Raw genomic sequence first — 144179 nt, forward strand, 5'->3', positions numbered from 1 at the left:
TCCGGGACATCGACATGGAGTTCGATGATGCCCTTGCCCGGGACACCACAGAGTGAGCGGCAGGACTTGCCCGCCACCATTGTATATAGTTAGATAGTTTTAGGTTTCCTTTCCTTTTCTTCTTTATTTTGGTTGCGCTTGGACAATGCACCCAGTTTTTGTATATAGTTTTTTATTAGGTAGTATTTTTGGTAGGTTTCATTTCATCAGTTGGGCTCATGGACCCTGGATTGTTCATTTGTACATAGTTCACCATTGGATTATTCACATTTTTTTTTATTTTCACCATGGAGCAATGGATTTCACTTTCTTTTTTCCCTTGGATTTGCTTTGTTGCACTGTGACTTTGGACGCCATTTCTTTTGGATTTGTTGTTTTTCATTATTTTACGGACATGCAGCATTTCTTTAATTATTCCCATTGTTGTGTTTTTTTAAAAATTACATTCATGTTGTGTTTAATACATTTTTTTCTTCATACTTCGATGTGTGGAATTATCTCATTGGTTTCATGCATGTCATGATATGGGTTTTCACATTTACTTGCACCCATTGTGCATGTGTGACGGACATGTGTTCATTTACATACTTGCCTTTGGGGTTGTATCATGTAATTGCCTTTTCTATGTGGGTGGATGCAATACTTGGTTGGGTCTTTGGGCTGGGAAGGCTGGCCATAAGGGCCATGATTGAGGATCGTCATGACGTGGGGGCAGGGGGACATGAGTGAGACATGAGTGGGGGCCTGCTGGCAGGTGCCCGGCACTGCTGGGGGTGTGGGTGCAGGGGGACATGAGTGGGGGCCTGCTGGAAGGTGCCCCGCACTGCTGGGGGTGGTGGTTCAGGGGGACATGAGTGGGACATGGAGTGGGGGTCTGCTGGCAGGTGCCCCACACTGCTGGGGAGTGGGGGTGCAGGGGGACATGAGTGGGGGCCTGCTGGCAGGTGCCCTGCACTGCTGGGGGTGGTGCTGGGGGACATGAGTTGGTGATCAGTAGTGCAAGATGACATGTGGCTTGGCTGGGGGGCATGCCCATGGTGGATGGGATACCTGCGGGACATGACCAGGGGTGCAGGGAAGTCCCCTGTGGTGTGGGCTGCCTGCAGGGGCCGTGGATGGTGTAGAGGGAACACCTGGGAGGACCCACACTGCCAATTCACGTGTAGGACTCCCCGCGCACCCCCAAAATACACGTACCCCACTCACACAGGGCCAATCACGTGTGAAACTTCCCACGAACCCCAGTAATACATGTACCCCACTCGCACAGGGCCAATCACGTGTGAAACTTCCCGCGCACCCCCCGAAATACACGTACCCTGCTCAAATCGCATGTGAGACTTCCCGCAAACCCCAGTAATACACGTACCCCACTCGCACAGGGCCAATCATGTGTGAAACTTACCGCGAACCCCAGTAATACACGTACCCCACTTGCACAGGGCCAATCGCGTGTGAAACTTCCCGCGAACCCCAGTAATACACGTACCCCACTCGCACAGGGCCAATCGCATGTGAAACTTCCCGCAAACCCCAGTAATACACGTACCCCACTCGCACAGGGCCAATCGCGTGTGAAACTTCCTGCGAACCCCAGTAATACACGTACCCCACTCGCACAGCGCCAATCGCGTGTGAAACTTCCCGCGAACCCCAGTAATACACGTACCCCACTCGCACAGGCCCTTTCGCGTGTGAAACTTCCCGCACACCCCCGAAATACACGTACCCCACTCGCACAGGGCCAATCGCGTTTGCAACTTCCCACGAACCCCAGTAATACACGTACCCCACTCACACAGGGACAATCGTGTGTGAAACTTCCCGTGAACCCCAGTAATACACGTTCCCCGCTTGCCGTGCTGGGACAGGGTCAGCGCAGCCCTTTGTGCTGGATTGGGGATTTTGATGGCTTTTCCCTGCACGAGGGGCGTTCTTGGGGGCGTAACTGGCGCTGCTGCAGGGTCGCTGTGCCACTGTGCACCACGGCTGGTTTTGGTAGCAAAAATCCATGAATACACTGTGCGCCAAAATGGATTTTAGCGCACGCGGCTGGCGCAGAGATTCACACGCGCACAAGCCGCGTGCGCCACTTGTGGCTAAATTCTATGAATTACCCCCTTACTTTCTACCTGTTTAAAAAAAAAATTGTAAACCATTATTTTCCGGGAATATATACAGAGACCGCGCAATGCAGGTGTTACAAAGGAATTAAAACACAATCGGCGAAGTGGTGTGTAAGTGGAAGCAGTCACTGCAGTCTCCAGCTTTTTCGTTTGGAATCTGTGCAGCAACTTGGTTGGAGTCCTACCTCTCTGTTTACCACTACTGGCTGTGCAGGAGTTAAAAACTCCCAGGACCGCAAAGCGGAGCGAAGTGGTGTGTAAGTGGAAGCAGTCACTGCAGTCTCCAGCTTTTTCGTTTGGAATCTGTGCAGCAACTTGGTTGGAGTCCTACCTCTCTGTTTACCACTACTGGCTGTGCAGGAGTTAAAAACTCCCAGGACCGCGAAGCGGAGCGAAGTGGTGTGTAAGTGGAAGCAGTCACTGCAGTCTCCAGCTTTTTCGTTTGGAATCTGTGCAGCAACTTGGTTGGAGTCCTACCTCTCTGTTTACCACTACTGGCTGTGCAGGAGTTAAAAACTCCCAGGACCGCGAAGCGGAGCGAAGTGGTGTGTAAGTGGAAGCAGTCACTGCAGTCTCCAGCTTTTTCGTTTGGAATCTGTGCAGCAACTTGGTTGGAGTCCTACCTCTCTGTTTACCACTACTGGCTGTGCAGGAGTTAAAAACTCCCAGGACCGCGAAGCGGAGCGAAGTGGTGTGTAAGTGGAAGCAGTCACTGCAGTCTCCAGCTTTTTCGTTTGGAATCTGTGCAGCAACTTGGTTGGAGTCCTACCTCTCTGTTTACCACTACTGGCTGTGCAGGAGTTAAAAACTCCCAGGACCGCGAAGCGGAGCGAAGTGGTGTGTAAGTGGAAGCAGTCACTGCAGTCTCCAGCTTTTTCGTTTGGAATCTGTGCAGCAACTTGGTTGGAGTCCTACCTCTCTGTTTACCACTACTGGCTGTGCAGGAGTTAAAAACTCCCAGGACCGCGAAGCGGAGCGAAGTGGTGTGTAAGTGGAAGCAGTCACTGCAGTCTCCAGCTTTTTCGTTTGGAATCTGTGCAGCAACTTGGTTGGAGTCCTACCTCTCTGTTTACCACTACTGGCTGTGCAGGAGTTAAAAACTCCCAGGACCGCGAAGCGGAGCGAAGTGGTGTGTAAGTGGAAGCAGTCACTGCAGTCTCCAGCTTTTTCGTTTGGAATCTGTGCAGCAACTTGGTTGGAGTCCTACCTCTCTGTTTACCACTACTGGCTGTGCAGGAGTTAAAAACTCCCAGGACCGCGAAGCAGAGCGAAGTGGTGTGTAAGTGGAAGCAGTCACTGCAGTCTCCAGCTTTTTCGTTTGGAATCTGTGCAGCAACTTGGTTGGAGTCCTACCTCTCTGTTTACCACTACTGGCTGTGCAGGAGTTAAAAACTCCCAGGACCGCGAAGCGGAGCGAAGTGGTGTGTAAGTGGAAGCAGTCACTGCAGTCTCCAGCTTTTTCGTTTGGAATCTGTGCAGCAACTTGGTTGGAGTCCTACCTCTCTGTTTACCACTACTGGCTGTGCAGGAGTTAAAAACTCCCAGGACCGCGAAGCGGAGCGAAGTGGTGTGTAAGTGGAAGCAGTCACTGCAGTCTCCAGCTTTTTCGTTTGGAATCTGTGCAGCAACTTGGTTGGAGTCCTACCTCTCTGTTTACCACTACTGGCTGTGCAGGAGTTAAAAACTCCCAGGACCGCGAAGCGGAGCGAAGTGGTGTGTAAGTGGAAGCAGTCACTGCAGTCTGTTCTTTATCTGATAAAGCGGGGGTGGAGCAGAGCGGCGCCTCTAAACATTGCTGCCTTTGAAGTGTGCTTTGAAGTGTGCTTGACAGTTTTACTGTGCTCCGCGCTCGCGCGTGGGCTTTTTGCTAACACACGCAAAAGACACAGCTGCTCTGCGCACTACACTTCCCCCTGCTGGTGGACTGTTGGAAATCTCTGGTATCTTACTTTATTGCTGCTTACTATTTGTAAAACCGCTTCATGAAATTAAGGAGCACTCCATCTCAGGATGAGATGGGACCCCTAGAATGGGAGGATCCGGAATTGACGAAATCTGAATTGGAAAGTGGAGTTAAATGCCCCTTTGATGAAAACAGTATGGACAAAATGACGGAGGTTGGGGAATCGCAAACACAAATCCAAGCGCTTGTGCATGTAAATCCATGCCTCTCCCTTGCCTCCACGCCTGCCAGATGTGGGGAGTCCTTGGATTCTGAACCCTCCCTAACTGATAAATGGAAAAAAGGGCTTGAATACACGATAATAACGAACAAAATTCACAAAAAAATAAAAGATCATTTTGGGGCTACAAAAATAATGCCTGAGAAAGTTACTCATGATCTAAATGATATATCATCAAGCCCCTCAGAGGGCGAATGCCAGCAGAATGTTTATGACAATTGCCACTCTGCTCTGGACATGAATGCTCCAAGACTGAGCACTCTAAATCTCTCAAGCACTCAAGACATCCAAATACCTGAAAGTCCAGCGCAGGTTTTCCAACTGGCTGAAACACCTGCTGCACTTAGCCCAAATGCAACACAGGAAGAAACTGCAGCTGAGAAGACGGAGTCGAATATCAACACATTAACTGCTCTCAGCTACGTGTTGAATTCCTTGGTCTCTGTTTTTGAGCTCCTGAAATCTGAAGTTCAAATTCAATCTGGGTCGATGATGGAATTAACGAAAGAGGTAGCCACTTTGGATGGCTCCATAGCAGGTTGCTGTAATGCCGTTAATTCATGTGTTTTGCCGAAGTTACAACTGATGCAACTGGAATTCACCAAACAAGGTCTGGATATCTCTGCAATATACAGGTCCATTGCAGATATTCATAAATCCAAAGAGGCCGATAGGTCCTTAACACAGGAATTACTGAACCAACTCCAGATGTATAATCGAAACTCACAGGGACACGTGAGAACAGAGTCTATGGAGGCAGACCCCACAAATGATGGCGAGTCATCTCTCTCAGCGTCCACATTGGAAGAATTTATGAGACTGGCAAATATGAATGAGGATCTTTTCCAAGTAGTCTCGATGGAAAAACCCTTAAAAACAAACATCGCCAGTCAGCTGAACTCCCGAGAGGTTGTAACAGAAGAAGTTGCACCTGCGAGTCCACATCAAGATAAAAAGAAAATGAGGAAGAGGGCAGCAAGAAGGACCAAAAGAATTAAAGAAAAATCCGTTCAACGGAAAAGAGACAACTCACAGAAAAAGACAAAGAACCAGAGCAAGGCAAAACAAAATAAATCAGTTTCTAACCTATTTGTTAAGAGAATTGGAAATAATCATTTGGCACCTACAGAGGAAGAGAAGAAGACTGGTGATCCAACATTCTCCGTCTGTCCATTGAAGGGAGGGGATTCACAGAGTAAATATAACCACATAAATCCTCCTCAATCTGCTCATGATAATAAAGAAACATCGAGCACTATTAAAGTTATGGCTGGACGTAATGTGCTTACGAAGGGATCTCAAACAGAAAATCCGTTGGATAAACCAGTTATAGCTCATGTACCATCTAAACCAAAGAAGTCAATTCCTTTGGCCCCCATATTTTTGAAAGGCAAACAAAAGTTGAGAGTAAATGTGTCACTGAATGCGGGTGAAAATGTGGTGGTAAGAAATTCAAGCGTGAAGATTGCGCCAATCTTCTTGAAGAAAAATAATACCCGGCAGATTCCAACTGTACCGAGTGACTGTGAGCCAAATAATAGTACAGATGTGAGCTCGCGAGCCAGAGCCCAACCTTACTCACCATTGGACGCTTTGATAAAAGTAATCTCACATAGGGAGTCACAGAGCTTACAATGTCTGGAGGCAGAGCCGACAGTGAGAACGAGAAGTACAAACGACATCATGGAAGCAAGATGGAATAGTGGGGAAGATGCAAAGGCCCATAGATCTGAAATTAGGAAAGCAGTAGATGCTTACATGCAAGGTCTCTCCATTCCTCCACTCATAAACCCAACTTCATTAATTAACCTCCATAAATCACATAATGATGCTGATAAATCCGTGGAATTTGGGAACCAAGCACAGAAGGGAATTGAAATTGGAGGGACTGTCCCAATGATCCAAGGAGCAGCAATATCAGTGACCAGCGCCACAAACTTAAATGCAAATACTTTAAGGACTCCCATCCCCACGCCCGATTCTGACTTAACTTCCCTCCCACCATTGGGTTTACCTACAGACTTTTCAAAAGATGTCTTAACGCTGATTAAAAATGCACTAGGGGATTTGGCTGCGAACACAAAAGAGAAAACGATCAATGTGATACCTACAAAAACTGTCAAAACACAAGATATGTTGGGAATGGGAAAAGTCACTCCTCGAGTGGCACTGTGTTCTATGATTGTGAAATGTAGACCAGCACCATGCACGCAATATGACCTGAACAGAAGAGCGTTACTAGCAATCTTCTCAGACATACCGCTGCTCGAAGACATAAGCTCAGCGGATTTAACCTTGGTGGAATTTACCTCAAATCAGAACCTAAATGCAGTTCGAGTGTGGTTTCAATCCAGAGCAATTCGTAATCTGGTATGGCAGGCGAAGAACTCACTATTCGACCTAGGTTTTCAGCTGGATACAGAAATGGACGACACATTAGAACCTAATACGTCAAGTATTGTAGAACTTATGCCAAGGGTAAAAACTGGCGTTGCAAATGGCCAAGATTTAAATCAACTGTCAAATGACAGGAAGATGTGTGTATGCAATTGTAATAGTAACTCAAATTAGCTATTTAATCTGACAAAGTTATCCCCCCTTACTTTGGTGAGCTGCAACTCGCGGGGATTCAAACATTTGCTGAATAATAATGAGAGTGGCCTAAGCAAATTCGACATAATCTTGCTGCAAGAAACCTGGTTACTAAGTCCAATACTCTGGTCAGGATATCAAACACACTTGAACCCAGCTAGGAAGTCCATTATAGGCAGACCTACGGCTGGCCTGCTGGTGGCGGTAAAGGATGAACCGAGAACATCGTCACAGATGTGGGCCATGCCGAATTCTCATATGCTTCTTATAAGAGCGGTGATTAACGGTGACACCTACGCAATTCTGAACATATATTGGAATCCAGCAGCTATTACTACGGAGTGCTTCTTTAGGGACCTGAATTTGATATTTGACATTGTATCCGCGGATGATAAGATCCTGTACTTTATCTTAGCAGGGGATTTGAATATGAACTGCTTGGCAGCAGATGGGACACATAAGAGTGAGAAACTGTTACAATGGAACACAATGGTTACTCACAGAAACCTGCAAATGCTGAATGGTGCATTTAATACTGACATGCCCCCTGCACCAACTTGGAAGAGAGGAAACTCTACATCTACAATTGATTATATATATGTAAATTGTGCCCTATGGTCAGCAATGTGCTCTTTTAGTGTGTCCGCATCTGTGTTAAGTGACCATAATATGTTGTGTGCTAGTTGGCAGACCATGGCCAAAACTAAGGTTATTGAACCAGAGCAAATAGGTGGCGGTTGTATGGTGGTAAATGGTGGTAAGAATCGACTCTGATGGTCAGAGAACGCCTTATGGCACTTTAATCAAATTCTACACGATTCAACTAACTCTATTAATTGGCAATCCTCAGACATAGGATTGACATATAGCAACACAATGCAGCTATTCAGCCAACAGAAGGCGGGTTATTCCAAAAGGGAGAGCCATATTCATGTTTTCGACAGTTCTATACTCACTAGGAAAAGGGCTTATCGTGCCGAGGTAAGAAGTCTAGCAAGGCTTCCTCTCGACATTAAACTAGATCTAACTAAAAAAGCACGTTTGAGTTACAATAACTGGGTCAAAGGACATCGAGCAAATCTTTATCAAAAAGATGGAGCCATTATGTTGTCGACTCTGGCTGATAAAAACATCTCAAAAATGTGGGCAATATTAAATCAAACCATTAATACCCGACAGTTAGATCTCCAATCCACAGTGGTTGAGGCACATCAGTGGGTAGATCATTTCCAATCCCTATATGCCCTACCTATAAACACGATCTCGACACTAAATGAACAAGAAGCGATGGGGTTTTGGTTGAATATTGATCAGAAGGAAATTAAACATCTAATTATGACCTCTAGCAACTCGCGTGCAGTAGGCCCAGATGGGATTTCAAATACCCTAATGAAAAAACATCCTGAAGTTTGGAGCTCAATTCTCTACAAGATATTCGCCACAATAAATAAACATCAGAAATTACCTAAAACATGGACGGAAGCCGTTACAGTTCCGATCTACAAAAAAGGCGACCGCCAATTACCAACGAGCTATCGCCCAATCTCTTTATTGGACGCTCCGGCGAAAATATTCTGTAGAATAATACTAAAAGAGCTCAATGAGTGGGTAGATCAAAACAGTCTAAGAGACTTATTTCAGTCAGGCTTCGTCAAAGGCATGGGCACAACACCGAACATTTTAGCACTCTCAATGATTCAATCGGAGCAAGCAAATGGTGGACTCCCCTTATATCTGGGGTTCATTGACTTTAAATCTGCCTTCGATTATATTGACAGAAATATGTTAATAACCAAACTTAGACAGCATCGGTGTCCAACTTCTCTCACAAATCTAGTGGCATTACTACACACTTCTACATCTATGCGAGTTAAATTAAACATGGGTGGTAGACTATCACCTGCCATCCAGACTCACAGAGGAGTGAAGCAGGGTTGTGCTCTTGCCTCTTTTCTATTTAACTTCTACATTCTGGATATAGGCCCCGTACTAAGGGATTGTGTAACAGATGCACCTCGTATAGGCTCTCAAAGGGTTCCCTATCTACTATACGCAGATGATCTGGTGCTGTTATCCTGTACACCTATAGGCTTACAAAACATGCTAAATCAACTAGGCACATATGCCACATCAAACAATCTTGTGATCAACACAGTTAAATCCCAAATATTAGTGTGTAAGAACAACTTCACAAAGAAATATCACTTTGAGTGGTCCCTTCAAAACTGTGTATTAACCAGAGTCGCCAAATATAAATATCTTGGAGTTTATATTGAACATAAAAAAACCCTAAGTACCATGACAGCTGAAACTAGGGTGAAGTTAAACTCCTTGATTTCACAAGCAAAAATCATTCTTAGAAGATATGGGAAATTCACAGTGAAACATGTTGTGCACTTCTACAAGGCCAAAGTAATTCCAATTCTGCTATATGGTGTTGAGGCCCTGGCTCCACAAAATCGTAAATTTTGGGATAGCACAGAAGCTAGATTTTGGAAAAAAGTTCTAACACTTTCGCCAGGAACACCTTTGGCCATATTGCGATATGAATTGGGTCTGATCTCCCTATATACCCATGTAATATGGAAGCAATGTGCTTTTCTCCGAAAAATGTTGGGTAGTATGGGGAAATGTAGCCTTCTACATGTATTGGCCCAAAATCTATTAACCACCAAAATTGGTATGCCTTTGAAGTGGAAAAATCATACGCTAAATGCGATTGCTGATGCTTCAGTAACGATCGAGCTACTATTGACAAATCCTGATCGTGCAAAAAACAAAATTCACCAAGCAGACTGGATTTTCAACATGGCAATCTGCTCAAAACTTAAAGATTTTAACTCCGAAGCATTTGGTGTTAAAAGGCATGGGGTAACATCAGAGTATCTACTAAAACACCCATCACCTGCATGTCGTCAGAGATATCTAAGATTCAGACTAAATCAATATGAAACTAATGAGATTTTATATAGAAGGAGAGCAATATCAAAGGATCAGAATTTCTGTCGGCATTGTAATGATAAAGGACAATGTGAAACATTGCAACATCTTATAATTGAATGCCCTGCCCTACATAACATTAGAGCAAAATGCTTTGGAAATAAATTGTTGGTCCATAGTGGTACTAGTCACAGACAGCTATGGAATCTTTTATTCTCTAACCCAAGATTAACAATACAGCTTGCAATTGTGCAATTTCTTAATCAAATATTTCCTGATACGAAGTCTGCTTGTATCTATGTAAAGTGAATGGCAATCTGGTAGTCATAACATTATACATTTCGCTGTTTCATGCTGTCTTGTAAACACAATCGGCTTCTACGCTCAAGTGCAAGCCCCACATAAAAGGGGAATTGCTCTGGTGCTTTGCATTGTCTGGATCGATACCACCACTCTTGCAATACATAAGTAAAAAATAAAATGGCTGGCAGGATACTGCCTCATACATAGTACTGTTTTCCTTATCGTACTGGTCTTTGTGTTGGATCCTGTGAAAGTCCAGAACTGCTTTCTAGAGAGTGGTGACTTTCCTATTGGGTCCCACGATTTGAGTGCTCTGCATGAATGGTTTCAACAATGGCATTCCCTGTGTCTCACTGACTTCTATCCTGGCTACCAAAGGATCTGCTCCTGGCTGCGGATCCGTAACTTTGTTAATGCGCCATGCTACCAGTGGGTCAAAACAAATGATGCCATCCTCGAGTAAACCAGCAGATGGACAACAGAGTCTGAATTGAGTTATTCTTCCTTACTGACTTTTGGCATGGTGCTAATGAGTGGACCTGTATCTCTAGTAAAGTGAGGCTTCCACTGCTTTCCTGAGTGAAGGCCTGGCTGTCCTACAGGAACCTGGCGGGGATCCCACCCAGTCATTTACTACCTAGTGGGACTACAGCTCATGGCAGTGAGGTATGTTGGGACCAAGTTCATAACACCATGCTCGTTCACCTTCATTTATGTATATTATATAGTATTTATCACAAGCTTCCCTTACTCTCTGATATTTATATATCTACCATCAATCTCACTGAGTACTGATATTTGTTGCACTGTGTTTCTTGGCTTCAATTCTGATGCTGTAACTGCCTGTCCTTTCCCTGATCGCTCAGGCACTGGTAGAGCTTAAGTAAGTACTGGGTGGTATATGTATTTTTACTAGCCTATCAATATCATTTTTCTTTTTTTCCTGAAGACCCATGAAACAATGATCACCTTGTTTAGGCTATACTATATGCCAATGCTGTACCTACAGAGTCTAACAGACTTGTGTCTACCAATGTTCTATTCTCCATTTATTGGTTGACCTTGTGTGTTGTGTTGCTAATGGGACTCCCCCTCAATCGTTTAACTTAAAGGTTCTCTCTTACATAATCTGTAATACTGCATGCTAAAATGTAATGTCTGCAGCTACTCTTATGGGTATCCTTAAATGACATATATGTGCTGTGAACAAAGGACATTATGATTATTTTTTACGATGCATTTATCACTGCTGGTATTTGTTTCATGGACTACGGCCAAAATAAACAAACATACACACATGAGCAACACATTAAGGTGGCCTCTCTTGGTAGAGGGCGAGGACTACCCCTGGGCTTTACTTACCTATGATCCGACAACTAAGAATTTCTCACACACATAACTAAGTCCAACTGGGTATTCCGCAGGTCTCTCAAAATGGGTCTGAAGACGTAATCCAGAGTAAGAAAATAAGCACAAGAGCATTCGTGTTCTAAGAGCTGTGACAGATGGCCCTTTTCACTACGTGCAATTAGGCAATACTGACCTTTCATCCCTGTTGCTCGATGCATGATATGATATGGCATTTAGAACGCGCCTATACACAAGTGTTTCAAGGCGCGACGAGGCAAGGGAGGGGCAACAGAGGGAAGACAGACAACGATCCTACTAGGCCAGGTGTCATTCAGATCGCGCAAGTGCATGGGAATGGGGAAGGGGGAGGGACAGTGCAGAACATGGGATAATAGAATAAATAACAAAGTAAAAGTACGGCCAGCTGATGGCAAGTGCAGGGGTAAGTGCAGACATCAGGTATAAAGTGCTGCTAGTGGGACTGCAGGGATACAGAAAACAGTTCCCAAGTGTGGGGGTTGACAGGAGGGCAGTGCAGGTGTGCAACTGGCGGGGGAGAGGACCTGGGCCCGAGAACAGAGGGTGGCCAGGTAACCAGTGCAATTTGAGTTTCAGCCAGGAAGTCAGCGGGGGAGAGGAGGAGAAAAAGCAGAAGCAAAGAGAAAGGTTTTGAGTGCTTCTGGAACCAGAGATGATTCTCCTCGAGTTTCAGGGAGGGAGGGAGGCTGTTCCAGACGGAGGCCCCAGCTGAAGAAAGATCTACCTCCAACTCATTTCTTGGAGAAGCGACTGACCCTGAGGGAGTTGAAAGAGGATGAGCGAACAGCTCGGGAAGGAAGATATTTAGGAAGAGAGAGTTGAAGGTATTGAGGATATCAGACTAGAGGCTCCACATTTTTCTGGTGGTAGGTTTACTCAAGGTACCTTCAGCGACTCTTTTTGTTATTTGTTTCCACCTCTAAGGGCGTCCAGTGTCTTTGTTTATTGTTGTTTGGTCAGGTGTAGATGTTACTGTTCAATTTAAAAGTGTACTCTGTATAGGGATTCCGTGAGTTGACCTTAAAAAAATACAAATGTAATGCCACCTTTTAGACCTATTCACAAACTGAAGTTTTTAAGATTCCAATTGCTTCTCAAGCAGGTCTATAGAAAGTGCAACAAAAACAGCTACCTGCCTACACACGTAATAGGTGTGTCTAGTTGCAAAACGTGCTATCTTTCATATCAATCAATTTATGCAGACAGAGAAAATAGAGATGTACATATTTTAATTTATAAATACAAAACACTCAAAAAAAGTTTTTGTGTTAAAAAAGACAAAATGCATTGTTTACACATAACATCACATAAAAAACATTCAGTGAAAACCATTTCTTTAGACTAAACACAACCATCATGTTTTTACGATGTCGTGAGGTTAGTAAGGGTGCGAGGTGAACATATTGCTATTTCATATATCCTCAACTCGTAATGAACTTGTCCTTGACTCTGTCGACACAGAAACATGTGTTTCTGGGTCCTAGCAGCAGTAGTTAAAAAGAAACAATCTATAGCCAAATTAATATGCTATAAAACGTGTGTTAGACCCGTCTTCAGGACGTTGTATGATGACACCAGGAAATGGGTATCGAAAGGTGGCTCATTAGTTGATGGCCTTCACTTATGACAATCCAAAAACCAAAACGAAAAACCGTGTTAGTAACATAGTAAAAACTAAAAGAGGAGTGTTGTATCTCTATTGGTGTGCACATGCAACAATTTCCACTAACCTTTTTATTGCTTAACAGACGTGTGTGGCCTCGAGTGGAGCGAGATTGGGGGTGATTTTCAATTGCCCAGACTGTGGATCCTCACAGTCGTCAAAACTGAAAGAATGAATAAGCTGTGAGTGCTTATATTAACAATTGTTTCCTGACACAGTTTATTTTGTTGCGCAAAAGTTTTTTGCAGTCATTAGTCAATAAAATCATTGCAGAGGACAGCCCTCTGTCTATTTTAGAAAAACCAACAATGTAAACCTACAGTGTTGTTCATCATCACTTATCGTGAGAACCGTCAACCAAAACTCAGATATATTTTTTGCTTAGACCTTTGTTATTTCAGTTCAAGACCGAATGTGTTTTTTAAGGATTTTGAAATAAATCATTGCGCAACCTGGCCAATTGTAATTGAATAAATGAATGAATACCTGCAGGTGAGACAAGACTTGCTCTTGCGTTGTCTTAAGCGACAGCGGATGCGGCTTTTGCATGTATTGGCAAAATATTTGGCAGTTTGGCGATTGTCCAATCTGCAAATATACATTCTTGGATTTAACGACCTTAGACTAGCGATGCAATCCATTGGCGCCACACAAACACATACTATCTCTTGCGCAAACGTTCATGCGCTTACCTTTGCAATTTGTTGTATCCGTTGCTCTCTATTTTATACGCTGTGTACTCCTCGCGGCCATGTCAACCTGTGGCTGCCGGATATAACTTTAATTTAATGCCGGAGACTGAACCTTGTGCTGTAAAGCAGCATGGGTCATTGCGCCGCCATCTTGGAATAAAAAATGGCATCCGCAATTTAGGGGTCGAGTCTATGGTCCCGTATCTTCAGAAAAACAGAATTTTGGCATAATTCTTTACACTACCCATCATTTATAACATATATATTCCTTTAGTGTGCACCAAATATTTTGTTATGTTTTTATATTTTCGCATCAATGTTGATAAATGATTGGTGATTTTTGAATAAAGAAAAAGGAATTCAAATGTTCTCTGGTTCCACTAAAATGGGAGTGAAAGCGATCTTCTAAACATATTAAAATGTGGCATTTCCGAAATGGCATTAGCTGTATCTTTAAGTGTGTATCAGAGGAGGAAAAGTGTAAATATATGGGTTGAGATAGCCATTAGATTCAAAAGGTACGTCGAGTCCAAGTCTTATTGAACTAAACGTGCAAGCCAATGAAGCACATTTTACTGGGCCTGCATCATGTATTCATTCCAAAGGCATTTAGTGTGCAATTTTGACATCATTCTTTGTGGTACTGATGATGTAAATAGCTGGGATCTGGTGGCAGGGTCTCAACAACATTGAGAGATAAAAAGTCATTTGTGAAGAAACAGACTCCATTCGATCCCAACATTGAGACCGGCCTGGACAGTATTGAGATCGTAGATCCATTTCAAACCTGGTAACTCTGACGCTGGGGATTCCGATCTTCAACCTAAGCAAACACAATCTTACTCCGATTGAAATTAGCCTGTTAAGTAAAGGCTTATCGTTCATGCCTACTAATAGTGCCGACTTGTTTCAAACTGAAATCGAGATGCGTAACTTTTTTCGCATTGTAAGACTAAAATATTTTTTTTCGTGATAAAGACCCCACAATTCAAAAAACTTCAAGTGCCACAGGCCTTAAGCCACCATCCTCCTTTGTTCCGCTGTCATCGATGGTCTCACCTGAGATCATTAGTTTTGAGAACAAAGTGCTTTGAGAGATGAAAACACTTGTTAAAACAAAACAAAATCGATGTATTAACAATCTCTGTAAAGACGAAAAACTAGCTCTCACTGGTTTGGAAACCAACGATTTATTCGTCATCAAACCGGCGGACAAAGGCAGTGGAGTAGTAATATGGGACACTCAGCAATACAAAACTGAAGTCAATAAACAAGTGGAAAACAAAAGTTCTATAGACAGCTCCCGGGGAATCCAACTAACACCATACGGGATGAAATTAACAGTCTTTTTTTACATGCATTAAATGAAGGCTGGATAGATGAGGATGAAAAGGCCTTTCTTATCAAAAATCATCCCACTATTCCAGCCCTGTACTGTCCCCCCAAAATACATAAGGACGCCATTAATCCACCAGGGCGCCCTATTGTAGCTGCTATCGGTTCTCTACTTGAACCATTGTCTATCTATACAGACTTGTTCCTTAGACCTTTTAGACCTTTTGTGCTGAAAATGAGATCATATGTCCAGGATACTACCAATATGATCAAAATTGTTAACAACCTTGCAATTGATCTGAGTGATATTTTGGTCACATTAGATGTGGAATCGCTATACACCAGCATTCCCCAATTACAATGCATTGAAATTATACATTCCTATCTTGAAACAAGAAGCGACAAGACAGTCCCTTCGGAGTTTATATGTGAATGCATTAGATTAGCACTGGTTAATAACTTTTGCATGGTGGAAGATATATTTTACCCACAGCTACACGGGATTAGCATGGGTGCGACCTTTGCCCCCGATCTAGCGAATTTATTCATGGACAATTTAGAACTGAAATCTGTGTACCATGAAAATAATCCCTTCAAAATGCAAATTAAGCTTGGCATCATTATATAGATGATGTGTTCCTTTTGTGGCATGGCAGTGAAACAACTCTGGCAGATTTCCTTGTATGGCTTAATCTACAAGATCCATGTATCAAGTTCACTATGAATTTTGACCACAGAAAAATAGCCTTTTTAGATCTAGAGATCCACAAAACACCCTTGGGAAATGTAAGCACTACTCTATATAAGAAACCAACTGACAAGAATACATTACTATCGTTCAAAAGTTTCCATCCGCAATCACTGCGAGAAAATCTTCCTTTTGGCCAATTTTTGCATATCAGACAAAATTGCTCAACAAAAGATGATTTTGATAGCAATAGTAAAAATGTGTCATTAAGACTCAAAGAACAGGGATACCCACCACATATCATCCGACGATCGATGAAAAGGGCACGTAACACCAACAGAGACCAGTGTTTGGAAAAAATATGTAGAGTCCAAGAGGATAAAATCACATGTGTTTCTACCTATTCCCCAATTAGCAATGACGTCCGCGCTGCATATTGAAGAACTGGCCCTTAATTCAAACTGACGACTTCGTTTTGCAAAAACCAGGCTTTGCATTCAAACCTATGCCCAATTTACGTGATAAATTGGTGCAAAGTTTTGAAAACACCTTCTGGTTCGAAACAGACAACATTATGGCATCTTCTACCAGTTAGTGGACACTTTAAATGCGGGAACAGCTCAGTGTGTCGCTTGACTAAGAATTTAAAAACCGTCAATTTGAATGGCCGCATTTGGCACCTAAAAAGCTTTACAAATTGCAATACTTCATGGGCAATTTATGCCATCACATGCCCATGTGGGCTACTATATATTGGCAAGACAAAAAGACCCATTAAGCCGAGAATCTGCGAACATCGGTCGTGTGTCGAAAACTCAGTGCCTGTAAAACCTCTAGTAGCCCATTTTGTCAAAGCTAAACACACCGAAGAAGATATAGAGCGGTTTATAATTCAAACAGTGCCAGCCCACCCTCGGGGAGGTTACCGAGATCGTAAGTTAAGACAATAGGAACAAAAATGGATCTACAATCTCAATACTGCCCAGGCCGGTCTCAATGTTGGGATCGAATGGAGTCCGTTTCTCCACAAATGACTTTTTATCTCACAATGTTGTTGAGAACCTGCCACCAGATCCCAGCTATTTACTTCATCAGTACGACAAAGAATGATGTCAAAATTGCACACTAAATGCCATTGGAATGAATACATGATGCAGGCACAGTAAAATGTGCTTGATTGGCTTGCATGTTTAGTTCAATAAGACTTGGACTCGACGTACCTTTTGAATCTAATGGCTATCTCAACCCATATATTTACACTTTTCCTCCTCTGATACATACTTAAAGATAGAGCCAATGCCATTTCAGAAATGCCACATTTTAATACGTTTAGAAGATCGCGTTCACTCCCATTTTAGTGGAACAAGAGAACATTTGAATTCCCTTGTCTTTATTCAAAAATCAGCAATCATTTATCAACATTGATGCGAAAATATAAAAACATAAAACATATATTTGGTGCACACTAAAGGCATATATATGTTAAAAACTATGGGTAGTGTAAAGAATTATGCCAACTCAGTTTTTCTGAAGATACGGGACCATAGACTCGATCCCTAAATTGCGGACGCCATTTTTTATTCCAGGATGGAGGGCTAAATGACTCATGCTGCTTTATAGCACAAGGTCTAGTCTCCGGCATTAAATTAAAGTTATATCCGGCAGCCACAGGTTGACATGGCCGCGAGGAGTACATCACGCGTAAAATAGAGAGCAACGGATACAACAAATTGCAAAGGTAAGTGCATGAACGTTTGCGCAAGAGATAGTATGTGTTTTTGTGATGCCATTGGATTGCTTCGCTAGTCTAAGGTCGTTAAATCCAAGAATTTATATTTGCAGATTAGAAAACTGCCAAATCGCCTAATATTTTGCTAATACATGCAAAAGCTGCATCCGCTGTCGCGTAAGACAACGCGAGAGCAAGTCTTGTCTCACCTGCAGGTATTCATTCATTTATTCTATTACAATTGGCCAGGTTGCGAAATGATTAATTTCAAAATCCTTAAAAAACACATTCCGTCTTGACCTGAAATAACAAAGGTCTAAGCAAAAAATATATCTGGGGTTTTGGTTGACGGTTCCCACGATAAGTGATGATGAACAACACTGTAGGTTTACATTGTTGGTTTTTCTAAAATAGACAGAGGGCTGTCCTCTACAATGATGTTATTGACTAATAACTGCAAAAAACATTTGCGCAAGAAACTAAACCGTGTCAGGAAAGAATTGTTAATATAAGCAACCACGGCTTATTCATTCTTTCAGTTTTGACAACTGTGAGGATCCACAGTTTGGCCAATTGAAAATCGCCCCCAATCTCACTCCACTCGAGGCCACACACGTCTGATAAGCAATAAAAAGGTTAGTGGAAATTGTTGCATGTGCACACCAATAGAGATACAACACTCCTTTTTTAGTTTTTACTGTGTTACCAACATGGATTTTCGTTTTGGTTTTTAGATTGTCATAAGTGAAGGCCATCAACTAATGAGCCACCTTTCGATACCCATTTCCTGGTATCATACAACGTCCTGAAGACGGGTCCGACACACGTTTTATAGCATATTAATTTGGCTATAGATTGTTTCTTTTTAACTACTGCTGCTAGGACCCAGAAACACATTTTTCTGTGTCGACAGAGTCAAGGACAAGTTCATTACGAGTTGAGGATATATGAAATAGCAATAGGTTCACCTCACACCCTTACTAACCTCACAACATCGTAAAAACATGATGGTTGTGATTAGTCTAAAGAAATGGTTTTCACTAAATGTTTTTTATGTGATGTTATGTGTAAACAATGCATTTTGTCTTTTTTAACACAAAAACGTTTTTGAGTGTTTTGTATTTATAAATTAAAATATGTATATCTCTATTTTCTCTGCATAAATTGATTAATATGAAAGATAGCACTTTTTGCAACTAGACACACCTAATACGTGTGTAGACAGGTAGCTGTTTTGTGGCACTTTCTATATACATGTTTACAATTTGTCCTCTGCCACACAGCCGCCTAAAAAAAGAGGACCTCATAGCTCTAATTGCTTGGTTTACCCCTTCTCAAGCAGGTCACCACAAATTTTGATTGTGTTTCGTCTGAACAACAATGCAATTAAATAAATAATCTCATCATATAGTAGCTGTGTCTCATTCTTAAACTACATGCCTACCTATCCAATCCCCCTTACAACAATCTTATGGGATGTTCTCGCCAGAAGACAGAGAACCAAAGCATCTCATGATTAAGGAAGATTTAAGCATTTGCATAAAAGGTGGGTTTTTTGCATGCAAAAGGGCCCACGTACCAACTCTTCTTACCTTCGTGCCTACGTTCTGATCAAATGAGACGATATCTAGATGGGTCCATGTCTGTTTATTGGAAGTCTTCATCTTTTTTCTTGTCTTTTTATTTAACTTTAAAAAACTCATGAAAGGCGAGTGACACTGCCTGTGCTCTTTGTACCCCACATCCCTTTTCCTTCTGTGTTTTCTTTTCTGCTTTAACATGGTCCACGATGCAAAGGCATACATTCTAAGTGTCACAGATGGAAGCATATGCTAATTTTACATCTTGTGGCTCATAGATGTTTTCCAATTTACATCCAGGGTTTGCTCCGCATGCCTCCCCCATTCTTCTCCCACCTCTACCTTTGAAGCAAGGTTTGAAGCGATGTTTGCTACCACCATTCTTCAGACGTTGGGCCAAATTTGCTGTCTCTTCAGTACCTGGGGACAAAGTACATACATGGCCAGAGTGCTCCTATTTTCTGGTCCTCCGTGTTTGCATGTTCTGTATTATGACCATTCAAGAGTTCATGAACAAGAGGCATGGAAACCACAACAGAGTTAGTTAAGACCTCTTTCTATTAAGAGCCGGACCACCATGAGATCTGTACTTTACAGAAAGAGCCTCCTGGCAACCGGAGAGGGGCTCAGTGACCTAAGATCCAGTTGGCACTGATTTTCACTCTGAGTTACCACAATGTGAGCCCAGTACTGAGTCCTAAAGCTATCATAGCATCTTGCCCAGGTGTGGTCTATTGCTTCCGGGTACTGTTGGCCAGAGGTCCTTTAAGAGACTAAAATCAAAGGGAATCTCGCTAAAGGTACAATAGTACCTAAAATACTTACATTTACTGGAGAATCCTCTATGGTGTCATATAAGCTCAACCACCAGAGAAAGCCTGATGAGGCTGCTCCCAGAGGGCCCTTCTTATAGTGTTGCAAACAAGCTTACCTCAGGCACAAAACATGGCACTAATACTTTGGCTTATTCTGAGAAGTTAGGCTAAAGTTACTACAACCTTAGAGCAATTACAGGTCTTAAGGGACAGTGTCCTCTCTCCCACAGGTGGAATTCACGAGTCTCACCATGACACGGGGCGAGGCATGCAAAGAAAGGCGCAGACATGAGCACAAGTTTAAGACTTTGGACTAGGTGCAACTCATCTTTCACTGGCTGTAGAATTCTCAGGAACCACCAACTGGTCCCATTACATTCTCAAAGACAATTCAAGGGTATTTAAGAAATTTTAAAGAGGCCCGTGAAGGGCCGTCCCCCTCTCTCGTCTTGCGTAGGCTGTTCCCTTCCTATCCAGGCTTCCCTCAACTCGAGGAGAGTCTGTAGAGATCAGTAACCCCCTTTTTGTCTATGAATTCTGTCTGCCTGGTGATGATGGCCTAAGTGCAATCACTCTTTCTAACTACCCCTGTCTGGGAGCAATCTAGGTGGTCCCTAACCTGGATTAGCAAATACAATTCAATATAGGAATAGGTGCCTTTCAGACACTCAGAACCCACATGGTCCTTCCTTTCCACAACCTTGTATACCCTTCTCTGATATTCTAACCTCCTTTTCCCTTCCTTCTTCTCTCCTACCAGTCTGTCTCTCCCTCAATATCACTCTTGCAACTCTCCCTCCAGTGTTCTCTCTACTACTTCTCCATGCCTCTCTCCACTAATCCTTTCACCACACCACTACTATGCTCCCCATGTTAATTCCGGTCACCCACCTTCCACACACACACTTCAACTCAAGTACCACTTTCTCCCACCAACAATAGCGCTTCTTGCAAAGTCCTTCACCAATCTTCCTCCACGCTCCTCTTCAATGTCCTTCCTTCGCTTAGTATTTTGGTCCTACTACTCCCTTGACCTCATCTGAACAACTTACACCTTCCTGTTCCTCTTGTTATACACTCCTTCCTCCTCCAATGGTTCACACACTCCATTGGTTAAAACCTTTAGCTGGTCCCAGGACAAACCACTGTAGTGTCCCTTTCAAGCACTAGGGGTGGGATTAGAGGTAAGGAAAGACACATAACGGGTATTAAGCCCCATCCCTTTTTGTATGTGTGCCCACCAGTATTGAGGAACAAAGGTCCACTTTCAACATAGGCAGTGTCCCTGCTCATAATATTTTGAACATTGTGGTGACCACTTTGTTTTGCAAGGTGAACTGAATGTCTTTAGCGCTCAGAGCGGTCGGACCGCTGCCTTGTGGTGTGAACCGTTCTGCGGTCCTGTTGCAGGCAAGTGAAACATCGGTGGCATGTACAGTGGGGATCCTTTGACAATACTTTGCACGTTTGCGTCACAGAGAGCGGTGAAAATGCAACTGTGCTGCGGGGAACGCTCTGCTGGTTTGCCAATTTTTGCTATCTCCACGTTCGGTTGCTCCTCCTTCCTTCCGCCACCGTGCCTTCTGGAGAATGGAGTCCTAGTGCATAAGCATAAAAAGACTCTCCAGCATCGTGCAACACGAGTACGGGGCAAGACATGGTGGCACTCATTTAAGAAATGCATGCATTTGAAGAAGGAACAGGGACTGGGGCCCTCCCAACTGCACAACCTGCTTCTGGGGCAGGACTGGCTCGAGCGAAAACCCTGGTAGGCCTCCCACCAAGGCTGAGAGGATTTCCCATGTCCTCTTGACAGGGTCAGGTTCACATCTCCACTCTTTCTTCTATGTATGCTTCCTCTTCTAGGCCTCTGGCTACCTTGTGGTAACGTGAAAGATGCTCTGAGTTCCCAGAGGCAATGGTGAATGGGGGAAAATCTGTACCCAATAGAATCTCTTCAGGGAGTCCAGGCATGAATGTCATCGGCATAGTGATTTTCTGATCTAGCAGCTCAATGTTTATGGTGGCCAGATGATATAAATCTGCGTCTGCATGGAAGCAAATCGTCCCAGAATCTGGGGTGAGGCTCTTCTGGACTCATCAGATTAGCCCAGGTGGCTGTCCATTAACCCACAGACTCCAACAGGGTTGTCACAGGTATTCTTTGGATCTAGGTGGGATTTCTTGTCGGCTTCATCTGTAGTATGAACCATCAATTGGGTTGGTATTGTTTTTCCTTGTCTAGAAAAAGGTTAGCGAGACCCTGGATCCACAAGCTATTCTCCCCAGTATGGTGTGGTCTCTTCCAGAGTTATTGGTACTCCAGAGGTCTTTCTTGGGTCGATCGGACAGAATGTGGCTGCGTGCCCTTGTTTCTCACAGGCATAACATCTCGCCACCATCATCAAACCATGGGGCTGCCCAGGGTTTTCAGCAGTGTGCTAGTATGGGGGGCATTGTCTTTGTTTCAGATGTTACTTTCCTCATAGCTGGTCTTTCTTTTCTCCCGTCTCAACCCAAGTTTAATATCGCTAGATTTCTTGGGTACACTAACAGGATCTCTGAAACACATGGCCCATTGATATATGTTGGTTGTTTGAATTGCTTCTTCAAACGTGGGCTTGTGTAGCTGGCAGATGACATTTTTGTAAGTACGGAGGCGGGGAATTGATTAACTTCTACAGCACCAACATCTCTTTTACTTCATCAAAGCTCTTATTACTTAGCCAAAAGCGAAAATGACAGCCATGTTTGGCAGTGTTCCCGATTTCATCTGAGCATCTAAAATACCTTCCGTTACATCCTCGTAGGGGATCCCACCATCAGGGTTGAGGGCTTAAAATGCCTGCTGGGATTCTCCAGTTAACAGTGGGAGAGGGGGGTGTACCTGGCCCAGTGATCTTGATGCCAGCGTGCTGTTTCTGCCACACTTTCAAGCTCACAAAGGGCCTCATTTTAAGTTTGCCGGTCCGGTAGTCCGGTAATAAGGGTGCCGGTAAGCTACCGGCACTGTTACTACCTGACCGGCAAAGTACGAGTTCTGCTCGCGGGTGCTTTTTCACCTGCCAGGTCTTACCTGGCGGGTGTACCGGCACCCGCAAGCAGAGCATGTCAGATGCACCGGCACCATTCACGAATAGTGCTGGTGTATCCGGCTTCCCCATTCCCATTGAGCCCTACGGGGAAAAATATTTTCCTGCGCCCGCGAATGGGCAATTACCAGGTCCGCAAGGCCGCAATGACCCGGTAAATGCCAAAAAAAAAAAGAGGATACCGCCAGTATCGTATTGAGGCCCAAAGAAGGTGGCTGGATCATTCCCATTCCTTGTAGGATTGCCGGTTGGTCAAAAATGGCGGCCCGCTCACAACCTAGGCAGTCTTCCTGTTCATAATATTCTGAACATTGGGATGGCCACTTTCTTGTGCAACCTGGTTGCAGGTAAACAGAATGTCTGCGATGTATAAAGAGCTGGGACTGCCACCTCATGCCACAGTCAGTTTTGTGGTCTTGTATTGTTTATTCGTTTATAGAGAACACCGAGCCCTCAGGCATCTGGGTGCATTACAGGTTTCAAAAAGTTTCAGATGATATGGACAACAAAACATTTTACATACTTGCATTTACATACTTATATGACTTATTGCAATATACAGTTTATACATTAAGTACATTAATTACAGTTTCATGCTGTGGTGTTGTAGACCAGCTTGAGTTCATTGGCCATATGCAGTCACAGGTCATGGGAGTGCAGCCACCACTTAGTGTTAATCTTAAAGGAATGAAAGGAAGATATGGCTCTTAAGGAATCAGGGATAGAGTTCCATAGCTGGGCCGCCATGACTGGAAAGCTAGATCCTCCTGTTTGATTTAGTTTGAAGATGGGGATTATAAGGCTATTGGATTGCGCCTTTCTGATGGGTCGTTCTGAGGTGTGTTTGGTGAATCTGTCCACAAGGTATAGTAGGGCCTTGTTAGTGAGACATTTGTAAGTAAGGTTTAGAGGTTTAAGCTTAATTCTGTCATTTATGGCGAGCCCGTTGGTGGAGTGTCTCTCGTGGGAGATATGCTGAGATTTTGGGATGCCTAAGGCAAATCCCAAGGCGTTATTTAGGAGTGTATGGAGTTTATTACTGTTTGCTGGTGTCCAAATATAGGGCATTGCAATAATCCAACTTGGATAGGATTAGTGCACGTGCAATCATAATGCAACTTTCAGTGGACAGGAATGGTTTACATGTGTGGATCAATTTGCAAGTGTAATTGGTGGCAGAGGCTGTGGCGTTGACTTGTTCATTGAGGTTAAGCACAGAGTCCAGATAGACACCTAAGGTCTTTACTTCCTTCGAGAGTTTGATCTGAATTCCTTCAATGATGAAGGAGCTATATTGAGGAGAGAGTTTAGTCAGTCTCTTGATCGAACCAATGATTACGAGCTCAGTCTTTTCGTCATTGAGGTACAGTCCATGGGTGGCCATCCAGGTTTGTATGATTAAGTACATTTTATTGATCAAGGCTACATCTTTGTCATAGTCTCCTTCGAAAGGGATGAGGATCTGGGTGTTGTCAGCATAGTTGGTGTATGCGACACCCAGATTGTCAAGTACATCGAAAAGAGGCTTGGTAAATATATATTATACATGATTGGAGAGACACAGGATCCCTGGGGTACTCCACATGTAATTGATACTGGATCTGCTGCGGAGGAAGGTGAGAATACTCTCATGGATCTATTATCTAGAAAATTATTTAGCCATGTAGTAGCATCCTTGGAGAAGTGGCCGGCTGATTTTAGATGGTTGGACAAAACTTTATGGTCAACCAAGTCAAATGCGACGGATAAGTCCAGGAGGAGAAGGATGGAGGCGTCTCCTTTGTCTTTCCGGTCGTCCAATTGGTTCTTCAGGTCAAGAAGGGCGGTCTCAATCCCGTGTCTTGGTCTGAAGCCTGATTGGTGGGTGCCTAGTAAGTTGTTAATCTCCAGGTAAGATAGGATCTGGAGATAAGCAGCCTTATCAAGGATTTTAAGGAGGAATGGTACTGTTATGATTGGCCTATAGTTGGTGGGAATGCTAGGGACTATGTATTTTTTTTTTTTTAGGGGTAGTACCCAGGCATCTTTAAGGTTGGTAGGAACTGAGCATGATTTGAAGGAGGAGACCACACACGTCTGATAAGCAATAAAAAGGTTAGTGGAAATTGTTGCATGTGCACACCAATAGAGATACAACACTCCTTTTTTAGTTTTTACTGTGTTACCAACATGGATTTTCGTTTTGGTTTTTAGATTGTCATAAGTGAAGGCCATCAACTAATGAGCCACCTTTCGATACCCATTTCCTGGTATCATACAACGTCCTGAAGACGGGTCCAACACACGTCTTATAGCATATTAATTTGGCTATAGATTGTTTCTTTTTAACTACTGCTGCTAGGACCCAGAAACACATTTTTCTGTGTCGACAGAGTCAAGGACAAGTTCATTACGAGTTGAGGATATATGAAATAGCAATAGGTTCACCTCACACCCTTACTAACCTCACAACATCGTAAAAACATGATGGTTGTGATTAGTCTAAAGAAATGGTTTTCACTAAATGTTTTTTATGTGATGTTATGTGTAAACAATGCATTTTGTCTTTTTTAACAAAAACTTTTTTGAGTGTTTTGTATTTATAAATTAAAATATGTACATCTCTATTTTCTCTGCATAAATTGATTAATATGAAAGATAGCACTTTTTGCAACTAGACACACCTAATACGTGTGTAGACAGGTAGCTGTTTTGTGGCACTTTCTATATACATGTTTACAATTTGTCCTCTGCCACACAGCCGCCTAAAAAAAGAGGACCTCATAGCTCTAATTGCTTGGTTTACCCCTTCTCAAGCAGGTCACCACAAATTTTGATTGTGTTTCGTCTGAACAACAATGCAATTAAATAAATAATCTCATCATATAGTAGCTGTGTCTCATTCTTAAACTACATGCCTACCTATCCAATCCCCCTTACAACAATCTTATGGGATGTTCTCGCCAGAAGACAGAGAACCAAAGCATCTCATGATTAAGGAAGATTTAAGCATTTGCATAAAAGGTGGGTTTTTTGCATGCAAAAGGGCCCACGTACCAACTCTTCTTACCTTCGTGCCTACGTTCTGATCAAATGAGACGATATCTAGATGGGTCCATGTCTGTTTATTGGAAGTCTTCATCTTTTTTCTTGTCTTTTTATTTAACTTTAAAAAACTCATGAAAGGCGAGTGACACTGCCTGTGCTCTTTGTACCCCACATCCCTTTTCCTTCTGTGTTTTCTTTTCTGCTTTAACATGGTCCACGATGCAAAGGCATACATTCTAAGTGTCACAGATGGAAGCATATGCTAATTTTACATCTTGTGGCTCATAGATGTTTTCCAATTTACATCCAGGGTTTGCTCCGCATGCCTCCCCCATTCTTCTCCCACCTCTACCTTTGAAGCAAGGTTTGAAGCGATGTTTGCTAGCACCATTCTTCAGACGTTGGGCCAAATTTGCTGTCTCTTCAGTACCTGGGGACAAAGTACATACATGGCCAGAGTGCTCCTATTTTCTGGTCCTCCGTGTTTGCATGTTCTGTATTATGACCATTCAAGAGTTCATGAACAAGAGGCATGGAAACCACAACAGAGTTAGTTAAGACCTCTTTCTATTAAGAGCCGGACCACCATGAGATCTGTACTTTCCAGAAAGAGCCTCTTGGCAACCGGAGAGGGGCTCAGTGACCTAAGATCCAGTTGGCACTGATTTTCACTCTGAGTTACCACAATGTGAGCCCAGTACTGAGTCCTAAAGCTATCATAGCATCTTGCCCAGGTGTGGTCTATTGCTTCCGGGTACTGTTGGCCAGAGGTCCTTTAAGAGACTAAAATCAAAGGGAATCTCACTAAAGGTACAATAGTACCTAAAATACTTACATTTACTGGAGAATCCTCTATGGTGTCATATAAGCTCAACCACCTTAGAAAGCCTGATGAGGCTGCTCCCAGAGGGCCCTTCTTATAGTGTTGCAAACAAGCTTACCTCAGGCACAAAACATGGCACTAATACTTTGGCTTATTCTGAGAAGTTAGGCTAAAGTTACTACAACCTTAGAGCAATTACAGGTCTTAAGGGACAGTGTCCTCTCTCCCACAGGTGGAATTCACGAGTCTCACCATGACACGGGGCGAGGCATGCAAAGAAAGGCGCAGACATGAGCACAAGTTTAAGACTTTGGACTAGGTGCAACTCATCTTTCACTGGCTGCAGAATTCTCAGGAACCACCAACTGGTCCCATTATATTCTCAAAGACAATTCAAGGGTATTTAAGAAATTTTAAAGAGGCCCGTGAAGGGCCGTCCCCCTCTCTCGTCTTGCGTAGGCTGTTCCCTTCCTATCCAGGCTTCCCTCAACTCGAGGAGAGTCTGTAGAGATCAGTAACCCCCTTTTTGTCTATGAATTCTGTCTGCCTGGTGATGATGGCCTAAGTGCAATCACTCTTTCTAACTACCCCTGTCTGGGAGCAATCTAGGTGGTCCCTAACCTGGATTAGCAAATACAATTCAATATAGGAATAGGTGCCTTTCAGACACTCAGAACCCACATGGTCCTTCCTTTCCACAACCTTGTATACCCTTCTCTGATATTCTAACCTCCTTTTCCCTTCCTTCTTCTCTCCTACCAGTCTGTCTCTCCCTCAATATCACTCTTGCAACTCTCCCTCCAGTGTTCTCTCTACTACTTCTCCATGCCTCTCTCCACTAATCCTTTCACCACACCACTACTATGCTCCCCATGTTAATCCCGGTCACCCACCTTCCACACACACACTTCAACTCAAGTACCACTTTCTCCCACCAACAATAGCGCTTCTTGCAAAGTCCTTCACCAATCTTCCTCCACGCTCCTCTTCAATGTCCTTCCTTCGCTTAGTATTTTGGTCCTACTACTCCCTTGACCTCATCTGAACAACTTACACCTTCCTGTTCCTCTTGTTATACACTCCTTCCTCCTCCAATGGTTCACACACTCCATTGGTTAAAACCTTTAGCTGGTCCCAGGACAAACCACTGTAGTGTCCCTTTCAAGCACTAGGGGTGGGATTAGAGGTAAGGAAAGACACATAACGGGTATTGAGCCCCATCCCTTTTTGTATGTGTGCCCACCAGTATTGAGGAACAAAGGTCCACTTTCAACATAGGCAGTGTCCCTGCTCATAATATTTTGAACATTGTGGTGACCACTTTGTTTTGCAAGGTGAACTGAATGTCTTTAGCGCTCAGAGCGGTCGGACCGCTGCCTTGTGGTGTGAACCGTTCTGGGGTCCTGTTGCAGGCAAGTGAAACATCGGTGGCATGTACAGTGGGGATCCTTTGATAATACTTTGCACGTTTGCGTCACAGAGAGCGGTGAAAATGCAACTGTGCTGCGGGGAACGCTCTGCTGGTTTGCCAATTTTTGCTATCTCCACGTTCGGTTGCTCCTCCTTCCTTCCGCCACCGTGCCTTCTGGAGAATGGAGTCCTAGTGCATAAGCATAAAAAGACTCTCCAGCATCGTGCAACACGAGTGCGGGGCAAGACATGGTGGCACTCATTTAAGAAATGCATGCATTTGAAGAAGGAACAGGGACTGGGGCCCTCCCAACTGCACAACCTGCTTCTGGGGCAGGACTGGCTCGAGCGAAAACCCTGGTAGGCCTCCCACCAAGGCTGAGAGGATTTCCCATGTCCTCTTGACAGGGTCAGGTTCACATCTCCACTCTTTCTTCTATGTATGCTTCCTCTTCTAGGCCTCTGGCTACCTTGTGGTAACGTGAAAGATGCTCTGAGTTCCCAGAGGCAATGGTGAATGGGGGAAAATCTGTACCCAATAGAATCTCTTCAGGGAGTCCAGGCATGAATGTCATCGGCATAGTGATTTTCTGATCTAGCAGCTCAATGTTTATGGTGGCCAGATGATATAAATCTGCGTCTGCATGGAAGCAAATCGTCCCAGAATCTGGGGTGAGGCTCTTCTGGACTGATCAGATTAGCCCAGGTGGCTGTCCATTAACCCACAGACTCCAACAGGGTTGTCACAGGTATTCTTTGGATCTAGGTGGGATTTCTTGTCGGCTTCATCTGTAGTATGAACCATCAATTGGGTTGGTATTGTTTTTCCTTGTCTAGAAAAAGGTTAGCGAGACCCTGGATCCACAAGCTATTCTCCCCAGTATGGTGTGATCTCTTCCAGAGTTATTGGTACTCCAGAGGTCTTTCTTGGGTCGATCGGACAGAATGTGGCTGCGTGCCCTGGTTTCTCACAGGCATAACATCTCGCCACCATCATCAAACCATGGGGCTGCCCAGGGTTTTCAGCAGTGTGCTAGTATGGGGGGCATTGTCTTTGTTTCAGATGTTACTTTCCTCATAGCTAGTCTTTCTTTTCTCCCGTCTCAACCCAAGTTTAATATCGCTAGATTTCTTGGGTACACTAACAGGATCTCTGAAACACATGGCCCATTGATATATGTTGGTTGTTTGAATTGCTTCTTCAAACGTGGGCTTGTGTAGCTGGCAGATGACATTTTTGTAAGTACGGAGGCGGGGAATTGATTAACTGCTACAGCACCAACATCTCTTTTACTTCATCAAAGCTCTTATTACTTAGCCAAAAGCGAAAATGACAGCCATGTTTGGCAGTGTTCCCGATTTCATCTGAGCATCTAAAATACCTTCCGTTACATCCTCGTAGGGGATCCCACCATCAGGGTTGAGGGCTTAAAATGCCTGCTGGGATTCTCCAGTTAACAGTGGGAGAGGGGGGTGTACCTGGCCCAGTGATCTTGATGCCAGCGTGCTGTTTCTGCCACACTTTCAAGCTCACAAAGGGCCTCATTTTAAGTTTGCCGGTCCGGGAGTCCGGTAATAAGGGTGCCGGTAAGCTACCGGCACTGTTACTACCTGACCGGCAAAGTACGAGTTCTGCTCGCGGGTGCTTTTTCACCTGCCAGGTCTTACCTGGCGGGTGTACCGGCACCCGCAAGCAGAGCATGTCAGATGCACCGGCACCATTCACGAATAGTGCTGGTGTATCCGGCTTCCCCATTCCCATTGAGCCCTACGGGGAAAAATATTTTCCTGCGCCCGCGAATGGGCAATTACCAGGTCCGCAAGGCCGCAATGACCCGGTAAATGCCAAAAAAAAAAAAAAAGAGGATACCGCCAGTATCGTATTGAGGCCCAAAGAAGGTGGCTGGATCATTCCCATTCCTTGTAGGATTGCCGGTTGGTCAAAAATGGCGGCCCGCTCACAACCTAGGCAGTCTTCCTGTTCATAATATTCTGAACATTGGGATGGCCACTTTCTTGTGCAACCTGGTTGCAGGTAAACAGAATGTCTGCGATGTATAAAGAGCTGGGACTGCCACCTCATGCCACAGTCAGTTTTGTGGTCTTGTATTGTTTATTCGTTTATAGAGAACACCGAGCCCTCAGGCATCTGGGTGCATTACAGGTTTCAAAAAGTTTCAGATGATATGGACAACAAAACATTTTACATACTTGCATTTACATACTTATATGACTTATTGCAATATACAGTTTATACATTAAGTACATTAATTACAGTTTCATGCTGTGGTGTTGTAGACCAGCTTGAGTTCATTGGCCATATGCAGTCACAGGTCATGGGAGTGCAGCCACCACTTAGTGTTAATCTTAAAGGAATGAAAGGAAGATATGGCTCTTAAGGAATCAGGGATAGAGTTCCATAGCTGGGCCGCCATGACTGGAAAGCTAGATCCTCCTGTTTTATTTAGTTTGAAGATGGGGATTATAAGGCTATTGGATTGCGCCTTTCTGATGGGTCGTTCTGAGGTGTGTTTGGTGAATCTGTCCACAAGGTATAGTAGGGCCTTGTTAGTGAGACATTTGTAAGTAAGGTTTAGAGATTTAAGCTTAATTCTGTCATTTATGGCGAGCCCGTTGGTGGAGTGTCACTCGTGGGAGATATGCTGAGATTTTGGGATGCCTAAGGCAAATCCCAAGGCGTTATTTAGGAGTGTATGGAGTTTATTACTGTTTGCTGGTGTCCAAATATAGGGCATTGCAATAATCCAACTTGGATAGGATTAGTGCACGTGCAATCATAATGCAACTTTCAGTGGACAGGAATGGTTTACATGTGTGGATCAATTTGCAAGTGTAACTGGTGGCAGAGGCTGTGGCGTTGACTTGTTCATTGAGGTTAAGCACAGAGTCCAGATAGACACCTAAGGTCTTTACTTCCTTCGAGAGTTTGATCTGAATTCCTTCAATGATGAAGGAGCTATATTGAGGAGAGAGTTTATTCAGTCTCTTGATCGAACCAATGATTACGAGCTCAGTCTTTTCGTCATTGAGGTACAGTCCATGGGTGGCCATCCAGGTTTGTATGATTAAGTACATTTTATTGATCAAGGCTACATCTTTGTCATAGTCTCCTTCGAAAGGGATGAGGATCTGGGTGTTGTCAGCATAGTTGGTGTATGCGACACCCAGATTGTCAAGTACATCGAAAAGAGGCTTGGTAAATATATATTATACATGATTGGAGAGACACAGGATCCCTGGGGTACTCCACATGTAATTGATACTGGATCTGCTGCGGAGGAAGGTGAGAATACTCTCATGGATCTATTATCTAGAAAATTATTTAGCCATGTAGTAGCATCCTTGGAGAAGTGGCCGGCTGATTTTAGATGGTTGGACAAAACTTTATGGTCAACCAAGTCAAATGCGACGGATAAGTCCAGGAGGAGAAGGATGGAGGCGTCTCCTTTGTCTTTCCGGTTGTCCAATTGGTTCTTCAGGTCAAGAAGGGCGGTCTCTGTCCCGTGTCTTGGTCTGGAGCCTGATTGGTGGGTGCCTAGTAAGTTGTTAATCTCCAGGTAAGATAGGATCTGGAGATAAGCAGCCTTATCAAGGATTTTAAGGAGGAATGGTACTGTTATGATTGGCCTATAGTTGGTGGGAATGCTAGGGACTATGTATTTTTTTTTTTAGGGGTAGTACCCAGGCATCTTTAAGGTTGGTAGGAACTGAGCATGATTTGAAGGAGGAGTTGATGAATGTAGTGATGAAAGGATATAGGTTCTTGACAGCTTCTTTAATAATCGGTGCTGGGCAAGTGTTCCCAATGCACCAGGAGTGTTTGAGAGAGGTGATGATATTTTCAACCTCCGTTGTTGAGATGGAGTTGAATTTGAACATGGTTTGATTTGTTGTTGGCGATTTCTTGTAGTATGGCTTCTTGTGTTGCTAACACAATCTTGTGTAATGTAGTTTTCTTGGCTGCAATTTTCTCTTGAAGCATGGACATTTTGTTACAAAGGGCATCTTGGATGTCAGTACACCAAATTTCTTTTTTGATACAAGAATCATTGGGAGTGACAGGGGATTCTAATTCTCTTAGGATGGAGAAGATTTCCCTAGTACTTGAGCTAGCTTTTTTAAATTCTTACGTTGAATGTATCTTTTTTGGTTTGAATGATTTCCTTTTTATACCTGTCAGCAAGGGAGGTGAGGTAATTCTTATTCTGCTCAGACGGGTTATTTTTCCATCTGGTTTCAGCATATCTTTTCTCGTTACGCAAGGCTTTCAGGCTGGGAGTAAACCAACAGTTCAGGCGAGGTATAAGTTTCTCTTCGCTGAGTTTAAGTGTGCAATTGAGTCTATAGCTGAGTTGATGGTATTATTATACAGGTCAACCAAGTCTGTTGGGTCAGAGAGTAGGTTCACTGAATTAGTGATAGGTTGGATCAGAGGTAGGAGGTTGGTGACTTATGTTCTTTTTACTTCTTGTTAGGGCGGGTGGGGCTATCGCCTTAGCTGACGAATAAGATCAGGTAGTGATCTGTCCACACACAGGGTTCAGTAGTAGTTATGCAGGATATGCAGTTGATATCTGTGATCCAGTCCAGAGTACAACCTTTTATATGTGTCGGTCCATTGTTCCTGAGAGTGAGGCGTGCTTCTGTGAGAGTATTAGCTAGGATGGTAGCATTGGCATCATTGGGATCTTTCAGACCCAGGTTAAAGTCTCCAAGTATGATAGTCTGGGACCCTGGTTTAGTGTTGGTATTGAGGAGGGTCATTGTGTCTTCTTCAAAATGTCCCTAATGGGCCCAGAGGTCTGTAGACAAGGTGCATGGAGATGGTGCATGAGGCTGATAAACGTAGCTTGACAGAGCAGTTCAGCGGAGAGAAGTGGCATGAGTTCAGTCGCTCTCATGGCTAAACTAGATTTGCAGATGAATGCTATGCCTCCCCCTTTAGATGTTTCTCTATCTCGTCTGATGATGGTGACGTTTTCCGGGACAGCTAGGTCTTGTTGCATGTAATTGACTAGTTTGTGGTATGTAGATCGCGGGTGACTCTCCTCTCTGCTGTGCAGACCGTCCGGCAGCACCTTTGATGATACTCTGCAAGTATCTGTCATGAGGAGTGGTGAAAGTGCTACTTTGTCAAGGTGAACATTCCACTGGTTCAACATCTTTTGCTGTCTCTCTCCGTTGCTCATTCTTTCTTCCCCTGCCATTTCTTTTGGGGACTGGAGACATAGGGGATAAACAGAAAGAAACTGGCCAGCATTGTGCAGTGCAGGTAGAGTGCAAGTAAAGGTGGTACTCATTTTTCAACATGAAGGAACAGGGGCTGGGACCTTCCCAATTCCCACACCCCACCTTTGGGACAGGACTGGCTCTGGAGAAAACCATGGTAGGACTCCCACCCCACGTAGAGCTGTTGTCATCCCCTTGTGAGTGGGCCATCTCCCTGACCCTGTCACCCTCCTCCTCTGTCATAGCTCCACATGCATAGATCTAAATTGAAGTAGCTACAGATAAACAATTGGGACCTTTGTTCGGTTCTTTGGTAGATCTGACCTTGGGCCAATCAATTCCCCCCCAAATCGGGGGGGGGGATGTATATAATGTAAGAAAACATACTACAAAATAATGTTTGTTATTGAAACTTAAATTACATGTGGAAAACACATTATGTGATCACAAAAAAAGGAATAAACACTGCAACAACTCATTTCAATTGGATCACATACATATCTCGCTTGCAACAACTACATAAATAAAAAACTGCAAAACCCTTTAAGCCAAAAGTCTACAAATCTATATACTTGATGGGTAAGGAAAAACGCCACCTACCCATTTGTAGATATTACATTTACAAAAAGCAGATTATGCAGACCTATGTGTTTCGAATCCAAGTGCAGAAACCGTTAACAGAAAATTCTAGTTTAGGGTCATTATACTATGTGGTAATATTCATCCACAATGATACAAATTATTCTTTCATATTGCCTACAACAGGTAAAATTATCCTCAAGTATTTTGCATTAACATCTAGTAACAAGAGTCCAATTTTAGACTGTTTCCAGGGCATTATTCACCAGCTGAAGTGGGACAAACCCAAAAGCAATTCATCTTCATCTGTCCTCAGCCTACACACATTTGAGAAGATGCAAAGTGGTTATTCCTTGGGCACTGTTTTACAACCATACCGGGCTAAAATCCCTCTCGTTCACTTGTATGGTGCGACAGTCTGACGCCCAAACCATACTGACCGTCTAAGGAAAACCGAGGGGTAATGTCTTAAGATCCCCATGATTTATCTCCCAAATGGTTCCTACAGTTGCATAAGAGGGATGTTACTGCCCTAGATCAGGAACAGCTGGAGAGACATCTTTATCACATAGTGGTGAATGTTTACAACACAGTTCTTGGCAAAGTTTCTATCCTCCATATCTAACTACTTACCTGAGTAATCGGATAGTGCATGAATATCTTAAATGGAAATTCAATTTGGTCAACACCCTGCAAGTATTGGGTTCCAGGATGGGCCTGGACAGAAACGCCAGAGGATGTCGCCTAGGTGGGGGAAGGGGTTTTGGAAACCACTAAACATCTGATATTGTATTCTGGAAGCTTAGACATGATGCATAGGCATATGTGGAGGGTTATTGGACACTCACCCACCTCCTTTGATCCAGAGTGGATCTATGTGATCACTTTGGAAACAAATACAGAAGACCAAAATGCTGAATTGTTTGGTTTCTTTAAACCCATTTTGATATATGTGCAGGGGGAGAGGGAGAGGCAGCCGCCTCCCACATTTTTTTATCAACCCTGACCCACGCACACAAATATATGCAGCATTTAAAAATTCAGTATTTTGGTACATACATACATGATACAGACTGGTCATTTTACCAACACATAGATTTCAACATCTAAATCTATAACAGCAGGATGTATGCTTGGAATTAATTTCAGTACTAGTTCAAAGTTTGCAATATTAAGTCTAACAGGTTCCCCCTTCAAAAAATAAATACGAAGAATGGTTGGCTCCTCATCAAAGGTTTCCATCTATAGATTGTTAATGATGGATTAAGCAGGCATCTACAGTATTCAGATCAGGTACATGCTGAAATGCATTATGGTATAATAGTATCTTCTCAGTAAAGTGTCCAAAAGCAGTTTTCCACTTATACATCACTTCTAGCCCATAATTATACTTTATTTCCTTGCTCCCACATGCTGGAAACAGATGAAGATATATTTTTCTCTGCCCAACTTCACTATCTTACCTGTTGATAAATTGAATTAAGACAAGGGATTTGTTAATCTCCCTGATTATCAGCAAGAGGAACTGGGCCGAGGAAATCCCTGCACTCAAAAACATAGAAGTTCAACAATGTAACAAAGGGTAACTGCTTTATTTGAGAGCTCTCACATAGGGATTAAGCAATGGACAATACATTAGCCATGACTCTCTCGTTAATTACAGGCTCGTCCAGGCGTTGTAAGGCACAATGACATCACAAAATAAAGATACATCATGAAAAACCTAACATAGAGCGGAATTGGTTAGTAAGGTAAGCTACATATACATTACATAGGAGATTAGTACCTGGATTGGTTAAACAACATCTGGTGGCTCCTCCTGTGAACACTTACAAGTTACCATCTCCAAACATCTAGGCCTTGGTAAGGCTTCAAACCTGGTATTACTTTTGTATTGTCCTGTCTTCGGTTGGATGGGAACAACTGCCTTAGTCTGGCTTGAATGAATAGGCCTTGTTGCTCACGTTCAGATCACATGTGCAGGGACCACAAACTTGATTTTCTCATGCCTGCATTTATGAGGAGTTTCAGCTTTTACACACGCAGGTGCCCTATCTCGTCTGTCAACATGAAATCTTTCCTCTGCAGTGTCCTTGGCATGGTTATGTACGCCGCCTGCACTGGAAGCCTGGTTTGGGCATCTATGTGAAGTCAGCATGTCAGCCTTGCTCTACATTTTAGAATCTTTTTGCACCTTCCATTCCCTTCAATGTGCTTGTGACTTCCATCTTGGCTTACATGGCCACCAAGGCTAGTTGCGTTTAGCATCAGCAAGCAGTCCATATTTATTCTTGTGCAACTTGCGGTTACTGCATAGCATAAGTGTGTCTGTTCTCTAACTAAATGAGTCATAAGCATGTTCTTTGGGTCTACCAGCAATTTAATCTAATGTGTCTGCATAGCTTCGTGCAGGAATGCGTATGTGCTTCATGTCTAATGCACTAAAGCATCTACGTCACAGTTTCTACTGTGATGTCATCGGCTTCTGCATGGTCCTGATCAGTCGATCTGCTTCTTCGACTGCAGCACTATATCTTCAGTGACATCATTAGGAAAGGGCCTGAAGGGCTGTCTGAGTGAATAGCACTTTTCACACCTGTGGTGAAAGAGAAGGGACTGTGAACAATGTGCACCACTCATTTCTCTGCCCCTGAAACAAAAGTGGGGTTAGTGCGACAAGGGGTACGTCTAGGTCTCCCTCTTCAAATGCTCTGGAAAGAATTTGAAATTGGATTCTATCAATACTAAAGCAGTGTTGATGAAAAACACTCCAGGATAATTTTACTTCTATGCAATAGGAAAGAATTGTTTATGCCATTGAGGATGAATAGTCATACACAGTAGAATGGCACTGAAGAAGACAGTGCTGTAGAGGAGGTCCCAGACATGGCCTGCACCCCTTCCCCTCATTTCGAGGTACCAGGAGCGTACTCGCCAAGGTATGTGACGTATGAAGAGCAAATTAACCAACAAAGAGCTGCACTGGGACTCTGCCCAGTATACATCAGAAGATCCATACCTGTTGAAGCACCCATAAACAGACAACCCGGGGCAGCACGGTACCCTATCAGACAGCCGTACAAGCCGCTGATACCAAATGAAGAGTACCTACAGACCGTCCATGAAGAGACCCAAAGAGCCCTAATGGAAGGCCAGTGGAAATGACTCAAGGGCCTGAACAGACTCGTGAATGAACAAAAGCAGCTATCGAAGATAACACGCCAGTGCAAGTAACTACGAAAATAAATATAATGGACACAGAGAAGAGACAATGTTAAAACGTGAGGAAACGGTGCTACGAGACAAGATGGAAGCAACTGACCTGTTAACCGTGGGTAAATAGGCTTCAAACGCAAGATGCTAAGAAATCGATACTGCTTGCAATGCTTAGTAGAAGATAGAGCGGCAAGCGCCAACCATATATCAACCTCAATAAGGCACATTATACAAGTGTGACTGCATTTGGTAAAAGCAGAAATGTACCCAGGCTGCCAGAGGCCTGACGGGCCAAGTTTCGTAACCCAGCCAAATGCAAGAGAAGGAGCGGAATCGAAACTCGACAAAGAGCGACTCATGCCTAGGAAACCGAGGTTAACCAGAGAAAGGGAGGAGAGCGTCAGCTAACAAGACTCAAACTTTAGAGCATACCAGCCTGCCTCATGAAGGTCAAGATAAGGGGGGCCCATGCAGGTGGTGAGGCTGAAACAGAATTAAATGCACTAAAAGCTGGAAACTGAAGCAGATTCATGGTGAACTAACACATGACCAGCCAGGCGCGAAGAAGTACCACCGCCTGATGTCATCCAGGACCCGAGGATGCCATAACTTTTCCCGATAAGAGACTACAGTTTCGAGGCCATCCTTAGCCAACTAATTGACACATCGCCCTAAAACACTGATTGATGGAAGGGAGGCAGGGTGAAACTTGGGACACCAGGCACATGGGTGTCCATTCTGCATGCCGCTAATTAAAACAGGGATTTATGTCCAGGGGTGTAACCTGCCCAATCACAATAGACCAAGTTATCTGGAGTCCTATAGATAGTAGAACCAATCGTAGTTGTAGTGACGTCCATCACGCGTGATGTAGAGGGATGGGCGTAGACGCCCACCCAATAAGAGTTATCCAATCCGCATGCCCTATTATCATATACAGATATAGCACCTATACTTAAGTTACCTTTCCAAACCAATTATATTGCATGATGATTTTTTATAGAATTAGACGTCAGTGATGACGAGTTTTGCCTATAACGATGACTGTTCGACTGAACTTCGAGGAAGTCAGAGCAAGACAGGTGATCGCAATGCTGCTGATTTCCATTTGTTTCTCTGTTTGATGTACTTGTCATTAAACGGACTTCCCTTTGCCAATTTACTGAGTCCTCATTATTGAGTCGTGTTGGAGTAAGTGAATCCTGCACCCCCTGTCCTCACATGGTGCAGCTATCTTGTCTTACAAGTTCTAGAGGGTGAGCGCTGACCAATGGGCCCGTCAGTGAATTCCTCTCCTCCTGAACAGTGCTATATCCATAATTTCTGCAGATACAACCGAAACACATAGGTCTGCAAAATCGACTTTTTAGAAATGAGTAGGTGTTTTTTCTTACCCATCACGTATATAGAGAATTTAGTCTTTTGGCTAAGAAGATTTTGTACATGTAGAATGCTTTGTTCGTATAGCTGTTTCAAGTGAGGAAATCATGTCATACAATTAAACTATGTGGTTGTAATGTTTATTTCTTTTGTGTGATCACACAATGATATATTTTTCTGCACATAATTAAAATTTCAAGTAAATTAAACAAAAATATGTTTGCATATACATTGTTACTGTAGATTTGTAAAGAATTCTAACTTTTTAAATTATTGTGAATGTTAGGAACATCCTTTCTTTTTGCATATGATTTGTACCTCAGTTTCTAGCAGCTCTAGATCTCCCTCATCAAGTGTGAATTAACGGTTTTGAAAACTTTCTTTAGGTAAACGATCGCTTAAGCTCCCATCAGCATGACTGGCCAAGATTCTGGCTGAAAGAAAGCTGCTCCTCTTCCTATACCAGCTAGCGCCACCTTCTGCCACACAATTGGTAGTTTACTCAGAACCCAAGCTCTTTTCCATTGTTTCTGCAGTCCTCACCCACTGGGCACCTGGTCACAGAGTCAATAGCACAAAAGGAAGGAGCAGATTGAGTTAATGTGGAAGTCTAACTTGTTAACAGGTATAAAGATGCTCATGGAAGCAACAGTGTAGAAAGGAAAATGCAGATGTTTCAGGTATAAGTTATCAAAACTTCAGGTAAGTTGTTGGAGGTAAGTTGGAAGGAAAAAGAAATGGACATCACCCACTCAAGGGGTGTATCTGTAACTACCTCAACTCGGGCAAAGCAGGGCACAAAGAACAGGATGTAAGATAGCCTCCTTCTTTACGGTACTGGTATAGCAAGACACCCTCCCAATTCGTACTCACAGGGAGAGCAGATCACAGTCCTAACAAAAGGCTGACACATAGCCGCCTCCTTTGCATATAAAAAAATACAGGAGCATACAAACGCTCCAACCCCACACACACAAATGAAGAACTAGATGAAACACACATATCGGAGGTTAAAGATGGAACAAGCGGTTTTTTCAGAGTATTGAAGAAACCATAATGGTTTGTATGGATTCTGAGAAAAGAATACCTTTCCTCTGAAACGGGTTCATTGGCCCCTTTCTCTCCCTGGTTCTCGGAGTGTGGGGGCATCAGCTTAATGCTGATATCTTCAATGGTGAGTCAGAAGTTTAGAAACAGCCTTATGCCTAACCACCAAGAAAGCGGTTTATAAAAAAAAGGAAAAAACGATCGCAAAAAAAGTATACCACCTCGCAAAACCCGGTCAGTCCTTCGAGGTTGCTACGGCCTTAAACAGGTGGAATAATCCTGCCTCCATTGATTCAGCACTGGTATGAAGGGGAGCCAACCATTCTCCTACTCTGCAGCACAGAACTTGGTCAAACGGATGCAACAGTTATATGTACACACACAGGGATAGATGGTTAATGGTAATCTTGGCTGTTCATCTGATCTCGAACAAGTGCTCAATAAAATAAAAAAGATCTACCACAGGAGAACATTCCTTGACCTTCTAATACATGGAGTCGACTGTCATTTGAATCCTGACTAACAATGCAACAGCTGTTTTTTGTGAACAGAAAAGAAGGACCTATTTGTCACTCACCAATACCAGAAAGGAACTGATGAGCCAACACTGCCCTTCTAACCTTCCAAGCACATCCCAGGAGATAACTGGGGGCATCTGAAAGGTGAGTGGGCTGGGACCATTCGAGGCAGGGCAAAAGTGGACGTCTTCCCACGAGTTTGTGTCTGACATGGTATTGATACTAACAAAGAAATATCTTATTGACCAAGAATACAAAGGTCGATATTACCAAAAAACGCATTGTATGCACGACTACCTACAACACGCAACACAATGAAATTAAAAAGATTATTCATAGACATTGGCATCTTTTGCAATTGAATAATCCAGATTTGGAGCAACCACTTTTCGACTTTAAGAAAGGTAAAAATGTAAAGAACTGGCTCTCACGAGCAGACAGGTCTAGTACCATTAACAAACTGCCTACCATTCAGGCTATCTGGAGCTTTAAGCCCATATCAGGTCATTTTCCCTGTGGCTTTTGTAGCCAATGTAGATCGACAACTGCCTGTACTTCAGTTATAATGAATGGAAAATCATGGTAACTGAAACATCATAGTGCTTGTAACACTTCTAACATCATCTATGTTATCATTTGTCCTTGTGTTAAAACGTATATCGACAAAACAGCTAGACCAGTCAACATAAGAATATCGGAACATAAGTCAAAAATTCGGACAAAAATGCTCATATCGCCCCTTGTGGGACATTTTTTGGAAAACAATCATAATTGCAAGGACCACAAATGGTGGGCCCTTGAACGGGAGGGCGGCATGGATTAATTGAGCACAGCAGCGAGATTGTCCCAACGCGAACAATGGTGGATGTATAGCACCCTCAGTTATCAGACGGGCCTTAACCATCAAGAATAATGGCTCCACTGTGTAGCATAAAATATCTTCACATTACTCTTGAAGGCATAGTCATTATGTTTTTCTCTGGTATTTTTCTTTTACTGCAAGTACATTTATGGCAGATCAGTTTGCAATACACACATATAAAAAAAACAATATTTTTACCTTTATTTTAAGTGAGTGGTCTTTTCAGAATATTTCTTTGGCTCCTTTTATGCATGTTCTGAACTCTAAGAAGTAAGTTTACTCTGTCCCGTTATATCTATGGGCAAGTAATCCAGGCACCATGTTGAGCCCGCTTTAGTCCTATTTCTATATCCATTATTTCATTGAGCGACAGCTTGCCATTGTAATTCAGATTTAGCACGGCTAACTTGCACTATCCTTTAATTTGTTACCTTCTGCTTTGGCGGGCGTAACGAAGTAAGGGTCACAATTTGAGGCACGAGATTTAATGACACAATTAATGTCATGCCTAGAGTTTTCTTTTTTTTTTCTTTTTGCCTAGGCACCACCAGGGTTTTCAGACTTAGGGGGTCATTACGAGGTGGGCAGTAAGGGGTTAATGGCGCCGGTAAAGGTGCTGACACCGTTAACCCCTTATCGCCTTATTACGAGTCTGCTCGCGGGACTGGCAAAGCAGGTCCCGCTAGCAGACAAGGGAGCTAACAAGGCTCCCTCCTCATTCCCATTGAGCCCTATGTGGGCTCAAATGGGAATGGGCATGTACCGGGTCCGGGTTCCTCGAATGAGGAATTACCGGGTCCTCCAAGGTTGGAATGGCCCGGTAATTCCTCATTTGAGGAACCCGGACCCGGTAAGGGGGTAACCATGCCGCAAATTGCGGCATGTTTACCTGCTACCTTGTAATGACCGCCTTAGTCTTCCGAGTCCCGTTTCTATGTCTAACATTCGTTTGTGGCCCACCCACTTTACATCTGCGGACATGACTCTACAGTATTTAGACACCTTTTGAACGAGCCGCGCACAATTTATTGCCCATGTCCAGGCTCGGCTGAGGTGGTTGGTGCCTTGCGCACTTGGGAACTTGCACTTTCGAGGTAAGCAAATATGTTGATATGATTGGACTTTACACCCGTGTTTGGGTCATTTAGATATATGACCGTTGTATTTTGCAGGCGTTGCTCTCAGCTCGATGAATCTCTTCTATCTTGTGATGATTCTATAGTCTCATACCATCTTCCATTTTTTCGACCTTGGTTGCCAGTTTTGTTTTACTATTGAATTAGAAATATGGCTCTTGACATATTTCATTTGTTTGTCACCGATTGCTAGAGCAGTTAAAAACTTCTTTACAACGGAAGTCGAACTATTGGAGTTTTTATATTAACAACGTTGGTTCTAAATGTTTTTCATCTATTAGAAACCTTTGATTGTTATAGCACATCCAAATAACGACCGCCCATCCATGCCCAATGCTTTTGTTTCCTATGTATACGTTATGGGCTCTTTGGCCCTTCAAGTTTTTACGGGCTTTCTCAAATATTGCTGCATATTCATAAATGACATTACGATGGGCCCCTCAAGGGGCCAGTCTGCTTAAGTATCTTTTCATAAAATACCTTTTACAAAAACATTTGTTTCCATTTCAATCTTCCTCTAATAGGCTTTTCATCATGCCTTTTTTCTTAACGGACGTTTGACTCTGGTTCTTAAACACTGCAGCATCATCGGACTTTGATGGAGATCTATATTGAGGCTGTATGTGCTCTTTTCTAGATTAATGGAAGTATGTAAAGCCTTTTATTGGCCTTTCACTTCGTATCTTTGCCTTTTAGGCTTTCAGCCACGTTGGGGGTACTAGGGATGTTTCTAATCCCAGTCCCTATGTTATGTCTCTGCAGATACATTTCTTCAGTGTCTGCCCTATTCCCATGGCAGGTGGATTGAGCATTTATTCTTTAAACCTCCACTGGATGTTATAAGGTTATTTGATTTGGCACCTGTTACTTTGAACAAGATTCCCCGTTTATATGAATAATAATTATATTTCAAACTTTATTCTGCGACACTGCTAGGCTCGATCAGGTTTTTTAACATATATTCTATTGTTGTTGTTTTGTGTTTTTTGAATGTTTTAGTGAACAAGTGGATTGAAATATTATCAGAGATGAAAATGACCTCATCATCAATCAGAAACAAGCAAGCCAAAATGCTAATTAATTTTGTATATGTTTTTGTACATTAATTGTCTAAAAATTAGCTTACTGTGTGTATGTCCTGATGAAGACTAACGTCAGCTCACTCCTCTCTTGTTTGATTGGCTTGAAGTATTCGTCGAAACTACAGAACAAAATCGGATAACTTGGGACACTTTGGGCCTCATTACACAGATGGCGGCAAGGATTTACTACGAGGTCCCTTTGCGGGTTGGGGGATTTAACGCCTGCTTTTTGCAGGTGTTAAAAACCAACCCGCAAAGGAACCCAGGGAGCTAATTACGGTACCGCAATTTGCGGTACCGTAATTAGCGCCTTCCCCATTCCCATTGAGCCCTATGGGGCAAAAATGGGAATGGGGAAGGGCAATGGTGGAAGGGGGAATTACCAAACTTGGAATGGGGCGGTAATTCCCCTTTCCGCCAAGGCGGTGCCGGTATTTTACCGGCATGAACCATGGCGCTAATAGCGCCATGGTTCTCCGCCATCCGTGTAATGAGGCCCTTTGTATTTTGTGTGCTTCCTAGCACTTTACAACGATTTTTCACAATATAATTCTTTGGTACTATTTTATATCCATTTAGATAGCACAAAAATTACGATTTGAGCGAAATATAGCCATTAACCCTGACTGCAGCAGGGTCATATGTAATTAGGCTAAGTTAGCAATTCATACTACTTCACACTTGTATTCTCTCGGTTTACAGATTAATTATCTTATTCTTTGGCAGTATCAAAGTTATATGACTTTTATAATGTATCCATCATTTGTTGTTGTGATTTTTTATACCATTTTGTGTATTTGATTAATAAAATATGAATATGTAATTTCTTACGGCCCGAGCCTATCCCCTTTTGTTCGCACACTTAAGTCGAATTTATTTGCAAATTCTCATTATATAACCATTTGCCCGAGCGACCACGTTCCTTGGTTCTTTGATTTCATATGCTCCCCAGGTTCACGATGAAGGGATTACCCATTCGTTGGTTTCAATGGTATTGATATGTGTCTGGGACATTTGCTTCAGGTTCTACGGCTCAATCCTAAATTCCAGGCTTTCCAAGGTGGTCCGTCGGGTAAAAACACACAACTAGAAGAGGGCAGAGCAGTAGATGGTGCATAGGAGGACAAGGTTCATTCTTTGCAGAATGAAGCACAGGTATGAAGTGATAGAAGATTGGCTAGTAGTCACGGCAGACACTGTCCACAAAAAGGGAAGTTTGAAGAGGTGGTGGGACAGCATTCTGCATATTGGGACTAGCATGGAAGGTAACAGATGATGATGCAAGACATTCCCACACCAAAAGTGGCAGTCCAACCCAAACTGCTAGCTGGGTCACATCCCTTCCGCACAAGACCACAAGAAACCAGACATGGTTCAACCTTGTTGGGCATCATCAGCAAAGTGTAGCTTGGGTCCCATGTCTGGACGTACCCATCCCACTTTTATTCATAGCCTTCAAACTATCAACCTTTAGTGTGTCTTGTCACCTTGAGTGGGATGGGTAAACCCAGAAATGGGTTGCAAGTCTCTGCGGCCGAGGAAGCAGTTTGGGCTGGACTGTCCGTTTCGGGGTGGAATCAATCATGATATGCATATGGCCTTTCCCCCTCGGTTAGAACCTGGCAAGCTGAAACACAATGGTCAGGAGGGTTGGCCAGAGGAATGGCCAGTGGTGAAGATGCGTTCATAACCTTCCAGCCATCAATCTTCAGTTTTGCTTCTCGCATACATGGCCACCAGAATCAGCATAGGACAATTTCCTTAGTGATATTTTGCCCAGGATGTCAGCATAGTTTAGAATCATGGCAACACTTCAGTAATTCATGATGTTCTGGGGCAACTGTACATACAAGCTACCTTTCAGATACAAGATGCCTTCCGGGGTTGTTTGTAGGGATCCAATATGTTGTTTCTCCAATGCCTGTAGAGCCTCAAGTGACCTCGAACTGGCTCCACCTGTATTGCAGTGTTGGGATTGATAATAGAATGCATCGTTCTTCACTTGTGTGGCGGTGGAATTATAGGACAGCATATAGTTGAACGTGGTGAAGAGTAACACCCATCAGGTTTGCCAATGGCTCAAACCAGGCTAGGCAAGGCCTCTTTCATTCCAAACTCGACAGTGCTGCTTGGTCAACATCTTCTTCGAGCTCCTAGTCATTGCTGTACCCAATGCAGTTTTTATCTGCAGCAGGCCCCTGCATGCGGGTCCTGCTGCACCCATCCTGATCCAGGCTAGTGTCCCCCTCCATCTTGCCTTCTTGCACTTTCTTTTTCCCGCTCCATTTCCTGATTTTCCCATCATAATCCCTCCCCTGATGGATTATTGGGGTAGGAAATGATACTGCACTTAGAAAACTGCACATGTAGGTCTTCACATGTGTTGCACTTGCGGCAAATAGTGTTTAGTTATCACATGCCCTCCACTTGTTTATCTGAGGATTTTCACATGTATTGCACTCAGAAGTTATTTGTAGGTAAGCACTCCTTTGCGCTCAGAATCATGTGAAGGTCATCACATTTACTACTCTTAGAAGAACTAGGAAGATTAGCTCAAGCTTACTTGCAGTCAATTGTGTGGGTTAGCACAGGCATTGTACTTGGTAGAAATGTAGGTGTACCTGAAGAACTGGGTTGCATAACTGTAATGGCTGTCACCTGTAATTCATTTAAAAGACCAGTATTATTTAGACGGTCCTGAGGGTCGCCAGTGTGTTGCATTAGATTGACCTGGGAGTGGACATTTGTACTGCACTTTTAATGTTAGCCCGCCCTTTACACTCAAGATCTACACTGGTAGCATACCATTGCATGGCCATTGGTAGCGTTTACAGAATTTGGAAGATAATACTAGGACTATAAAGGTAACCGGTCTATCGTGTTTAGTGAATCCTGTTTCCTAGACCTTAAAGTAGCTGGCCCGCCATTCTTAGATGTAGTACTAGGACAGTCAGTGTATTGACTTCGCTTAAAAGGCTTGATGGTAGCCTCTCCATAGTGTCTAGTAGATCAGGGTCGGTTTTTTTTTCTCCCCACAGACGATCTGATGACATAGCGATAGAAAAGATATGCTTCATCTGAGCTCGAGGTATGTATAAACACACCATTTCGGTGGGCATCTGCTGCGGGCATAGCTATCCATCCACACGCATTACAATGCAGCTATGACCTACAACAATTTTGGTCTAGCTAGACACTTAACATTTTTAAGCCTACTTATACCAGACTTGCCTCAACACCTCTTCCATTGGGATACAGAGATAACCTACTACAAAAATTCAGTCTAGCTGGACACATAACGAGTCTCTTGCACTCGTATAGTTGTGAAGTGCCACAGCACCCACCCTGATGCCTGATCGCTTATGGTAGCTTACTGGAGCCTAGCCAGCCCATCTAATCCCTCCTCTTGGCCAAATGCACATATGCTTTCTAAGCCAGAGAACTTTTCCTGTACCTGGACTTCGGTCCGCGACGGCATTTCATACAACCCTGATAAACAGGCTCTGTGATACCCTTGCCATCAAAGACCTGGCTCTGGATTGTTTGAACGCCTCCCTCTCTGACAGACCTTCCCAGGTTCAACTGTGCTGTTTTCTCTCCATCTCACTCTCCACCTGCGGTGTCCTTGAGGGGTCTTTCTTCTCACCTTGACTTTTCAACATTTACCTGGCATCTCTAGCCCATTTGATCTCCACATTCTCTCCTAACTTCCAGTGTTATGGTGATGACGCGCAGCTCTCTTTCAAGTTTCCCTCCTCTTCCTCTCTCATTCCCGATGGCCTGTCTGCTATTCAGGTATGGTGCACTGCTAACAATCTCTGCCTTAATGCCAGTAAGACAGAGATCCTTATCATTGCTATCATTGCGACCCTTGCTCCCTCTTTCCCACCCCCTCCCCTCACCCTCCTGTGAGGCAATAATACCATGTTGTCATCTTCAACTCCTCTCTCTCCTCACATTACAGACCTTGCCAAGAAGGCCACTTTCAGCTGCACCTCAGAGATGCTCTCCCTTTCCTCACCATCCTCCAGAACTTTGGTCCTCTCCAGGCTGCACTACTTTAACAGCTTCTTCCTCAATTTGCCTAACTCCTCCCTTCGCCCCTTGTACTAATCCAGAACAGCACTGCAAGGCTTATCCTTGGCCTCAAGCCTTGGACCGCATCTCTCCAGCCCTAAAACTTCTCCACTGGCTCCCGTTGCTGGGAGGATCAGGTTCTAAACCCTCTATATCATCCACAAGGCTTTCTGGGGATTGGGACCCCCGAAATCCAACTCTCTCTCTTGAATACCTCCCTGCTAGAGTGCTTCAGTCGTCTAGCTCTAACTCTTTGCAGATCAGACACTTTTCCAAGAAGAGGGGCATAGATCTCTCTCCTCCATAGGTGCCTCCCTCAGGAATGGCACCCCTGCCCCTCTCAGACTTGAGCCAGATCTCCTTAAATTCCAGAAGCTTCTCAAGACCTTCCTTTTCTCTTCTTCCTTCCCTCTCCCTGCTAATGTCCCCATCTGCCTCTTGATTGATTGCCTGTTTCCTTCAGTCTTACAGGGCACCAGACTTCCCTGGTCCAGTCTACCCCTGCACTTGGTCTCCACTGCTCCCCCCACCCCTCAACTTGCACTTACCCTTCCAGCCCAGCCCCCCGCCCCCACTAGCCAGCTGGGCCTGCGCCCTTCTAGCCTTCCAGCCCCTTATCTCACACTTAGCTCATGGACCTTCCTTCCCCTGTACTCTCTGCTTTCCCATGGCTCCGTCCACTTGACCTCCGCTGGCACTGGTCTTCCACACTGGCCCTTCTGCCCTAACCGCCACCCCCTGCCCTCATCCCTCTGCTTCTCTTACTGCACTTGCACGATCTGAATGACACAAAACAAGGCCTAGTAGGATCATTTTCCTGATTGTACTCCCTGTTCCCCCCACCCTCTTGTCTTGTTGCACCTCGAAACACATTGTGTATAGGTGCATTATAAATACCCAATAAAAAATACAATTTCCCACCACAAGCGCATTGAGACTATAATAATGGTAAAATGTGCTATATAAATGATGACTACAATTACTCTGTTTCTCTATACCCAGAGGCCACTGAATCATCCTGCTCCACTGACCCTACATCACCTGCCACGCCTAGCATTTTCGACCTGTTAGCCGTCACCGCCATCAAACATCTCTGCATTGTTGGAACCCATCACTACTGCTACTCGACTTGACCCTGCACTGGTGCCAAAAGTTCCCACACTCCTGGTTCAAAGTCAAAAAACCTGTCTCAATGCTGTTGAGCCCAACGAAGAGAAGTGTAATGAAATGACTAATGCCCTGCAGGACTATAGGGATGAGTAATGGCTCAAGGGTCACACTACTATTAAAACAACAATGATCCCAATTGTAAAGGTTAAATGGGCATGACCGGTATACTTACTTAACTGCTTTTGAGAACACAGGCTATACTCAAGAGTGGTGTGAGCTGCTAAAAGTAGCAACCCAAATAGGTTTAGTGCAATTAATCCAAAATAAAGAAAATGACCACAAATAGGTTTTTTTTTATAAAACAATAAAAATGCAAACAACTGATTAAAAACAGTAATTACCCACCCATGAAAGAGAAACACAGAATGTAGACTTTATGAAAAATCGCGCTATGTGCAGAAAAGCAAAGGTGTTCAGGCAAAAAGACTAGCAGCAATGTCAATATTCATGAATATATTCAAAAGGCAAGTCACTATGGTCCCTTACGTGGGTCATGGGGGGACAGGGCCTCTTCAAAATACCTTTAGTTTTGTATTGGGTGCTCAACAACGTCAGGCCGGACTTCTATAGGAACGTTTATTGTGTTCAAGCTGGTGTCATGCTGTTCCACTGGTAAATCAGCGTCGAGTCGATGTGCGTACTCCTGATGGGTCGGGTCGACATTTAAGCTGGGCAGATCTCTTGCTTTTAACAGATCGTGGTGGTGATTGAATCAGTAGCAAAATGATGCATCTGCTGGGCAAAACTATGGCTTCCAGCAGGTTTAGCCCGAGTGCTAACCAGTTGTGGTCAGTTGCAAGGGGTCAAGCCAGTGTGTGGATAACTCAACAGGGATGTACGTGTTTTGAAGATGCATAGCTTGAAAAACAGCAAAATGGATCCTTTGGGGACTCAAAGTGCACAAATAAAGTTCTCAGTTCTACACTACAAGTTTTCTGGCTGCTACAGGGAACAGGATCCTGGTTCCAGTGACCAGCCAGCCGACACACCTGGGTCCAACAGCAGTGTCATCCCACTGTTCACTGGGGATGGTTTGGGGTAGAGCTCTCCTCTGCCTTGAAAGCTCCAGTCTTCACCTCTTTGACAGAGGACTTTGGAATAGGCTGTATCTATAACAGAGTTCCAGGTGAATTCTTGTTCTGTGTGTCCATAGATGACCCCACCCACCGCTTAAGGAGGGTGTTTCCCAACCTTAAAGAGGCCAAAGCCAACCTTAAAGAGGCCAAAACAAAGCCTGCCATTAAGGGTCCAATTCAGACTGTTGCAACAAGTGTCCCTTGCCTTCTAACATCATAGCCAGAGTGCCTTGTGCTATTGGAAATCAAGGCAATGGGGCAGATGGGCAGTTGTAGAGCCCTAGCAGAAACCAAGATGGTGAACCCCTCTCTCAGCCTCCCTCACTCCTCTGGCTACTCCAACCCCAGCTTTTTCCACATCTGCCGACTTCTACAGGAGTCTAGTCGTCATCATCTTACTGCGAGCATGTCATGACCTTTGCCCCTGGCCCTCTCTGGCAAGTCAGCCTTCCAGTTAGGGCCAGGTCAAAGGCCTTAAAACCTCATCCAAGACTCTCGGAGTCAGCCTTTGGCGCCAGGTTCATAAACATCATGAAGATTTCATTAGAATGGGACTATTTACTTGGGACTATTTAACGTGTGTGGGGGGGGGGGGGGGTTCAGCCAACATGAAGGCACACACATAGCTCAGTTACAAGGAACTGAGCTATGCGGTCTAGTCTTTTGGGTGTGGCAGGCCTGGGACTACTTTACCTGGACTACTTTGGGTGTGGCAGGCCTGGGACTATTTTACCTGGACTACTTTACCTAAGACTATTTAAACCACATCCAAACAGCAGAACATGCTTTGCGTTATTCTGCTGTGGGCAGCGTAACGCTCACCGTGTCCAGTTATTTGAGGCCAGTTTACCTGAAACCAAGAACCTGCAGAGAGAAAGAACACTGCGACACTTACCTGGAACAGTATCCTGTCTTCAATCCATCGCTGACTTCAGTTCCACTCACCTGAAGGTACGAACTCCATCATCTGGCACCGCATGCATCCTGAAATACCATAACTTGGAAAGAGGAGAAAGAAAGACAGCATTAGTAAGCGTTTATTCACGTTGTCTCCCGAATGAAGAAAGCCACACAATTCTTACATGGGTAGTCATCTCCTGGTCAGTATCATTGCTGGAACATTACAGCGCTCGCCAAGGAACATCGCAACCTCCAAGGAGAGAAAAGACACAGGTTAGCAATATAAAAGACGAAACAGCGCTGCGCATCGCGCATTACTCACCAGACAGCATTGCGCACACCGCGCTTTCGCCTACCAGCCCATGCTCATCTTCAAACTGCATGACAACACCAAAATACCTTTCCATACCTAAAAGGAAAGAAGCAAGACATTATTATTCGAACTAAGAGGAACATACAAACTGCATATAAAGACTGCAAACCTACAGAGTCACAGCAGGCCTGGATTCCCACAGGGGGGCTTGTACCAGGAAGGAACCTGGTAGCTGCACGCCCCCACATCTACACGCCCCTGCCACGAGGAGCAGGAGTGAGAATCCACCTTCTACAATATTAAGGTGAGGAGAGGGCCCAAGGGGGAGGAAGGAGTTGAGACCAAGGGAGGTGAGAAAACAAAGACAATCTGGTATTGAATCCAGCTCTCCTATATTGCAGACCCATCTCCAACCAGAGGCCTTACCAAGGGACCGGGAGAGGGTTCGAGAGTGCAAATCATCCAACCAGGGCTGGGTGGCGTCCCCGTGGATACCAGGTGAGTGTAACAGAGCATGGCTTTGCTATGTAAGGGCTGTCTTTGAAGCAAAGGCTGCCAGGAAACCTCCTGTGCCTTGGGAGGGCGGTATTGCCGTACCTATCGGAAGATCAAAGAGCCAGCTTCCTAGCTATTGTACCTTATAACCGTTGTGGAGACAGCCAGTCCAGACAGCAAATGCACATTGCACCGCCAGAGTCAGGCCCTGTTCCCAAAATTGACACGAGTATATCAAAATGCTGTGGCTTTATAATTGTGTGCCCTGCCCCCAGTAGCTAGCATGCCACAATCATTACTTTTATTTACAGAACAACTTGCCACTGGGACTCACTATTATGTTTGGCATCAGAGGTGCAGCGGATTGAAAGCCACCTCTTCCTTTTGGAACTATGTGTTCCAGAAGCGGTCAGGAACGTACATGTACCTTTTGAACCTGCACAGCTGACACTGCAGGGCTGGTGCTATAGGTGGCAGGGCACTGATACAGCAAAGGCACATTAATTCTGGCATGGAGCTTTATGAAAAAGATGGTCTCATGAGCAGACCTCTCTTTCAGCAATATAATTTACCTGCATCATTTAATAGACACACATACAAAAGAAAAAGCTCCAGCTTCTGTCAAAATAAGGTAAATAAAGAGGCCGTCTCTCCCACTCTACCTTAAAGGACCCTAGTGACTTAAGCCCCATTCTCTACCTTTCAATCCAGAGTGCCGGTTTAAAGTTTGCTTTGTCTACGTTTTCCCTTACAGGGGTGGACCAACAGGGTTTTCATTAATTATTTTTTATAGACAGTTGGCTGAACTTTCATTTTGGCAACTGCAATTGTTTGCAATGCCTCTGCACGAGCTCATATCCCTACTAAAGGAGTATAACATGCCCTCAGTCCACATCATCAAAAGAGCTGAAGGAGGTATTCCATCCATACTGTACCTGCCTCCCCTTTAGGACTGGATCTTTGCTGGTTAGTAGTTGTAGTGTGGGACAAGTAGGTGCTTTTGCCTGCACTCCTGCAAAGCAGTAGTCATTTGGTCACTTAAGGAAGTAGAAGGCTTCTTCCTTTTGTGCCCCAGCTGTACAGATACAAACAGCACATCAACGAAAGGAATGAGATACAGATACATTTAATTGAGGAAAGGCATCTGAAGGCGAGAGAGATGGTAAGGTTAAATCTGATGATTTGCGGTAAATGACACCTTAAGTGGGAGAGGTTCTCAACAAACCATCAGGTAGAAAGCGAAGATGAGGAGAACAAAGAAGGGCCTACAGCTTGCCCAGTCTGTGAGCCTACATAATGGCCCCAAGAAACACCACCTTTAACATTAGGAAATTAAAAGATGCTTCTTTAAGAGACTCGATAACAAGGGGCAAATCCCAGATAGCAAGAGGATATCAAGAAAACCCTGCAACAGCCTACAAGTGCAATCTTCGATGGAAGCAATAGTCACTGCATGGGTTGTTAAAAACCTAGGAGGTTAGTTGGGCTCATAGAGATAGTTTTCCTTTGAAACCATCTCTAAACCTGCCCAGGACACAGGATGAGTAGTCTTGAAGGTCCAACACGAAGACAAAGATGTCCAGTGCCCATTATAGGACTTACAAGTGGATGCTCACACATAAAGCTGTATAGCAGTGTCAAATTAAATACCCTGTTGCACTGGACTCAACCATCAGTATCCAGATCGAAGGGTGAAGACGAATTAAAATCCAGTGCAGAAGACTTGAACGCCTGATGGAGGAAGGAAACCAAGGCAAGAACCCAACCTGTGAAGTTATCACTGACAGAAGAGGGTCGGAAGCAGGTATTCTGCAGCCATCACTGAGCAGCCAGTATAAAATGCACTAGATCTGCCCTGATCTTGAATAGGACTACAAGAATTGAAATTAGATAAAAGGCAATGACTAGATGGAGGGTCTTTGGGATGCCATGGCATCTGTTGCACATGCTAGAGGATCCCTGTGATGAAAGCAGTTATGGAAAACAGAGCATTCTAGCTGGAGCCAAACAGGTCTACCCACAAGGTGAGACAAAACTGAACACACAAGCACCTATTGCACATGCCCTGGACATTTCTGACCTCATATCCAACAATGATCTTGACCTATTAGCCATCACAGAAACCTGGCTGAATGCTGCAGCAGGCCCGGCCCTCTCCTTATCCATACTCGATAACTACTCTATCCTAAGGATGGACAGACAAGGGGGTGGGTTGCAATTGTAGCCAAAAACTCCCATGTACTATCACTTTTCAACAATGTTACCATGACACTAAACCTAATCTACAGACCTCCAGGCCCTATTCTATCATCCGAAAATGACATTTCGTAACTCCTGTCGACAGACACTAAACCATCCTCCAAAAATCGTGCTCCTAGACATAAACCTAGGATTTAATGACCCACTAGATTCAAATGCCATTGCACTCACCAACTCTTTGAAGCTCTCGGCTTCACAAATTTGTAGCCCGACCCATGAGAAGGGGTGAATCCTAGACTGGTTAGCCGACTTGAATTGTAAGAGACATCCTTTCCAACGAGCCTTGCCCATGGTTAGACCACAATCTCATTGATCATATCTACTAATAATCAACCGAAGCTTCCAACTATTGCTCCAGCGATACTCGAGAAACAGTCAAATTGTCTCTGCCGCCCGCATACTCTCTCTTCTGAAACCACGCACAGCATTCCAATCCCCAACTATTGACCCTATCACATTGGTGGACTATAACCAAACTATGCTACTAGCAATTAATGGATTAGGTCTAACTAATCGAAAACAAAAGCCTCTAGCCCATTTAAACACTTGGTTTACCCCAAGCCTCAAATCACTGTGATCATCCAAACGATTAGCAGAGAGTCGATTAAAAAAGGATCCCTCCACCTCAAATAAAGAGAACTTTACTTTGATGGCTAACTCCTACAAACAGTCCATACTTAGCCAAATGTTCCACCTTCAATGAAAGAATAGCAAAAGCGAATTCAGGGTTCCTGTGAGCTCTTTGCCATACTAAGGGAACTGGTATCCCCCAGCCCCACTGCCCTCCAATTGCTCCAAGGATATAGTATGGTGCACTAACATACAAAATGCCCTGCTTACCAACATTTCTGGTCTCCAAAATAAAATATTAGAGGAAAAAAAACAAGCTTATCCTAACTGAAGTCCTACCGGACGCAAGTGAACTGAACCTTGCTCCGGTCACTTCTCAGGTTCAACAGTACGAGTTCAACCCAGTCTCGGAATTGGAAACCATCAACCTCACCGAAGGCCTAAAACCATCCAGATGCCAAGGAGATGTTGGCCCAGCCAAAAAGGTATTTAAGACTGCTCTTACGAACTAGCTCATTTCATTACTGCGCTTATCAATATATCTTTTGCCTCTAGTTCTGTGCCTTCCAACCTAAAAGATGCCAGGGTCTTGCCACTTCTCAAGAAGCCCACCTTAGATACAGACACGCCCACCAATTACCAAACATTCGCAACTGTACCATTCCTGCTTAAAATTCTGGAAAGAGCAGCCCATCTACAAATCCAGAAGCACCTAGAAACCAGCAACCTCCTAGGACTGCACCAGTCAGGGTTCTGCCCGGGCCACAGCACGAAATCAGCTCTTACAGACTTAAAAATACAGATAGAAAGACAAAGGTAAACTCTCCCTCAGCAGCGTTTGATCTGGTAGATCATAACAGTCTGACAACATCTCTCCTCAGCAGGCCACTTCTCCCTGAAAGCCATAGCCTGTATTGTACCCTTTCTATCGAAAAGAACTAGAGAGGGTTCTCATCTACTGCTTCAGCTAAGAGAGCCCCGGTTTCCTGTGGAGTCCCAAGGCTCCTGTGTATCCCCAACTTAATACACTATATTCACAAAACCTCCCTTCGACCACCTAGATTCATTGGGTCTCTCCTACACGAACTACTGAGACGATACCCACATCTTCATTTCCCCCCCCCCCCCAATCAGGCTCCTATAATCTAGACAACAACACTCAAGGTAGGATCTATCAAACCACCAAAGCCTGGATGGCCATGCACTCATTATGCCTGAACGACAAAACGGAGTTGCTCCTGCTCGGATCTCAACCTCTACTGAGCAAACTAGACCAAGCATACAACTCAATCATTGACGGCAACCCCATCACAGTATCTGAAGAAGTGAAAACTTTGGGTGTGTACTTAGACGCCTCACTGTCGAGACAGGTAAATGCTATTTCTTCAGCAGCAGCATATAATACTTATCACCGCTAATAGACCTTTCCCCCCTACCGAGAGCTGTGTCACACTAGCAAGAGCCCCGATGGTCTCAAGACTGGACAACTGCAATGCACTCTTTGCACGAACGACCCCGTCAACATTAGAAAGCTTCAGCCAATTCAGAATAACACTGCTCGAGCCACCCTAAATATCCGCAAGAGACCACATTTCTACAGCCAGAAGAAACCTACACTGGCTGCCAATGCACAAGCACATTCCATTCAAAACCTTGTCCATAACACAAATGCCCGGCCAATGCAATGCCTAGAAAGATCACCAGAAAATTCCTAAAACCACAATCAATCAGACCTACACGGTCCTCACACACTCCTCCTGTTGATGCCCAGATTCAGGTTACAAAGAGCAGGTGGGCCCAGTTTACCCAGTAATAGCAGCAAAACAATGGAGCGCACTACCGCTCCCAATAAGGGCTGGACCATCTGTCTGGCGGTTCCACAAATGCCTCCAAACATGGCTCTTCTCCCAAGGCTAATAAGGAATGTCAGCACTCGGCCGCAAGACAACTTCTCCAAGCAAATGACCAAAGAATGTTCCTAATGTGGGCATATGTGCTATGTTTGTTTGCCTTCCACGTTACACTCTATGCAAACGTCTCCCTCTGTATCTCATGTGACCAGTGCCCTGCTGCCTCCAGGCTTGGTGCGCTATACAAATGCCAAAAATATTCCCACAAGGAGGCAAACATTCAACGAAGAGCCATTGAAAATATTCTATTGTGTAGGGCATTAACCTTAGACCACTAGTACAGAACGTAGGATAACTCTCCGCCTGTAGATCCAAATGATGAGCAAGATCTGTCAAACACTTCAAATTAATTCTCCTCTGGCAACTGACATGTGCCACCAAATTGTCAGCTCTGGACCAGACTCAGCACCTCATTTGAAAGGACTTTGCTCATTACACAGAAAGCACAACAGCTAACAGTTGTATGTCTGCTACCGTCTCAGTGCATTTTTGCTTTTTATTTTTTCTACACCAAAGTAAAAAAACAAATGCAAATCCAGACAGTCATGGGTGCTTGTACTTTTTTCCAATGAGAGAAAATAAATCAAGTGGTAATGCCGGCAGTTATGTAAACGCATGGCAACCAGCATTGCAGCGAATCTATAGGGATTCAAGCATCAAAATGACAAAGACATTGCCACATTTTCTGCATTAAACAGGGGCAAGAGACAAAGTGGACTTTATGCTTCAGGCCCCAGCTCCACGCAGAAAACAAGACCAAAAGGGCCCAGAACATATTTAGCATGCAGAGGGATTGACTCTGCCAATTACACTCGGGCCACCTATCATTGGCACGAAAAAGCGGGTGTATGTATTGGTGTAATGCCTGTATGGCCAGAACGATTGCTACAAGATCCCTCCCACCTCCCATTTGATGAACTTGAGCCCCAATTAGATATCCAACAACTTTGGACCAACTGATTCCTTAGAGTCACTCCCCAACCCAATATGCTGGCATCTGAAGTGATGAGAGGGTGGCGTGTGAGATCTAGATCCATAGCTACAATCATCCACAAATGTATATCCCTCGATAGTCTGCTTTAATACTACAAGGACCAATGGTAGAGCACATTGCATATTTACAAACTGATGCCCTTGATTTGCTGACTATTATCTTACCCTGGACCTAAAGCCAGAGACCGACTAGAAGGTCCGGACCAGTGAGGAGCGTTCACAGGTTACTCTTGGGGAAGAAAGCTCAATTGCAAAGCAGAAGAACTTTCACATGTATTGAACTCTGTGCCTATCATTTGCCACAATTCCTGATCTTGGTGTAGTTTTATTTGTTAGTTCAGTAAGACAAGAGCATTTTTTATGGCATGATCTTGAAGACCTTTGGCAACCATGCTTGCATTCACCCTTCCTGGTCTTTTCACTAGCCCCTTCAAAATAACCTAAAGAACAATACTATTAAAAAGAAATGGCATGGGATAAAATCGAATCAGTTAAACGCAGTAGGAAAGAGGAGATGTTTGTATTGGCATTAGTTGCAATATCTTGTTACTTTCCTTTGGAAAGAAGGCGCAGGAGTCTTTTTTGAGTTGGTTATTTCGTATTTCAGTGGTTCCAGAGGTTTCCCACAAACCAATTTCTCTAAAAGAACAATTTCCTCTGTTCCCATCTTGGATCCAAGTAAAAGGTGTTCATGTTCTTGGTCAAATAGGGAGACGGTCTACGCTCAGGTTTTCCATTCTCAAATGGCACCCTGTGCACTTCTTTCTCAGTCTGTCATCAGACTGGGAGCATTCTCTTACAGTTTTGGAATAGCTACAGAAGAAAACCAATGCACCTAATTTTTGGACATTTGTCCCTCAGCCAAGGAGGTGAAGAACCCCTAAATTCCTCCCCTACACACCATCTCCAAAGTCTAGAAACAAGAACTGCCCAGACATCGCAATATGTAACAGTGAAGGTGTAAGAGGGTGAGCGGGGGTCATGTGAAACACCAAAGAAGGAGTTATAGTTAACATTTTCCTTCTCGAGCATTGGATAAATTATCGATTCATATGCTTTGAATGAAAAAGCAGTTTCAATAACATGCCTTTTCAAATCTTGAGTGTAAAGTGGATGAACCACGGCTCACCTTTTTAAATAGTCACTGCTTGTTCGACTGCTGTGTCCTGCAGCCGAACAAACCATATGACAGAAAATGGAAGTTCAAAGTATTTGATTGGGCTCCAGGAACCCTCTGGGATATAGGCCTATAGGCACAAATGGTTTACGGACAACAACAAAAATACCTCGGGCCTGGCCTAAACCAACACAACAGTGTCAAGTAACACATATGGTAGGGATATTGCTCTTCCCCAGTTTCTCCAGGTATAGCACAATGTCAGTGATATAACAAAGGTGCTTCTTCGCTCAGCTCACATTCTCAGCGACATAGAAACTAGCTGCTTCTATATCAGAGGCCCTGGTCACAAATGTACAGCACCCAGCTCACCATTTGTAATCAACACCGGAAGGAAAGGTCTTGGACAGCTTCCTGATCTAGCGTGAACGTGTGCCAAGTCACATGGGACAGGCAGCCTCCTTTTGGGCTCATAATGAAAATAGTGTTCTTCCCAATAGAAGCATAGCTTCCCTGACCCTTCTCTCTTTAAGGGATATAGTGCCATTCTCACTCTGGGGCTCAGCAGGCTCAATTACCAGGGCCTCTGCTCGGGTTCCATTCTCCACAGGAGTTGCTTCTCCAAGGCCCTTAATCCTCCATGCTCTTTACACCTTTTGTTCTAATTTTTTACGGTAGGGTCCCTGGCAATCTCCCCTTCCACAAATTGAGGGCTGTTCTGGCCCGGTTTCTCCTGCTGGTCCTTCTCCTGATGTTACCTCTCCAACTGTGTGCACCTATTCTGCTCTCTCCCACTGCCTTTCATAGGTCATCTCTTAATTCACCATCTAGGACTAAGGGACTGGGGTTTTTCAATGTGATATAATATGTGCTTTTGAAATCAATGGCGTTCCCAGATTAGGTTCTCTGACCCTTTCATCACAAGTGAGCATCTTCACAACCTTTGAAAAAGGTCAACGGCCATATAAAGTCCCACCTATGTACAGGCTTCATGCTTCCACTGTGGCATCAGTCTGGTTCCCTGCAGTTGTCTGCTCCCATTCCTATAAGGCTCCAGGCCTGCATCTGCATAGAATTTACAGACCCAGTCCTACATACTACTGTTAAGCTCTGGGTAGCACTTTAAGGCATCCCAGCTCTAGGGATATTAACTGAGCGTGCCTGTAACCACTCCCTTCTCCGTCCCTCCAGTCGGGGCTTGCCGCAATCCCACAGGCAGGGTTCAGTTCTCACATTCAGGACCCCATGCCCTCCCGGTTGTGCAGGCCTTTGCTCTCCTCTAGCGTTGATCAGGCTTGAAAATCTGCTAAACCCATAGGACCATAAAAGCAAAATGGGCCAGTGCCTACGTGATCCAGGGTGCAAGAAATACCCAAACCTATATAGCCAATATGCATGGAAAATGATCCAGTGCCTACGTGATCCAGGGTGCAAGAAATGCCCAAACCTATAAAGCCAGTACTTAAGGGGAGGTGTTCCTCTTTCCCTCTTCTCAGAATTAAAGACCACATATTTACAATGTAGCAAGGGTTTAGCTCTACCATCTGAGGTCAAGACATAGCCAGGGCAAAAACATGGAGCTCTGCAGCTCCCACCCTGTACCACCTCCAGATAGGGTATGGCTCTGGAAATCCCCTAGTAGGCAAGTTTTTACAGGCTACAGTGTTCCATAATGGCATTAGAACTGAGAGGGAGACCAGAACATCAGTTCTCTTATTTCTGCATGGCCAGCCAATAATGCTTCAAGGAGGAACGCTTGGGAAACATAGTTAGCAACTTTCACAGAGTACCAACCTTGGAGCCCAGAGGCATTCTTTTGAAAGGATGCGATAGTAGACAAGATGCATCTTGATTAACCTTGCTTGGGGATAAGTCAAGCCTTTTTTGGCTGTGCCAGAGACCACAGACAACTGATTAGACTTACAAAAGTCTGTACTCTTGTTGAAACGAAGGACACACCCGGTTGGAGATGAATTATTTCTGAACAACGTTGGTAGCACCACAGACTCACTGAGATAAAGGTTGGAAGGGGCATTTGGCAGAATATGGCCCTGGGGTGCAAAAGTACAGGTTTATGGATTATAGGCCACAAAGACCGCCATCTACTGACTGCCAACATATTGCCACCAGACCAATCTCCTTCCGGGAGGATGCACAGGCCTCCAACTTATGCATAGTCGTTAAGGGTTGCCCTACGAACTTTGTCAAGACTCAACTTCCTGGGAGTGGTTGGGAATTGGAAGGGGTGGTGGGAGGCTTATGGGAACCAGGTGGAGGATCTATTCATAATTGAATTTATTTATAATTGTTCTTTTTTAACACTCTTAATACTGGAGACCAGTTTCTAAGCATGTTCGATCCTTGTGAATCCAAAGCAGGTAAGAGTTAAGCTTGGTTTGGACAGCAAGAAGAGCAAGCTATGAAGAAATTGGGGTGCGGCGGGGGAGGCTCAAAGAGGATGAAGCCCTTTGTGGCACTCTAAACATAGAAGCACCATCGATGAGCAGGAGATCTGCTCTCAGCCACATTGTCTCATGGAGTCCAAGCTCAGAAAGAAAGGGGGAACATTGCAATTGCCCCAGGCTATTGCAGTCACTATAACCGCACAGAATTCTGCATCATTATGGTGAGTACCCATCTGATCAGAGAAAACTGAGAAAAGGCTTAAGGAAATTAAAGAGCATGGAATCAAATGCTTCACCTAGACACCCTCTTCTGCCACACCCACTCTTATACCAGAAAGCTGTGGTTCAATGTCAGATTGAGCTCCGACTCATGAAAACATGCTGGGGATCTGTTGCGTTCTAGATCCCCAGTGGCCCAGAGGATTTGAACTTAAAATAGTGGCTGGAAGCCAATACATGTGTTCTGGTGTAATACATCATAGTGTTATTGTTCATAAGAATTTGCACCAGCTTTATTTCCAATAACAGCAGGAAGGATTCAGGGCTTCACTGCTCTGCCTTAGCCCCAGAATTGCATACAGGCGGTGACCCCTGCAATCCCACAAGTAGAGACATGCAGTTCAAGAATGAGCCCAAATCGCAAACCCAGCTCTAATCAAATTATCCCCCCACCCCCACTTCTGGGTCAGATGCAATGAAAAATACTTTATGTATAAAGCCGCAGTGTTTTTGTATAGCAAACTGCATTTTGATTTTAGTTTCTTTAATTATTTACACTCTTTTAAAACAAATCTCATCAAACACCTTCCCAATTCAGATTAGCTTTCAATTATATCTCGACCAAGTGCATCCGGCAGCCCTGGGACTGGTTGTATTTCTGAGTCATGTAGCTACACAAACCCAAGTAGTCGTCAGCCTAAGAAGCGGTCCAGATGGTTGCTCGACATGAGTTTTTCTGCATATCTGCACCTTTTGCCAGGGTCACTTCTTGCTCTGAACTGGTATGGCATAGACCAATCTGTTCACCTCCCTCAGCTGAGCATCCAATGTCTCTACAGTCAGGTTAAGTTCTGTGATCTGGTCCTGAAGGCTGCCCAGTTGCGAGCTAAGTTCATCCTCTTTCTTCTTGCTGTTCATGGACTGGCGAGCATATTCTGCAATCATGCAGCCCCCACCGATGGTGAAGATGATGACTTCTCCAAGGAGCTCTGCACCCAGCTCAGCAGCAGCATCCTCATTGAGAGGTTTAATGGTGGCACCTCGGAACCCCATCACTCTCATCTTGGTTCGCATTTCTATCCAATGATACACTAAAAAAGAAGACAAAAAACACATTAACATCATATTAAAAGACCTCACAGTGCAGCTTATCTCGATTAGTTTCTACAAGAGAAGGATCAGTCTTACTGGTAAACTTGGGGTTACTTTAAATCCCTTGCAATCCCTGAAAGTCCTAATTTTATTTATTTTGCATTATTAAAGCGCTCACACAGCCCACGGTCATCGAGGCGCTGTTACAGGAATTGTTTGTTTTTTAGTTGCCTAATTGTTTTTGTCTTGGTTGCGTATTTATAACGTGCTTAAATACACAGAGGTTTCTAAGCGCGGACCCGGGGAATCGAACCCGTGTTGCTTCGTGTCGTCTTGCTTCCAAGGCGAGCACGTTGCTGCTGAGCTATCCTCCCGGGACAATGTCCTACAATACATTCTAGGACTTTCAGTACTGAACGAAAATAGTAATGTGCATCACTCAGAGGGCAGACAAATAACTGGACTTTTGGCAATAAGCCGGAACAGGCCGAGAAAGTGAAGACATGAAGACCAAAGGAAATTAGGCCATTGTGTTACCGAAGTATGAGTAATGATAGTTTTCAAAAGCTGTGATGCTGGAAATGCATTGGAGGGACAGGGCCTCCATATCCTTGTTCTTTATTGCTTTATCATGTGTGTTCTGTCTGGTTTTCCGCGCAGGAGTTCATGTGGGACTCCTGGCGGTGGGGCTCTTCCTCTTTTTGGTTTGGTGAACAGACCCTTGGGATACCCTTATGGCACCCATGGGTGGGAGTACGACCCTGTACTCCTAGTGTATGTTTCTGGGCACCTGTGTGTGGCCCACAGAGCAGGGTATGGTCTGGTGGCAGCTCCATGCTGAATTTGAAAGGGTGCTCCGAGTATGCTCCTTTTTGGGGATACCCAGGCCCCGCCATTGGAATCAGTTGAATCCTGATGGGAAACAGGATGGCCCCTGTGGCCTCTTGCTTTCTATCGCCCGTTACCTTATTTTCCCGAAGTCTGAGGAAGCCCTGACTCTGTCCCTTCCCCCTACTGGCTATTGGGTGAAGTTCCATATATGGTATTGTGGGGAAGTCCAGGCCAGACTGGCTGGAGCCTTCCCAATGACCATGTTGTGGGTACGCCCATTGGGTGAGACCTGGAGTGTGTGACGAATATGCATGTCATGTTCTGGGTGTCTAGTATCTGGCGTTTGACACAATGACTGACAGCCTTGCCCGAAACTGGGATGAATGCAGTGGGGAGTGCTGAATGGCAGAGTGCTTGTCCAAATCCACATTTCCGTGTTGCAAGTGTCTAGATGGAGAAGAATGGCATGAATGCACTGGGAGCCTGATTGGCTGCCTGACTGCCTGAATGCCCTTGTGAATGATTGGTTGCCCGAGCGTGACCCAGTAGAGTGAATGGGAGATCAACAGTATATCTGGGGGCCTCTCATGGATGGAAATCGTTCAGAAGCTGAAGTTGACACTTGATGCTTAACCTTGAAACCCACTGGAAGAAGAAGAATTGCTGCTGCTGTCCTTTGCTAATCTGAAAGCTGCGTGACTGTCAAGGAACTGATCCAAGAGAGGACCTAGCTAGGAGACCTCTTCCCGAGCTACGATGGACCATCATGCACCAGCTGATCTTTTCCAAACCTCCCTGGATGCCAGACCCTCGAATGGCTGCTGACCGGAGACTGGGACCGCCGCGGAATGACAAAGCGAATCACCTGGACATTGAAGTCCATCACCACCAACGACCGCCGTCGCTGACCGAGGAGAATCGGCCGGTGGGTTTCCTGCCAACCGAAGACCACAGTGACGCCGATGACCCGACACCCTTGCTGGGTCAAAGTTCTTCATTACCTCTCGGCGGCAACAAACGCTAGTCATCAAGGGGCAATGCAGGCCTCATCATGCAGGACATTTTCGACCGATTGTCAACAAGCACTGCAAGAACCGAAGCTGCTGCCACAACAACAGCGTTCACCCTTTTTCCTTCATTGTTCGACGACCCGTGGCTCCTGCCTTATAGGGAGTGCACTCAAGAAGGGCCCATCAACGACTCTTCAAAGAACTCTACAAAACCAGGTGCTTTGGGGTCGTAGAACCTTTAGAAGGAATCGAGACTATATTAAGCATAATGGACTGGGCTTGTCAATACGCTTCATTTACAGGTTGCCCAGGTGGGGGGTGGGGGGTGGGGGGTGTCCTCGCACAGAACTGTCTCTAGGTAGACTGGGGACTGTTCTGCCATTGCTCGATTTAACTTGCCTTCTTTCTGTGTCTATCGTTGAATCATTTTATAATCTGATTCGTATGCCATTTGACCTGTCAGCAGTTGATGCATTTTAAAGGAATCGATAGTTAAGAGTGGTACCACGTAGACCTGTATATATTTGCCATTATAGTATTGCCAGAGTAAAAAGTGTGTTATTGGGAATAGAACGTTGAACCTTATTTATATAAAGAGTGCGTTTTCACTAACTGTGTGTGGACATTCCTTTGTGGGTGCTTGGGGACTAAACTGTACTTAAGAACCAGTCCATATCACCTCCTGAGAGCTAAGCCTTGGTTGCTGGACCACAATACCAATATAGAGAATCTTGGCTGGCGTACTCTGCGCTTCGACTCTGCCATATAGAGAGCAGGAGTACAGATACCCTCCTCCAGTCTTTACGCTGGTGGGATGCTTATGGTTTTAAGAATCACTGTGTAACCATGCCACTTACAAAATATCTACACTTTGTTAAACTGGGGTTTAGTTGTGTACCAGATAACAACATCACAAGCAATGGAATCTATTGAAAAAGGAAATGTGACTGATGAGCTTAGAGGCTCCCAGGAGTGCTTGTGAAGCCAGGGAGCTAGACTTTTAGGATAGGTCTAGGGCTGAGCTGATTGTGAAGCTCTTCAATGAGGGGATGCAACCAATGAGGACCCTGCTCCTGTGGCCGTTATTGAATCTTATTCTGGGAATGTCACCATTCCTGCTGCCTCTGTTCCGACCTCCAGCAATGTTTCTTCAGGGAATTCCTTGGAACTTGAATTATTAAGGTTGAAATGGGCCTTTGAATATAGAAAGTTGGAAATTGAAGCTGAACTGAAGGAAGAGGAGTTGGCACAACAAGTGATACTCAAAAGGACCTTGAACTTAAAAACAAGGACACTGAATGTCAAAGAAATCCAGTTAGAGAAAGCTAGAGTGGAGACTTCAGCTAAACCAGTTGGGAGTGTCTGGTCCCCAGCCACCAAGTTTATGAAATATTTGGTTGGTGTGTATGTGGAGGGTTCTGATATCCTCCAATGGATTGTAGCATTTGAGATGGCTTGTGGAATCCATGATGTTGATAAAAGATATTGGGCTAAGTGTTTGTTAAGCAGAGTGCCTCAGACTGGCTATGACTGTATTCTGAAACTCGGTGTGGAAGAAAGGGGTCAGTATGAGTGCATCAAGTCTGCTTCGATTGCCAGGTTTGGCAAGACACGTACCCAATACCTTAAAAGGTTCAGGGAATTTAAGAAAAGATAATGGGTCTTGGGTTGACTGGGCGAGTGCTGCACATATGAACATGATGTGGTGGTTTGATGGATACAAGGTGAAAACTTTTGTTAATTTGTCCCACCGTTTGTTTTTTGAGCATTTTTCTGAAGCCTGTTCACCACAGCTGCGTCAGTATGCTGCTGACCAGAACATTTTATATCCATTTAAGGTGGCCAGGCTGGTTGACGGGTGGGTCTCCCACAGGGTGTCCCCTAAGGACTCCATAAGGAAGGACCAGGACAAAGAAAAGGGGACCTCTCAGAAGACTGAGGAGTCCCAAAAGTATTAACAGGCGACTAAACCAAAACCTTCCTCTCCTAAGACCCAAACATCTAGTGGGGATAAGTCCTACGTGGGTGGGAGTAAGAGTAGTGACCCACCTGCTGCAGCTGCCAGTGGTTAAAGTACCATACCCCGCATTCCTGGCACTTGTTGGGACAGTGGGGCTCTGGACCACAAGAAGGGTGACCCCCAAGTGTAAACGTAAGGCACTTGGAGTCCAGGATGTCAGACTGACCTACCCTTACCCCATTCCTTGATGTGGAGGCCACTGCCCTCTCCTCCTCTACAGGAATCACATTCGGTGCTCCTGTAGAGATTTCCCTAGTGTCCCTTGGGGCCTGGGACCAGTAAGCTGAAGTATTCACGACAATCCCACAGAGAAGTGTCCTCCTGAATGGCCAGCTTTCTACTGGTTTGAGAGACACTGGGGCGAGCACAACAGTGGTGGACAGGACCCTGCTCAAGCCAGAGGACTATGTAGGTGCTCCTCTAAGAACTAGCAGGTTAGCTGGTGGGCCTCCCAAATTATCGTCTGTAGCCTTAGTCGACATTATGATTGGAGACAAAGCTTCATGTCCTGGTTCAGGACAATGTACCGGGTAACATTTTGTTAGGCAATGATCTAGTGGAGTTGGGGTTGATCACTGATGGTCTTCCCCTGACTGCTGCTGCAGTCACCAGAGCACAGGTCACACTAGGTCTGGCTGCGAGTCCGGTACCCCCGCCGACGGGGAAACCCAAGGCAAGAAGACAGAAGGGCAAGAAGACAGAAGAGTAAGAAGGCCACCTCAGCAAAGGGAGCCCCTTTTCTTCCTGCTGCTTCAGCAGCACCCACTGGGATTCATGATCCGGATGCGCTGGGTCCAGTGGTAAACCCAAACTCAACTCCTGAGGGAGATGAGGCAGAAGACCCTGCTGCGGGAGAGGTGCTCGACCCGGATGACCACCCTAACAATCAATGTCTATTGGCTGAATGGGGACCCCCCCGGGCGGACTTCTGCAAGGGTCATAAAGGGCTCGAGAGTCTGAGGAAACATGCCCTGTCCCAGGCACAGGGAGATTTGCCTACGACATTCTGGATATATTGGGAGGGTGAGGTCCTGGTTAGTGAGCCCACCAAGCCTGAACCTGGTGCCCTCAAGAGGTTGGTGGTACCCCAGGTTTACAGGCCCTTCCTACTGCAGTTGGTGCATGAGGTGCCCTTGGCTTGTCATCTTGGTACCAAGAAGACCAAGCAGAGGCTCTCCGCCCATTTCTACTGACCCCGGATGGAAGTAGAAGTTGAGTCCCACTGCAGGACCTGCCCAACTTGTCAGTTGTCTGGCAAGACTGGAGGCAGTGTCATTGCCCCACTGCAGCCGGTGCCAGTGGTTGGCACACCATTTGAGAGGGTGGACATAGTCAGTCCGCTTGACCCTCCCACTTCAGGTGGACATCGGTTCATCTTGGTCTTGGTAGATCATGCCACCAGGTACCCTGAGGCTATACCCCTTCGGACTGTAAATGGCAAGGTGGTTGCCAGGGTTCTCCTGGGCATTTTTACCCGTGCTGATTCCCTAAAGAGGTTGTCTCTGACAGCGGATCCAACTTCATGTCGAGTTACATGAAAACCATGTGGAAAGAGTGTGGGGTAACCTACAAGTTCTCCACCCCTTACCATCCCCAGACCAATGGTCTGATCGAGAGATTTAATAAAACTCTCAGGGGCATGCTAGGTGCTTTGGAAGAGACCCTAGGGAGGAAATGGGATGTCGTCCTGCCGTGCCTGTTCGCTTACAGAGAAGTACATCAAAAGGGTTTTGGTTTCAGTCACTTTGAGTTACTCTTTGGACATCCCGTGAGGGGGCCCCTTGCCTTGATCACAGAAGGTTTGGAAGCCACCCCTCCAGGTCCAGCCAAGCAAGTGGGGGACTATGTATTAGGCCTCAGACGGAGGATGACACATATGATGGGTCAAGCGACAGCAAGCCTGAAGGCAAGCCACGAGTTGAACAAATACTGGCATGACCTTAAAGCATCACACGTGGATTGGACTCCAGCACAGGAGATCCTTGTGATGGAGCCTACCAAGCCTAGAGCTTTGGCATATAAGTGGACTGGGCCCTTCAGGATAATCACCAAGATGGGTGACGCCAATTATCTGGTTGAGATGGGAGTCCCTGGGGTAGCCCCTCAGGTATTCCACGTCAACAGGCTGAAGCCTTTCCATAGGCGAGCAGAAGTCTCATGTCTCTTGCTGGCTTCAGAGCAAGAAAGAGGATGAGAGTGAGCCCCTTCCCGATTTGCTGCATAGCAACCCTCGGGATGGCTCAGTGGAGGGAGCGCATCTCCCTCCAGATCTGACTCCAGAGCAGTAGAGGGCCTGCAGGGCTTTGCTCCAGCACTATGCGCCTCCGTTCTCACTGACACCAGGCCTCACCCCGTGGTGCAGGCACGAAATTGACACTGGTGACAGCGTACCTGTCAAAAGCAGATGCGACAGGATGTCAGACACTGAAGAACCACATCCAGGCTGAGGTCGCCAAGATTTTGGATCTGGGCGTTATTGAACCCTCAACCAGTCCCTGGTCCAGTCCAGTCCAGTGGTCCTTGTCCCCAAGCCAAGTTCCCAGGCAGGTATCAAGGATTGGAGGTTCTGTGTGGACTACAGAGGGGCCAATGCCGTCACCAAAACCGGCGCGCACCCATTGTCCAGGGCTGATGAGCTCGTGGACACCATAGCTGCTGCCAAATTTGTGAGCACCTTTGACCTTACCTCAGGCTATTGGCAAATAGCTCTGACAGACCATGCCAAGGAAAAGACTGCATTTTCAACACCTGAGGGGCTCTACCATGTCATGCCTTTTGGGTTGAAAAATGCACCTGCCACCTTCCAGTGATTAGTCAATCATGCGCTCAGTGGGCTGGAGGCCTTTTGTGTGGCCTACCTAGAAAAGTACCACCAGGGAAGAGCATCTCACTCACCTGGATAAGGTGTTGCAGGCCTTGAAAATGGCTAACCTCACTATCAAGGCCACCATGTGGCAGGTAGCTCAGGAGAAAGTCACTCATCTTGGTCATGAGGTAAGAGGCGGTCAAATTGAACCTCTCCCCAGTAAGGTACAGGATGTACATGACTGGGAGACTCCCACTACTCAAACCCAGGTGGGAGCCTTTTTGGGCCTCACTGGGTATTATCGCAACTTCATGGCGGGACTATGGAACCATAACTGGCCCTCTGACAGCTCTGACTTCACCCAAATAACCAAGGAAGGTAAATTGGACATTAAGACTGTCAGAGGGCCTTTGTTGGCTTGAAAGAGAGCCTGTGTAGGGCACCTGTGTTGTGTGCACCCGATTACAGCCAACCCTTTATCGTCCAAATGGATGCCCGCAACACCGGAATTGGAGCTGTCCTGTCCCAGTTAGATGACAAAGGGAGGGAACATCCGATTATCTTAATCAGTAGACAACTCAAGGGTAGGTGGGCTACTGTGGAAAAGGAATGTTTCAGTATAGTTTGGAGCCTTAGCCATTTTAGGTCCTACCTTAAAGGGTCTACTTACAAAGTCCAAACATACCATAAGCCCCTGAAGTGGCTTATGCAGATGAAGTGTGAAAACCTGAAACTGCTCAAGTGGTCCATTAGCCTGCAAGGGCTAGATTTCACCATAGAGAATAGACCAGTGACGAGTCATGATAATGCAGAGGGCCTTTCCAGAAGGTATGTTGAGCGGCTGGATGAGGGTGTCAATCTCGTGGGAGATTAGATGCCCTAACCTCAGTCCGGGGGGTGCGGGGCACTGTGGTGCTGGAAATGCATTGGAGGGACAGGGCCTCCATATCCTTGTCCTTTATTGCTTTATCATGTGTGTTCGGTCTGGTTTTCCATGCAGGAGTTCATGTGGGACTCCTGGCGGTGCGGCTCTTCCTCTTTTTGGTTTGGTGAACAGACCCTTGGGATACCCTTATGGCACCCATGGGTGAGAGTATGGCCCTGTACTCCTAGTGTATGTTTTTGGGCACATGTGTATGGCCCACAGAGCAAGGTATGGGCTGGTGGCCGCTCCATGTTAAATTTGACAGGTGCTCTGAGTATCCTCCATTTTGGGGATACCCAGGTCCTGCCATTGGAATCAGTTGATTCTTGATGGGGGAACAAGATGGCCCCTGTGGCCTCTTGCTTTCTATCGCCTGTTACCTTATTTTCTCGAAGTCCCAGGACGTTCTGACTCTGTCACCCCCCCAACCGGCTGTTGGGTGCTAGTTACATATATGGTATTGTGGGGAGTCCAGGCCAGACTGGCTGGAGCCTTCCCAATGACTGTATGTTGTGGGTACACCCGTACGGTGGGACCTGGGTGAACCGAGTATGTGACGAATACGCATTTCATGTTATGGGGGACTAGTATCTGGTGTTTGACACAATGACTCCTGTCCAAAACTGGGATGAATGCAGTGGGGAGTGCTGAATGGCAAAGTGCTTGTCCGAATCCACATTTTCGTGTTGCGAGTGTCGAAGAACGGCCTGAATGCACTGTGAGCCTGATTGGCTGGCTGACTGCCTGAATGCCCTTCTGAATGATTGGTTGCCCGAGTGTGACCCAGCAGAGTGAATGGGAGATCAGCAGATCTGGGGGCCTCTTACTGATGGAAATCGTTCAGAAGCTGAAGTTGATACTTGATGCTTAACCTTGAAGCCCACTGGAAGAAGAAGATTTGCTGCTGCTGTCCTTCGCTAATCTGAAAGCTGCGTGACTGTCAAGGAACTGATCCAAGAGAGGACCTGGCTAGGAGACCTTTTCCCCCCCGAGCTACGAGGGCCCATCGTGCACCAGCTGATTTTTGCCAAAGCTCCCTGGACATCAGACCGTCGGAAGACTGCCGACCGGAGACAGGGACCGCTGCGGAATCACAAAGCGCCCTGACATTGAAGTGCATCACGGTCGACAAGAGCTGCATTGCTCCTTTGCCTAAGACATTTGATCCGAGGACTCCCTTGCTCATCACTGTCGACCACTTTCGCCCTGCCGGAGAAAGTCAAGGCCACCGCCGCCCAAGGAGAATCCGCCGGTGGGTTTCCCACCACCCGAAGACCATAGAGACGCTGACGACCCGATGCCCTTGCTGGGCCAAAGTTCTAAATTACCTCTCAGCGGCAACAAACACTTGTTGTCGAGGTGCACCGCATGCCTCAGCTTGAAGGACGTTTTCGACCGATCGCCAATGAGCACCGCAAGAACCGGAGCTGCTGCCGCAACAACAGAATTCACCCTTTTTCTTCACAGACTCTCGATGACCCATGGCTCCCGACTTAAGGGAGTGCACTCAAGAAGGGCCTGTCGACGAATCTCCGAAGAACTCTAAGAAACCAGGTACTTTGCGGTCGTAGAACCTTTAGAAGAATTCGAGAATATATTAAGCATAGTTGGAATGGGCTTGTGAATATGCTTTATTTACAGGTTGCCCAGGTGGGGGGAATCCTCACACAGAACTGTCTCTAGGTAGACGGGGGACTGTCCTGCCATTGCTTGATTTAACTTGCCTTCTGTGTCTATCGTTGATTCATCTTATAATCGGATTTGAATGCCATTTGACCTGTCAGGAGTTGATGCATTTTAAAGGAATCAGTAGTTAAGAATGGTACCACGTAGACCTGTATATATTTACCATTATAGTATTGCCAGAGTACAAAGTGTGTTATTTTGATTGTGTATATAACGTTGAACCTTATTTATATAAAGAATGTGTTTTCACTAACAGTGTGTGGCCATTCCTTTGTGGGTGTTTGGGAACTACACTGTACTTAAGAACCAGGCCGCATCACCTGAGAGCTAAGCCTTGGTTGCTCGACCACAATACCAATATAGAGAATCTTGGCTGGGGTACTCTGTGCTTCGACTCTGCCACATAGAGAGCAGGAGTACAGATGCCCCCTCCAGTCTTTACAAAAGGCCAGGAAGAGTTCCCCAGAGTTGTAACTTATGCCATCATAACTTCCTTGTAACAGCATCAAAAGGCAGAAATGAAGTCCATAAGAGCAACATATGAGCTTGGTCTAGAAGTCTGCCATGCCCTCTCCACAGCATGGTTAAGTGAGGATATCATCTGTGCTGAAACCCTTCCGAAATCCAGTCCGATTGAAGGGAACGATGTCATTAGCTTCCATCCAATGGAGTTACCCTAGCAAGATACGTGCAGGTGCATCCAGCATGGCTAAGATTCTATAGCTATTGGGTTCAGTTTGGGGGCCTCTTTTGTAAACGGGTATGATAAGGTTAAGAGTCATAATTTCGAAAAAAAAATGTCGACTTACAAAAATGTCGAAAACAATAATGTGGAAAACCTATACTTATAATGACAAGAGTCAATTTTTAGAAAAAAATTTAGCACCATCAATAAATACATAAATAAGAAGTCCCCCCTAACCCCCCTCACCCAACACCCCCCTGCCACCCCCCCACCACCCTCTCACCCTTCATATTCACCACATTTTAATTATATATTTATTTATTCAATAAATAAACAAGGAAAATAATCATTTACTAGGGGGGGTTCCCCCCCAAACAACCCCCCCAACCCCTCCCTACCACCCCCCCCACCACCCTCTCACCCCTCATATTCACCACATTTTAATTATATATATTTATTTTTATATACATTATTGCTTTTCTACATTATTTTTTCCGAATTTTTTTTTCCGACATTATTGTATTCGACATTATCACTGACCACCGTATGATAATACTTTCATTTCAACTCTCAGGAAAAGTACCTGTAATGCACACTGCTGAGAAGAGCCTAGATGATAATAGGAATAATCAGAGACTAGGGTTCAATTTCAAAAGAGCACTGCAAAGCCCACCCAGGCCAGGGGCACAGGAATGTTTAGACTTTTTTTGAACTAACATTGATAAGTCTCGAGGTTCAAGTGAACATTTCATCTACTATCGCTATTAACCATACATAGGTACAGTGCCAATAGAGTTACTAATAAAATACTCCGATGAGGCCTTGGAACAGTCAATATCAATTGTCCCCAATATTCAGCCTTTTTTTGTCAAGCATGGTCCCTCAACCAGTTGTGATAATTAGTATTCTTTATGCTTATGGTCAATGTCAGATCTTTTACTGAAGTAGATGCCCTACAAATGTTGCAAAGGTCACTTCCCAATATTCTTTGTGTTGTGCATTTCAATGTCACAATTATGCAAATAGTTATTTTTGTATGCCACTATACTAACGGTCACCTCCTGCCTTTTATGTCTGAGAATTCTACAGATTTTGGATATCATTAACTCGTATGCAATTAGAGTAGAAAGAGCACACGCCTGAGCAATGAAAGTGATATTGCCAGAAGTTATGATCTTTTCCATGCTGGCAGAAACAGCTCTTATCCGAAGGAATTCACCAGCTCCATAATTGTTTAGGTCCAAATTTGTGTCTATGATTAGAGCGAAAAACTTAGTAACCAAATCTGCCACAAATGATGTTAGCACCAGGATTTGCTAATATGATTGGTACCAGAGTTAAGCTCAATTAAGCCAGTTCTATCCAGTTGCAAATACGTTCAGTATAGGGAATGGTAGTGATCAGAGTCAAGTGGTTACTCTCTTACCTATAAAGATTTTTAGGTTTAAACTCAATGAAAGTAGGGCATAGTGAACAAATATGTAATTTATAGTAGTTGCACTATTATGTGAAAATCTAGTATGTAGTCCCGGTTATCCCCCAGGCAGAATCCATTCAACATAAATGAACCATGCAAGTGTAACAGCATTGCCCATTCTTTTCCCTTACCATCAGAGCTTGCGTGCCTCAGAAAAGGGAGCTTGATCCAGTTCTAAAGTTTAATCACCGTTTCTGGTTCACAGGGATTTTACCATTAAACTCTCCCATCAATACAAACAGGGAAGAGGCTGTGCATGCAATCTACTAAGTTACTTATAGTGTTCAGCAGTAATTAGTGTAGCTAATTATCTGGCAGATCATATATACATATTAATAATGAACAATGACACCAACTGTTCCTCCTTGAAATCCATTTAAGTAAGCCAGCTAATACCAGTTCGAATGGGATCTACATTTTTGTCAAGTTGGTGAGTTTCTCACACTCCAAATGGGACCTCACTTAAGCCTCCCCTTATTACTGTGAGTGGCGGTAGTCTGTATAGTACTCCTGCATTCAAGTGCAATAGGTTAGGCCAACCAAGTTTCCTGGAGGGCAATTAGGCTAAAATGGGCGAGGGTAGATAAAAACCTGTCATCCATGGAGAGACTAGAGTATTCGATAATATAATATATACTGATGCAGCTGTTGATTCAGTATGCCTAGCTAGAGAATCATGGGCAGCCCGTCCCAATTTACTTGGTATGGGGCACAACCACCCTTGCTCTTTATCTATACAAGCAGTTCTAGTACCAGTGATCATAATATTGTGTCAGAGAGGGCCGGGACCCTTATTACATGTTACAGAGCCCATGGTTCTATTATACGTGGCCCTAGTAACATTGTGGCCCAGGGTTAAAGGTGTAGAGGTAGGCTGAGCGATACTACACTAAGAGAAAGCATGGTCCACGGAGAAGTCAAGCCAAGCCCCACAAATTCATACTCAAAAAGCAGACTAGAATCACACTTTAAAAAGACCACTGAAGTAGACCATCCAGATATTGAGCAGTTCTATAATATCAATATCATCAGTAGTAATGGTCCTTATAGGAGGGATTTGATGAAACAGGTTCAAGATGGAGGCACGTTCAGTAATAAGACCTTACTGCATCAGAACAGGCTCTGTACTCGTAGGGCCCTTCTTGTTACCAGGCTCTTGCGATGATTCAGGGCTATACTAGCAGATACGATGTCACAAGAAATCACAGAGCCTAAAGAGTAAACAATCTTATCTTGTACCAAACCAATGCAAGTGAAAGTCTTTAGGGCGGGATTGACTAACGGCACCCTATTACAAGCATTATTTAGCACAGTCATCTCAGTGCCTATAAGATACAGCTACTCCTCTCCTGCTTGGGTAAATAAACATGTAATTTCTGTTAATGCAGGATCATCATTAACTGAAACCACATTTTACCCAGTCAAGTTGGAATTAAATAAACTTATCTCGATTCTTTACAGGAAGGAAATTACAAATGTCCGTACATCCCATTGTTAATTTCCCTGTTTTTACCTGATTATTTTCAGTGCATTTCCCTATGTTTCTGCTCATTTTGGTCCAATGTTTCAATTACATTTATGTGCCCTCTTCATTAATAAGTGACGCGGAATTAGATTTATCCACCCTTTTTTTGTAGAAGCGTCTAGAAGCTATTAAAAGAATTGTTTAGTAGGTGGACCTTTAACGAGATTGGTAATTTCTTTGCTAGCCGTGTCTGCAGCGTACAAATCCCAAGGGGGTTAACAATCCGACCATGTGGAAAGCCCTCCAAATGCATTGTCAAGGCAATGGATTCACTTGGAGAATCATCACCATTATTCCCGATCCCCATTGGCGACAGGCACATCGATTGGGTTTTTGTTTGGAAGTATCTCTCCAGTATCTTTAAATATCTATTACACAATACATTGGTAATTGGCCTGTCAGGGCTGTTTTAACAGAATAGTATTCAACAACAAGATACGAGTTGATGTAGTAGTGTGAAGTTCCTCACAGGGTTTTACCGAAGATGTTAGTAGGTAGTCTAGAGATATAAACTGGGGTAAACTCAAACACCCCTTGCATTGCTTCTCATCCCCCATGCCCATCTCTTCAGATACCGAGAAATCGTGAAGAATGGTTGGAGCGCCATCTTCCCAAGAATCATGCAGGGTTTCCTGAAGTTAGTTACTACATGTGATGTAGTCAGTCGACTGACCCAGTCCCCAAAACCAGAAGGGGTAACAGAGCCAGGAAAGTCAGCCTACCAGGTTCCGGTTACCAGATCCACAAGCTACCTGGGCATGATACACAGTGGGAGCTGCAAAGATTACGATCAGAGAAGCCCCCTGTCCTCTCAGATCATAAGAGTCAAAAGGTAAAGATGGACTGGTCAGACATGTGGATGAAGTCAGAGGAAGGGGAACCACAGAAGTTACAGAGGCAGACAAGAAACAAAACAAAAATAAATGAGCCCTCCTGTGATGGACACAGTCAACAGGGAGTACATACCTTTCCTGGTGTGCCAAGCTGCCTTGGGACTCTTTTTACAGGACATAGGAACTTATCTGCTGCCCGCAAGACAGTGAATTAACCAACAACACGTATTGAATCGCCAAGATCAGCGATTCTATTTCAGCTGCCCTGTCAGAGGGACATTTAAAGAGACACGATAGTGGAGTCCCGGAAAGATGCTTCTGTAAGGCAGTAGTGCTGGATGTCATGATTTGTATCATCTAAAGCTTTGAGAGGGAATGGGAATTGCAAAATAAGCATTGAACAGATGTATGATCTGGTGCAGTTACTAGGGTAGATATGCGTTGTTTGTATAGTAGTTGCTTTTGTACAAGTACACATGCAAGAACCATTCCCAAATAATACATTAATTAGGTAGCTCATCCTTGCTAAGTAATGCTACCTAGCATGAGAATAAGGCATGGGGTGGCGTGGATTATGCAAGTCACTTTGTCAGCACAAATCGTGCTCTAGCAAGTGGCCTTCAGGAAAGGGCATCCTCAACCCCATTGCCTTGAATGGCTCCTAGGATAATGGGACTGGCCACGGGCCACATGTGTTCCCTTTAAATGAAATCCACCCAAGGAATCCTTGCCCTAAAGGGTCCAAGAGATAAGCACCTCAAGTCTACCCCGGTTTAGGCCAGTTAGGCTCCGAAAAGGAAAAAGCCAAAACTGTGGCCCCTACACCTCACTCAAGTCCCTAAAATGCACCCTCTTACCCACCATTGCCAGAATGATAACCCACGAGTACCTATCACACTCTTCAACCTTACTGCCCAGAAGCCATGTGTGCCTAACCCCACCTCCTGTGACCCATTACCTTTGCCTTTTTTCCCAGGCCATACACCCATCATCAGCCTTCCAGGTCCATTCCACAACAAAAGCCTGTTGGAGGTATGCCCTCACTTCTTGTGACAAACAAAGGATAGTCTGTTCCCAGAAGACCTGACAAGCCCCAAGCACCATTTTACTTGTAGGGATGTAACGGTAGAACGGTATACCCTTAAAGATACCGTGAACAACTTAACTGAACAATAATAACCATCATGTTTATACCGGTATACCGTTGATACCGTTAAGTATGCTTTTCTGTTTGGAAAGGCTGGAGTAACAAGTGCTGCGCAGTCTTGGTCTTGCACTGTTGGATGTGCCGTCTGCCAAGGGGGCCTTGTTTGGCAGACAAGAGCATAGAGAAAGTGAGGCCACATTAGTAAATGCAGCTTTGCTGCTGTGACCGCTCTTTCTCTGTGATCAGTAGAGTCGGGTCAAAGATAAGCCGACTTTGCGCAAATTGTGTTGAAAGCTGCCCAGTGCCTGAACCTTTGTGTTCCCCATGAATAAGCTGGTAACGATGAGCTGACTGACTGGCTCTACAAGCATACCGGAGACTCCAGTTCATAGACTCCGCCAGACCTGAATTTCATGGGCAAACTAGAACAAAGTTATTTTGTTTCAGGCATTATTTATTTGAAAGGCAGCATACAGATTTTAAACGTTTTCACATGCTGCTCTGCGCTACAGGTCAGATCTTCTATGGTGATTGTCCCGATTTTCAATTAGCAAGACCACAGGGACATCACGAGAGTGAGCTGAGGGCCTGAACTGAAAGTGCGCATTTTATTTTTCCTTTTGTTCATATGTAAACAAATGTAATAAAATGTTCTGTGACTTGCAAAACAGTGGAGCCAGGAGCCCTTTGCTTAACAACCACTCAGCCAGGAGGAGCAGAAATGTATCGATTCAGCCTGGCCCGGCATCATGTCCCATTAGTTCAGTAAGTTAAGGTCCTACTGCACTGAGCACACACACATTGGAACAGCTCTTGCTCTGGTTGTGCAAATTGTAGAAAAAAGGACGGCCAGTGAAGTCATGCATATCGAATTACTCTCCCCAAGGTTAAGATTCAAGGAACTTAAGTTTCACATGGTCATGGATCGTATAGCCATCCAGTTCTGTTTTAGCTTAGAATTCTGGAATTTGTAGTTTTCCCACCAATTTGAAAGATGGGGAACTACACATCCCAGAATTCAAAGGGGGGAATGAACTGGATGCCCTTCTGATGCATGTCCACAAAGAACTTTAGCTCTGTAGACCAGGCATGGACTGGCCTTTAGGGCAATAGGCCCATGGCCGAACCAAAAAAACGAAATGCTTGTGTGGGTCAGTTTTTTGGGTCAAAGTGGGGCACTTTTTTGGCCAAAGTGGGCCAGTTTGATGAGTGACTTCACCATGCGGCTAATAGTTTTGACCACTGTTGCTGAATAAATATTCTTTTAAATGTACAATTTGCATCACATTTTATCAAAAAGCTCCCCCTTGGGTACTATTCAAATTCCCATTTGCAACTGTGGGCCACTTTTATGTCGGTGCCCGGGACAATTTTATGCCCCAGTCTGACCCTGCTGTAGACCGTGTGAACACTGGGCCTATCAGTGCTTTCTGCTAGTAAATAAACAGCCCTTTCTGTCCTCTGTCTAGATTTGCACTAGAGTTGTTGCTTCGCTTGATCCTTCACCTGCCTTCTGCATATGGCACTGGATTCAAGCAGGCAGGACAGATTCTACATTTAATTTGAAGTATCCGGAGCAATGGAGGTGAGATATTTCTTAGGTCTATTCTTAATTTGTGACACCAGCCATGAAAGCATTCCTCCCTTTGAACTTGCATCACAAGGGTCCTAATGCACTCAGACCTGGGGAAAACGGTAATGATGGGGCTGTGGTGAGGTGGTGGTCTATGCCATATTTGTGCCGATATGTATTTTAACTTTGTCATTTTCAAAGGTTTCGTTTTTTGCCACTATCTTTAAGAAGGTAAATGAACATGTATTCCAAGAATCAAGAAAGAAATCAACAGCACCCACTGAACACTGTCCCTTTAGGATTACATGGTCAGTGGTGACTCCGACATCAGACCTTCGTAATACGCCATGCAGATGATAAACAAGCTATAGTGATTAGAACACTACGCAACCTTTCGGTGTGTCTGTGTTGGCTATGACATTTTGACAAAAGAAACACAAGGGGCCTCATTACGACCCTGGTGCTGACGGAATGAAGGGGGCCGGTACTAGACCGGCCCCCTTCATTCCGTCAGGGCTGATTACGAGGTTCCCTTTGTGGGACCCGGATCAGACGTCTAGTAAAACCAGACGTCTTTTGCGGGTCCCGCGAGGGGAAGAGGGAGGTAACAACGGGACACTTGTAATGTGCCCGTTGTTACCTCCCTCCCCATTCCCATTGAGCCCTATGGGGGCTCAAATGGGAATGGTTCCTGCAAGGAGGACTTACCAGGTCCACCTATGTCGGAATTACCCGGTAAGTCCCCATTGCAGGAACCCGGTAATGGAGCCCGGTTTGGAGGCAGCCATGGTGCTAATAGCACCATGGCTGCCTCCAAACTCGTAATGAGGCCCAATGACATGGGCTTTCAGACCGCACATGAGTGACTTTTATCCCGTTAATGGGAAGCGAGGGGTCATGATGCCCATGCCATGTGGTTCCAAAAAAATGCAAGTCGAGGCCAATTTTCAAAGCGATGACCTGTGACTGAGCAGCAAGCTCAAAATGTGCATTATAACACTAGTCACTCTTTCATTAGCTAAATATGTGCAGAGACAGATTTCAAAATGCTATCTTGCTACAACTGGAAAATCCTGCCTGCGTATTCGTAAGTTAACTAAAAAGCATTGACTTAATGGTAAGTTAAAGAACTTCAAATGCAAAAAGGCAATGTAAAAAATAAAGTTCTTTTTTTTGGTACAAGTAGTTTCAGTTGGAGCAGTTTTGAATGCCATTCCGTAAAGCACACGTGCCCGACACAAAATCAATATGTTAGCAATAGGAAGAATAAATACAGTGCCAAGAAGGAAAAGGATTAACTTTGGGTTGGCCGCTTTGGGGTTTATATATTTATAATGGATAATGTTTTCTAAATATATGACAATGGGGGATTTCCCTGGTTCTATCATTGAATTTACATATAAGTCACACCGTGAAATTTACTCATCTCTGCAGGTATTCCCTGCTGCCATACCAAAGGGTAACAGGTCCGTGATTACTGAACACCTTTTGGCCCGCAAGTAAACTAAAGGCTGTAACGTAAAGAGCGAGAGAGAGTGTGTGTGTGTGTGTGTGTGTGTGTGTGTATGTGCACAAGCGCATACTACCATCAGCCTCCATTGATGTATGGCATGCAGATTATCAAGATGGCAACATGTTCATTTTCACCAGTAGCCAGTGAGGGAGCTAAAAGCCTAAATGACTACTTATGAAATACTATTAAGTTTGCTTAGCCGGTCGCAGCAGGGCTCCCCCCACACTCCTCCTCCTCTCCACACGTGTGTTTGTGTTGGTTGGTGGAAGCAAGGGCTGGCATTTCAGTGGAAAGTATGTTGAAAAGGCCAATTCTGGCCCTTGGTGCATGGTTTTGTTTGTGATGATAAATCTGACAATTTTTGACCTTTTAAGAAAATATTTGTTAAGATTAGTTAACTCCACCTGCTATACCGCGATAACCATGATATACCGTCATTTGGCAAGAAGGTTATCGTACCGCCATAAAACTAATACCGTGACACCCCTTATTACTTGCTGCATTTCCCTTTGCTGATCTTGCAAAATTCTGCTGTGAAGATACTTTTCACCCTAGCCAGATCTGAAGATTGGAACAAATGTCTCCTATATGATAGAGAAGGAAGAGCCAATGCCACTTCAGATAGAGAGGACTGATCCAAGACCTTGAATGTACAAACGGCAAGCAAAGGAATGAAGGATCAAAGGGCAGAGGTGATGTATGGGGCTCATGGGTGAACGGCCAGAGGCCATTGGGCGATGAGCTAGTTACTTAGTCATTTTGATTACTGCTAATCTTACTCTCACCACAGTACCTACTTGTATGGTCCTCGCTTTTCAATGTAATTGCTGCACCCAGCCTCTAGTGAGACAATAACACTCCAAACCAGCACAATGTATCATTTCAATACCACCTAACACATGGCCTTTTTTTGTTCTGGACCAGGGCGGGAGAGGTGGGTTGCAAGTACCTTGATGAGGAAGAGTGAAAAATTAAGACTACTGGTCACTGGCGTAGTGGTGCTCCACTTGTTGAAATAACAATGTCTTGTGTTAGGCTTACTTGCCTCTTAAGATGTCCATGAATCATTGAGGTACGTTTAGGTGACCAAAATCTATGACACACACAAGTACTGGGACGAGGTAGAGGGACATGGAGGTAATGCCTGGCTTAGTTACCTGTACTCTTCATTACTTCTAGTACCACTCTTCATCGTCCCATTACTTACCTATGAGGCAAACTGCCTCATAGGTAAGCACTGGGCCGAGGAAGAGGGACGTGGAGGTAATTCTGGGCCGATGAGCCGATTTGGGGGTTTGAGGTAGAAGGTGGGACTGGGGTTGTGCGCTAAATTGTGTTAATCCATGTCCAGGCTAACCAGTCATTATGTGCGTCATTAGTGGCTAGACAGGCATTTGGTGCAGCTGGTCTAATCATCTCTTGATATATGATATGATAAGTCATTTATAGCGCGTCTCCACACAAGTGTTTCTAGGTGTCACAAGACAAGGGTGTAGGAGGAGAACAGAAGGTGATTCATAATACAAATTGAGCAAGGTTATGGAACCCTATGAACACTTACTCCTACGGTCAATTACCAAATGGTGACAATGACTGTCGTTGAGCAATTTTAATACATAAAAAGCCTTTTATCTTCAATTAGTCGATAAATACACAACACTCAAATTACATACAACATCTAAAACATGGTACAATTGGCGTTTGCCCAAAGGTAATTATTTGGATAATGATTCACAAAAAATACATTCTCTATGATCCTATCAGGATTAGCATGAGAACCAAATGTGCATTCGTACTATAAAGTGCTATTGGCACTGATCTGGACAGTGCAAACATTGAACACTGGGACAAAAAGTCATATCGTCAACACGACAATGTTTCAGCCTAATAGAGCTCAAATGGCGTAGCTGCTGTTCGGTGGGCCTTCATCAGGACGGGGTAACTTTACATGGGGAGCATCCTGTGGACTCTGTCAAAAAATAGACAGAGAAGCAAGTAAGGAGTAAGTGTAGGGTTTAGAACAAAAACAGTTCAAGACTGCAATGCATGCTTACTATAGATGAGTTTCTCCCGGGAGAGACAACCAAAACGGATCTTACCGTATTGGGTTGCGTAGGTGCAACGGTCTAGACGTCCAGGTAGCCAGACAAAGGATTCAATAATCCAGTGCGGGTCAGATATGTAGATAATGACCAGAGACTCACATAAGGAACTGGCTATAATTAAGCTAGGTTCTGGTAATGCGTTTATGAAATAAAAGCACTTACCCGCTATTAGTGAGATGGCTGGACAAGTCAGGTGGTGATAGTATCAGCATAAGGAGGATTACCTGAATGGATAGGGGCAACGTCGCATGGAGATCGTTGCTGTGGGGGAGACAAAGTGAAGAAGTAAAAAATGGGAGTAATGTGTATGAGTCACTCACCGTGGTCAAACACAAATATGTAGTTATGTTGTATGCCCAGAATCAAGGCTGTTGTGTGCCATTCAGAAAAAGTGCGGTATGGGTACTACAGCACAAGCCATCCCCTAGATCAGAAATGGAAGGTTGAGCGAGTTTATACTATAGCAGTGAAATACCATGTGGTCCGACAGCGAGATTTCTATAAAATATTTAGTGGTCAGTCCAAGAAGTGAACATACAGCATCTGTTGATTGTGAACACGTACCGCAAAGCACAATAGAAAGGTCGTGTCCCAGAAAACACTGGGGGGGGGGGGGGGGGGGGAGTTCCTACCGCGAGCGGCTCGCAAAAGGCGAGTCTGGATCCCTGCAAGGCGTGGGGAAGCCTCTCGCACTCTGCTGCAGGCGAAGCATTCGATTACCATGGTAACCACAGCCTTTTGTGGTGGCGGCCATATTGAATTGTCAACATGGCATTCCGCATCAGCTCTGTCGTGCTGTGTGCCCCGGCCACTAATACGGTGTAGAAAACATATTCAAAATAATTTGCGGGCCAAGATGAGGTCGTTCCGGAATTTAGGTCCCGGAATTTTTAGATGTTGTGGACCATTACCATGGCAACCATGGCGTGACTCAGGTCCTCACCAATCGGTAGTCAATAATGATACAAAACATGGGGGGAATACCAGTCTAGACCAGCGTCTGGGTCATGTCAGCACTGGGGCATCAAGATCTCCGCCCAGTGTATGGTAAACTAATATAGCATGAGTCGCGGGTTAAAAAGCATAATTAAATAAAGGCGTGTCAAGCTGTGTGGTGTTCACAGGCGCTCTGATGGCGTCTGATTACATATAGGTACAATCTCTTGCACTGTCTATTGTATTGTCCAAACAAACACATTACATAGCTTGGCAATTTCAAAGCTGGTAGTGTCCGATTACATATTGTTAGAGCAAGCACATGACATGACTTGACACTTTACTTGCTACCGGCACTGTAGACTGTGGGGGCTGGGGGGTGCCAGAGTAGTGTCTGATTCGGTAAAGGCACTGTATATTGCCTGGTGTAGCATATTGTCAAACAGCGAATTACAGAACTGGTTGTGTCGGATTACATATCGCATTGTGTAGCATGTTCCTAAAACAAGCACATTGCATACCTAGGCACATTAGATGGTCCTGAGGCCCCTGCACTCGAGGAATCAACTACTAGATAGTGGGTACCAGGCTAGATTAAATATTTCCACTCTACAGTCACATTGAGTCCTCTCACAGTGTTCAGCTTATGTACCCACTTCTGTTCAAGTTGGGTCAGGGCTTTAGCTATGTCGCCTCCTCTTTTTCTCGTAGACAATTTTTGGAGTACAAACTACTGAGGTCCATGTTGGTATGTCTTTTGCAGTTGTAGTGTTCAACCAATGGTTTGTCTGGTACATTGTTTTTAATGCAAGACCGATGTTCTGATATTCTCGTCTTGATTGCGCTCATGGTGTTTCCAAAGTATAGGAGTCTACACAAACACTCAATGATGTATATGACTTGTTTGCTGTTGCAATTGGTGTGGTCCTTGAGGGGCCAAGAGCCATTTTTGAATTCAAAAGTCTTGTCTCCGTGAATTGACAGGCTAAACATTGGCCACATTTGAAATGTCCTTGCACCGGTGGGAGGTTCCATAGAGTACTGGATGGAATTACTGGTTCGATAAATGTGTGAACTAGAGATTTTCAAGTTTTGACTTTTCTTAAATGCAAAAAGTGGTATCTTGTTGAGAGTTCCGGTATTCTTAATCCGATGCCAATGCTTTTTGACTGTGTTTTTGATGAGGTTGCTCAAAGGACTGTACGTGGCCACACATACCAATCTATCCAAATCCTTTTTTGAGAGGCATATAGCTCTGTCTGTGATGGCCGCTCTTTTCTTGGCGTTCTGGTAACAGTACACAACATTATAAAATCCCGGGACCTAAATTCCGGAACCACCTCATCTTGGCCCCTAAATTATTTTGATTATGTTTTCTACACCTTATTAGTGGCCGGGGCACACAGCACGACAGGGCTGATGCGGAATGCCATGTTGGCAATTCAATATGGCCGCCGTCAAAAAAGGCAGCGGTTATCATGGTAATCGAATGCTTCGCCTGCAGCAGACGGCGAGAGGCTGCGCGACGCCTTGCAGGGATCCGGACTTGCCTTTTTTTGAGCTGCTCGCGGTAAGATCTTCTTCTGGGACACGACCTTTCCATTGTGCTTTGCAGCACGTGTTCATAATCAACAGATGCTGTATGTTCACTTCTAGAACGGACCACGAAATATTTTATAGCGATCTCGCCGTCAGCCCACATGGGATTTCACCACTGTAGTATAACCTCGCTCCACCTTCCATTTCTGATCTAGGGGATGGTTTGTGCTGTAGTACCCATACCACACTTTTTCTATATGGCACACAGCCAACTTGATTCTGGGTATACAACACAACTACATATTTATGTGTTTGACCACGGCGAGTGACTCATACACATTACTCTAATGTTTTACTTCTTTACTTTGTCTCACCCACAGCAACAATCTCCATGCAACGTTGCCCCTATCCATTCGGGTAATCATCCTTATACGGATACCATCACCACCTGACTTATCTTACTCAGTCATCTGACTAATAGCGAGTAAGTGCTTTTATTTGATAAAAGCATACCAGAACCTAGCTTAATTATAGCCAGTTCCTTATGAGAGTCTCAGATCTGACCCGCGCTGGATTATTGAATCCCTTATCTGGCTACCTGGACGTCTAGACCGTTGTACCTACGCAACCTAATACGTTAAGATCCGTTTTGGTTCAGTCTCCCCCGGGAGACACTCATCTATAGTAAGCATACATTGCAGTCTTGAACTATTTATTTATTCTGAACCCTACACACACACACACACACACTCGTTACTTGCATCTATGTCTATTTTCTGACAGAGTCCACAGGATACACTCCATGTAAAGTTACCAAGTCCTGATGAAGGCCCACCGAACGGCAGCTACACCATTTGAGCTGTATTAGGCCGAAACACAGTCGTGTTGACGATATGACTTTTTGTCCCAGGGTTCAATGTTTGCACTGTCCAGATCAGTGCCAATAGCACTTTATAGTATGAATGCAAATTTGGTTCTCATGCTAATCCTGATAGGATCATAGAGAATGTATTTGTTGTGAATCATTATCCAAATAATAACCTTTGGGCAAACACCAAATTGTACCATGTTTTGGATGTTGTATGTAATTTGTTGAGTGTTCTGTATTTATCGACTAATTGAAGAGAACATGCTTTTTATGCATTAAAATTGCAAAACAGCAGTCATTGTCACCATTTGGTAATTGACATTAGGTGTAAGTGTTCATAGGGTTCCATACCCTTGCTCATTTTGTATTATGAATGTTCACCTACCTGGTTAGAGCAGGGCCTTAACCAGGCACCCGGTTTATGGTCTTAACCAGGCACCCGGTTTATTAAAATGTGAACGGAAGGAGGACAAAATAACAATCTTACTAGGCCATGTGTCATTCAGATCGCGCAAGTGCAGGAAGGAGGGAGGGCAAAAGGGAAGGGAGAAGTGCAGGTAATTCAATAAATGCTGCCGTGTGGAGGGGGGGGTTCATAAGTGCAGAGAGACAAGGGACTGTAGGGTTGCAGATACAGAGCCTTAGTTCTTACTTTGGCTTGACTTTATTTATTTACTTTTTAAAATGGGCATCTCTGATAAAAACAGTCCTGCTAAATGTAATTAATTACCTGGCTACACTGGCATTTGGGTGCTGCCAGTCTCGCCGTTTCTTACTGCGTCGTCGTATATTTTTCTGTGCATCTGTGATCAAAATAACCATGATAAATGTAACTGCTTCAAATAGCATTTCGGTGCAACCAGTCTAGGTAGGTCTTAATGTGGCATGAAATATTTTACTGTAATATGTCATTACGTGTCTAGACTGATCTACACACGTAATGTTGGACATGTTTTCATTGTGGCACAGCATTTTTAATAGAAAAGCGTTACATTTTTCTTACAAAGTGTGCTGTATTATGCATTAAAACACATTAAAATATTTCTTCTAGTGTGATGTGCTCCATGCAGCAGCATGATTGTGTGTGTTGGGCAAGTGTGGTAGTCCAGGTCGGCCCAGAGTGTGGCACAACCAGCAATTTGTTGCCAAACCTTGGGGGGGGGGGGCAGGGGGAAAGAGGTGGCCCTCAGCATGGCTCCAGGGGACCCCCCCAAATGTTGTGCTATGCCACTGCTACTGGTAAGTAACCAGCTCATTACCTCCACGACCCTCTTGCCTGAATAAACTTGTGAAGCATACCAAAATATAACAGTGAACAATAATGCATGAATAAAAACACTGGCCGACCAGAGTGCTGCTCACCAATTGACAATTTATTTTCAAATCCCTCTTGAAAGTGTGTACCAGCGCTTAACACCCCCTACCCCAAAAGAAGGCCAGCCCATGCAAGCTGATGAAAGTATTCGGGTTGTCCCAGGTTGCAGCTCCAAGATGACACTGCTCAACAATAGAAGCAGTCCTTTCCAGTTAAGTCCTCTTGACATAAACGTGCGCCACTGTTCCCCCTCTGGATTAGAGAGGGACACAAATAAATAAATAAACGGGCCCCAGACACAAGAGCAGCAACAGGCAGCACCTACTTAAACCGCCACATGAACCAGCACTGCAGCCAGAACCAGCACTGCAGCCAGCACCACCTTGTCCAGATACTTACCCCTGGTCCATCTGGAATCAATGGGTTTTGCATCAGACGAAGTGGAAGACCCCCCCTCCTAAAACGAGGCTTACGACAGCACTGGTGCCTGGGACTGCCCCAGTTGGCCCGTCTCCTTCCTCAAGGCCTTTTGGCAATCATGTGGCAACCTGCCATACACCTTAGAAGCCTTCTTTTGCTTCCCAGAGATACACAGACTCTCCCAGGTGACAAGAGTGAACTTGCCATATCCTCTCCTGGTGGCACATGCTTCTATTTGGCAACCTGCTTACTATGAGCAATGACAGAACCCGCTTACTAGGAGCAATGACAGGCAACAGCCCCCGCAGGCACGAGCAGGACAGAACAGGAGACAGCAGCTCACCCAAACAACTCCAGGATCAAAAAGAGAACCCAAGCACCTGCCAGCAATTACAGACCATCAGACAAACCACCATAGAAAGACTATCTGTGCTGGCCAGTTTGCACAACAGCCTAATAAAAGGCAGCTCAATGCCACAACAGGAACCAAAAACTAATGCCTAGACTTGGAGCACCTCTACACCCCAGACAACAGAAGGAAAAAGGCAACCCCAGCCCGTTGAGGATCAGTGCTGTAACGTGTGCACGAGCGACGTGGCTCTTGCACAGTCACATGTTGGGGCCACATGTGCAGACATGTGGCCCGCACTAATAAAGGTGCAGAGCGATCTCCCGCTCAGCAGTTACGGATAGACACTGAAGCCGTGCCTGTGTGTGCGCGCGTTCGTTCTGGCGATGCGTCCTGTGTGTGTGCCATAGGCCCACTGGGCCGCCCCACATTAAGGGGCACTACCAACATGACGGGGGCCCGAGACACCTGCAACCCCCCCTGTAACAATCAGGAAACTCGCAACTACTCACCCTGCCTAGCAGGCGGCAGCCACCCCAACTCCCATGCACCCACAGCCAAGTCTAGAGTGCTGCCAAATACAGGTATCCCTCAAAGCTCAGCAGGGAAATGATACATGAAGAAGTGGGCAGTGCAGTAACCCACCGGGAGATTGCATCCCAATGGCAACAAACATTTAATTGATACATTGTGATGGATGGGAGTGTTATTTTCTAGTAGAGAGGGGTGGGACATGTATCACATATTGAAAAGATGGAACGGACTCCTGAAGGGGAGATTGGGACATCACAAGTAAGTACTGGGATGAGAAAGAAATGTTGGTGATGGGAGCAAGACGTGGACAGAAAAGAAGCGAATGAGATGACAAGGAGATGGTGATGAATTGGGAAGCGTGTTAGAACCAAGGAGGTGGGTGCAATATTTACATGGTACATTTTGGCAAGGAGACCAGAGAAGCAGTGATAGGTTTTAGGGTAACTTATTGAGTTTACAGGAATGCGTCCACTAAAAATGCGATCAGACCAGGTTCACATGATATGTTCAAGTGAAAAGCCATGTTCAGAACGTATGCCTGCTGGCCAACATTTTATCCACTAGAATACAATATATTTGGCAATTGTTTAAGACGTTGCCACCAGTAGCAGCAAAGCCTTAAAATAATGGTATCATTCACGAACGGAAAGAGGTTTTGTTGGGAAGTGGCAAAACTGCTACCAAAATCGTGTCTCAAATTAAGCATTTCTGCATCAGGGGCCCTCGCGTGACAAGCAGGATGGGCCTGCCACAAAAATCGTGCTTTCCAGTCATCGCTATTGTTCGGAGCCAACTGGGAGGCAAACCCACAAGCCCAGCAAAAACTCCCTAAAAGGTACATCAGAGGCAGAGCCAGCCTCAAATGCTGGGCGGGTGAGGGGGCTAGATGCCAGTTTAGTTAGTGACACGGGACATTAAACCTATTGCGCTACTGATACCCCCGTCCTAATGCCCGCTCCCCGTGCCCAGGAGGCCGAGTAGATATTACGCCTTCCTTTGGCGCATTAGATCCATCTTTCACCCCAACTCACGAGAGCTGTAGCCATGTTTCTCTAACAAGTGGGGCCTGGAGCTAATGTAGTAGGGCACACACTAGAAGAGCCTGCAGAAGGGCACTTGTCTGCCTCCAGCTAAATGTATAGGAGTGACAGAGAGTAGTGAGGGAAGGCGAACCAAAAAGTTTTTAAAGGCCTAAAATAGTGCATTTTCCAGTACACTTTGTGATAAATTAGGTAAAAAGCCACCCAGTTTACAATCGGTCAAGCCACCAACAATGCACACTAGCATTTTCAAACACATTTTCATAATGCCTTTGCCCACTATATGCTAGTACTCTGCAATAGGGATGTAACCGTATAGCGGTATACCGTTAAAGACACAGTGAACCACTTAATAGAACAATAATAACTGTTACATTGTTTATACCGGTATACCGTTAAGTGTGCTTTTCAATCTGATTTGGAAAGGCTGCAGTAAGCAAGTGCTGCACAGTCTTGTTCTTGCACTGTTGGATGTGCCGTCTGCCAAGTAGTTTCAGTTGGAGCAGTTTTTACGGCCATTCCATATACCACACGTGCCTGACACAAAATCAATATGTTAGCAATAGGAAGAATAAATACAGTGCCAAGAAGGAAAAGGGTTACTTTGGGGTTTATATATTTACAATGGATAATGTTTCCTAAACATATGACAATGGGGGATTTCCCTGGTTCTATCATTGAATTTACATATAATAAGTCACACTGTGAAATTCACTCATCTCTGTGGGTATTGCCTGCTGCCATACCAAAGGGTAACATGTCAGTGATTACTGAACACCTTTTGGCCCGCAAGTAAACTAGAGGCTGTAATGTAAAGAGAGTGCGTGTGTGTGTATGCGCACAAGCGTATACTACCATTAGCCTCCATTGATCTGTGGCATGCAGGTTAACAAGATGGCAACATGTTCATCTTCACCAGTAGCCAGTGGGGGAGCTAAAAGCCTAAATGACCACTTAAGAAAAGCTATTCAGTTTGCTTTGCCAGTCGCAGCAGGGCTCCCCCACCTCCTCTTCGCCAAACGTGTGTTTGTGTTTGGTGGAAGCAAGGGGTGGCATTTCAGTGGAAAGTATGTTGAAAAGCCCAATTCTGGCCCTGGGTGCCTGTTTTTGTTTGTGATGATAAATCTGACAATTTATGACCTTTTAGAAAATATTTATTAAGATTAGTTAACTCCACCTTCTATACCGGTCATGAACCGTCGTCTACATCCTTTCTGGTCCTCCTGGTCCCTGACTCGCAGAGGATTGTATGCAGTATTCCTTCCAACATGGCCGCTCGGAACGGAACGCTCCGGATCAGTCTATGCGTTCCACGCTGCTCATCCTACAAGAGAGACATGCACCCGCGGCTCTGCGCGTCTCAACGCTACCTGTAGTTGGACGTGCTTTGTCGGAGTTCGATCGGGGCTCTTGCTTGATTCCTTGTTCCCAGTTCCTTGATTCCCTGTCCTATTCCTACCCTCTCCAATCTCCTGGAAAACCTTCTGCGCTCAAGTCACGGTCCTCCGTGCCTCTGAGCGCAACTTGTTTGATTCCTGGACTTTAACGCTCCTGGAAACTGAACCGCTATCCTCACGCTGGACGCCGAAGATCAGCGTTCGGGTCCATACAAATCCCGGACCGTAAAAAAGAAGAAATCCCAGAAGGTCGCAAGTACTCAACAAAAACAGGCGAGACGGGGAGAGACTTGTGACAGATTGAGACGCCTTAAAAACGATACAGATACAGAGATGGAAGCCGCCATTCAAGACCTCATGCGAGGCATGCAGGAGTTAACAATAGAGGTACAGAACCTCAAGGCAGAGAACGCTGCGTTAAAGCAGTTAGTTCTATCACATGATTCAGCGACAAAAGCAAGTGTGTCGTTCGGAGAAATAGTGGACAAGTATGATGGTTCTTCCAAGACTCTCTGCGCCTTCCTTGATTCGTGTCTAGTTCACTTCACCTTCAAACCCTACTATTTCTCCACTCCTAGAGCAAAGGTGGGTTTTATGATCTCACACCTCACTGGAAATGCATTGCCTCGGGCAACCCCCCTGGTCAATTCAGGCGATGACCTCTTGGATAACTATAATGGCTTTGTGAGAGCCCCTTAAGGAAATGTTTGATCACCCAGAACAAGTGTACAGTGCTCAAGAGAGACTACTCGAGTTTCAACAAGGGTCCCAGGATATACTCACCTATGTTACTCGTTTCAAACAACTTGTGAAGGAAGCAGACTGGTCTCCAGAAGCTAGTTTTACTCTCTTCCGAAGGGGGCTGAACGAAGAAATAAAAGATGAGCTAGCAAGGGTGGCCCGCCCAAGTTCCTTCCAGGCTCTTATGGACCTATCCTTACAGATAGATTTACGAATCCAAGAAAGAAGAGCAGAGAAAAAGAAGTCCAAGGCGAGTTTCCAAAAGACCAGCACGGAACATGCTCCTAGAGCAGAGCCTACTGTTCCTTCTACCCAGGACCCCGAACCTATGCAACTAGGAGCCTTCCATGGACCCATTGCCCCCTCAAGAAAGGATGCGACGGATCCATCCTGGTATTACGCCTCCGATAAACATCTGGTGAGAGAATGTCCTATTGCTCCTCCACGGCGTTCGGGAAACGCCAGCTCCCAATCCTAGATGGAGCACAGTCTCGGGAGAGAGATGTTTGCTCCACGCCAATTCCATCCTTGAACTCTCCTGGACAAAATAACCTTGTGGTTCTTCAGGCCTTTCTATCACCTTCCAAGACAGAATCCTACCCCATCCTGGCATTAGTTGACTGCGGAGTCATGGGCGTATTTCTACATCAAGATTGGGTCACTGCTCACAACATTCCACATGAAAGCCGAGTAACAATGCAACCAGTAGAGACCATTGATGGAAGGCCTCTTTCCTCAGGACCCATTACCCTTCACACTAAAGAGATTCTACTTTCTATTAATAACCATCAAGAGAGGATCAAATTTGACCTCATTAAATCAGCCCATTATCCGATGGTTCTCGGAATGCTCTGGCTACAAAGGCACAATCCTTACATCAATTGGGCAGCCGGCTCACTGTTTCTTGGATCTGAATATTGTATGGCTCACTGCCTATCCCTGGATACCGTACTGAAGCCTTCTGAAGACTTTCAAGAGAACCAACAAAGTTCAGTCACTGTTTCTATCATCCAGATTCCCAGAGCCTACCACGCCTTTTCTGATGTCTTTTCGGCCGCTATAGTTCAAGCTCTACCTCCTCACAGACCAGAGAATTGTGCCATTGATACCGAGCCCTCTGCAGTGATTTCTTTCGGCAGAATGTTTATATTATCTGAACCTGAAAAGAGGGCTCTCCGAGAATACCTGGATACTAACCTGGAAAATGGTACCATACGCACGTCCAAATCTCCAGCGGGCGCTTCATTGTTCTTCGTTCCAAAGAAAGATACCAAGGAACTCAGACCATGTTTGGACTACCGTGGTCTAAATCAGTGTACTCTCAAGGACCGTTATCCCTTACCCCTCAACTCGGATATCCTAGAAGCAGTCAGAGGTGCAGTAATCTTCACTAAATTAGACCTAAGGGGTGCTTCCATCTCATTCGTATAAAAGAAGGTGACGAATGGAAAACAGCCTTTAGAACCCCCTTCGGCCATTTTGAATACCTAGTCATGCCCTTCGGACTTGCTAATGCCCCAGCAGTTTTTCAACGTTTCATGGATAGGGTGTTCTCGGATATGCTATTCCTCTTCATCATAGTCTACCTGGATGATATCTTGATCTACTCCAAGGACCTTCTAAAGCATGAAGAGCATGTTAAGGCAGTCCTACAACGATTACGTGAAAACAAAGCCAGTCCTACAACGATTACGTGAAAACAAACTCCTGGCTAAACCCAAGAAATGCCCATTTCACGTCACTTCTGTTAATTACCTAGGATTTGTCCTTAGTCCAGAAGGAATTGGAATGGATCCTTCAAAGGTAAAGGCCATACTATCTTGGCGGGCTACCAATTCCGTGAAACAAATTCAATCCTTCCTGGGACTTGCACATTTTTACCGAAAGTTCATAACGTCCTTTTCTTAAATTGTTCAACCGATCATTTCTCTCTTGAAGAAAGACACCCCATTTCTCTGGTCCACTGCACAAGACAAGGCATTCCAACGATTAAAGACAGAGTTCACTCAAGCCCCCATCCTAGCTCAACCCGACATTAACCGGCCATTCCTAGTGGAGACGGATGCCTCTAACTACGCCATAGGAGCAGTCCTAAAACAGGAATCTGAGGACAAATTGGAGCACCCCATTGCTTACCTTTCACAAACTCTGACTCCCAGTGAGACTCATTATTCCGTCTTGGAAAAGGAGCTATTAGCCATCCGCCAAGCCTATACAGAGTGGAGGCATCTACTCCTGGGAGCTAGGCATCCAGTCCAGGTCTGTACGGACCATCGAAATCTTCAAGTTCTACAATCCCTGGAGTGTAGGAACAGTCGTCAGGCCCGTTGGGCCTTCTTCTTTGCCCAATATCAGTTCCACATCCATCATGTCCCTGGATCACAGAATAGAATTGCTGATGCCCTTTCCAGACGTCCAGACTATGAAAACCGTGAGGATCGGACCTTTCCAAAAATTGTTTCCCCACACAATCTTTGTTGCCCAAGCACTCAGCCTCCTGGAGAATATCCAAGGCCAAACTCGACTTTCGGACCTCTGGAAGGAGCACAAGACAAATAACAGATGGATTCTTACATTCAAGGACAATCGCCTAGTTATTCCCACCCCTGGACTGAGACAAAGAATCACAAGGCTATGTCATGATACCTTACATTCGGGACATCGTGGAATTACCAACACTCTCCATTTAGTACAAAGACAGTTTTGGTGGCCGAAGATGAAGGACGACATTAGGATCCATGTCCAAACATGCGCCATTTGCAATCAGAACAAACATGATAATAAGAAGCCGGCCGGACTCCTACTCCAACCAGCAATACCAACAAGACCCTGGGAATTCATCGCCACTGACTTTATCGAGGAATTACCACCCTCTAGAGGCTACACAACAATCATTGTCACTATTGACTTGTTTACTCATATGGCTCAATTTACACCCTTATCCAAACTACCTTCCTCATCAGATCTTGCCAGAATTTTCCTGGAACACATATTCCGACTTCATAGGCTGCCTTCCAAAATCATTTCAGACCGAGGACCCCAGTACATAGCTCAGTTTTGGAAGCAAGCGTGCCGTATTCTAGGAATCCAACGTGCCTTATCCTCTGGCTACCACCCACAAACCAATGGAGCCACGGAGCGTGTCAACCAGACTCTCGAACAATACCTACGTTGTTTCACCACCAAAGTTCAGGACGATTGGTCACTCCTAATATCTATGGCCGAGTTCGCTTATAACAATTCAGATCACTCAGCTTATCAAGACCAGTCCCTTTTCTGTAGTCAAGGATTCCATCCATCTGTCCTACCCTCCGTACTCCCACATCCTACCCCAGTACCTGCAGTAGATTCCTGGATCGAAAACCTCATCACAGTCCATAAGGAGGTTAAAGAAAACCTAGAAAGGGCCCGAAAAGATGTCAAACGTTATGCTGGCTCCAAGAGAAGACATGGACCTCCCTATTCAGTAGGAGATAAGGTTTGGTTATCCTCGAAGCTCCTTCCTAGACACCTGCACCACAATAAACTGGCTCCCAGATACTACGGTCCCTTTTCCATACAAGAAATCATCAACCCAGTGGCCTTTCAACTTCGGTTACCTGAATCTTGGAAAAGGATTCATCCAGTCTTTCACACTTCTCTGCTAAAACCATACATTCAGTCATCCCGAACAGCTCCTAGATCTACCCGTGTCATTGTAAATGATCAACTGGAATAAGAGGTTTCCAGGATTTGTGACTCAAGATATCGACGAGGTCAACTACAATATCTGGTTGAGTGGAAAGGTTACCCTTCCAGTGAGCGTACGTGGGAACCAGTGTCCAACATGAATGCGCCCAGATTGGTTCGACGATTTCATCTGATCCATCCGGGCAAACCCGGAGGAGCTGGTTTTCAAAGGAGGCATACTGTCATGAACCGTCGTCTGCGTCCTTTCTGGTCCTCCTGGTCCCCGACTCGCAGAGGATTGCATGCAGTATTCCTTCCAACATGGCCGCTCGGAACAGAACGCTCCGGATCAGTCTATGCGTTCCACGCTGCTCACCCTACAAGAGACACGCCCCCGCGTCTCAACGCTAACGCTACCTGTAGTCGGACGTGCTTTGCCGGAGTTCAATCGGGGCTCTCGCTTGATTCCTTGTTCCCAGTTCCTTGATTCCATGTCCTATTCCTATCCTCTCCAATCTCCTGGAAAACCTTCTGCGCTGAAGTCACGGTCTTCCGTGCCTCCGAGCGTAACTTGTTTGCTTCCTGGTGTTACCCTGGACTTTCTGAACGCTCCTGGAAACTGAACCGCTATCTTCACGCTGGACGCCGAAGATCGGCGTTCGGGTCTATACAAACCCCGGACCGTAAAAAAGAAGAAATCCCAGAAGGTCGCAAGTACTCAACAAAAACAGCTGAGACGGGGAGAGACTTGTGACAATACCGCGATAACCATGATATACCGTCATTTGGCAAGAAGGTTATCGTACCGTCATAAAACTAATACCGTGACACCTCTACTCTGGTGCACCTATATATGCCAGTAATTCCCACATAGGAAAATACTCATTTTTACTTTGTCCATGATGTCAGTAACAATACTATAACAAAGCATGTTTATGCTGGCTCTCCCAATACATGCCAGTATCCCCGTGTAAGAACATACTCCTGTTGGCTTTGCCTTCATGCCAGTGAAAAAAAGCCATGCCACAGTAAGAAAATATATCCTTGCTGGCTACACAAATCCCCCACTCCCCATATAAGAACGCTCATGTTGTATTTGCTGCCTGTCAGTAAAAAATGTGTTGCCACAGTAAAAGTATAGCCTTGCAGGCTGCACGAACACCCCCACCCCAATGTAAGAATACTTATGTTGCCTTTGGCCTTAACACCAGTACTAAACTGCAATGCCACAGTAAGAAAACATGTTCTTGCTGGCTAGCCAGTAAGTTAGCTCAGCAGGCAGAGCGCATGCCGTTGTAATCCGAGTGTGACTTGCAGGTACAAATCCTGACTAGGCCAACTCTGCCTTATACTTCAAAGTGACCTCCCTGATCTCTACCATCTACGGACCGTTTACTATTATGTTGCTTTTGCCTCTTGTTACCTCTCTCTTAATCTGTACTGTACTCTACTGTGTTTTCCCTGCTCACCAAGTTGTACCAGCACTGTGATACTTACAAGTTTGGACGCTGTCAATAAATGCAATAAATAAATAAAGCTAATGTGCAAACTTCAACTGGGTGATACATTGTATATAAATATATTCTCTGTACTATGCTTTGGATGAAGCGCTATATAAATAGCATATCATTACACAAATCCCCCCATATAAGAACACTTATGTTGAACTCATGTTATATCCCCCTCATGTACAAATATTTATGTTGTCTTTGACCTTAAAATCAGTTACATAAAAAGCCAAGTCAAAATAAGGAAACATGCCCTCCCCATGTAAGAGCACTCATCATGTTGCCTAATGCGAATGCAACATTCCAGGCCACAGTAAGACCCAGCCAGGCCAACCCCACAATCACATAAAAACACTCAAGTTGGCTTTCCTTTGCCCAACAGCAGTAAAAAATGCCATGCTCTTGTTAAAAGATGTTCATGCTCCAATGCCCCTCCCCAGGCCCCAGCTTGCATACACACAAAGATATGGACACATTGAGACACATGCACCCACACAGCTGATCTGTCATTCACACGAGCAACCAGAACATTTTGACTGTGCGCTCATTAACACGCGCAGTCACACCCATGTACACCATTCACACTGCATTCATTAACACACCCTAGCATACAAACACTTACACACTGCCTTGTATGCATGCATGGATACAATCCGTGCATGCACACAAATATACTTTTTTGGTTCATGTTAATTATTGAAAGCACGGGCCACGTAAAAGCTAAGACTGCAGTTAAGGCTTTAGTTGCAACATATGGGGAGAGGGGTCTACTGAGATAACCATGGCAGGCTTTTGTCTTCTGTCTCTATGTTCACTTCAATTACTGTTTTCGCACCTCGTAGAGCTGTGCATTTGCTTAAGTAAATACATTGCTCTGCGAGGTGAGAAATGTGACAGGTTCTTACCGGCTGAGCCTGGGCTGGATTTAACAGCCAAGTGAGGCCTGCTGTGTCAAAGTGGGGGTGGCGCGTGTTAGCCCTCCCAAGCCCATGCCTGGTGCTGCCCCGTTTCTTGACCTGGGCAGAGCAGGTGACGGCCTGGGGCGCAGAGCTAAATAGCTCAGGAGGGGGGCGGAGTAAGGAGCCCACCCAGAAAGCTGAGTCTGATTTTGCCGGTGAGTGCTCCTCTGTGATGTGTGGCTGCTGCTCTCTACCGACTTGTGAATAACTGTAATGCGTTTGGAATATGCAAACAAAAGGAATACATATTCCAAAAGCAGTGTGTGAGATGCTCAGGAGTCACACACCCTGTGCCCCTCATTCTTTGTGCGGACAGCCTTTCAAGTGGGGCAATTTATAAGTGAAGGCTCACTTAACAAGCTATTGTTTTTACACAGTATGTGCTACTTATGCATTCTTCAAAGAGAATGAAAATGCCACATAGAAAAAGTTGTAAACTATTTAACTTTATTTTCATGTCTCTATTTGACACAACAAAACGTGTTTTTGTATGTTACTTTTTAGCTACACATGGTGCATCCCTTGGAAGGTTAACTGTCATTTTCTTGCTCAAATATTCTAGTGGCTGCTTTGGGACATGGACTAAATGCATGCACTTAGCATCAAAGGTCTTTTAATTTTATAAACAAGCCAGCCACTGCCTAGCTTGTACATCAGATGGCAACTCAATGTCACTGGTCACCTTGATTAGGAAAGTATAGTTCATTGTGTGTCACCATGCAGACATGAGTCCATGGCAAATCAATTCAGTGATGTATCCAGCAATATTTTGTGCTCTGCACACGCTACTATGCTGTTGGTTAATGGACAGCACGCACATATGCAATTTTTTGTATGATGTGTGATATGTCCATACAATAACATACTGGAACGTTGTCATACTGTGCCCACACCAATGCAGGAAGCAATCAAAGAAGTTGCCTCAAAATTGTACATCCACTAGGCCAAAAGCCCTTTCAACACTGCCACACCATGATGTTCACTAGCTGCAGGCCAGCACTAATAAGATATGCTAATGCCAGCTCTGTTAGATAAAGCACTGGTCTGCTAGTTTATGCAGAAATAACTCTGGAAGCCTGCGTTATAGTGAGGAGGAACTGTGGACCCTTTAGCATGCATTAGAAGCGGGGTTCGTATAAAATGCTTCATCGTATTAATGGTAAGGCTAAAGTTTGTAAGGAGGTACAATCCTTTCTGTATAGCATTTCTGTGCATTGTTTATTGGGTCGCTCTTGTGTGCTATCCTGTCCGGTCTGTAGATCCAATTCCCTAAAGATGTTTCTGTATTGGGGGCTGGGCATGCTCACACTGAGACCCAGCCCTTCCTCATCTAAAACTCTTCAGAAATAAGAATTAAAAGAGCCCTTGTGCCCCGTTTGAGTGTCTGATGTTGCAGCCATTTTATACTCGCATCCAACATTTTAATGTTGGGGTGAGCGTTGTGAACAGTGATGCGAGCACCAAGTCATGCATCTGTTACCAATTTAGAGATTCACACACACAATCCTAATTGATGTCAGTGTCAGTCTACCAGATCCGTTGACGCTGAAAACATTTCGTACATGTATTAGACTATGCTTCTACCCATCACCCACAAGTCACCCCTATAGTTCCGGGTCTCACTTCAATGACAGCTGACTCCACCTTATTGAACATGGTTGTCACTGAATGCGATAGGCAGGTTAGCATGAGCAGTGCAAAGCGATTGGTTAGTTTTCTTAAATTAACTGGTACCCCGCCCTCTATTTAACTGATTGGATGAGCGCTCTCCAACTCACGCTGTGCGGGTGGTAAGCATACGTAAGTCTTGAAGAATTCGCTGCGACGTGCCCCCGCTTTGATTCGGTTAGCCACCGGCTTGCTGAGCTGTCGAATACCAAGATATAGGAGCTTGGCGATCGGGAAAGCGCCCACCACCATCTTCGACGTACAGACGCCAGCGATGCACCATTCAATGAGTTGCCCGACGTGGGCGTGGACAGCGACGTCACGAATTTCATACACAAGGGTAGAACTCTACTAACGTCATGACATCACGACGTTTAGCGTACGCAACTGTCTGTGGGTGGAGGGGGGGTGGAGCTTGTACGTTACCAAGTGCTGTGTAGGCAATACCCTATGTCGTCATGACGTCGAGCGTATTGCGTGACTTCGCGATTTGTCGATCGATTTCGGGGCATATGGGGGTGAGAGTCTTTTTTAATATAACCTAATATGGTCACTGCGTGGTACCAATCTAGCTTGGGTTGCCTCGTAGAGTGCCACTCTCTTTATGTTACATATATACAAAAATATAGAAACGGGTGACAACTTTTACCTTCTGGAGGTGAGTGACCTGGTAACTTTTAAATTGATGACTGCGGGTAATGTGGTTTGTTAATGACATTCCGCTTTGCAATATTATGTGTTGGATGGAAGGTTTTGAATTAATCATGTCCACAGATATTGCTCTGGGATACCATAATTAATTTAGCTGATTTGTACTATTACAGTAGTTGACTTTCCAACCGTTTTCAAACCAGTCTGACTTCATCCCACCACCAATGCATAATGTTGTGACTAAGGCAAGCTAACGTGCAGTCACGTGTTGCAGTGTGAGTGATGGTATTGCCCAATTTGTTCCAATTAAATTGATCGCATAGTAAATCTGTCCGAATTCGGCCACTACCATTTGATCACTTTAATTCGAAAAAATGTGGCAATCAATACTGAACATAGGGCAAAGCTCTCAACTCACACGCTTTTGGCGGGTGTCACCCGCCTTGTAAAGGGATGAATCACTCGCCAAGCCTCCTGCACGCCCATTCATTTCAATGGCTGTCTCACCCGCCAAAAACAAAATCAGATGATTTCACTCACCTTTGCAGCACAAATGGTTGAGAGCTATGACATAGGGAGCAGAGATTGCCGGGGTATCCCCCGCTGCCCATGTTCGGTAATGATTGCCTTGGGGTTAGCGAGGGTGTGTCCCCCGCTCAGAGCCGGCCTTAGGGGGGGCGAGCCGGGCGACCACCCTGGGCGCCACGCCCCCCCAGGGCGCCTTTTGCCACGCCAACTCGGGGGAGTCTTTCAAGGGCTCCTCCGAGCTGGCGTTGTGGGATAAGGCGCAGCAGGCAGCCTTTTACTGTGAAAGGTGCCCGCGGCGGTGGGTGTATTTAAATGCGCCCCTCCGCCGTGGACACTTTTCACAAGAAAAGGCGCCATTAGCCCACCACCACGCCAGCTCTGGGGAGTCTTTCAAGCGCTCCCCCGAGCTGGCGTGGTGGCAGAAGGTGTGGTAGGCACCTCATTGTCACTGAATGAACCCGCGATGGTGGGCTCATTCAATGACAATGGGGTTCTAACGGCACCTATTTAACCTCCTCGCCGGAGCGAGGAGGTTAAAAAAAAAAAAGTTGCCCATCCTGGCCCCGCCCCCTTCCGCCCCCTGTTAGCCAGGGTGGTACGGTGGGCGAGGGTGGGGGTGCTAGTTCGCCCAGGGCACTGCTGGCCTTAAGGCCGGCTCTGCCCCCGCTTCCTGAGGACTCCAGGCAGGATATGGGGAAAAAAAGAAAAGCGGACCCCGCAGCGTCGGATCCGACCTGCGTAAGAGGGACGGAACTGACGCCACAGGGTCAGAAGCAACCAGAGAAGCGAAAGTTAAGTGGGGAGAAGGTGGGGGTATGTTTTGGGGGTGCAGGTTGTGTCAAAGTTTTTCCAGATTTGGCCGTGGCAAAATTGCACTTGCGATAAAATTGACCACGGACAATTCCCCTGTGAACAATTCTGCCACAGTCAAATCACATACATCTGTAAATGATCACAGCACATCTCTAACTAAGATGGCTACAATCACGTGTGTTGCCTCAATAAAAGCCTGGCACGCAATCTGCCTGGCTCCCCATGGTGTGGAGCTCCCGGCACAGGTGCATCCTGCTGCGCGGCCGGCCTCCCCGGCTCACCTCAGGTGTGGCGTCTCCTGGAGCGTGTTGCTCTCCCAGACCTGCGCGTCGGACGTGGGTGTCGTCTCTCTGTGTCCATAGAAAGAAAAGAGGAAGTGGATAAAGGAACAAAGCCCGTTGCACGAGGTGGAGGCACCCATCTGGCCGGTCAGCCCTTGAGCTGCCAACTGACGCCTGCAGCCCGTTCCGTGCCTGCCCATGCTCCTGCTTGGAGGATACCCTCAGTAGTGGAGCGCAGGCACAGGGCGTGCAGATGGGACGCTGGCGGTCGTCTGGCGAAACAGTCCCCTGCGCCCCCGCCTCTGCAATCATCTCGGCGGTGGAGCGCAGGGCAAAAAAAAAAAGAAAAGAAAGGAAAGCCCCCAGGATCATGCGCGCTCCGGCAGTACGACGCAGCCTGCTGGCTGGCCCATTGGAACCGCCAGTCCCCATCGCAGCTCTCATTCCGAGAGTGCTCGTGCAGCGGGTGAGGGGAGGTAGAATGGGGCAGCTCGGAAGAAGGACAAGACAGTCTGCAGCAGGCCAAGGTAGAAAAACTAAAAGGAAGAAACCAGCTGCCAGCACGGCCAGACTGCATTACACTGACTTTGAGTCTTTGATTACAGTGACATTACTGCACACCAGTGCCCACCAGCCTTCCAGCCTTCAGCAGCAAGGTGAGAGGGGCCCAGCACCAGAACCCACCAGCTATCAGGGTCAGCAAAAGGCTCCCAGCACCATTGCCCATCGGTGGGGGCAGCACCTAAACACAGTGACCTTTTATGCCGCGGGCCACAGGAGGGTGCTCGTGCGACAGGAGAAAAGGGTCTGGAGGGAATGAGCCTGCACAGTAAGAAGATCTGTAGGGTCCCACCATGATGCGGGGCTCCGTGTTTGGCAGCAGTGGCAGAGGTGCAGATGCACAAGGGGTGGGGGGCTCGCAACACAGGATGCCTCAACTTTCTGACCCCAAGCCCAAGGGGCACTTCGCTGCCCGCAAGCACGTCCTTCCATATCCACCCAGTGCCTGAATTCTACATGAAAACAAATCCTGCTACCCTAAGCCCAAGTTGGACACAGTGGCTGCAGAGGCTAGACATGTTCTTTGAAGTGGCCGAAATAACGGGTGATGCGGAAAATAAGACACTCCTGCTGTTCTATGCAGGGAGTGAGTTCCACAAGCTGCACAGGGTGCTGCATCCAGGTGATGGGTCATATCAAGCTGTGGGGAGTGCACTGTCCAACTTCTTTGCCCTAATGGTCAATATTGATTATGAACGGTTCCAGCTCTGACAGGCTGTGCAGGGGCCCACAGAGTCAATTGACACATTCTACACCCGGCTGCGCCAGCTAGCAGCGACATTTGCGTTTATCGACGAAGAGGGGGAGTTAAGGGGGTAGGTAATTCAAAAATGTTGGTTCAACAAGCTGCGCACACAGATCCTGAAGGAGCCAGGAGTCCTGCTGGCGCGAATCCTCGAAGCTCGTAAGAGCCCAGGAACTGGCTGAGGTGCGATAGACCCAGATGGAGATGGCAATGAAAGGAGTACAAGTGTAGGAGGTGCACACCGTCAGGGCACAGAGCAAGAAGACTGCACCGGTGACAGGGTCCAGAAGCAGAGCCACTCCAAGGAAGAGCAAGGATGAGGCGCCTCAGAGACTGTGAGTTCTCTGGAGGGGGTTTGCTGCATGCAGGGCTGTGTCCAGCTGTGGGGCGACAGTCTGGGCGGTGCCACAAGGCAGGACATTAATCCAACGCCTGCAAGGCCTCCTGGGCATCAATTATCGGGGCCAGCGAGCTTGAGCCATGGAAAAACAGGCGGGCCAATGTAGCTGCTAAAATGGCGCTCATTGCGGAAAACGCCAACTGGTGAGAGGAGGAGGCAGGAGAACGCACAAACGAGGACATTGTGGTAGCCCCAGTTGAATATGACTGATATTGAGGACGTGTTCTTCCACTCAGAGCAGGAGCCAATACCCCTGGTAAGTGACCCACGTATGGCAGAGCAGAAAAGACAGAAGAAGCGGGCAAAGAAGGCATGTGCCTCCCAGCACAGAAGTGCGAGTGGACAGGGTTAGCTGCGAAGAAGAATTCTGGAGCTGAGTCGTGTTGATGTTACACAAGTTTATGTTTATGTTTTGTGTTCCTACCCTTGCCATGGGATGTTGTGACTAAGGCATGCTAACGTGCAGTCAGGTGTTGCGGTGTCAGTGATCACAGCACGTCCATAACTAAGACGACTGTGATCACGTGTGTTACCTCAATGAAAGGGGTGAGCGGCTCCTCACTCACCAGTTACTCTCGCTCTTAAACTGGCTCCAGTGTCTCATTGTAGCAGGGCCCGGCCACCCCGGAGCCATTAACGCGTAGCTGCCAACAGACCCGTAATAATACACCAAACACATGACCCGTAATAATACACCAAACACATGGTGTTGCAAAGATGGCTGAAAGCCTGCCGACAGGCCAGGCCGGGGATCAAGTCTTCACATTACGAAAGTGATGATTCTTTTAGATTCACATTGAGGTGCAATGGAATTACTAATGGTCTGCTTCTCTTCGGTCACAGGGCCATGATCGTCTGTGACCGCAACAACTCTTCTAAACAGGTGTGGCAGCACAGAAGTAAAGCAATTCAAGTACTACATGAGTCACATTCACAAATTATTGGTGGGACCCAGTTAAAAATAAAGTTAATTTCTGAAAATAATAAGCATGCCCGAGGAAAACCAGGTATATATTTGTTTACAATTTGATTAATTGTAAGTCCAGATAATTGTGTTTGCTCTATGTTTCAGTATGTCATAGTCATTGATAGTGACCACAAAATCTCAGAACAGTTTTGCCCAAGATCACAAGGGAATCCATTATCCCACCATGTCACATCACTCATTAAAGGGTAACAGAAAAGTACATGCTTCCACTGAGATGCAAATGAGATGAAGGGCTCACCCATGAAACTAATGGCAAATCACGATCAACACATGTCACCTCTATTCTGGCAATTACACTAATTTGCACTATTAAATCTATTGCAAAAAAGGTAAGCCAAAGTGAGCTGTGCTTGATTCTGATTCAAACTGAATTGTCCTCACTCAAAGTGGTGGGTTGTATTATACAAATTAACTAAACATGCACATTTTGGACTGTTTGCCATAGGAGTGTGGGGAACACCAGTGTCATAAGTGGATATCAATGTCACTGGGAGCCATTCAGTCCGAACTGCTAGGCCATGTCCCATCTCCACAGTAAGACAAGCAACCCAGAACATATTTCTGCCTTGTTGGACCTAAGCAGTGAGTTTCAGTTTAATTCACACGGCGTAGTAAGCAAGACACCCAGATCTGAGCATACACTCTCCCTCTTTGCCATCATAACCAAGGCCGCTGCTCTGTGTAGCCTTGCATATGAGTGCATGCAAATCAGTCTTTTTCTTCCCACCAATGGGAGAAGTGTGGCCTAACTGCTGGACCACAAGGCTGAATCATGACTGGGGTTGCTTGTGTTCCCATGGAGAGGGGATGTGGTGTAGCAGTTTGGACTGAATTGATCCTACTGGTGGCAGGACCAAGACATATGACTGGTTTAACACCACCCGCCTGCAGGCGGACATGGAAACACTGGCTCTGTCAAAGACGGAACCAGTGTTTCCATGGTCCCCATCCCCATGGAGTCCTGACTCCATGGGAATGGGGACTTACAGAATTCTGCCTCCGGAATTCCCGGGTCACCGGGGTCGTAATGCCCCGGTAATTCGGGGAATCACAGAGGCGATTTGGTAATATGAGTCCGGCGGTTACCGCCGGACTCGTAAGGAGACCCATTGTCTTAGACTCAGTTTCATTATGATGTGGTGTTTTGGGAACTTTTTTTTTAACTGCCAGTCACATATTAAACAACTGTAGAATCAGAGCAAAATGTAAATGATGATTATGTTTAAAGACACACTTAAACATTTGTGTCACATTAAGACACAACGAGTATGTTATTTTATGTGTATGTTGATTGGTATTTGTAAATTATACATCTGCCATAGTGAGCAAGTACATCCATCAACCTGAAGTAAGGAGGGGCAATTTAATATATATATATATATCTTTATTTTTATACTTATTTAAGTTATTACATAAATAAACAAGGGACAACGTCGTATGCGTCTCCTCAGCTTCGCTTCTCTTCCAACTGTCCTTTTTCCACGTTCTCTCTCTCCCTTCCATTCTTCTTCCACGAGCATAGTCGCGTGCAGACGCACGCTTCACGGAAGAAGGATACTACACATCTCCCTTCTTTATATGGAAGGACTCTTTAGCATAGTTTCATCATCCCACATAGTCACAGAGATATCTTGGTGGTCTGGATTCTCTTCCCGACCTGGATCTGAACCTGTAACTCCAGTCCTGACTCTCATCTGAATCTGTTGCCAAGGAAGAAACCCTCTTTGATTTTCTGTTCAACACTTCACCCACACCTCGCACATTCCTACCTACATTGTCAACATTAGTGCCAACTCTACTTCTCTCACTGTCCAAATTTCCCAAAGCATCATACTGACTTCTCCATTTTTGACCACTTATATCCATGACCCTTTCATTGTTCCATACTCTATCATCCTGGGTTCTAATAGCATGGGAATAAACCTCTGCCACTCTCACAGGCTTGGACCATTTGCAACCATCTCTTCTCAAATTCTCAGGTAGTTTTATCCTCACCCAATCACCCACCTGAAACTCAGGTAATTTCCCAAAGCGTTTTTTATCATGCATTTTTTTGTTGTCAATTTGTCTATGTCTAATATTTTCTTTTGCAATTTCTATTTTATTCTCACTACTCACAATATCATTCATCCACCCTGGATACATATTTGTATTGGCTTTATTGGCTTGTATTGGCTTTCCTGCCCCTGTTGAGTTCAAACGGTGTGACTCCAGTGGAGCTGTGAGGAGTGAATCTGTGGGCTCTTTGACCGTTACCTTCCATTCTTTCCCATTGGCCCATGCCAGTTTTATAGCATCTTTTATCACTCTGTTAAACCTCTCCACAATGCCATTGGTTTGTGGATGGTAAATGGCGCACAACTTATGGTGAATGGCTTTACTTTTGAAATATGTCTCCATTTGCTCAGATTTAAATTGTGAGCCATTATCTGTGAGGACTGTTTTGGGATATCCCTCTCTCTCACACACTTCTTCCATGAATCTTATAACATCACTTGTGGTAACTTTAGGTAAAAATTCAACTTCAACCCATCTGGTTAACATGTCAATTATAACTAGACAATACGTAGCATACCCATCACTCCAAACGGGACCAATCACATCCATAGCCAATTCGCTCCACGGACTTTCAGGAACCTCTCTCAAAACCATTGGATATTCTGCACCCTTGCACACTTTATCGCTCTTAGAGCAAAGGATACATTTTCTAACTCGGTCTTCGATCAGTCTATCACAACCGGGCCACCAATATGTGCTTCTAATTCTTCTTTTAGTCTTTACAATTCCCTGATGTCCTTCGTGAGCCATCGTTATAATCTTTTCTCTTAAGTTGGTAGGGGGTATCAATTTGTCTCCTTTCATGAGGCAATCACTTTGCAAATATAATTCTTCACGTACATCCCAAAAAGCCTTTATTTCTGGAGAAAGTACTTTATTCCTCTTCCATCCCCCTTCTTTCACCATTTTCACAACTTCTAATAGCGTAATATCCTTCGTCATGCCATCATTCCAATCCTCCTTGGATACTGCTTGGCTTGATATTTCACACACGGCTTCACTATCTCCAAAATCTTCTTCAACGTCATCAAGATTGGTCAAACGGGACAAACAATCTGCCGTAATGTTCTTAGAACCTGGAATGTACATGACTTTGAAACTGAACTCTTGAAGTCTTGTGACCCATCTCCTAATCCTGCTGGATACTCTGTCTAGACCTTTGGTACTGAATATTTGCACTAAAGGTTTATGATCTGTGTGTATGGTGAATTGTACGCCCCAGACAAAGGACCGGAACTTCTCAATGGCCCACTTGATTGCCAAAGCCTCTTTCTCAATTGTAGCGTAATTCTTTTCTGGTCCTTTGAGTAACCTAGATGCAAAAGCAATCACTAATTCTTGTCCATTATAATATTGCGATAAGGATGCACCTAGACCCACGTCGCTTGCATCAGTGGTAATTACAGTCTTTCTGCCTCTAACAAAACTTTGCAGTGCTGGGGCTTGGGCTAACGCCTTTTTTATGAATTGGAATTCTTTTTCACACTTCTTGTTCCAACTGAATTTCTTATTCATCTTCATTAAACTCCTCATTTCGACAGTGTGGTCTGAGAAATTCTCTATAAACTTGGCGTAATATTCTGCCATTCCCAGAAAAGTCCTTAGTTGATCTTTGTTGTCTGGAGTCTTCATGGATTGAATAGATTCTGCCAGATCTCTCTTGGGTCTAATGCCATCACCAGTTATTACATGTCCTAAATATTCAATTTCTTTTCTATTGATTTTCGATTTGGCTTCACTCAAAACCATTCCAGCTTGGTGTAATTTGTGCAACACTCTGTTCAGCCTTATGTCATGTTTATCTTGATCATCTGCAAAGACCAATACATCGTCTTGAAAGAAAACCACACCTTCCATATCACCAAGTATGTTCTGCATTATTCTTTGAAAAACTGAAGCCGCTGATATTAACCCAAATGGCATCCTGCGAAATTGATAGAGTCCCTCTGGCGTAATAAAAGCCGTCAAAGATTTGGAATCATCATGTAATTTGATTTGGTGATATGCCGTTGTGAGATCTAGTGTAGAAAAAAACTTTGCTGGACCCAAAGTAGATATTAGTTCCTGTATATTGGGTAATGGGTGTCTGTCAGGGATCACACATTTATTCAATTCTCTCATGTCGACACATATTCTTATTTTTCCTGTGGTTTTCCTCACAATGACCAATGGTGAAACCCATTCCGCTGCATCAATTTTCTCAATTACTCCTTGCATTTCTAATTTGGTTAGTTCGTCTTTGACTTCCTTCTTAAGAGCCAATGGAATATTTCTGAGCTTTTGGGCTATCGGTCTTGATTCTTTTTTTATCAGTATCCGATGTGAGAAACCTTTTAAACATCCTATTACATCATCTCTAAATATTTCATTCTTTATCTTCCGAATGTCACCCATGTGTGATCCATCAATCTGGTAAACCATCTCATCAGCATTAGGATCTAACCTAACCTTGAGCGATTTTTGGTGTGTCCAACTGAGAAGTGCAGACTCTCCGCTTTTAGATACGTAAATGCGACCACTTGCTTTTCTCCCTTTGAAGTCTAAGTTTGCAACAAACCACCCAAGCAATTCTATTCTGACTCCACCGTATGCCTTGGGTTTGACATCAACTTCATGTAAATATTCTGGGCCGCATTTCTTCCACATCTCTTCTGGTATCAGCGTATACTTCGCTCCCGAATCCACCATCATATTGACTGGACATCCATTAACTAGAATTTCAGCCCTGGGGCTCTCTATGTGCGTGTCTTCATCAGTGACCATGAAAACACATTCTTCTCCATCATCATCGTCTCCAATCCAATTAGAGGATTGTTCTTGTTCGCCATTTGGGTTGGTCCTACAGCACTTTGCTATGTGACCTTTTCCACCACACCTTCTGCAAATCATCTTTAGAGCAGGGCATTCCTTATTGTCAGCCCAGTGGCTAGGGCTACCACATCGGTAACATCCTCTTTGTCTGGTCCTTCCTCTACCATCCTGGGGAAACATGCTCCTGTTTTGACGTTCAGCACCTGACGTCGACGTCCTCATCACATCGGGTCTATTCTTTCTCCTAGACTCGACTCCGCCGGGTCTTCTTGTATATGCTTGGTTATTGTACACATCTCTACTCTCGAAAGATCTCCGCTGTAAGTTGCTGGTGTTGGGTACTACTCCGTCTCTTTGTGATCTCACTTTCTTTTTTTTGTTGCCTCTAATAATTCCAATTTCTTCTTCTTGATCTGATTGTACTAGACTGATCGACGCTTTGACTGACACGTCTTTCATTCTATTCTCTAAGGTAGAAACACATGTTTCTGTGTGTTCTACTTCCTTGGCCAATCTAAGTACCATATCAAGTGTAGGATCATCTTCAGACCAAAGCCTCTCTCTGACCTTGCTGCTCCGACACTCAAGCATGAACTGGTCTCTGATCCTTTCATCGAGTTGTTGGTTGAAATTGCAATTCCGGGCCATTTTCCTCAAAGCAGTAACATATTGTTCTACAGATTCTTCCTTTTCTTGAACTCGCTTTCCGAATTTGTATCTTTCCAGAATGGTGCTCATTTTCTTGTCGTAATGTTTATTGAGTTTGGCAATTGCAATTTCATACATGTTCTTGTCCCTTGTTTCATCAACTGTGAGGTCAGGCAGGTCCTCAAATTTCTCTTGGCCCGCTGGTCCTAAACAATGTAATAGTAAGGACTTCTTCCTCTCTATACTGTAGTTTACCCCACAAACTACATGCGCATAATGTTCAAAAGCTTTAAGCCATCGCTTCCAGGAAAGTATAGGTTCGCCAATTTCTGGTAAAAACATGTGTGGTGGTTGCACTCCTTGCATGGCCATTTTAATTGTATGTGATAGTCCGAGGATGGAGCTTAAAACTGTATTTCGTAAGAAAAATCGAAGTCCTTTATGTTCTCCCTTCTCACTGTGAAAAAGGAAGAGTGTGAGAAGTAATGAGGATTTGATGTGAGTATTGAAACCTATGGCGTTGGAATCTGTGAGTCTTAATATATATATATATATTTTTTTTTTTATTTTACATCCACTGTGAAGAGGAAGATCACGGAGAGTGATGAAGATTACCGATTACTCGGCACGGAGTATTGCGTAATGAATTTAAGCAGGCATTACATCCACTGTGAAGAGGAAGATCACAGAGAGTGATGAGGATTACCGATTGCTCGGCACGGAGTATTGCGTAATGGATTTAAGCAGGCATAGACGTACGACAGTGAACAGTGAAAAGGATGGGTCCGCCTCCTCTGAGATCACGTAAAGTCTATTGGCGGTGAAAATATAAACACACGCCGTGGATGGATGGGCCTGAGATTGACAGCTGGGGCCAAGCCCGCCTCCTCCAGAGGCACGCACTGTCTATGGGCGGTGAAATTATTAACACGCCAATGAATAGACTTGAATTTAACTGCCGGGGTCCGCCCCTTCCTGAAAGCACGCAGTGCGGTGTGCGCCAGGCGGGGCCCAGGAGCAGTGAATAAATTAACTCGCCGGAGGCTCCACGGTCCTTGCACAGCCTGGGTGGGAGCCGCGTTCCTACCTGCTGTGCGGCCGGAGATCCTTCTCAACGGCCACAAATGCGTCTTCTTTTATCCTCGTCGCCATTGAAGTAAGGAGGGGCAATTTAATATATATATATATATCTTTATTTTTATACTTATTTAAGTTATTACATAAATAAACAAGGGACAACGTCGTATGCGTCTCCTCAGCTTCGCTTCTCTTCCAACTGTCCTTTTTCCACGTTCTCTCTCTCCCTTCCATTCTTCTTCCACGAGCATAGTCGCGTGCAGACGCACGCTTCACGGAAGAAGGATACTACACAACCACAGTAAGCCAGTGGGAGTTGCAGCTTTAACCCCCTATGTTTTGACAGCATGAGGAGCAGCCATGGGATGTGGCAACTGAGTGTGGGGAGCTGGCCATCCTGATGTGTCATGGCCGCATTAGAAAATATATGAACCCTGGCACTTATTATTTTACAAATTAAGCACTGTGTGCCCCATCACCCTACTCACAGACAGAGTAATAGGTTGGGGCCCAATGACAAGCACCTAGGTGGGGCATAGGGGATTGTGCTGGTGGATTTGTTACTCAGAGGCCATGTCCCTAGCAAGTCCTCTCTCCCACCAAACTTTGTAATGCATACTTTATTGCCTGACGCCTCTAAAGCAGCCTTTAAGGCTATTTCCAAAAACTATAAACCTACCATCATTCAGGCCAAAGCCTCATCCTTCAACACCAGGATTGAACATGTTAAATCTGGGACAAAAGAGATCTTTGCCATCTTTAGAGAGTTGGAGTCTCCCACCCCCCACCTCCTAGTCTCCTGAAGGACGAGACCTGGTGCAACAAAATTCAATCTGCCATGCTTGATAAATTGGACACCCTGCATACTAAAATCTTAGCCCACCAACAGGCACTCCCCAACCTGATTGCCAACAGTAACAGTACCCCGGCCCCTGTTACCTACTCCAACCATTCCCCTGTGTTTGAATTTGAATTTAAGGACATGAGTGAACTTGAAGTTACTGCCCTCCTCAAGTCCATCAAACTCTAATTGTAAAGGGGATGCATGCCAGGCTGAGATCATTAAAGACTGTGCCCCCTCCCTCGCCCCACTTATCACTGCCTTCATTAATTCCTCCTTCCAGTCTGTCCATGTCCCAACTGGTCTCAAGGAAGCATCGGTTCGACCGCTCCTTAAAAAAAACATCTTTTGACCCATCGCTGCCAGCGAACTACGATTACCACTGCCCCCTTTCTATTAAAAATCCTGGACAAAGCAGCTTACCTGCAAGTCCAAAAATTCCTATAAGATAACCATCTTCTTGGTCTAGGGCAATCCGAGTTCTGGCCACGACATGGGACTGAAACGGCCTTGCTTGACCTAAAAAATCAAATGGACAACCTCTGAGACTCAGGCATACCTGCGCTCCTTCTTCTCCTGGACCTATCAGCTGCATTCGATCTGGTGGATCACAAGACCCTCTGCCACCACCTGTCCACCACAGCTAACTTCTCCTCTGGGCCTGTGCATGGATAACCTTTTTTCCTACAGAAAAGAGTGATGAAGGTCTTCTCCGAATCATCCTGTACCAGCCACAGTCTTATTAAATGTGGGGTCCCACAGGGTTCATGCATAGCTCCCACCCTCTATAACCTTTTCACAAGGCCTCTGTTTAAAATTCTGGACACCCTGGGCATCTCATACACAAACTATGCAGATGACACCCAGGTGCTCATCCCCCTCCCGGGTGATTACCTGTCTGACCTGAACACCCTCAATTCCATCTACTCAATGATCCAATCCTGGATGGCAGAAAACTGGTTGTGCCTCAACAGCGAGAAGACTGAACGTCTGTTCATTGGATCCCCTTCCACCCTAGGTAAACTAGACAAGCAGTACAGCTACTTTACCGTTGATAACATCCCCATTGCTGTCTCCCAGACCATTAAGACAGTGGGTGTTTACCTGGAACCCAACTTAACTATCATTAGGCAGGTTAATGCCATAGTATCCTCCTCTGCGTATCACTCCAAACTGCTTAATGCAGATATAACTTTCTTATCCCAACAGAACTGCCTCACCATTGTTAGGGCAATAATTGTCTCAGGGCTGGACTACTGTAATGCCCTCTTTGTAGGGACATCACGTAAGAATCTTGCCAAACTCCAAGTAGCACAAAACAACGCTCTCTGGGCTGCAACATGCATTTCACGAAGAGACCACATCTCTGAGGTCAGGAGGCAGGTCCATTGGCTTCCCGTCATGGAAAGGATTGTCTTCAAAACACTCTCCCTGACGCACAATGTGTGTCCATGACCTGGCACCCCCTTACCTAGCACACATGATATCTAAACCCACTCCCTCCAGGCCTACCAGAGCGGCACACTCCAACAGTACCCATAACCCGCGGAGTCCTTGTGGGCGGCACCAGTTTCCCAACTATGGCCGCCACCTTCTGGAACACCCTCCCCTCTCACATCAGGTCGATTGACTCTCATGCAGCCAGGCTCTTTATTTGACAAATGCACATGTACCTACTCTATGTATCTCTGTCAGTGTACCTATAATACCTGCATGTACCGCTATATATGTAACCAAACTACCTGTGCCAAGTTACTTTTGCTGGGCCGCATTCCTTTAACCCTGAATTTAGCCTTCTTACGCTCTGATTATAGCGCCTCGATGCATGTGGGCTGTAGTGCGCTATACAAATATAAATAAATGTATTCGGTTATATGTGATTTTACCGCAAACAATTACAGAGTGGTAAATTTAATTGTGGCCAAAACACTTTTTTGTTCTTGTAATTTGGGGTGGGGGTGTGCCTCCCAGATCCCCCCTGTTTTTTGTATCCTTTTAACGCCACCCCAGCCACATCCTGACCCATTTTACCCCCCCTGTCTCCTGGCCTTTCTCTCTTCCTTTCTTCTCCTGCTGTCCCTTCTCTCCCTTCGTTGGCTCATCTGCCCCCCTCCTCCTTGGCCACTTCTACAGCTGCACCTGCTGCTTCTCTGGGAACCCTGTTGCTCTTCCTTCTGCTACCCCTCTGGCACCCACCTCCTCTCCCTTGGCTACCTTGCCCTCTGCCCACCCTTGGGTGCCTTCAACACCTCCTCAGGGCGTACCTCTCACCTGTACCCCTCCACGGAAGTCTTTCAAACGTGGCAACCTGCTCCACATTGCCACTCTCAACTCTCGCTCAGCTGTCAAACATTCCTCTGACATCTGTCGCCTCTTGGAAGAAATCGATCTGGATGTCCTCGGTCTGACCGAGACGTGGTCCACGGCCAGCTCTGTCACGAGGTTTGACACTCTCCTTCCAGGTGGCTAGAAGATCCCCTCTGCGCCCAGAACCAACCGCTTGCACCTTCTGACAATCTGGCCTGCCGCCTGCTCCAAAGGCAGTACAGACTCTCTGTCCTTGCCAAGAAGAGAGCACACCTCCACGCCTCTGTGTCTGCGGCATCTAACAACTCGGCTGAATTCTTCAAAATCTGTAAGGAGCTGGCCAACCTTGTTGCAGTCTCTACCTCTCATGTCCCTTCCCAGGCCCTCTGCACGGCCCTGGCCTCTCATCTCATCACTAAAATACAAGACACCCTGTCCACCCTCTCTTCCTCCTCCTCCTCCTTTTCCATTCCTGGCCCACCCGTGGCCTCCTCTCCTCCTACCATCTCTTCCTTTCCCTTGTTCGCCCCCTACTATGTTTCTAGACAAGTCCAATCTATAGTTTAGTTTAGTTTAGTTTATTCATTTATAATGTGCACCAGACCCAGGTGCATCAGGGCGGAACAATTACAGACAATGCAAAGCTTGATTAACAGGTTACAAAGTTTGCACAGCAGTGTAAAAATACGAGCACAGTGCATATCTACAATGTGTACAGATAGGGATAATTACAGTATAATACACAATAGTATAAGCAAGCGAGGTTGACCTTGCCTATACCAGCAAATATATATAATACATGTCAGAACAGAAGATTGTGCAGGTATTAACAAATATACAAGAGGAAGATCGTGGTGCTGGATTAAGATCCAGGCTGGGGAATATGTGGAATTCGGCATTTAAATGTCATTTGACTTGAGCAAGTTAATGTAGTTTAGTTGAAACTTAGGATAGGATTTGTCTTAGGATATGAAAGTCTCATCAAAACAGGTTCTTCCCTGTTCTTCCAAAACTATCAAGGACCACTTCAACACTCTTGCTCCGGCCCTGGCTGATTTCTGCAATCACTCTTTTGCTACTGGAACCTTCCCCTCCCCCTGAAGCACTCCCTTGTGCACCCCCACGTCAAGAAAGCCCTCAGCCGATCCTTCCTCTACGCCTAACTATCTCCCGATCCCTATCGCTCCTTTCCTTGGCAAACTCTTGGAAAAGCTGGCCATCTCCCAGCTTAACCTTCACACCAAATCTTTTGGTTGTCTCCATGACGGTCAGAGTGGCCAGAAGCACGGAAACTGCTCTCCTGAACATCTGTGAAGACCTGCTCTCCAGCCTTGACTCTAATCTTCCTTCTGTTCTCCTTCTCCTTGATCTTTCTTCTGCTTTTGACACAGTCAACCATGCCATCCTGCTCAAGTGACTCTGTGATAACCTGGGTATAACTGATCAGGCCCTGGCCTGGTTGACCTCCTTTCTCACTGACCGACCGTCTCAGGTCCAACTGGGATCCTTCCTCTCTTCTATCTCTCTCTCTCTCTACCTATGGTGTTCCCCAGGCGTCTAACCTCTCTTCCTGGCTGTTCAACCAATACCTGGCTCCTCTTGCCCACCGCATAGCTGCTTTCTCGCTCCAACTTTTAATGTTATGTGGATGACACCGAGCTCTCTTTCAGGCTCCCTCCTGCCACTCCTACTCCTTCTATCATTCCTTACTGTCTGTCTGCAATGCAGGAGTGGTGTGCCACTAATGATCTCTGCATCAATGCCAGTAAGACAGAGATCCTCTTCATCGGAATTCTAGCACACTCCTTTCCTCTCTCTCTCTCTGGCTGCTCACTCTGGGTGGTCCTCCTTTTCCTAGCTGTGAGGCTATGAACCTTAGGGTCATCTTCAACTCTACCCTCTCCTTCTCTCCTCACATTTCTGACATCTTCAAGAAGTCAACCTATCAGCTGCACCTCCTCAGAGGTATTCTTCCCTTCCTCACTTCCCCCAGAAGCTCACTGTCTCGAGAGCCCTGGTCCTGTCAAGGCTGGACTACTGCAGCAGCCTCTTTCTAAATCTTCCTGTCTCTACTTTCAGTCCTCTACATCTTATTCAGGACAGGAATGGGAGACTTGTCCTTGGCCTCAAGCCCAGGGATCGTATCTCTCCAGCTCTGAAATATCTTCATTAGCTCCCAGTGGCGGCAACAATCTAGTTGAAGACCCTCTGCATTGTCCACAAGGCTTTCTGGGGCCTGTGGCCACACTACCTCCAACTCTCTCTTTCTAAGTATCTCCCTTCTTGAGCTCCCCGCTCATCCACCTCCAACTCTCTGAGGGCCAGCCGCTTTTCCAAGCCGAGAGTTGGGGGCAGATCTTTCTTCGGCTTGGGATTCCCTGTGGAACAGCCTCCCTGCCTCTCTCAAGCTTGAGCAGAACCATCTTTGTTTCCGGAAGCAACTCAAGGTGTTCCTCTTCGCTTCAGCTTTCTCTCTTCCTATCCCCTGCTGATGGCCCATCTGTTCCACGCACCAGGTTACCTGGCCACCCAATGAATGTGGGTACAGGTCCCTGACTGTCTAGTTGCACCTGTACTGCCTTTTGGTCTGTTGTCTGTATCTGTAACCCTACAGTCCACCCTCTCTTTGCATTTATTAGCCACCCGCTGGCTGCACCATCTGATTACCGGCACTTAGCCACCCATTGCCTGCACTCTGTTACTTGCACTTCTCCCTCTCCCCTCCCTTTTTTGCACTCCTCCATCCCCCTCTCCCTTTTGCACTGCTCCCCTCCCCCCTCCATGTGCTTGTACGATCTGAATGACACAAGGCCTAGTAAGATCGTTTTTGTCCTCCCTTTGTTTCCCCCTCCTTGTCTTGTTGCGTCTAAAAACACTTGGCTACAGGTGCATTATAAATGCCATATATCATATCATAACCCCACAACCCTTTTTTTATTTAATTCATGTTTGCACTGTTTTTCAGTGTTATTGTCCGCTCCGAAATATACCACTCTGTTTTGTTTGCAATAAAATGACTCAATACCCTTTATTTCACATTTCTGTTAGGAGCTAAACCTGTCTCACAAGTGATAGTGCTGTGAAAGTTATTATTATTATTATTATTATTATTATTATTATTATTATTATTATTTTATTATTATTTATTATATATAGTGCAATAGTCTATTAAACCACATATTCATATGACTTCTTTGAACACACACTTAACAGAACCAGTCCTAGATTATCTCAATGTTAGCAACCAGAGAAAATAAGACCCTTGAAGGTAGAGTACTCTGTTCAAGATCAGAAATTGGTCAAGTGGGTTTTATAGTTGCAGTTTGCTTTTTCTTCAGTGTCATAGTACTCTGAGCACAGGATTAAAGATACCAGAATGCAGTATGATAGAGGCTAAAAGCCTGGAGCATCTCCCACTAGACATGGGCCAATTCCAAGTGTATTTGATCTATTGCCTGGATTATGCATGAATGGTGACATACCCTCCTCTTAGTCATTGTTCGATAAGTCAATCTTATTTTTATGCATGTTCCTTTTTCCACATAAGACAAATGTACTGCACATTACTGGTGGTTTTCAGTTTAAGAAACTGCAGCTGAGGATCACAAGGCAACATTTAAATCAATTTATCTTTCTGCTGGCTGCCTTTCTTCACTGTGAACATGTGCGGGCTGCGCACAATCCATTTCTTTATCAACTTTCATAATGGCCGCCCTCATCCTCAGCACAGGAGTGCCTTCGAGGGTTGCCATAGAGCCAGGACAATGAGGCTCCTGATTGCTTGATTGTGCCCTATACTTGGCCTACCTTGAGCAGGCAGGCCGAGAGGTGGCCGGGCCCCATCATCAAGGCCCACACGAAGACCCCTCTCTGGCCCTGTCCAGAGCTGGAGGAGCCACTCTTCATGCCCCTCTTCATGCCCCCGCTCAAGCATATTGCACCCAGTGAACAAACGTACAGTTGCCCATGCTTTCAGAGACCATGAAAAGTGCTTCTACATTCCCCGGTAAGCATCCCGGTTCGCCCTGCCACGTACTACAACCCTCTACCTGGTCACCTGCTCTCCTACACTAGCCTAACTGCATCCTGTAACTCCTTGCCCCGTGATTTGTATATCTGCCTTAAATTCACATACTGCTCACTTTCGCTGCTTGTTAGTGCCCAACTCACTATTCCTCTTCAAGTGTGCCTTCAAATCCTTGCATCCTCCATTTTCTGATGTGTTTAGTGCTTTTTGGTAAATTTAAATTTAGGTGTGTGCTTAAATATGAGCACTGATTGTCTTCTATTGCACACCTTCTCCTCTGTGCCTCCTGGCTGCAGGGACACTTGGTGTGTGTCTGTTCACTGTGCAGCTCCCCTGCTTATCTCCCTCTCTCCCCCACTACTCCCATGGGACTCTCTATCTCTCCTCCCTATTCTAACTGCTATTCGAACACCTATCCTTCCTCTCTCACGAAGTCTGGAAGAAAAAAGCTGAAAAAAGCTCTCCTGGATCCCTAATCCAGGCCTACCTATTCCTGACAGCTATGCCCATGCCACTTCCAGGCAGACTACCACGGACATCCTCTTCACTGTCCCTTCTCCTGACCTGTGGACCCCCAATCTGGTCTCCACTCTTTCCCCTTTTTCCTCCTCACCCATTAATGGTGGCACTAGGTGGAAAGTACTCTAGCATACTTCGCATACTTTAGGTGTATCATTAATGTCTATCAAAATGACCCTCTCATGGCCCAAGGTGCTCAACCTACTTTCTCCCTCTCAACCTGTACCTGCTCTCGCTCATAAACATCCTCCCTTCTCCTGCCACTCCATCTTCCTCTCCTTTCACCTCCCCACCACCACCGACAGGAGTGCCATGTCCCTGTATCCCCCCTCGGAAAACCTTCAAAGGTGGTAACCAGCTTCACTTATCCGGTCAATACCCCCCTCTCTTGGTCTGACCACTCTCTTCTCTCCTCCTGCCTGGGACACCTTGGCCCTCTATCTGAGCCACCTTCAGCACTGCCAGCCTCCTTGGCCGTCATCCTGTGGGGTACATTGACCAGCCCAACAGAACTCCCCTACCTCACCAAACTACATCTCAGCAGTCACCAGCAGAATGGCTGCGCTGGCTCTGTTGAGCACTCTTCCCTGGCATCAAAACTGTGTTTTGCAGCTACAAAAATGATGGCTGCGCTGTCTTACCAGACACATATGGGGCGAGGTGAAACACAGAATACCCCGAGAATTGCTGCCAGTAATTTCTTCATTTGCACCAATTCCAAGGCAGCACTGCTATGCTGGCAGTTTACAATTTTCCATTGAAAAAGGAAATATTCTGCCTTTTAAAATGACTGCGCACTGATGCTCTTTTCTACCGTTTCAACAGTACACAGTTTTGTTCCAGTGAGACCGAGCTATGTCCGTCCATATTTAGGTTGTGCTCCAGCAAAAGGGGGCATTTCTCACTGAATGACATGCTGTGTCAGGCAAGATCTGTGAAATTAATATTGACGAAGGAAAGAGGTACTAGTACGTCTGCAGATTGGCCTATGTGGGGTGTAAATGAATTAAAACCCTACTCCCGGTCCAATCCTGTTTAACCATAAGGGTTAATGCTGCTACATATAATTGTATATATCTCAAAACAATACATCAAAGAAAACATTAGAGCTTGTTGGAATTGAAACACAGCTTTATACCAGAGAGTTGTGCATAAAGTAAACTCTCATATGCCCCAACATGTGGAGGCATATGCATTCAATAACACAATTTATACATTCTTAAAAATAAATATGAAATCCTTCAAAACATGTGTGAAAACAATGATGCAGGAAAAAAACTGTATGAAAGAAACAAAGCAAGTCTAAACAGCAACAAAGGGTTATTTACCATTTAAGTACTCAATGTGTCCTATTTGAACAAAAAAAAATGAAAAGTCAATTAAATATTTCTCACAGTGTTGTTACACCAAAAGAAACTGACAAATACTTTTTTTTCAATAATGTATAGTCATATTCAATAGAAATGAAATCCCAAGGTAAAGGTTATTGTACATTGGGATTGGGACTGCCAAATAACAAAGAACTTCACTCCAAGCCGAAAAACGCTTGACTTTGGCAACAAAATATCACAGCTAAACTCTTCACACAAAGCCCTATCTCTCTTTGCTTATGTCAGTTTCAGTTGACCCTTGTCTGGAACAGATTTCTGTCTATGAGAAATTGACTAGGGCTACAAATAATGTTTAGAATCTAGATGTAAGAGAAACCGCATTTGAAAGTGACAGCAAAGGAAAATTAACGACGTGTAAAATGGTTCCATGTCATTTCATCGCGGGATGTTTTTTCGTGGGGAATTCCCCCCCAAGCCCCACATTTTCAAAAATTTTCGAGGTGTTAAAAGAAATAATAATTTGCAGTAAAAAAATCCGCAAAAAAAATCCCGTGACGAAAGGACATTGTACCGTGTAAAATTGTGCTTTTTACAAACAAGGAAATGTCTGTTTAAAAGTAAATTGTTGAATTAAGGCCCTGTCCTTGCATAGAAAGGGGAGAGGGGTTTGTTTTAAAACATATGTAGGCTATTTAATTCCAACAGTTTTGCTTTCTCGTTCAGGAAAGGAAACAAAAAATGTGCTGAAGCCACAGTACAGGTTTTCCTTGCCTGTCTTCAAAGGACTTTGCTTCTTGGGAACAGGATGCATCTCTCCCCAAGTGGACCAGAATCTGGGTGATATGAATATGCAAGGGTGAGGCATCTCACACCCTCATCAGACATTGTGGCAGTGCTCCAGCCATGGACAAAGGATTTCTGGGACACATTGTTGTGATTTTCTGGTAGCACCTCCCCTCCACTCAAACTGGAGAGCTTCAAAGACAATCCATGGCAACACAGGGCTAGTGCCTGATAGTTGGCTGTGGGTTTGAAAAAAAGGCCCTTATTTGGAAGACAACGCTGGCCCATCTGGGGCAAAAGACTTAGGGCCTCATTACACGGTAGGCGGTAAGGGTTAACGGTCACCGGTAAGGGTACCGGTGACCGTTAACCTTTACCGCCTTATTACGAGGTCCCTTTGCGAGTTGGTACTTTAACGCCTGCTTTTAGCAGGCATTAAAAAACGAACCCGCAAAGGGACCTTGGTGCTAATTACGGTACCGCAATTTGCGGTACCGTAATTAGCGCCTTCCCCATTCCCATTATGCCCTATGGGGGCAAAAATGGGAATGGGGAAGGGCCTTGGTGAATGTGGAATTACCGCCCCCGCTCACCTTGGAGTAGGGTGGTAATTCCGCCATCCACCAAGGCGGACACGGTAAAATGCCGGCGGCAACCATGGCGCTGATAGCGCCATGGTTACTGCCTACCATGTAATGAGGCCCTTAAACTTTAAGACTCTTATTTCTGCAACCGGAAAACGCAGGAATGCAAAAGTTTAACAGTTATGTAGTTTTTGTTGCATTAAAACAAGACATTGGGCCTCATTACGAGTCTGGCGGTAGCTGTGCCGGAAAAAACGGCAGGCTGCTGCCGGACCCTAAATACTATTCTGTCTCAGTGATTGCTGGAATCACTGGGGCATTAAAACCGCAGTGACCTGGTAATTCCAGAGGCGGAATTCCGTAAATCCCCAATTCCGTAAATCCCCATTCCCATTCCCATCGGTCTCCATGGGGATGGGGACAATGGAAACACTGGTTCCGTCTATGACGGAGCCGGCTTTTCAGTTTCCACCTTCAGGCGGTGGCGTTATTCCAGCCAGGTCAGACCTGGCGGGAGTGACACCTCCTACTTGCAGAACTCGGAATCAGCTGGTCCGGAAAAAACAAAAGTGGCGGCGGATTAACTGCCACTGTTGTTTCCGGACCGGCAGGGTCATAATGAGCCGCATTGTGGCTTTCCCTAGGATGTATGGGACGCAAACGGCAATAAAATGTAAATCATGGGAAAAGTGTACATGGCATAACTTTGAAATTTAATGCAAACATGCTCTGTGATAATAGGTACACATATATACACATATATGGCGCCCGAACTGAGTAACACAGGAAGCCACGTGGCAGCCATTGGGGGGAAGACGGAGTTAGGGAAAGGGGGTGGAATGACAAAGGAAAGGAGGGGAAAATATAACATGCAGGTATAACAATAACTACCTCCAAATCAATACTCATATACCTGTAACCTAACTCCTAAAACCTGACCTTACCTCCGAAACACAACCTGAACATATAGCGTATCAAACAGAATAAGAAGAGAGGTATTCTCATAATCTTAGCATACCATTAAGTGTGACCTGAAAAGACACTACTTTAAGCACACTGAACATGGTGTTAGAGACTCATACATAACATGATACGAAAGCAAACATGTGAATGTTTCCCTTGTGAAAACAGATTTTTGGCACACAAGCATGATGGAACTAACTGGCATGAAGACATTAGACTCATGGCCCCTTGGGCACAGTGAAGCTCCAAAAGAAATATGGCACACAGAGTACACACAACACGTGTCTTTTCAAAGAGGGGGGCACTGTGTAATTACCCCCAAAACACCTTAAACTGAAATATGATTCTTGGCACCCCTGAACCACTCCTGGCATTTAAATCAGAGTCAGAAGTTTTGACTGGAATAGTTTTGGTTCACAAATCACTCGACTGCGTGTTTCCTCACACAAACAACCATGTCCTTTCAGCAAATAAAAGCAGCATCTTGGGGCGTGGCCTGGAGCGCTGCGGATGAGGCTGCTCCATTGATGGCCTCCGTTGGGGTCCGCAGCTCGGACTGATCTTTCGCCGGTTCCCGCTATGCTGTAACGGCCTCCTGACAGGGATCTGCAGCGGAACGTCTCCTGCGCCCGTGGCTACATCCCTGGCCCTTAACGCGGCAGAGCGGCTGAAAACGCGGCGTAGGAACTTCTCCACGGTGTTCCCCGCTGCGATTCAAGATGGCGACCGCGACTCTTTGCTGCTGTGGCCCGCTGGCGCTCTCCTGCCCGATGCGGGGGGGGTGCGGCTTGGCTCCAACATGCAACAGCTCTACCCTTGTAGTACCTGCCGTCTCCCCCATCCCTCCCCCTCATCTGCACAGGGTCCTCGATTGAGACTGCCGGGTCCAGCGCCCGTTTGGACTCCCGCCATTCCAACGCTGAGAGCTACAGCGTTGCATCCTTCCCCCTCGCCTGGGCCTGTTGACGCAGGGGCTCCCAGCGGACCACTGCCGCTTCAACCAGAGGCCTCCCCCTGTAAGACGAGCTCCGGCGGACCCGCCGCTTAGCATCCGGCGCCCTAAGCCAGTGGTGCCTGCAGCCGCAGGGGGCCCTTCTGGAGGAGGGCCCCCCAGCCATCACCTCCAGCGCGGTCGGCGCTCTACTCTCCAGGCGGGTGCCGCTGGCCCCATCAAGCTTTTCAAGCTCTGGCGGACCCGCCGCCCAGCACCTGGCGCCTTGAGCCGGTGGAACTGACGTACCTACAGCCACAGGGAGCCCTTCTGGAGGAGGGCTCCCCTGCCACTATCTCCAGTGTGATCGGTGCGCCACTCTCCAGGTGAGCGCCTCTGGCCCCATTGAGTGAGGTGGGCTCTGTCCCTCCGGCCCTGAGCCTCCCCACTTGCACTCACGATTGGCTTCCCTCGAGGGCTTGCCTGGAGGCCCGCCGCCATCCCTGAGGCCTACTGGATTGCGCTCCCCCACCTCCTATTGATCGTGGTCTGCTTCCACAGCGGTGGTCCTGGTGCTCCTGTAGCTTCCTGGGGCGTCCCTGCCCACCATCACCACGCACCGGCGGAGCGGATACACCTCCACCCCATTGCCTTGGATCCGGGCCTCTCACTTTGTGTGGTTTCTCATCACGACACTATTACTATCCTGCGAAGGCACTCCTGCCCCTCCCCCTTGAGAAATCTCCTGGGGCGCCCCGGCCCACTCCATTTCTATCGCCACCTTAGGCTCCTGTGGCCACTGGCGATGAGCATATTCTCCCCTCCCCCCCGGGGCCAACTCTCGGGACCCATCGCTTCTCCCCCAAAGCCATGACCAAGGTGGTGGAATCATCGAGGGGCACCGACATTGCCACCATGCTGCAGGCCCCGGAGAAGGGGAAGAAAACCAACCCCCCGAATCTAACTCCCCAGAGGGCCTCCGATGTGAAGGGCACGTTGGCCACGAGAAGATTCGGCTGGCCGCGGCCCATCAATCTGAGATTATGACAGCGGTCCCGAGGGACTTGGAAGCGTAGCGCGCATACCTCCGTAAGGCGGCCCTTCCATGCCTAGCCCCGGAGGTTAGCCAGGAGCTGGAAACGCCTAGCACGGAGGAGGAGGAGGTGGAAGAGGCTATAAAGAGTTTGAAGCCTAGGGCCCCCGGCCCGGACGGCTTCACCACCCGGTTTTATAAACTCTTTCGTCCCCAATTGGTGGCTCCCTTGGCCCGCCTTTTCAATTCATTTGCGACTACCGGAACGATCACTCCGTCCATGCAGGAATCCATCACGGTTCTCGCTTTAAAGCCCGGAAAGGACCCCCTTGAGAACAGCTCGTACAGATTTCCTTGCTCAATTTGGACACCAATATTTATTCAAAGATCTTGGCCAACCGCCTGGCTCCGGTCCTACCGAACATCATAGACCCGGACCAAACAGGCTTTATCAACTACCGGTCCACGAAAGATAACATTTGCAGAGCTCTAAACCTCATAGAGGTGACCACAAGAAATTCCCAGCAGCTGGCCTTATTTGCCCTGGACGCGACCAAGGCCTTCGATAAGGTGGACTGGTCATTTGTTACTCTTACCCTTGAAGCCTTCAGCTTTGGTCCAATCTTTAGGAAAATGGTCCTGGCAAATTATCAAGCTCCCAAAACCAGGCCAGAGTTAAGGGCCACCTGTCGGACCCTATCCTTCCTACCTGCGGAACGAGGCAGGGATGCCCCCTGTCCCCCCTGCTTTTCGCCCTGGTCATGGAACCGTTGGCCCAACGGGTGCGGACAAACCATCTGATAAGCGGCCCGAAGATAGGCGTCACCCAGCACAAGATCGCCCTCTACGCGGATTACGTCTTGCTAACCGTCACAAACATCCAATCCTCCCTGAGGGCAGCTCTGGGGGAGCTCCGTAGCTTCGACGAGGTAGCGGGATTCACCATCAACTTCTCAAAATCAATAGCCCTCGGTGTGGGCCTGAGCCCGGACGAAAGGGTCGCCCTGGAGAAGCAAAGCCCGTTCCAATGGAGCACCCAAGCAATCCCATACCTGGGGGTCCAGATCCCAGCACAGCCAACAAAAGTCTACCAGGCCAACTTCCCCCCGCTCTTCGAGGAATTGGAGAGGGACCTCACGCGCTGGCGGTCGCAGGAAATCTCCCTGCTGGGCCGTATAACGACTTGCAAAATGAACCTCCTTCCCCGATTCCTAAATGCCTGCGCTACACTTCCCGTCTCAATCCCCCTTGCCCCCCTCATGAAGCTTCAACAGAAATTGATTGACTTTATATGGAAGGGCAAGAAAGCGAGGATTCCCCGGAAAACGACGATGGCCAGCGCTAGACTGGGAGGGCTGGGGGTCCCGGACTTCCGCAAGTACTATATAGCAGCGCAGCTGGCCCATCTCCAGGCATGGGGACTGGCCTCAGGTCGCCCAAAGTGGGTGGACATCGAACAATCCCGCCTACCCCTGCCTCTTCGCTTCCTCTCGTTCCTCCCCAACGCCTTGCGACGGAGTTGGCCAGATGTGCTGTTGGCCACGAAAAACTCGATAAAGGCATGGGAGTGGGCCCGCAGATACAGAGGGATCCCAGGCGGCCTGGGCGCGCTCTCCCCAATCTTCCTCAACCCGGCCTTCTCCCCGGGAGCTCATCCAGGTAACTTCAGGAACTGGGTCGCAGCAGGCCTTGAAACGCTGGGACAGCTCTTCGCAGGAGACTCCCCCCTTAACTTCGAACAATGTAAATCCTCTTTTCAGCTAGCGGAGACGGACAGATTCTCCTATGCCGAACTAAGACACTGGTGCTCCAACCCCCAGACCCGGATGGCAGCAACTCGTCCTCTTACTCCCTTGGAACTCACAGTGTCTGACCTGCCTGCCCGAGGGAAGATTTCCACTCTCTACAAGCTACTGCTGGATGACCCCCTCCTCTCTAAACCCTCCTACATGTCCCTGTGGGAGACGGACCTGGATCACGCTATAGAGGACCAATCCTGGGTGAATATCTGGACCAGGACGCGCACAACATCCCGCTGGATCACCAACCGGGAATGCGCCCACAAACTGCTTTTGCGATGGTACTACCCGCCTTTACGTCTTCACCACTTCCAACAAGCCCTGGACCCCCACTGCTGGCGTCTATGCGGCCACTTTGGATCCTACTTCCACATGTGGTGGACCTGCCCTAAGGTAAAGGAGTTTTGGACCCAATGCCTCGCCACTATAAAACACATCACCCAAGTGACCATTCTGCTAACTCCTGAACAGGTCCTTCTTGGGATCCCGCACCCGGACGCTTACCCGAGAACGGGGAGGAGGGCCACGCTGATCACTCAACTCTTGCTGGCTGCCAAAATCACGGTAGACCGCACCTGGAAAGCTGCGGAAGGCCCCCTCATGGCCCTATGGTGGATCAAACTCTGGGACATCCTAATAGCTGAAAAGGTCACGGCAGCTAAGGCGGGCAGACTCTATCGTTTCTTGGACGTCTGGACTCCGGTCCTGGACTATGACCAGAAATATCCGGCGCTTACTTTTAAGCCACGCCTGATCGTGACCGCTCTCCATCCTATGGGGGACGGCTCGCCGCCTGGCGGGACGGAATGAGGCCCGGGAACAATGCCTTCTGCAGGCGTAGGGGTTGGGGGGAGGAGGGCATTCCAAATGTCATATGTTGTCTGTAACAAATGTAAGTTTATCATGCTTGCTCCTGTGCACTGTTAATAAATAAACAAGTAAAAAAAAAACAAAAGCAGCATCTCACATATGCCTTTGATGCAACAACAAAAAGGTTAATGCACTTATCTGACGGTCCGGGTGCCTCACGAGGACACCCGGACCCTGAAGACTGAAGCCCCAAACAAACGCGCAAGCTGCTTGTAAATCACTGCCGCTTGCTATTTCATGCTCGACTGCATCTTGATCATCCACACAACCCAGCAGTCCTTCGGCGTCCGAAATGCTTCCTGATTCCTCGCATCCTCCCACGCCGCCGCCCGTGCTGATAATCTGTAATTATCTGCACTGAGGCACTGGCGGTTGAGGAATTTAAGCAGTGCTTGATTGCCCAGCTGTGGAGCCGCGCAAAACCACAGAACTACACAATTCCCACTGCATGCTGGGAAGTGTAGTTTTTTACTCTTTTAGCCTCACTTCTTGAATACTGAGTGCAGTTCTTTGCCCCAAACTGTATTCCTGACACAGACAAATGCTCACAATGAACTCTCAACTTCCCAGTGGAGTAAGGAGACCCCAGATGCTGATTTAATCACGGCACAAAAAGGGATCCGATTATTGGGAAATTTTATCAACATCGTGAGGACCCTGAGAACTTTCCTCTGACGGAACCCGATTACATTGGGAAAGAGGACCTCAGGGTGTTGATGAAGTGTCCCAAAATGTTTCAAATCCAAGATGGTTTGTTGGTAAGGAGATCCATCTCTGGTTGTCACCAGTGGGTGGTACCTACCTCATTCCGAAGTCTGATGCTAAATCACACCCATGACGCGGCCACATCCGGTCATCGGGGGATTCATACTACTCTAGAAATCTTGCCAGAGGTTGCATACTGGCAATACATGGGGCAGAACCTCGACCAATATTTGAAGGGGTATCTTGTGTGTGCACAATTTCAGCCACGTTCACTCACATACCGAGCTCCCCTCCAGAAGATTTACAAGTAGATTTCATCAGGCCTGTGATTCACTCCTCTAGGGGCAACAAGTACATGTTAACAGTAAAATGCTTGTTTACCAAATGGGTGGAATGTCTCCCGGCCCCAAATTGCAAGGCAGAAACAGCAGCTGCCCTGATGATCAACCACATCATCTCGCGTTTTGGCCTACCCCAAAGGATTGAGTCAGACTGAGGAAGTCACTTCACCAGCAAAGTGATGACAAAGATGTGGGAGATACTTGGGGTAAAAGGAAACTTCATATTGCATACCGCAGTCCTCTAGTGGAGGAGTTGGGAGGTACAATAAAACAATTTTGAGCATTCTAAAAAAGTTTGTGGCAGATTCTGGGCCAAGTTGGGACATCCGATTACCGCTTTTCGGGATGGCCATCAGATCTACACCATCTTTTGCGACCAAAATGTCTCCATTTGAGCTAATGACTGGACGAAGGATGGTGCTACCTCAGCATTTGCTCTATACAACACAAGAGCAGACACTGATCAATGCCTCCACAACACATGAAAATGTTGAGAATCTAAGAAAACGCCTTCAGCATGCTTTGCGTACGCTCAACAGAATCTGGAAAAATCAGCAGAGGGCATGAAGACTCAATATGACTTAAAAACAACCAGAAATTAATACCAAGTAGGAGACAGGGTCTACTGGTACAATTTTCAAAGGAACCAGACTAAGGAGAGAACATTCTCCCCTCCAGGCGTGGTCCTTTTGAAATTGTAGATAACTTTTCACCTGTCGCCTACAGAATCTGCATCCCCAAAGGAGAGCTGGCAGAAGAGCAATGGGTCCACATTAATCAGTTAAAGAGTTGTCATCCCAGGCACACTTTGCAGCTGATTGAGGAACCAAGGAAAAGTCAAATAGAGGAGACACCTGGAGAATCAAAACAAGAAAAAGAAGAACCAGAAGGGAACAGGTAGATCTATAGGTATATCTATGGAACAGGGAGTACTTTTCTTCACTACCATAGCAAAAAGGGATCACAAATCATGGTGTAAATGTTGATAGTTATCTTTGCCTTGTTAAGGAATTATTGCTGATATGGTGCAAGTACTTTAATGAATGTAATGTCTGTTTGTCCCACTGATGTCAACCTTCCGGGAAGACTCAGTGGGAAAGTTTTGTAATCTGTCTTTATCTATCCAATTGTTAGTACCAATTCCTTCCTTCATAGACAAAGGAGGTCTTCCCTGGGATCCCGGAAAGGCGGTGTCACTCCACACTCCAACGAAAGACAAAGGGACCCGAAAAGGGGGTGTCGCTCCACACTCCAATGAAAGTCAAAGGGAGGATCATGGCATACTGATCCCTGATGGAAAAAAAGAACTCTGCCCAATGAACTCCACTCTGCCCTACTTTCCCTCAACAAGAAGTCTCGAGGAAGAAATGGGGGATCTGTGGAGTACATTGACCAGCCCAGCAGAACTCCCCTACCTCACCAAACTACATCTCAGCAGTCACCAGCAGAATGGCTGCGCTGGCTCTGTTGAGCACTCTTCCTTGGCATCAAAAATGCATTTTGCAGCTACAAAAATGATGGCTGCGCTGTCTTACCAGGCACATATGGGGCGAGATGAAACACAGAATACCGCAAGAATTGCTGGCAGTAATTTTTTTCATTGGCACCAAAGAAAAGAATTCAAAGGCAGCATTGCTATGCTGGCAGTTTAAAATGTCCCATTGAAAAAGGAAATATTCTGCCTTTTAAAATGACTGCGCCCTGATGCTCTTTTCCACCGTTTCAAAAGTACACAGTTTTGTTCTAGTGAGACCCAGCTATGTCCCTCCATATTCAGGTTGTGCTCCTCAAAATGGGGGCATTTCTCACTGAATGACATGCTGTGTCAGGCAAGATCTGTGAAATAACAAAGAACTTCACTCCAAGCCGAAAAACGCTTGACTTTGGCAACAAAATATCACAGCTAAATTCTTCACAAGAAGCCCTATCTCTCTTTGCTTATGTCAGTTTCAGTTGACCCTTGCCTGGAACAGATTTCTGTGTATGAGAAATTGACTAGGGCTACACAAAATGTTTAGAATGTAGAGAAAACCACATTTGAAAGTGACAGCAAAGGAGAATTAACCATGTGTATAATGGTGCTTTTTACAAACAAGGAAATGTCTGTTTAAAAGTAAATTGTTGAATTAAGACCCTGTCCTTGCATAGAAATGTGAGGGGGCGGGGGTTGTTTTAAAACATATGCAGGATATTTAATTCCAACAGTTTTGTTTTCTGGTTCAGGAAAGAAAAATAAATAAATACATTTGCTGAAGCCAAAGAACAGGTTTTCCTGGCCTGGCTTCAAAGGACTTTGCTTCCTGGGAACAGGATCCAATCCACCACAAGTGGACCAGCATCTGGGGCATATGAATAGGCAAGGGTGAAGCATCTTGCACCCTCATCAGACATTGCGGCAGTGCTCCAGCCTTGGACAAAGGATTTCTGGGACACATAGGTGTGACTTTCTGGTAGCACCTCCCCTCCACTCAAACTGGAGACCTTCAAAGACAAATCCATGGCAACACAGGGCTAGTGCCTGAAAGTTGGCTGTGGGTTTGATAAAAATGCCCTTATTTGGAAGACAAAGCCAGCCCATCTGGGGCAAAAGTGTTCTTATTTCATAAACTTTAAGACTCTTATTTCTGCAACCGGAAAATGCAGGAATGCATACATTTAACAGCTTAAATGTATTTTTTGTGGCATTAAAACAAGACATTGGCTTTCCCTAGCATGTATGGGATGCAAAAAGCAAGATAATTTAAATCATGGGAAAAGTGTACATGGTATAACTTTGACATTTAATGCAAACATGCTCTGTGATAATAGGTACACATATATAAAATTGTAGAATTGTAAGTGAAATATTTCCCACCAAAACTTGTGAAAGATTATTAGAACGACTAAACAACATTGTACAGATGTGGGAATTGTAATGACAGGTTCAGTGTAAAATATGGAATCTGCTTATGTAATTTTCAAAAGTGCTACAACTGTAAAAATGTGCAATTTATGTCATAACTGATTTTGGCTAAAATAACTGTGGGAGGGCCATGGGCATTATAACCACACACCTTAAAACTTATGTCATGTCTCTGAAGTCCAACCGGCTGACAGGAAGGCGCTAACAGTGCACTCTGACTAATCCAGTTGTTAGAGGCATGTCCAGCCCAAGCCTGCCCCCATATTATAATCCTGTGATGTCATCCTCCTTATATAAGGTGGAACCTTCGAGAGTCAAAGGACACTCTCTTCTGAATTTTCCAGCTCCTGCACATCCAGATATTCCATATTCATCTGCAAGATTCCAGATTCCACTGCCAGGCCAGAGCATAGCTAACCCTATCCAGGCAGGACCATTGCTCCAGAAAAACCCCACTAGAAATCCCAATAACTCGGGGAGAAAGGGGAAAGGTGGCTGAATCCTCATTGGGATTATCCAGTGCTGCCTGCTTGCCCTGCTACCCGCTCTATCCAGCTGAGGTGTCGCTGTGCCGTGACCAGACCTTTGCCCAGCTGTTTACTTCTAGGAGAGCCCGCTGCTGTGACCAGTGACCAGATATTTCCACCCCATCCAGAAACCCGGTCCGCTGTTCAAAATGCCCCATTCCAGTGCTTGTTGTGAGTATTTCCCTTCCCCAACAGCCACAAACTGCATCCCTTGCTCTGTTACCTTGTATTAGGTTTCATCCCATAGAAATCCCATAAGTGCCTTAGTTCTAAAACTATCAGAATCCTCTGTGCATCCTGTCGTCGATCTCCAAGTGTTAGCGCCATTCTTCCACTAATTTCTGTCTTTGTGTAAGTCCTGTACTATTTTGATTAAATAAATGAATTCTCCCTAAAAGAGGCACACAGCATGAAGGGGTTACAACTGCAGCTTAACCTTCTTATTCACAGGTGGCGTTTCTCTTTTCTAGCCACTAAAATCTAGTTGAAGTGAGACTTGTCCTTTCCTTTCCAAACCGATTTTTCCCTGTCCACCGCTTTCACTTTTAAAACCGAATTTTCTTTCCTGTTAGGAATCTCATCCAGTCATTCATCTAGCATTCCCTTTTCACTTTCATATTATCCCTGTGATGTGTATCTGTCCCTTAGCATAAAAACTGCTTTCCGATTTTGTCTATTCCACCCGTTTTTCAAACCGTTTTGACATTTAAATCGGTGAAATTAAGAAAATGCAATTTCTACACGTGTGATTTGGCTGCACTGTGTTTTCACTTCAAAGTTGATAGTACCTTGCCTTGTAGTTTGCTAGTGTTCTTACATCCCTGATACTGCTATAGCTCATATTTACTTCATTCGTTCAATTGCACATGTAAAACAAATGTTTACTAATTCTGAGTGCTATTTTGTGCAATTGCAAAGCTTTTTAAATCCGATTTTGCCTCCCATTTCGTGGGGGAAGGTCGGATTTTAATTCTGTTTGCTGCCTAGTGTACCTTGCTACTCCTTTCTATCCACCCAAAATTCAGTTAATCGGAGTGTGAGGGAGCGTTGCAGGGGGAAAATCTTAACTGGGGTGCTATCTACCCAAAAAGTAATATTGCTCTCATTCATTTGTGCTTTGTGTATGTTATATTAGAAGGGTATCAGGTAATAAAATTGCGGCAAAAATGTTGCAGGTAAAAATAATTGTGTAAAAAATGCTGCGGTTTTACCCAGTAAAGGTGCACCCCATTATACCATTTAAGGGGAGCAGTGGTTGCAGGGGTGTCCCCTGCTCCCCTTAAATGGTATAATGGGTCCTGAGGTTGCGAGGGTGTCCCCCGCATCCTTTACATGATTATGGCGGCAAAACCACAGCATTTTTGCCGCAATATTTTGTATACACAGCCATTTGTGCCGCGATTTTAAGACATGGAACCATTAGAAGGTCAAACTCAGTGTTTTCTATCATTTTACAGTGTACATTATCACAACACTGCTGATTGCTGCCCTATATTAAATTTGTGTGATTTCTTTTGAATTTTAAAATAAATAAATATTGTAATTCCACCCACCCGCCTGGTTCATGGTCCATTGTGACTCGGGGTATTTGTTAAAGGGGGTGTGAGAAGGGTAGGGTTCCATCTCAATCTGATTTCTTAACAAATAAAGTAACATTATTAATTGTGCCCTGCATCCTAGGCCAGTGGCAAGAGTCCTGGGCTGGTGTGTGAAGCCCAATTAGAATCCTTAACAATCTGACCTATGAAATGAGTGTCAGTCGCTGCTTTCGCCTCCACCTTCACCCCACCACCTCTGACCCTCCCTTTGTTCTTACTAACCTGCACCTCTCCATCTCTACCACCCTTGACATCCTTGCCCCTGCCATGAGGGTCTGCCTAAAACCTGCCTCCAAGAACAACAGCTGGTACGACTCTGATCTAGCATCTCAGAAACGCAAGTGCAGAGTTGCTGAACGGAAGTGGCAGACCTTGGGCTTACCCTCTGAAAATCTGGCCTACCGCCTGCTCCAAAGGCAATAGCGCTTCTCTATCCGCTCCAAGAAGCGTGCCCACATCCAAGCCTGCATCTCTGGAGCCACAAACAACACTGTAGAACATTTCAAAATCTGCAGGGAACTCTGCAGAGAAGCTGGTCCTCCCCCAACTGACCCTCGACACTGATCTTATTGGTTGCCTTCATGACCATCAATCTGGATTCTGGGAATCCAGAGGCACGGAAACTGCTCTCCTGAATGCCTGTGAAGCCATGCTTGCGAATCCTGACTCCAACTCTACAGCTGTACTCTGCTTTTGATATGGTCAACCATTCCATCCTCATAAAACGACTCTCTGATACCCTCAGCATCACTGACTAGGCACTTGCTTGGCTGACCTCTTTTCTCACTAATCGCCCTTCCCAGTTGTAACTGGGCCCTTTCTCCTCCACCATCTCACTCTCTACCTGTGGCATACCACAGGGCTCTATCCTATCGCCTTGGCTCTTCAATAAATATATTGCCCCTCTTGCTCACCTGATTTTTTCCTTCTCTCCTCATTTATAGTATAATGCTGATGTAGCTTTCCCCCAAATATCCCCCCACTACCTCCTCTTCCTCCTGTCCTATCCCTGACTGTCTGTCTGCCATTCAGGCATGGTGTGAAGCTAACGATCTCTGCATTAATGCCAGTTAGACAGAGATCCTACTGATTGGGACACCTGTGCCCTTTTTTTCTCCTACCCTCTGGCCACCCTATTTGGGCCCTCTAACCCCACCATCTTGTGAGGACAAAAACCTTGGGTTCATCTTCGATTCCTCACTCTCCTTTATCCCTCACATCATGGACCTTACTAAAAAGTCCATCTCCAACTCCTCAGAGGCATTTTCCCTTTCCTCACCTTCCCCCAGAAGCTCAATGTCTCCAGAGCTCTGATCCTCTCCAAGCTGGACTACTGCAACAGTCCTCTTTCCTCCCTATGCCCCCTCCAGCTAATCCAAATTAGGGCCGCAAGACTTCTCCTTGGCCTCAAGCCCAGGGACTGTATCTCTCCAGCCCTAAAATCTCTCCACTGGCTCACAGTGGCTGCAAGGATCAATTCAAGACCCTCTGCATCATCCACAAAGCCGTCTGGGGCAGGGGTCCCCACTACCTCGGTTCAATGTAATTATATTCCCGCAAAAATGTCCCCTGAAAAAAAAGTGGCTGTCATTTGGGGAGACATTATTACATTGAACATGCGCGGGACACCCCACAACCTGTGTTTTAAATTATTTTTTTAAAATAGGAGCAGGGGACATCCCTGGAACACGTCCCCATACATAATGCCACCATATATAATGTCCCCAATGGCTTTTCCCGGCAACATTATGTATGGGGACATTATTACCTGATACTGCTACCTCCAACTTTCCCTCCTCTAGTACTCCCCTGCTAGAGCCCTATGCTCCTCTAACTCCAACTCTTTGACTGTCAAACGCTTCTCTAAGCAGAGAGGGGGTGGCAGGGCTCTCTCCTTGGCTGGCGCTTCCCTCTGGAACAGCCTCCCTGCCTCTCTCAGACTTGAGCCGGACCTCCTCAAGTTCCAGAAACTGCTCAAAAACTCTACTCTTCTCTACCTCTTTCCCTCTTTCTCTTCCCTGCTAATCACCCCACTGCCACTGAGACTGGTGTCCTTATCCTCATGAATCTCCCTGGATTCCAGGCCCTCCACCCAGTCGATACCAGCACCCCCCGCACCCCACTGCACTGCTCTGCGGGTACCTGCCTGGCGGCTCTGAACCCCACCCTTGGGAGTTGCCTGCATTTGCACTTAGCCTGAGGTTTTCCTCCTTGGCTCCCTTTAGCACTTCCCTCCCAGGTCCTCCACCAGCACTTGCCCTCTCCTCTGCTCCCTGCTCCTCCCCATCTCCTGCACTTCTCCTCATTGCACTTGAACGTCCGAATGCCACAAGGCATAGTAGGACCATGACTGTATTTTACTGTTTTGTCCATTGTTATTTTCCCCTGTCCCCTTCCCATTTAGCCTTGTGGCACTTTGAAACCTGATTCAGTTGTATAAGCGCGTAACAAATGGAATGCCATGTTAGTCGGACAAACACAAGATCTTACTGTGATGATACCTTTTATACAATTGTAAACATCCTGTTGAGCATACAATAGTGTGCTTAGCAGTTGGAAATGTTGCTATGAACTGTAAAAGACCCCCAATCCTATTGCTGAAGATGGAGACATTCATTACTTTGTTTGACAGAACGCCATCTGGTGAGGCAGGATAACCTGAATGTTTTTGATTTTTAGATTTAAAATAATGCAGGTAAATCTGTTTCTGAAATTGAGGTCTGCTAAACAGACTCCTTTCATAATGCTCCATGCCAAGATTATATCACACTCATGTGCCTTTGCTGTTACTGTCTCCTGACATCTCCAGCAACTGCTCTGCAGCAGGTTCAAAAGGCACATATGCCTCTCTGTCAGTGTGGTGGCTGTGAGACCAGGAACAAACACAAACATTCTGAGAACTTACACAATATGCACACACACATGCACAGCAATCTACAACACACCTGCCCCCTTACCCTAACACCCCAAAAACAGATAAGAAAACAAGAAAAAGAACAAAGAGAAAAGAAAAAACAGAGAGCAATACAGAACAGACACTGCAAATGGAACAGACCAAAAGAAGAATCTAACAAAAGAAGAATCTAATATCACTCACACAATCCTCCAATCTCCCAGATGTCCTACTTGCCCTGGTGTAAGCACACAACCAGCACTCCCCAACATTACTCACGTCCTCCACAACAGGGATCGAAACGTCCTCAACAACAGGAGTCGAGCCGCTTGGTGCACATCATCTACCAAAATCACACTCACCTCACCCAGAACATTATCCATCCACCACGCCTTAGACACATACTGCACAGCAATCCTCCTTGTGTTCCACGCAGTGCCATCGCTCAATTTCACATAGCCACTACCCACCCCAATCACTTTCCTGGGGGGAAGAAAAACAGGCAATCCTTTCTCACGAACTGTGCACTCTTCACTTCCACCATGTCTCCCACCTGGACAGCACATTCCTTGTGCTGCACATTCTCCCACTCTGCTGCAGTTTTCTGCTTCTTCCTCACCCTCGCAACAACAGCCTCTAAGTACTCAATGGACTGCATACCTCTAGCCAACCATCCAGGTCTGAGCTTCTCACTTGCTTTCCTGCACAAAATGAACTCAAACAGCACACACTTGGTAATTCTGTTGGGCGTTTCCCTATGCGCAATGACAGCGTCTGTCAATATGACATGCCAGTCCAACTAATTAGCCAAACACAACTGGATCACCTGCTTCACAAACCTGTTGGCACGTTCTACCAACCCTTTAGCCCTCAGATTGTACAACGCGGTCCTGTGATGCTGTATCTCCCCTTCCTAAAAAAATCTGTAATTTCCTGCAAAACTGTACATCGTTATCCGTGACAATCCTTTCCGGTGCGACCGCCCTGCCAAAACATCTCTGAGGAACTTCAACACTGACCCTGACAGACCACACCAGGGCAAACTCAATCGACTTCGACGTGTAATTAATCAAAACAAAAATGAACATTTCACTCTCACACAACACATCGAACGGCCCCATTATGTCCAGCACAACTTTGCTCCATTTTTTTATCACTCACTGCGGTGAGAAACCAGGTGTCTCACCCGCTCGTCCCTGGGGATCTGTCATCCAGGTGGCCAGGACATGGCCATCGCTTTTGCATCCAGTTCCTGGGGGTGGACCAGTGCGGGAGGATCACCTGGATAAGGGATCTTCGGGGAGTGGAAGTGGGACACCGGATGGTGAGACACGGTATCCCCTTACCTGTAACACCTTTTCCCCATCCTACCAGGTAGGATACATCGGAACTCAACCCCCCCTTTCCTGACATGAACACTTTCTTACAGACAGCTCACCATGAACGAAAACGGACTAAAACCAGAGCTGTATACCTGACATGTCCCAATACAATGGGCAGGCAAGGTCAGGCGAATTACTGCTCATTACACACACCTGATTTCCATCATACTTCCCCACACGTATAAAAGGCTGGGCACAAAAGCACACTCTGAGCAAGGAAATGCACACGAGAAAACAGCAGTTCCAAGATGGCAGTTTAATACGAGGGGAAAGATGGCGAGACCAGAGAGGGTTGCAAGGAGGGCAGTGACCTTGACCTTTTCAGACTGTTACTTTTGTGAACCATGGAAAGTTAGAAACCTGAGACCGGGAACTAAAGCTTTACAAACCTACATTGTGTGTCAGAGGTACTGGGGGCTCTCCTGCATCGATAACCAAGGCAGGTAGGAGCGGTTGCCGCTGTGGGACTGTCCTTGGCTCCTACAACAAAGCAGCACCAGTAAAGACAGCACAGCCGGTGAGTCGGAGAGACTGACACCAAACCAGCCTGTATTAGAACCAAGATTGCAAGCAGCAACATTGTATGAAGAAATCTAAAGGGAACAGTGTGTGAAACGTATGTGACAAGCGACACAAATATAATTGAAAACTAGAGGAGTGATTGAACCTTGGGAGGCCAAGCAAGATACCATAGACAGAGTGGTCCAGCTCCACGTGAGTGCTCATTCAAAGGTCTCTGTTAGGTATCCAACCAATTGGCACCTCTGGAAAAAGGGATTTTGAGATTTAAATGGTCCTGCAAAGGGTCCAGCTAAATCCTGTGCACATTAAAAAGTCTTTGAGAGCTTAATGTGAACTGCAATTGGTCCGAGCCCGGCTGAGGGTGACTAATCTATTAGGAGGACGGATCTGAGCCCAGCTGAGGGAGATCCGGGGTGAACCGTAAGTCACCCGAGAAAGAACATTCTCTGAACATTGTAAAAGGGGGGATCTGAGCCTCGGAAGAGGGGGATCCACAATAACGACCATGATAAACGGATCTGAGCCCAGCTGAGGGGGATCCAGGGTGAGTCATCCAAATTGAATACTTATAAGAGGAAAGGAACTTTGTGGTTTATTTCTTTTTTGTACATCAGGCTCTCTGAATCAAGAGACTTTGGAGGGTAAAGAGACTTGCAACACAGAAGGCCCTGATGCTGGTAATGGAACTGTATCCTTGTGCCAAAGAAGCCAGAGTGTGTGCTCTGCTCGAATGAACCACCTTTTATCGGCTGAAAACATGGGGAAGGGAGGCCAACGGTCCGAACATCTTGACATATCATTTTGTGAACTCTTCTTTCTTTTTCATGAACACTACCACTACACTATGTTTATTTAGCGGTGGGTTGGCATAGTTTTCTTTTTAGTATAGGCCCTTTTATTTGACTAGACTCCACTAGGACTGCATTATTATTATTTGATGGTTTAGCTTGCGTTTAGCTTGCTCTCATCTGTAGATTTAGGATCAGATAGGCATTTATCATACCCTTGTTGAAATTCAATAAATACCTTGAACTGTGGTCACTTGTGTCTGTCTTACTATTAACACCATGCCTTCCTTACACCGCAAACAGAACAAAGTCTCTGACCAAACTCTCCACATCGCTGTCAATCACAGGCCAACAATAACACTCTTCTTGGTCAAAGTGTCCCCCCCGTGCCCCTCATGGGCTAAAGCCACCAGCCTACCACGTACTGTGGCTGGTGGTACCAACCTGTTGCCTCTCTTCACACCCCAGGCACTCTGTGCAAGCTTATTTGCGACCAGTGCATACTTCTTGCCAATTTCCAAGTCATTAATGTCAGGCCCACCCTTCTGTCGAACCCCTCCTAATCTCTTCCAACTCCAGATTCCCTTTCCTTTCCTTCTCCACTTCCCCTTGTCTGTTCCTGGTATGACGCATGCAACCTGCACGCACTGCGCCCTGGCAACTCAGACAATCTGCGACTGCATTCCTCTGGCCCAGAACGTACTCTTCTTTTCAATTTAAAGTTTTGATTTATTGGCAGAAGTTACAGCAACCACACTTGGCAGAGTACATTGTACAATAGATCCATTAGTGATATACAGCACATATAGCAAACAGGGAATGCTTCAAGTACATAGCAAACAGTAGTTGAGCGATGTGCAGCACATAGGAGTGCAACTATGAGGTAACGGGAGAGACACCACCAGACACACTCTCAGACGGATCCATGAGATAGCTGTTAAAGGCTGACCACACATTTCTGGGGCGGGATTGTACTGGGAGCATTATCAGATACTCTTCCTCACAGGTGCGAGACCAGGTAAGTGCACTGAGCCATTTCTGAAACATTGGAGGGAAGGGACTATTTCAGCATTGCAGCACACACTTCTTAGCCACCATGCAGCTAATATCAAGAAATGTAGCCTGTCTAGTGTCCTCCGATTCCCATACTCCAAATAGGACACCCAACAGGTCCGGGTCAATTGCTACACCCGTAATATCAGCGAGGGCCCCCAGGACCTCCTCCCAAAAGACTGCCAGTTTATGACAAAGCCAAAACATGTTTAAGTGGTCTGCACCTTCCTCCCTGTATCGGGCACATGTGTGTGTCAGTACCCGCAAAATTGGAGAGTGGGTGAGGAGTATAGTACAGTCTGTTAAGCAGTTTGAACTGGATGAGATGATAGCGGAAATTGAGCGATACTCTTTTGGTGTGGGAACACATCTTTTCCATAGGTGGTCTGAGATTTCCAGGTCCAGCTCATCCGCCCACTCATCATGTGCACGGGAGGGCCGGTGGGGGATCCGGGCCAGAAAAAGTTTGTAAAGAGAGAAAACCACTCCGCGGGTGCCACTGGAGTTGGCAATGTGGGCGACCTCGGGAGAGTCTTGAGGTTCATCAGGGAAGGTGGGCCACATACCGCGGAAGGAGGCGCGGAGTCTATAATACTGTAACATTTCAAGTGTGGATTCCGTGTGGCCCTGCCTCCAAGACTGATGGTCAATGAACATCCCTTCGGGGAAGAAATCAGTAATTGCCTGGTATCCCAAAGCCCCCCAGTGGCGGGCTAAGGCTGCATCGTGTGTGGGCTCCAGTCCAGGAAATCTCCAAGCAGGAAGCCATTTATAATAGGGGCTCGTGTCGGCCGACAAGGCAAAGACATGGCCCCAGGCGAATAGGGTGGCAGCCACTGGGTCAAATGGGGAGTCAGATGAGAACCCTCGCTGGAAAACTAGGGTCATGATATTGGTCCCGGCTGCAGCCAATGTTTCCAGCTTAACATGTGGACGGGTTAAGGGGCTAGGGTGCCAGTACGTAGCGTATTGGGCCTGCGCAGCAATCCAGTACAGCATCAGATCCGGCGCTGTAAGCCCGCCACGCTCATATGGGAGCACCATGTCCAGCCATTTCTTGTGGACCACGCCCGAGTGCCATAGAAACTGTGCACAGGTTTTATGTAGTTTCAAGAAGTACTGTTTTCTGGGCCAAATGGGGACGTAGCAGAATATATAAAGCAGTTTAGCTTCCCAGCCAGTGACAACGGGAGGGAGCGCCATCTGGCCATCTTGGACTCAGCCAGTTGCGCAACGGCCGCATAGTTATCCGTCAGCAGGGTGGACCCGGAAAGGGACACCTGGACACCCAAGTATCGAATACCGCCGGGGGCAGGTTGTGGTGTGTTGATGGTAAGTGGGAACATTTCGGATTTGGAATAGTTAATTGTAAATCCTGAGCAAGTGCCAATACGCGTGATGTCTCTAAGGATTGGGTCGAGGTGAGTGGTGGGATCTCTGATATATAGTTATACATCATCGGCATACAGGGATATTATTTCGGGAGTGCCAGTTAAACATATCCACCGGTGGGTGTGTCGAGCTCTGACATGATCTGCCATGGGTTCTATAACCATTGCGAAGAGCATCAGGGAAAACGGGCAGCTTTGGCAGGTACCCCTAAAGAGCGTGAACATCGCAGAAGTCAAACAGTTGACCCGCACCCTGGCTACCGGGTCTGTGTACAATAATTTCATGTATCTGATCATGTTGGGGCCGATACCCATGGTCTCCATGAGACCATATTGAATGCCTTCTGGGCATCCAGTGCAACGACAATGGCATTAACATCCTGGTCAATTCTGGCCATAACATTAAAAAGCCGCCAGAAGTTCTGGGAGGTAGCTCTCCCGGGTACAAACCCTGACTGGTCCTCATGTACCATGTGTGTCATGACTGGAAGGAAGCGATTGACAATCACCTTAGCAAAGATTTTTGTGTCGATGTTCATCAGTGGAAGAGGTCTATATGAGCCGCACTCAACGCCAGGCTTACCGGGTTTATGCAGCACCATAATAATAGCCTCCCGCAGTGACCGGGGGAGGACGCAGAGATGGAGTGATTCCTCCCAGACCTCCAGGAGTCTGGGAGCAAGGATGGCCACGTGTTCCTGGCAAAACTCGGGTGTTAGCCCATCAGGCCCAGGTGCCTTACCCCTGGGAAGATCAGAGATTGCCTCAACCACCTCCTCGAGTGTGATCGGCAAGTCAAGCTAATCCCTGGTGGATCTGGAGATGAGTGTCATTGGGATCTGGGCAAGGGTGTCCCTCATGTGTTGTTCACTATATTCTGGGGGTGCAGCGTATGGGTCTGTATAGATGTCAGTAAAGATATCTAGTATCCGTTGATCGGAACATTGTGGTATACCCCCAGCATCCTTGATGGACACAATTTGGGTCTGGCCCCGCTCACCCCTTGTTAGCCTGGCCAGTGTTTTCCCGGGTCTGTCCCCCTCCCACTACCTGTGCGCAGCCAGCGGCCGGCTGAAGTAACGAACCTCCCAGGTTGCATGTGATTCAAAGACACCGAGTTCTTCATTGATTTGTGCCAGTTTAGCGGGGTCAGCCGCAGTGGCGCAGTCACACTGTAGGTCCCGAGCCTGGCCTCGGAGCGAGTGAGGTCATTTCTAATGGTTTTCAGTACGCCTGCCTGCAGATGGACATCCCCCTAATATATACCCTAAATGCGTCCCAACGGACACTAGCAGGGAATTACATTCAAAATAAGTAGTGATGTCAGCCAGTATGTCGGCTTTAAATACAATGTCCAGGAGGGCCGCAGATTTAAAACGCCAGGTGCTACAAGTGGAAACCGGTATTCCAAGCTCGACGGTTAAAGTAACGGGTGCATGGTCGGTTATCGTACGGGACAGTATTTGGGCTTTCCGGACCCGACCAACAAGGCCATTGGACACTAAGAAGAGATCAATTCTGGATGAACTATCATGCATAGTAGAGTAGAATGTGTATTCACGCAGTTGGGGATGGAACGACCTCCAGACATCGCGGATGTCAAGTGCAGCACAAAGTGAATACAGTTTGCGCGCTGCTCGCGACAGTGCCCTGGGTGCTGATGCAGTCCTATGCAGATCCACATCGAGTACGAGGTTCATGTCGCCCCCCAGATGATCTGGATCCCCACATAGCCCAGCAGGATTGTAGATAAGGCATCAAAACACTCAGGGGAATCCACATTGGGGCCATAGGTGTTTACCAAGAGATATTCTCTACCAGCATACAGTGTAGTATAATGTATCTGCCATCCGGGTCAACATAGCTTTTAAAGAGAGTGAATTTAATAGCCTTGTGTATCAAGGTCAATACCCCTCTGGCCTGTGTAGAGTAAATTGTGTACTATCTATTGGATCCCCAGGATGGTGCGATGGTAGTTGCCAGGTGGGTCCGAGCATGTGTCTCCTGCAACATGAGTTTTCTAGCACCAAGTCTTTGGGCATAAGCGACAATCTAAAGCGACTTGGTGTAGTTGCCTAAGCCCCGGACATTCCAGGACATTACCTTAATAGGCATTGCGCAGGTCTAGGGTACATCCCGGTATGTGTGGCACAGAATGCATTCCCAACAGGAGTCATTACCATTATGCAACTCTATCATAGCACGATGTTCTATTCTACTTCCGCCATTTTTTATAACTTCAACCCAAACACAACCCCACCCTCACCATCCAACAATGATCGGTAGTGCCCACTTCCACCCCCACCCACAATTACCAACAATTACCCTTAACCAGATGTCAGCGTGTACTGGGGAGACCCCCGGCTGGCCCATAGAATCAGGGTTTGCTCCACAGTACTTTAAGACGAGATAGCTGCACCTTTGAGATCTATGGGGGTGCAGGTATATTACTCCCACACCAATCAATAAGGACAGCTCAATGGTTTGGCAAAGGGGAGTCCGTTTAATGACAAGTACAAAAAATGGAGAAACATGGAAATCAACAGTGATGCGATAGTCCGTCTCGCTTCTCCCGCGAACCTCATACAAACAGTAACATTTATACCCAAAACTCGTCATCATTGACGTGTGACGCTCAAAAGTTAACATGCAGTTCTATTGCTTAGGAAAAGGTAACTTTACTATAGGTACTATATCTGTATATATGGTAACGGAGTGAGAGGATTGGATAAACACTATGAAATGGGCATCTAAGCCCTTTCTTCTAACATTACTCTTGTAGACGTCACTAAGAGTATGACGTCCCATTGGTTCTACTATCTAAAGGACCCTAGATTATTTGGTCCATTGTGATTGGGTTGGCTTCAACCCCATGCATACATCTCCACTTTACTTAGCAGCACGCAGAATGGTCAGCTAGGTGCAGGGTGCCCCAAGACCCAAGGCCTCAAAACTGTATCTTCTTGTCAGGAAAAGTTATGATATCTCTATCTGGGCGACAGCCAGGTATAGCCAGGCGTAGGTGTGAAGCCGTGCTTCTTCTTGCTTGGATGGTCACGTGCTGCTCACACCGTGAATCTGCCTAGTTTCCTTCAATTTGTGCATTTCATTCTTATTCGGCTTGCCACCTGCCTAAGCCTCCTTATCTCGGCCTTCCTGAGATAGGCTATTCTGTTCTTAAGTTTCAATTCTGCGAAGCTACTGTTCGCTCCTTCTATTGGTCCGACCTTGGCTCTTCCTGGCTCAGGTTGCCTCTGCTGAGTTTCGATTCAGCCATCTCTTCTCGTTTTAGCTGGAATACGAATCCTGTCCTGTTTGACCTCTAGTAACCTGAATTTATTCTGCCTTTTGTGTAAAATGGACTCGCACTTGTATAGTGTGCTTCGTTGAGGTACA

At 45.7% G+C, this 144179-nt stretch overlaps 1 protein-coding gene across 1 annotated transcript; it reads right to left on the bottom strand.

Annotated features, from left to right (window-relative positions):
• Positions 1-61488: 61488 nt before the first annotated feature.
• Positions 61489-99485, bottom strand: OPA3 (outer mitochondrial membrane lipid metabolism regulator OPA3). Its single transcript, XM_069644700.1, has 2 exons — positions 99243-99485; positions 61489-62052 (listed from the first exon to the last, which is right to left on the bottom strand). Exons 1-2 carry the CDS (start codon positions 99382-99384, stop codon positions 61724-61726), a joined length of 471 nt encoding a protein of 156 aa, XP_069500801.1. The 5' UTR covers positions 99385-99485; the 3' UTR covers positions 61489-61723.
• Positions 99486-144179: the final 44694 nt, after the last annotated feature.

Source organism: Ambystoma mexicanum, chromosome 2p, assembly GCF_040938575.1.
Source record: "Ambystoma mexicanum isolate Mex_15411 chromosome 2p, UKY_AmexF1_1, whole genome shotgun sequence".
Lineage (NCBI taxonomy): Eukaryota > Metazoa > Chordata > Amphibia > Caudata > Ambystomatidae > Ambystoma > Ambystoma mexicanum.

What these genes read in the sequence shown, in the direction of transcription:
- OPA3 (XM_069644700.1), bottom strand. Translation starts at nt 99,384, where the DNA reads ATGGTGGTGGGCGCTTTCCCGATCGCCAAGCTCCTATATCTTGGTATT. An exon ending in ATGCTTACCACCCGCACAGC is followed by an intron (nt 62,053 to 99,242) that starts GTGAGTTGGAGA and finishes CTTCTTTTTTAG; the next exon opens with TGTATCATTGGATAGAAATG.